Here is a 144,179-nt window from a genome sequence, read left to right on the forward strand (position 1 = left end):
TAAAATTCTAGATGGGCTGAAAATTATTAACTGCTTAGATGTAGCTGATGTTACTGTAAACTGTATTCCATGCTGGGGGATAGTTATCATTAGAAAGGCCCACCAAACCAAGTTTCTGGAATTTCCCCATCAGGTAGAAACTATTTTAATTATCACACTAACAAGTGGCTTAATGGAAATGAAATGTGATATACATGTTTCTCATTTAAAATTTTCAGTAAACATATAAAGTGACAACTGGGAAACTGGAGTCAATCAGTGTTGCATGGCAAACTAAGTCATGATTAAAACTGCTCCATTTGCGTATGAGTTGCCAAAATGCATCCTGCTATCATGTATAACTAATTAGAACAAATAATATATTTTTAAAAACTGCTTAAGCAAGCAAAACAAAACTGAAATTTCACTTTACTCCAGTTAGAATATCAGCCATTAAGAATAAAAACAATAAATGGTGGACAAGATGTGGAGAAAAAGGAACACTTTTATACTGTTGATGGGTTTGTAAATTAGTACAACCAGTATGGAAAATTAGTATGGAGGTTCCTCAAAAGACTTGGCATGGAACCACCATATGACCCAGCTAAACCACTGCATAGTATTTATCCTTAAGAATTAGTCATACTAAAGCTACAGATGCATACCCATTTTATAACTGCTAAATTCACAATTGCCAAACTATGGAACCAGCCGAGGCGTCCATCAGTGAATGAATGGATAAAGAAAATGTGGTTTGTATACACAAAGGAGTTTTATTCAGCCAGGAAGAAAAATGAAATTATGGCATGTATAAGAAAATGAATAGAACTTGGGAACTTAGGTTAAGTGAAATAAGCCAAACTCAGAAGGTCAAAGGTGGTATGTTTTCTCAGGTGAAAGCTAGAGAGGAAAAAGGAAAATAAAGGTGTGTGTGTGGGAGGGAATCTCATGTAAATCTATAAATCAAGATAAGATATCAGTTGAGGGGGAGGGATGGGGGGGAGGGAGCAAGCGATAAAAAGGACAAATACTGGTTAATGCTACTGGCCAAATTGTTACATTGTGTTCATGTACGAATATGTTACAACAAATCCCCCATTATTTACAACTATAATGTGCCAGCAAAAATATTAAAACAAATAAGCTGTTTAAATCATAATTTATAGTTTCATAAAATCAACTTTCATCTAATTATGGAAAAATTAAACTTTACTGTCATTTTGGTTGTGTTCTGGAAAAAGAACCACCAAATTAAGGGTAAGTAAGTTAAAGCTAAAAATGAAGCCTCATGCCATGAATAAGCAATATGGGAGAGTAAGCACAAGCAGGTCTATTTGGTTGTGTTTCTACTTATGTACGCTTATTACACTTTGAAATTCCTAAAACCAGGGAGATTGGCTTGGTATTTTGGGAAACATACCGGAAAATAGGAGAACTTTTCATTTTAGCAAAAACAATGAAAATAATAAATGCACCACGTTTCCCGCTCCGTTGGTTGACACACACCTATTTTCCCAGCAGAAACCCGGGATCTAGACCTAGGGCGGGCGCAGGGCGAGCGAACAGCGGGCGCCTCCTGCATGCAGCGAGGTGGCGGGCGGCGCTGCAGCGGAGCGTCCCCAATGGGCTGGCGGTGGCGGCCCGGCAGCGTCCCCTCCTCTGCCCAACCCTCGTGGAGTTCTGGGCTGGAAAAGCATCCCCCGCAATTCAGTGGACGGAAAGGCGACCAGGCCCGTGGGAGCCCAGTGGCCTCGGAGGCGCGCAGCGAGGGAGGGACGCGGCCCGCAGGACAAAAGCAGGCTCGCAGCCAACGGAGGCGGCGACTACCAAGAGCTCAGGTCGCCAGAACGCACCACCGCCCCGTCCTCCGCCCCCCCCCCCCCCGTGGAAAGGCGGAGCCCCGACTCCCGCCCCGAAAGGCGCCCCCGCCTTTGCTGAGATTTAAATAAATGAGAAAACATTATTTTATACTTACGCACATAGTTACCATTTCCAGTGCTTTTTAATCTTTTATGAACATCTTTATTTCCATCTGGTATTTTCATTCTGTTTGAAGGACTTCCTTTAGCATTTCTTATAGTGTGTGTCTGTTGGTGATGTATTCTTTCAGCTTTTATATGTTGAAAAAGTCTATTTCAAAGTTGTATTCAAATGTTGGTTTCACTGAGCATAGAATTTCCAGTTGATAGATTCCTTTCTTTCTTTCTTTTTTAATTTTTTTTTAGTGCTTTAGAGTTGTCCCACTATCTTCTTACTTGCATTGTTTTTGTTGAAAAATATGCTGTAGATCTTGTCATTGTTCCTCTCTCTTAACATGTCTTTTCTCTAGCTCTTTTTGAGATTTTCTTCTTGCTACAGTTTGGAGAATGTAATTATGAAGTATGCTGGTACAGTTTTCTTCATGTCTTTCACGCTTGGACTTCATCTTGGATCTAGTAATCCCTCTCCTGAGGGAGAAATTAAAATAAAAAAAGGTATTTTCATACAAAGTTCTCTATGCAAATGTTCACAGCATCTTTATTCATAGTCACCAGACTGGAACTAAACCATATGTCCTTCAACAGGAACTTAATGAACAATATGTGATACATCCACATAATAGGATACTACTCAACAACGACAACAACAACAAAATGAACTGTTGATAAATGAAACAGGATGGATGAATCTCAAATGCATTATGCTAAGTGAAAATAACCAGATGCAAAAAAAATAAAAATAAAGAACAAATGAGTCCATGTATATGATATTCTGGAAAACAAGAATCGTTGGGATGGTGAAGAGATCTGTAGTTGAAAACGGTTAGAGCTTGGAAGATAATTTGAAAACAAAGGGCAAGGATAAGGGCCTTGGAGTGGGGGTGGAGACAATAGCACTGTTGTTGTTATCGTCATTGTGGTGGGGATTTGTGACTCTTTGCATTTGTCAAAACTCACAAACCTCTAAGCCAAAAAGAGTGGGCCTTATTGTATATAATCAAACAATAAAATTTGAAAACCTATATACAAAATATTGAAACACCACTTTTCCATGACTCAGCTAGGTGTATTCACCAAGGTTGGAGACTACAGAATTATTTTCTTGAGATATAAAAAGACTATGAGTGCAGGATGAGAGGAATATTTGCATATATTGACATTTACAGAAGCGCTCCTGAAACAGCTGGGCCTCTTGCTGGGAAACTATCACAAAGCCCTTTTTTGGTGTGTCCTGCTTGTACACACACATTCCAAATAGCTTCTTAGCCTAAACTGACATCAAACAAACTTCATTTGAGGAAAATCCCTAATACAAAAGACAATACTATACAAACACCGAAACGAATACAAACACAGAAAGGGCTAAAACTCAGTAAAAATGAGGCGATATAGAAATTTGAAGGAAATTTTAAAACATTTATTTAATATCCTCAAAGGGCTAAGAGAAGAAATTGAGTCTTTTTTAAAAAGTGTAAAAAGGATATAGAAAGCAATTAAATTTTTTATGGAATTTAAATGTAGGGTAGAAAAAAAATAAAACATATCAGAAGGGCTAGATAAATTCAGAAATATCTTCCAGGAAATAGAACTAAGGATAAAGAGATAGTAAACAAGAAATTAAAATTCTGGAAAGTTGCATGATTAATTCAAAACACCAAATCCAAATTATCTGAGTGGTAAAGAAAAAGATACCAGAGGACAGGAAATTTGACCAGCAAAAGATACAAAGTAATTCCTAGACTTGAAATTATAAGCCCAGAAAAAAAACATGAATGAGAAAGGTCCCAACCAAAGTGTCAGTGTGAAGTTTCCAGAGAGAAAAGTTTGGTTGCATGTTAAAGAATCAGAATGACCTACTTCTTATGAAAGACATTGGCAGTCAGAAGACAATGGAACAAAGGCTTCAGAATTGTGAGGAAAAAATAGAATTCATATCCAGCTAACCTATCAAAAGTATAAAATTGATAAAAACATTTTCTTAGACATTCAAGATTGTAAAAGTGTTACTTGCCCATGAACTATTTCTCAGAAAGTTACTGTAGAATATTATGGAGAAAAATAAGAATATATAAGAAAAACAAAGACAGTAAATCTAAGAATCAGGGGAACTAATACAGAAATAAAGCAGAGAGGAATCTCAGGATGTCATCTCTGCAATAGGCCAGATCAAGCCATTCAGATTGCAAAATGATATATTGTTATATTGTGTGTATGTACAAATTTGTAACAAGGAATCTCACTGTTATGTACAATTATAATGCACCAATAAAAAAGAAAAAAAATAAAGTAAAATGAAATAAAATGAACAACAACATAAAGTGCAAGAAATCTGTCTCTACAGGAAAACAAACTGGAATCAGTAGATTATCTGCTATATTTGGCAAGTAGAAAGTGGTATTAAAATAGTATGAAAGGTTTTAGAGTTCTTAGGAAAAGTTTGAGAACAATTCATTAAGGAAACATTAAAAGTAACTAGCAAATAAAAATGAAGCCAATGTCAACTCCAAGGAAAACATAAAGTCTCATATGAAAAAAAATGTAGGGCTGGGGGTATAGCTCAGTTGGTAGAGTGCTTGTCTTGCATGCACAAGGCCCTGGGTTCAATCCCCAGCACCACCAAATACACACACACACACACACACACACAATTGTATAACAGTATTTTGCTCAACATTGAGTAAAACTTTCATAGTTACAAAACTGCAACACTGATTAATGATTCATTAAAAATTACAAGTGTATTGGGATGATGGAGGAAAGAGGATGTATGTTAAGGCATGGGTGATCTCATCAGAATTCCAAATACTTTCTTTCACATCTAAGACTCAACAGACAATGACTAAAATTGAAATATAAATCCATATTTAAAATTATAGAGGTAATAATCAGAAGAAACAACAAAAAGAAGTGAAGATGTTACCTGTGAGAAACCCAACTTGGAGATGGGGGCAAGAGAGAGTGCTATTTTTTAGATGTCTTAATTTATATTAAAAAAAAGTCATGCATGTTTTATGTGGATAAAAATATAACTAAAAATTATAATTGCAGTAACCTATTATGAGAATGTTAGAGTGGAGGACTGCCTAATAATATTTTTGGAGAGAAAGGAAACTGTTTTCTGTTTTCCAAATCTGCCTAGGCATAGAGCTCACCATGTTAGTTCCTAGGGAAGAAAAGGGGCACAGCATGATTCTTCTTTCAGACTTTGTTATGGCATTGTTTTCTTTAAAGAAGCAAAGGTAAAAACTCCTATATTTTACAGTTTTATTTTAACTCTATTTTTTGTGGTCATTTAAAATAGATTTTCCTTTTTGCCATTATAAATAGTTACCCAGGACTTTAATACCCGTAATAGTTGGCAGCCTTGGACAGCCAACTTGCCTATGTAAGATTGCTCCTGACGTTATGAAATTGACATAAGTAAATGTCACCATAGACAGGAAAATATGGAATCATATTTTAGCAAATTCAGCTCTTAGACTCTGTAAGAAATAATTCAGGCCTCTGAAAAGGTCCCAGGATGACATCTCAGGGCTGAAGTCCTATGCCAAGCTCCATGAAGCTCTACTACTGAAATGCTTTATGCAAGTTTTGGTCAAGTGGTGAATTTCAGAAGATCTATAGAGATTTCTTAGGGAACTCCAGGACAGTCTTAAAATACCTCATAGCCTCAGGACAGTGACTAATAAAATAAAAACATACCTCTGAAGATCTCCCAGAACCTTGGAGGAGAATTAATTTTGACTTGTGTCATTTTTTTTTTTTTTTGGCTCAGCCAACTGTGAATTTCTATTGTAGTAGGCATGTTAAGTATACAGACAATGGACACAATTATGATAGTTCAACATAAACAAGCCAGATGAAGAAAAATTCCATGAACTTTTCCTTGTAAGATGTCTATAGATGAATTCTTTAAAAAAGAAACAGACTATTGATCTATGTTGTTGACAGTCATTGTGATTCTTCACATACAGGGCCTATTTATTCTCTTTTATTCATTTTTCCCCCTGAATTCCACCCTTCAATTTTGAATTTTTTTTGTATTGTTCTCCCCTGTACTGATTCAGAAGATACATTTTTTTTATTTCTAGTCTTCAAGTAGTTGTCCTTGAAATTTTAACATGGTTACATTTAAACTCTAAAAGATCAATCAACATCTTTACCTGTCTCTTGAATAAAATAAGAGCATAAGATGCTTTAACCCAATCACCTATCTTGAAGCTTGCCTGTTGCCATCTCCTCTTTTAATTAATTAATGGTTTATTGTCAGTGTTTTTATATATTCTATTTTCATACATCAGTAACTTATGTGTGTGAACTTGCCACCCAATCTAAGAATGAGGATATTAACAATACTGCTGCATCTTTCTGTAGACTTCATTATTCCATTATATATGACTCAATTTCATCCCCAAAGGTGAAACCATTCTGATTTTTGTTTTAAACTCTCTCTCTCTCTCTCTCTCTCTCTCTCTCTCTCTCTCTCTCTCTCTTTCTCTTTGCTATTTTAAAAGTAGTTTTATCATATATATGTGTGTGCCCAAAAAGATGTACCATTCAGTGCTAAGAGCCATAGCCAAGTAGTATGATGCATGGCATTTTTGGTTGTAAGGTGACGCTAGCAAGCCATTGAGATGATATGATTATGTTAAGATCTGCATTTATATGGATATTACACCCCTGCTGTCCACCTTGGCCTGCTATGGGACTCCTGGAGAGTTCCCATTGGTTGGGGAAGTGTGGTAGGAGGGAATTCCGGAGGAGGGACTTCCTGTTGGAGTGTCCGGGAGAACACTGCTTGTGTTGGTCGGGATTTTTCCCAGGAGCGTACGGGGCATTGACAGGGAGTTTCAAAAATAAAGTTTGTTCCTGCTTGAATGGCTCGTGATTTTGTGCCCAGCCTGACTGCGGCAATTTAGTTTTGTGTATTTTTGTACTTTTTTTTCTTTAATTTTTATTGTTGGTTGTTCAAAACATTACATAGTTCTTGACAAATCATATTTCACACTTTGATTCAAGTGGGTTATGAACTCCCATTTTTACCCCTTGTACAGATTGCAGCATCACATCGGTTACACATCCACTGTTTTACATATTGTATTTTTGTACTTCATAAAGTTTTCTAGATGGTTCTCTGGAACTCATTTTTTTTCCATTTGATTTTTTTTTTCTTATTTTAATTTAATTTACTTATTCTAATTTGTTATTGATGACAGCAGAATGCACTTCACTTCATTTTACATATATAGAGCACAAGTTTTCACGTTTCTGGTTGTATTCATTTGATTTCTGATAGTTGAAAGTCATCACATGGGACTAGGTGGTAAAGCACTTGCCTACATGTGGTAAGGCCCTGTGTTCAACCCCCAGCACTGAAAAAAAATTGTCCACATTGTTGTGCTCAATTATTCCTGATAGTTTTTTCACTGTTCTATAGTATGTAATATGGTCCTTTCAGAATTTATTTATCTAGGCTCCTATCAATGAGCATTTGATTTGGGGTAGTTCATGGAGGCCTTCTACCATTCAGATCTCCCTTCAAGAGAATGTACTGCAAGAAGTATGGTTGGCTGACATCTACCAGTGACTGAGGATCAGATGCATTGCAGTGTTCACACAGAGGCTTGGTCTTCCTGAGCTGCTTCTGAACAATGCCAGAATAGACAAGGGCACTCAAGCCAGATTATTCCTGTCCAATGCGGGTCTCCTCTGAAGGTCACCGATTGGCCTAGTAGAGATTTTCTGCAAGCAGCACTGCGTCCAAGGCAATTCCTACCTCTTTCCATCTCCTTCCATAGCTGTCAGACCTGCATTATAGTCTGATCTCTTTCCCTGTCTGTTCCTGAAACCTCTTCACTTTATTCTTCATAAGCATTGTTCCCCCAAATCTTGCACTTCTAGTTTTATCTCCACATCTGCTTTCTAGAGGACCCAAATGAATACAGGACTGCCTCAAGTCTTTTGCTATCATAATATTACTGCTATGAACATTGCAGTATGCAAGATTAGTATTTGTGTGCAAGAGTGGAGTTGCTGAGTTGTAGTGTGAGTTTAATTTTTCACAATGCCAAATTACTTCCAAAGTGGTTTGCCAACTTGCATTCCTACCAGCAACAGTTAAAAGAGATTCTTTTACATTACTGGAAGAGTTGGTTTTGTGTGACTTCTGAATTTTTGCAGTTGTTTGGTGTAAAATGATACCAAATTGTGTTCTTGACTTCCATTTTTCTTAATACTAATGACTGAGAATTTTTATTTTTATTGACCATATGCATTTAATGTTCAGTGAAATGCACATATATAAAATCCCCTTGGTCATTTGTATTGCAAATGACTTATAGCCTTGTTAAGTGGCTGAGGCTGACCTTGAACTTGTGATCCTACTGCTTCAGCCTCCTGAGTCACTGAGATTACAGGTGTGGAATACCACACTCAGTTGATAGTATTTTTTTAGAATATTGTCTTTATCTAATTTAAGTATCCAGATTAAAGTCACCTTGCAAAATAAATTTGGGATTATCCCTTCCCCACCAGTACCTAGCAGAGTTACTAAAAGATTAGAATCACCTCCTTCTTCTTCTCTTGCTCCTCTTCTTTTTTTTTCAGGAGGGTGGGGGGGGAAGGGGCAGAGCTGGGAACTACACACAGTGCCTCATGCATGCTGGACACACACTGTACAGCTGAGCTATCGTCCTAACCACTGATTTGTTCTTCAAAATTTCATAGATGTTTTACCTATGTGTGTGTGTGTGTGTGTGTGTGTATCACAGTATCCTGTTAATCTGCACACTTTTATAGTCTTATGCATCAGTAAAACACTAAATTTAATTTAAGTTAAAATTTATTTAATGAAAAAAGAAATTCTAAATTGGAAAAAAAAAGTTTTGGTAAAGCTCATCTGTAAAACTAACTAGTCCTGAGAAGATTTTTAACTGTTACTTTATTTAATGCCCAGTTATCATGTGATATTTTTCTAGAAATTTTTCCACTTCATCTAAGTTTTAAAATTTTTTTGAAAAATGTTATTGTAGCATTCTCTTATTACCTTTTAATCTTTGCTATATTTATAGTTATGTATCTCTTCCATTAAAAATATTAATGTCTTCATTTTTTTAACATTTTCAAGAGGTTATCTATTTTTTTGCAAATTAAAACTACACTGAGATTTCATCTCACTCTCATCAGAATGGCCATTATCAAGAATACAAGTAACAATACATGTTGTTGAGGATGTGGGAAAAGGGTACACTCATACATTGTTGGCTGGACTACAAAGTGGTGCAATCACTCTGGAAAGATCTTGATTCATTTTTACTGTTTATATTTCATTGGGTGTGGCCAGAAAATGTGATTTACTTAATAGTTGCTTCCTGAAATTTGTTCAAATTTGCTTCATATCTTAGTCCATAACCAGCTTGCAAATTTTATATTGTCCATTAAATAAAACTTGCCAATATGTTTTGTTTAAATTTCCGTATTTTGCTATTGTTCTTGACCTAAGAGAGGTGTGTTGATATTTCTTTTATGTCAATTTATTCTTGTAGATTTTTTTAACTTTTTTAAAAAAAAAAAATTATTGTTGGTTGTTCAAAACATTACATAGTTCTTGATATATCATATTTCACACTTTGATTCAAGTGGGTTATGAACTCCCATTTTTACCCGGTATACAAATTGCAGAATCACATCAGTTACATATCCATTGATTTACATATTGCCATATTAGTGTCTGCTGTATTCTGCTGTCTTTCCTATCCTCTACTATCCCCCCTCCCCTCCCCTCCCCTCCCCTCTTCTCTCTCTACCCCCTCTACTGTCATTCATTTCTCCCCCTTGTATTATTTTCCCCTTTCCCCTCACTTCCTCTTGTATGAAATTTTGTATAACCCTGAGGGTCTCCTTCCATTTCCATGCAATTTCCCTTCTCTCTCTCCCTTTCCCTCCCACCTCTCATCACAGTTTAATGTTAATCTTCTCATGCTCTTCGTCCCTACTCTGTTCTTAGTTACTCTCCTTATATCAAAGAAGACATTTGGCATTTGTTTTTTAGGGATTCACTAGCTTCACTTAGCATAATCTGCCCTAATGCCATCCATTTCCCTGCAAATTCTATGATTTTGTCATTTTTAATGCAGAGTAATACTCCATTGTGTATAAATGCCACAGTTTTTTATCCATTCGTTTATTGAAGGGCGTCTAGGTTGGTTCCACAGTCTTGCTATTGTGAATTGTGCTGCTATGAACATCGATGTAGCAGTGTCCCTGTAGCATGCTCTTTTTAGGTCTTTAGGGAATAGACCGAGAAGGGGAATAGCTGGGTCAAATGGTGGTTACATTCCCAGCTTTCCAAGAAATCTCAATACTGCTTTCCAAATTGGTTCTCTTTGTTAGATTTGTTTTAAAAATTACCAAATATATTTCTTTAATACAAACAAGATTTTTTGAACAATAATTTTTTAATAAACTTCATTATTTTGTTTAAATATTTATTTTTTAGTTTTAGGTGAATACAATATCTTTATTTTATTTTATGTGGTGCTGAGGATTGAACCCAGTGCTTCACTGGAGCTAAGTGAGCACTCAACCAGAATAATCATTTTTTTTTAAGGAATAGTGAGATATATATATTTTTTTATTTAGGAAGATAAATACATAATATAAAATAATGAAGATAAAAGCATAATTTTAAGGTGTTTAGTTTTCGTTGCTTTTTCCCATTCCAAAAAAGTTGGTTTGCTTTCCTCTTAGAGATTAATTTATAAGATAAAACATTATTTTCCAATAACTACATTACTGACTAAACTGAAAATTGGCATTTGGCTTTTAGTGGGTATAAATTCTGGAAGGAAAAATTCTGCATAAAGCATCTATGTGCTTTTCAAAACCACTAATTTTTATTCTATTATTGCTTTGTAATTATAAACATTAAAGGCACAAATTTTGTTTTATTGCATTCCAAATAGATTAATTATCTTTAGAGAACAATGCATATTTAATGCCATACAAAATAAATCTAAGATGACTTTAATTCACCACATCTTTTAAAATATCAAATTATTTAATTTTCAAAAGGTAATGAAAAGGAACACAATATCATGGCGTGCTTCCATAATAGAAAATGCTGTGTTAATAATGACAATAGTAAATAGAGAAGAGTCCAGAAATTTGCAGCAGGAGTTTTTGCAGTTGTATTGGATCTGTTACAATAGAATTTGCAAAGGAGTTGTCAAGAACACAAAGGGTGAAAAAGTTGAGAAACAGTAAGCTTACAAAGAAGTTACTGTAGTTTCTGTCAGTCCTGACTTTATAAAAAAAAATGAATTGAAAATAAAAGAATGAATAGCAACTGCTTCACCTTAAGAATTTTCCACATACCACCTGTTTTCAGAAACTAAATATTTGATCTAGGGTGAAGTCTCAAAAATATTATTCTTGAAGCAAATTTGAATAGCCTTGATAGCTAATACTTAAACTTCAAGTGGGTGAGATAATGTACTTATCTCAAAATGTTAACTTAGAAATTTCCACAAGCAATTAACTCATCATAAGTATATTAAAAATTAAAATCAAAGTTACATTTGCTGAGATCATTTTTTATTATGATTCAAACATCCGAAGTTAATCTTTCCTACTTACTCCTATTTTGAGAAATACAAATTCCAGTTATTTTTGCGTGAAACACTATATCCCATTATTATTTATTCAATCACTTAAACTAAATAATAAAATGAAAATTACAAAAATAAAAGTTTAGAGTCTGGCATCTGATTCAACTGAAGCATGAGAAAACAATAGGTGACTGTGGTTAGATATCCAGCTTTAATACTGTTCTAATTCATAATGGTTAAATGCTGAAGTGTAGTCTTTTTAAGCTGATTAAAGTTGTGTGTTAATACTTTAACTTAAAATACTGTTCATTCCAACAACTTTGAATATATTATGTCTTTCAGAACTTATTGAGTCAGGGAGTATGTTAATCACCAAGAAAAGAAAAAGAAAAAAGGAAAGATCCTTTTCCCACATTTTAAGTAGTGTATCAAAATGAATGCTACACATAATTAACTCTACTGCCCAATGTCCAAAATTGATATAATTGCTTCAGAATGGCGTTTCTTTTAAAGAAAATTTATTTTTTTATTTCATCTTATAGATGGTGATACTATCTAAATGCTACTTATTGTCTCCTTTACAAAACAATATTCAAATTAATCTGAGTTTGATTTTAAAGAAATGATGTTCTATTCACATAAAACAGTATGCATTTTTGAACAATTAGAATTAAGTTTTAAGAAAAGTTTTGTACAGCATGAAGTATGTAATAACTGAATTATTTTCATTATTGTGATCATTTCTAAACTTATGTCTATAGAAATTTAATATATCTTCTGAAGTGGTACAATGATTAAAAACACTTATCTTGAATCAAGTTTCTAAATACATAGAAAACAGAAAGTGCATATTATTTCCTGTCCCTGATTTCTCATAGAGTCCATCACTTCACTATAAAAATTAACATTTTTAACCATAGTTGATGTCACTAATTTCTTTTTGAATTATGAGAACTTAATATGTTAAAATATTACTTATATTTGATGTGAAATATTTCATTGGTTATTTTAGTCAGCTTTTTCATGGCTAGGATTAAAAGACCTGATTGAAACAATTTTAAAAGAGGAAACATTTATTTGAGGGTTCATAGTTTCAGAGATCTTAGTCCATAGAAGTTTAGCTCCATTTCTCCAGGCTTGAGGTGAAGCAGGAACAATAGGGCAGAAGAGTGTGGCAGACGGAAACAGATCACATGGTGATCAGAAATCAGAGAGAGACTCCACTCTCCATATACCAAATATAAACCTCACAGCCTCACTTCTAGTGAACTACTTCCTCCAGCCTACCTCCAGCTACAACTCCGTTAATATCATCAGGGACTAATTCAGTGATTAGGCTCAGACTATAATCCAATCAATTTGCCTTCAAACCTTCTTGCAATTTTTTCACACGCGAGCTTTTGGGGGACACCACATCTAAGACATAACATTAGTTTTTGATTTATAAATCTTTATTTTTATTTTTCAAAATAGTGAAACGTAATAAAATAAAGGTTGGAAAAATAAGGTGCTTATCTTACAAACATTCCACACATATAGAGTTTTATTTTCTTCTAAATTTTTCCATACTTTCATAGTACTTTTCCATTTAATCAGCATTGCTGTCAAGAGTAGACTACTTGTTGCAGCAGTAGGAGGCTTAGGAGTCCAGTGGTATCAGTGCTTTTGGTGCTGCCATTAATGTTAGGTACGTGTAGGCTTCCAATGGCTTTTTGGTGATTCTGGAAGAAGCATTCATTGCTAATTCCTCTTATTCTGAATAAGAGGCAAATTGGAGGACAATTACTGATGATGCACACATTCTTGGTGACTCAAATATTTGTGTTTCTTTGCATCAATAAGCTAAGCAGGAAGTAATCTAGTAGATCTGAGCAAGGAATAGGTACGAGCTACCTCATTCAGGTCAGAGGGTTTTCTTTCTCTCCTATATGGTCCACTACTAACTGGAAGCTGCTATGTCTCATGTTTTTCTTCAAGAAAGCTTCCTCTTCTCTGCCAAGTGAAGGTGGAGTTGCTTTGCATTTGGCCTGCAGATGGTATGGTTCATAAACAAAGTGATTAAATACTCTCCAGAAACAACACAGGGAGATTAATGATCAGGGAAGGATGGCAGACTGGGTTTTCTGCCCAAGCTAATGCTCAGGGATTGGGAGTACATCAGTCAAGTGTCAGCACATGTTATTGTGAGTGCCTCAACTGACCTCTCAAACACAAAGAACATGTTTATATTACTTAGTTCTGTTTGTTGAGTAAAAACAAATTTTTTCTTTTTAAAAACAGTCCTTAAAAAGAATGTTCAAAAGTTACATGTAAAGGTATTTGCAGCATTTCTTAAGAAAAGAATGTTTGTAATTGAACAATTCTAGTGAAAATCATTCTTGAAAACAAGTTCACTGCTGAGGGAGGTGAAGCAACTACTTTGCATCCTATGCACTTCACAGGATGGCCCCCACGACAGTAGCAGAGCCCCAGCAGTGTGACAAGTGAGTGGTCCCTTTTAATATCATCTCTCTGTTGTTTTCCTCCCATCAGGAAGACTGATAGCTGCTTTCTGCAGTTACTAGTCTCTTGTTCAAATAATCCATTTAAACATTTAACTCCTCCATTGTTTATGTATCAAATTCTCTCTGTATGAAATCCCTAAAGGGAATTTGCTCTTGCTCTTTGTCTTTCAGAGATCTTTCTCTCATGTTCTCTCTCTCTCCATCTTTCTTTTTAACTGAAATATGATACAAACATAGAGTATGAACTATCTCACAGAGGTAACATTTTCTGCAGGATGACATTTAGGAAGTTAAGAAAAAAAAAGAATTAATACAACAAAATGATTAAATACTGATAAACTATGAATTTAATGTATTAATAGTTAATTACTGAGATATTCCCATATTTAGGCAAACTTTACCACAACTCTATTTGGTGGCAATAATTTGATCCCTAATTTATGTATAAAGATACTGTAAAATAAATAGTCTAAGTTTCCCCAAAGAAACACAGTTGGAAATTTGCAAAACTAGGGCTTAAATTCTTTATATTTATTCATGGTATGTGCCTTCATTAATTAATATTTATAAATATTAATAGATAATATGGAATAATATGTATTGAGCAGTACACTTTTGTGAGTTAATAAATTTATTAAATGCATATTATCCAGCTGTATGAATGATAGCCAAGGGAACTGAAGAAAATTTTGAATGGAGAAATGACACCCTTAGAGATAGTCCTATAGTGGTTTAATGCTACCATTTAGAGAAGGGCAAAGCAAAGCCAAAGATGTTCTTACTTCAGTGCTATTCTGCCCATAGTATATTCTTGACAGTTTTGTTAGAAATGAAAAATATTTATCAGATTGCCATTCTTTAAGGGCAACTGAGATCATCACACATTTGGTTGTTCATCAGAGACTCTTATATTTTTAGAATTTTTATGTTACTAAGATATTGGATTTTAAGAGGGACATTTTTAAAAATTATATGTTGTTATTATCCTTTCAGAGTGTCTATGAGGTCAAAATTCTATTTATAATAGTTTTATGACATCAAATTTGCCTTTTTCTACTGTGCTGCTAATTTCACCAGTGGTGTCATAACATAAACTTAATGGCACATTAATCCAAACAAGGCAGTGACATTAATTGTACTAGTATCATCATATTCTTTACCAACATAAACTTGTTATTAAAAATTTTGAATTTTACTTAAAATTGTTCTTGAAAATGAATTCTATTACATTGCAATATTTGGGTATATATTTTAAATATTTTATGTGACAAATTGAGAAATGTACATAAAGCTTTTCTACCACATACTGAAGTATGATAGGTTGTATGGGCTCTCTCTCAGCCAGCGAGGGGGTCCACGGAACAGGGTAGAGGAGAATGTGGCTGCGGAGTAGCTATTCAAGACCGCCAGAGACCAAGCAGGAAGCAGGTCTGATTTTATTGCGCAGTTATCATGTAAATATACTCAGGCAGTAGCTAAGCAGATTACAGGCAGACACCAATGCAATGTCTATTAACTGTCCTTGCAGCAACCAATTGAGGAGTGGGACGTGGATCAAGCACAGGGACTGCAACACATGGCTTCATGCCCAGGGCTGTGCCTATGGGGTAAGTGGCCTGCGGCTCACATGTCTAGCACAAGGGGAGTGGGCTGCCACTCAGATGCCCTTAACATATGCCATGTGTGCAGTACTCCATGCACTTGTCCCCAAAATAGGTAGTTAAAAAAAGTGCTTGTGTAATAGTATATGCTACTGATAGGTGGAAAACCATTTTTACTTGTTAAAAAAACTCAACAGGCAACTTATGATTTTTTTATTGGTTGTTCAAAACATTACATATCTCTTGATATATCATATTTCATACTTTAGATTCAAGTGGGTTATGAACTCCCATTTTTACCCCGTATACAGATTGCAGAATCACATTGGTTACACATCCACATTTTTACATAATGCCATATTAGTAACTGTTGTATTCTGCTGCCCTTCCTATCCTCTACTATCCCCCCTCCTCGCCCCTCCCATCTTCTCTCTCTATCCCATCTGCTGTAATTTAATTCTCTCCCTTGTTTTTTTTTCCCTTTCCCCTCACAACCTCTTATATGTAATTTTGTATAACAATGAGGGTCTCCTTCCATTTCCATGCAATTTCCCTTTTCTCTCCCTTTCTCTCCCACCTCATGTCTCTGTTCAATATTAATCTTTTCCTCCTGCTCTTCCTCCCTGCTCTGTTCTTAGTTGCTCTCATTATATCAAAGAAGACATTTGGCATTTGTTCTTTAGGGATTGGCTGGCTTCACTTAGCATAATCTGCTCTAATGCCATCCATTTCCCTGCAAATTCCATGATTTTGTCATTTTTTAGTGCTGCGTAATAATCCATTGTGTATAAATGCCACATTTTTTTTTATCCATTCATCTATTGAAGGGCATCTGGGTTGGTTCCACAGTCTAGCTACTGTGAATTGTGCTGCTATGAACATCGATGTGGCAGTATCCCTGTAGTATGCTCTTTTAAGGTCTTCAGGGAATAGTCCGAGAAGGGCAATAGCTGGGTCAAATGGTGGTTCCATTCCCAGCTTTCCCAGGAATCTTCATACTGCTTTCCAAATTGGCTGAAACAATTTGCAGTCCCACCAGCAATGTACAAGTGTACCCTTTTCCCCACATCCTCGCCAGCACTTGTTGTTTTTGACTCCATAATGGCTGCTAATCTTACTGGAGTGAGATGGTATCTTAGGGTGGTTTTGATTTGCATTTCTCTGACTGCTAGAGATGGTGAGCATTTTTTCATGTACTTGTTGATTGATTGTATGTCCTCCTCTGAGAAGTGTCTGTTCAGGTCTTTGGCCCATTTGTTGATTGGGTTATTTGTTATCATATTGTTTAATTTTTTGAGTTTTTGTATACTCTGGATATTAGGGCTCTATCTGAAGTGTGAGGAGTAAAAATTTGTTCCCAGAATGTAGGCTCCCTATTTACCTCTCTTATTGTTTCTCTTGCTGAGAAAAAAAAAAAAAAACTTTTTAGTTTGAGTAAGTCCCATTTGTTGATTCTAATTATTAACTCTTGTGCTATGGGTGCCCTATTAAGGAATTTGGAGCCCGACCCCACAATATGTAGATTGGAGCCATCTTTTTCTTCTATCAGGCACAGAGTCTCTGTTTTGATATCAAGCTCTTTGATCCATTTTGAGTTAACTTTTGTGCATGGCGAGAGAAAGGGATTCAGTTTCGTTTTGTTGCATATGGATTTCCAGTTTTCCCAGCACCATTTGTTGAAGATGCTATCCTTCCTTCATTGCATGCTTTTAGCCCCTTTATCAAATATAAGAAAGTTGCAGTTTTGTGGATTGGTCTCTGTGTCCTCTATTCTGTACCATTGATCCACCTGCTTGTTTTGGTACCAGTACCATGCTGTTTTTGTTACTATTGCTCTGTAATATAGTTTGAAATCTGGTATCGCTATACTGCCTGATTCACACTTCCTGCTTAGAATTGTTTTTGCTATTCTGGGTCTTTTGTTTTTCCATATGAATTTCATGATTGTTTTCTCTATTTCTACAAGAAATGCTGTTGGGATTTTGATTGGCATTGCATTAAACCTATAGAGAACTTTTGGTAATATCGCCATTTTGATGATGTTAGTTCTTCCTATCCATGAACAGGGTATATTTTTCCATCTTCTAAGGTCTTCTTCTATTTCTCTCTTTAGGGTTCTGTAGTTTTCATTATATAAAACTTTCACCTCTTTTGTTAGGTTGATTCCCAAGTATTTTATTTTTTTTTGAGGATATTGTGAATGGGGTGGTTGTCCTCATTTCCATTTCAGAAGATTTGTCACTTATATACAGGAATGCCTTTGATTTATGCGTGTTGATTTTATATCCTGCCACTTTGCTGAATTCATTTATTAGATCTAGTAGTTTCTTTGTAGACCCATTTGGGTCTGTTAGATATAGTATCATATCATCCGCAAATAGTGATAATTTAAGTTCTTCTTTTCCTATTTTTATGCCTTTAATTTCTTTTGTCTGTCTAATTGCTCTGGCTAGTATTTCGAGGACTAAATTGAATAGAAGTGGTGAGAGAGGGCATCCCTGTCTTGTTCCAATTTTTAGAGGGAATGCCTTCAGTTTTTCTCCATTCAGGATGATGCTAGCCTGAAGCTTAGCATATATAGCTTTTACAATGTTGAGGTAAGTTCTTGTTATCCCTAGTTTTTCTAGAGTTTTGAACATAAAGGGATGCTGTACTTTGTCGAATGCTTTTTCTGCATCTATCGAGATGATCATGTGGTTCTTATCTTTAAGTCTATTGATGTGGTGAATAACATTTATTGATTTCCGTATATTGAACCAGCCTTGCATCACAGGGATGAATCCTACTTGATCATTGTGTACAATTTTTTTGATATGCTTTTGTATTCGATTCACCAGGATTTTATTGAGGATTTTTGCGTCTAAGTTCATTAGAGATATTGGTCTGTAGTTTTCTTTCTTTGAAGTGTCTTTGTCTGGTTTCGGGATCAGGGTGATGTTGGCCTCATAGAATGAATTTGGAAGAGCTCCTTCTTTTTCTATTTCTTGAAATAACTTGAAAAGTATTGGTATTAATTCTTCTTTGAAGGTTTTGTAAAACTCCACTGTATACCCATCCGGTCCTGGGCTTTTCTTGGTTGGTAGTCTTTTGATGGCTTCTTCTATTTCCTCCTTTGTTATTGGTCTGTTTAAATTGTGTGTATCTTCCTGACTCAATCTGGGCAAATCATATGACTTAAAAAAATTATCAATATCTTCACTATCTTCTATTTTATTGGAATATAGGGTTTCAAAATAATTCCTAATTATCTTCTGTATTTCTGTAGTGTCCGTTGTGAAATTGCCTTTTTCATCCCATATGTTAGTAATTTGAGTTCTCTCTCTTCTTCTCTTCATTAGCATGGCTAAGGGTCTGTCGATCTTATTTATTTTTTCAAAGAACCAACTTTTAGTTTTGTCAGTTTTTTCAATGGCTTTTTTTTGTTTCGATTTCATTGAGTTCTGCTCTGATTTTAATTATTTATTGCCTTCTACTACCTTTGCTGTTGTTTTGCTCTTCCTCTTCTAAGGTTTTGAGATGAAGTGTGAGTTCATTTATTTGTTGGTTTTTTCTTTTTTTGAGGAATGAACTCCAGGCAATGAATTTCCCTCTTAAAACTGCTTTCATTGTGTCCCATAGATTCCAATATGTTGTGTCTGTATTTTCATTTATCTCCAAGAATTTTTTCATTTTCTCCTTTATGTCTTCTGTAACCCATTGATCATTTAGTAACATATTGTTCATTTTCCAGGTGATGCAAGATTTTTCCTTCCTTCTTTTATCACTGATTTCCAGTTTCATTCCATTATGATCAGATAAGATGCATGGTATTATCTCCACACCTTTATATTTACTAAGAGTTGCCCTATGGCTTAATATATGGTCTATCTTTGAGTAGGATCCATGTGCTGCTGAAAAGAACGTGTATCCACTTGATGATGGTTGATATATTCTATATATGTTGGTTAAGTCTAGATTACTGATTGTGTTATTGAGTTCTATAGTTTCTTTATTCAGCTTTTGTCTGGAGGATCTGTCCAATGGAGAGAGCGGTGTGTTGAAGTCACCCATATTGTGTTGTGGTCTATTTGACTCTTGAACTTGAGGAGAGTTTGTTTTATGAACGTTGCAGCTCCATTGTTTGGTGCATACATATTGATAATTGTTATGTCTAGTTGGTGGATGGTTCCTTTTAACAGTATATAGTGTCCTTCTTTATCCCTTTTGATTAAGTTAGGTTTGAAGTTGATTTTATTCGATATGAGTATGGCCACTCCTGCTTGCTTCCGAGGACCATGTGAGTGGTATGATTTTTCCAACCTTTCACCTTCAGCCTCTGTATGTCTTTTCCTATCATATGAGTCTCCTGAAGGCAGCATATTGTTTTTTTAATCCAGGTTACTAGCTTGATTGGTGAATTTAAGCCATTAACGTTTAAGGTTACTATTGACATATGGTTTGTACTTCCAGACATGCTTATTTATTTATTTATTTATTTATTTTAATTTGGCTAGTTTTTTCTTTTTGGTTATTTTTTTCTTCCCTTTACTGAGTTACCTCCCACTGTTAGTTTTGGGAGCTGTTTTTCAATTCTTCTTCTTGTAGTGTTTTGCTCAATATATCTATATATTTAGGTATGTTTTGAATACAGTGTTTATCACAGAAATAAATCAATTACTAAATCAATTAGAAAGATTATAGCCAGTTATTTATTTCTGTAGCCTGAGCAATTTTATTTTGATACTAATCCTGTAGCAGCTTTTTGTTTTCTGTCTTCGTGTATCCCTGGATCTCCTGAAATCATCTTATGTATTCACAGGATGGTTCAACAACCTGACCTTATTTCCAAACTCGTACTGCATATGATCTCTCATCCTGATCATTTATTACCTTTTTTGTTTGTTTTTTTCTCATGACATGTTTTGCCTTAGAAAACACTCTTTTGGAAGTTAGCCCTTTGCAGAAAACACAAGAAGTCTTCTGTCTTTTCTGAAGATGAGGATACTTTAATATAGTGAGTAAAATGACATGTTTAAAATAGTTAATCAATGAATGATATTATTGTATTTATTCATTATATTCTGTGATTGTGGATATGTAGTTTGGTTCATATTGTCAACTTCTTTTAGTCTTGGAGAGTTAGGAGGCATATAGTTTTTCTTAAACTTCAGTGAATAAATCCGGAGTATATGAAAAAAATAAAATGTGGTAATATTATAAGAGTAAATGTGGAAACAGGATTTGATTTAGATCTTAAGAATAATGAAACAAGGATACTGGAGAACAAATTAGGCTGTGGGTATGGCCTATGATAGAGTGCTTGCAAAGCATGTGCAAAACCGTCAGTTCAATTCTCAAGGCTAGGGTAAAAATAGAGATCAGCCAGGGAGAACAAATTAACTGAGCAATTATATCTTATGACTGGCTTTATTATGAAAAAAGTTTGAGTTTTTAGATGACCTCAAAGGCTACTTTCTTTTTTTAAGTTTTTTTTTAATTAATCTATTTATTTATTTATTCTCATTAGTTATACATGACAGCAGAATGTATTTCATTTCATTGTACACAAATGAAGCACAACTTTTCATTTCTCTGGTTGTACACAATGTAGAGTTGCACCATTTGTGCAATCATACATGTGCCTAGGATAATGATGTCTGTCTCATTCCACCATCTTACGTACTCCTTTGCCTTCACCCATCTTCTCCTTTGCCCAATCCAAAGTGCCTTCCTTCTTCCAATGCCCCCTCCCCAAATTATGGATAAGCATCCACAGTATCAGAGTGAACATTCCTTCAAAGGCTACTTTCAATCAAAATTTTTCATTATCTAGCTTCATGTAAATCTTTACTTTCATTGGACTTTTTGTGGGGAGGGATTGAATTCAGGGGCACTCAACAACTGAGCCACATCCCCAGCCTTATTTTGTATTTTATTTAGAGAGAGTCTCACTGAGTTGCTTAGCACTTCACTTTTGCTGAGGCTGACTTTGATCTGGCAGATCCTCCTGCCTCAGCCTCCTGAGTGGCTGGTATTATAGGTGTGTGCCATCGTGCCTGGCATTTTCATTTTATTTTATAAACTTGTTTTTAGAAGAAACCTACTACTCTCCTTTAGATCTATGACTTTGAGTTGATTTTTCCTTTTCTGGTTAACTTAATAAACATGGAGAAGAACACAAAACTTCTTACAGTTATGTAAATGTTTGAGATTAACAGTAATAAATATCCTTGAGAAGCCTGAGATGATAAAAATAAACATATGGAATATACCATGAGAATTTAGGCTTTTTCTTAAAATTAGAAACTATTCAGTTCCAAAATGGTTTACAGATCAATACATTAGAATTTAGTTTTCTTATGTTTAAAATATACATTATAACAGGTCAGTATTTTTGCTTACCAGTTGGTTGTTGTCATTGTTGCTGTGTTGTTTTAACACTATATTAATGGAGTTTTGATCAGGATTTGGCTAATCATGTCCACCCAATTTAATTACTGTCAAGCATTACTTTGAGTTTTAGACTCCAGCATGTGTTTGCTAGTGTTAATCATTTCAAAACTATATACATCAAATGAAATTTTATTGTCCTTTCTTTTCTTAAAATGAACATTTTAGATGTATTTACACACCAGTAATTAATCACTCCTTTGAAATCTCATTCAGTTAGATCTGCCAAAGGCCATCATAGTATTACATTGAGATCTCTCATAGCTACAAATTTTCTTATTTTGATACTTAGAAATTCTGTTAAAGATTAGCATAATTTCCTTTATGGTTTGTCTTGCTTAAAAATTTCCTACAGTAATAACACACTGATTAAGCTTTGTTGATTAAAAGAAATCTTATCAAAAACCTTTGGAAGCCTAAATTATGCTCAGCAGCAAATTCAGTTAGCAATTTCTGAAGCTTTCATTGTTTTAATAGAGGTTAAATTCTAAGCAAAACCTATCACATGTGCATTGGCCATATGCCAGATTAGAAAATTATGAAGCATTCTATATTCAAGTGATGACAGTCCATTAAAATGAATAACTTATATGAGAAATTCTCAAAACAATGGAGAAAACAATTTTCCTGGATTCTGTGAGATTTAGAAATCACTATGTGTTATGGAGTTTAATCACTCTCATTCTTCATGGAGACACCTGCAAATTACTTGGGCCATAAAATAATCTTTCTTCTTTAAAATCCCACTTACCTTTCTGAATTTGATACTTTTATCCATTAGTGAAGCTATCTGCTAATGAAATACCATTTCTGTAAATTAATTTAAATAAATTTCCACTATATTCCATGTGTGATTATTTTTTTAAAAAACTTTGCTACAAGGAAATCTATCAGACACACTTATTGATAAAGCATTTATTCTAAAAGTCAAATGTTTTCTCTAATATGTGGAAGCTAACCCACGGTAGGGAGATGGCAATGTAGAGTGAAGAAGAGAAGTTCAGTGGATTAGACAAAGGGGAATGAAGAGAAAGGAGGGCAACTAGGAAAAGGAAAGACAGTGGAATGAACCTCGCATATTTTCCTATCTACATATATGAATATATCACTGTGAATCTCACCATCATGTATATTCACAAGGTTGGGGTCCTAATTAAAATAAGGTATATTCCATGCTTGTATAATAATACCAAATAGATTTGATGTTTGTGTGTGAATAAAAAGAACAAATAAAAAAATTTAAAAAGCTCTATTGAAGCAAAGGCAAAAAAATAATAAAACTGATTTTTTTTTTTTAAAAAAGTAAATGTATTATAAACACAAAATTCAGGGTAGTGTTTACCTTTGCACCCAGTGCAGGGGTGTGAGATAGATAAGAGGTCTGACCTTTGATCATTTGTGATGTATTCCATGTTTATATTATCTGTCAAGTCTGCATTAGCAGTATCTTCATTAAAGCTAAGACAAAGGTAAAAAAATAAAATAATTTAAAAAATGATAAATAGAAAAAGTAAGTCACACAATAAATTGATTATCAAATAGTTGCCAAAGAACCTTTTTGTCAATTCTACATAATCTCAATTACAATATGAAAATTTCTTCTAGTTTTTACCCTTGAAAATAGTCTTTTGTAATAAATAATCTCTTCTTTAGGAAGCTTAAGATGTCCAGCCTTATATCTGATTTTTTTCCATTATACTTTTGAATATATGAGACAATTGAATTAATTTTTCTTCTTACTTGGTATACCTGAATGAAATGAACATAAGCGCAGAAGTATAATATTTCATGAACAATTTATGTAATGAACTTGATTGAATATATAGCATTGACAAAATTTCATGTTTCTTTGATATAGGGAGGTTGAAACATGAAATCTTGTCAATGCTATACATTCAATCAATTTCATAGGGTACATTACACCACATATGTGAAGTTACAGTGCTTATGATATAGATACAATCATGGGATATTTTCTTACAATGCTACCATATCTTTACCAACCACATGCACATAAATTCATTACAAACAGGAAGCTCACAGAACATTCTAAATATTAATTGCAACAGTCATCTTGGATTATTAGTCACCTATAAGATCTCATTTATCCTAAATTACTACTTTAAAGGTCCTATCTCCAAATATAGTTATATTCTGAAGTAAAGTCTTGATTCAGTCTATAGCTTATTTGTAGCATCATTAGAAATCAGAAATATATAAAACAAATGGAGAATGAATGAAGAAAAAGACGATACAATAATAGTGGTTTCTCTTGATAACTGATCACTCTATCATTATATAATGACCTTCTTTGCTTATTTTATAGTTTTTGACTTAAAGTCCATTTTTATTGATGTAAATATAGCCACCTTGCTATCTTTCAAAATAAGCATAGTTTTACATAGTTTTACTTTAGCATATGTATGTACTTAAAGCTAAAATGAATTTCCTATAGGCAATACATACAGATGCTCCTTGACTTATGACAGGATTACATCCTGATAAACCCCATTGAAAATATGACAATACGGAGTGCATTTAATACACCTCACATTTCAAACATCATAGCTTAACAGCAGAGTGCACCACAAATTATCAGTCGTTCACCCTCATGCTTGCCTGGCTGACTGGGAGTTGCAGCTTATTACTGCTGCCCAGCATCATGAGATTATCATACTGCATGTTATCAATCCAGGAATAGATTAAATTTAAAAATGCAGGTTTTACTGAGTGCATATTACCTTTATATCACTATGATGTTGAAAAATTGTAAGGCAAATGATCATAAGTTAGGAATTGTGTGTACTTGTCTTTCTCTCTCTCTCTCTCTCTCTCTCTCTCTCTCTCTCTCTCTCACACACACACACACACACACATCTTTATACATTCTGCCATTCTTTGACATTTAATTGGATAATTTAATCCATTTACATTTGAATAAGTTATTGATAGGTATGGATTTGCTGCTGATATTTTGTTAATTGTTTTCTGTTTTTTATTTCCTTTGTTCCATTCTTCCTCTCTTGCTGACTTCTTTTGTGATTTGATAATTTTTGTAATAGTATGCTTTGATTTATTTCTCTTTGTCTTTTGCAAATCCACTACAGGTTATTGATTTACAGTTACCTTTAGCTTAAATAAAATATTAATGTAGTAGTACATTTTAAGCTGATAACTTAAATTTGCCTAAAGAAACGATACTTTTACTTATTCCCCCCCACACATTGTAGGGAATGGCTGTTATGATTTATTTCTTTTATAGATAATATATCCATTAACAAATTATTATAGTTATAAATATTTTAATACTTCTATATTTAACTTTAATTCAAGAGTAAAAAGTGATTTATATATTTCAGAACTAGATCTTCTGATGTCATTATACTAATCTTTACAGCAAGCTTTTATTTTCTCACAGAATTTCATGTAGTTAGTGAGTGTCCTTTTATTTCAACTTAAAGAATTCCCTTTAGCATTTCTTGTAAGATAATTCTGCTGTTGGTGTGAGGTTTTATTTGCTCAGAAAAGTTCTCCTCTCTCCTTTATTTCTGAAGAACAATCTTTCTTAGTATTCCTGCTTGGCAGCTTTGCTTTCAGAATTTGGATTACATTAGTCCTCTCATTTTCCAGAGATTATATATTCTATGATTCCTATGAAGTACCTGAAACCATAAATAGTTTCTAACCCTATAGATATTGTGGTCTTTCCTATACAACCTTGCCTGTTATAAATTTTCATTAATAAATTAGGTATAATAAAGGACTAACAACAATCAATAATAATAAAAAAGGATAATTATAATAATTTAATTATAATAACTCCAATAACAGACATGCAAATGTGTATCTCTCTCTCAAAATGTGGTTTTGTTTCATGGTTGAGAATATTTGGGTTTTTGGCTCTGCATATTATGCCTGGGACAATCTTGTGCAATGCAGAATTGCTGCAGAATGCCTGAAGTTAATCTCTTCTTCCTTATTTTATGTCCTGGTGCCTCTTTTATGCTTTTATTGAAAGGTTAAAGAAATTGAAATGTAAAGGATAAGATTTGTTTCAAGTTCTGTAAAAACAACTCCCGGAAAAGCCACTGAAATGTATGTTGAAATCTCCCCTGACCTTCTGGTTGCTCTGTAAAAACAACCCCCCCCTACCCAGAATTGGTGCAGTCCGGCATGTACACACCTCAGGGCTTAAGCCAATCAGTTCAAATGTATACCCTTCTTTGTGCTGACCAATCACCCCTACCCGACTTGTTCCTGCCAGTGAATGTACTAATCATGGTTAAGAGTTGTTGTTTGATTTTCCTGCAGCGTGTGATGATTTGTTATGCTGTATGTGAAGTCCCTGCCCTTTCCAAAGAATGTATATAAGCTCTGCTCAAGCTGTTCTTGGGGCTCTTGGCTCTTTACCCCTTCGAGGTGAGCTTGGAGCCCCAGCATGCTGGACCCCCAATAAACCCTTTGCTGTTGCATGAGACAGTCTCTTGGTGGTCTTTTCCTCCTGACCTTTACATTATGAATGTAGTTTTACTGGGAATCTTCTTCCAAAAGTCCCACTTTTATTGTAGCTTAAGACCTGCTTTGGATAGTATCCATTCTCCTTAATCAGTTTTCTAAACTAGCCAGAAATATGGCAGCAGCTTCTTTATTGGCAGATGCAACCCCTTCAGTTTCCTGAAACTGTAAAACCATTGCTTACATGCAGTAAATGGCTTGTGTCACTCATTTTAGGTGATCTCTCACTAAAGTCTACATTCAGGCTCAATGCTTTCTGGTGAAATACATTGCCGTAAATTGGAACACATTTTCAGTTTATATCCTCCACTCACAAGTTTAATACCTGTTCCAGCTTAACTAAGTGTTTATCATACACTGTGGCTGTAACATTTACAGTTTGATGTGTGGCAACAAAACTAGCATAAATTTCTTTTTTCTTCTTCACAACTTCATGGATAAAAGATTTATTCTAACTGAAGATCTTAGCAATCTCGATAAGTTTTTTCGCTTTCCTTTTAAAGTCAGTAAAGTACTTTATGGCTTCTCTTTGACATCTTCAAATTGCTAGCATCAGTACTCTTGACTCTTGGTGTCATTATTAAGTAAAATAAGTGTTACTTGAACACAAACACTGCAATGCCACAACAGTAAATCTGATAACTCATACAGTTACAAAGTAGCCAAGGGGTATTTAGTGCTTATAGAGTACAGAAATTCTGGACAAAGGGATGATTCTTGTCTTGGTCAGTACAGTGTTGGACAAAATAACATTCCTTCATGCTACTAAGAATGATCTATTACTTTAAACATATGAATTGTTTATTTGTGGAATTTTTCACTTAATATTTTTAGATCATGTTTTACCATGGGTAACAAACTGTGGAAAATAAATTTATAGATAAGGGGAGATGACTATATATCGAATCATTCCCCTGGACTGCATAGTTTCTTCTGAGAAATCCAGTGATACATTCATAGATGTTCCCTTTAATGCTTTTTTTTCTGACTGCTTTAAAATTTCTCTTTGCTTTTAACTGTTGAGAGCCACAGCTGAGTCACAATGATGCCTGGCATATTGCCAGAGGGAATGGTTGAAAGGTGACACCAGCGAACCATTGAGATGATGATTTGAGTTAAGCTGTATATAATTGCTGTGATGCTGGATTGATTGAATTGTATATGGACCCTGCTACTGGAATAGGGCGGCTCTTGGAATCTGCCTGGGCGCCTGCTACTTTGGAGTTCCCGGGGTTTGGGGAGATTGGGCCTGCGGAGCCCGGTGGAAGGAGTGTGTTCCCGAGTAGTGTGTGTGCAGTGCCCGTGAGAGTTGAGAAATAAAGTTACTGTTTGAACCTACAAGGCTTTGTGGCGGCTCCATTATTTGTGCTCAGCCAGACTGCGGCATTTGACTTTAGAGATTTTAATGATAATGTGTCCCAGTGAAAACATTTTTTAAAAATTTTTTTATTTGTTCTTTTTATTTGTACATGACAATAGAATGTATGAAGATATCTTTATATTTAATTTAATTAAGTGATGCTCATTTCATTCTTTACATTTATAAAGTGTTCTGTTATTTTTTTGTCCTTTAATAAACTTTCTTTTGCTTTTTCTCTGTTTCTTCTGATATAACCATAAAGTTATTCAAGAATCCTACATACTAGTACATAATAGTTTCCATAATATAAAATCTATTATACTCCCTATAGGTTTCTTCACTCTTTTTTTGTTATTTTTTTCTGTTTATTCCTATATGTGACTCATTTTATATCACCTGAATTTTTCTTCTGCTTCATTAAGTTTGCTGTTGAATTGCTTTATAAAATTTTTTAGTTCATTTATTGGATGATTAGTTTCAGAATTTATTTTTGGTTTCTGTCTCTTTGTGGACTTTCTCATTTTGTTTGTGCATCATTTTTCTGTTTTGTTTATATGCATCTCTGTAGTCTATCAGTTCACTAAGCTTCATTAAGATGATTATTGGGCTGGGGATGTGGCTCAAGCTGTAGCGTGCTTGCCTGGCATGCTTGGGGCCCAGGTTCAATCCTCAGCACCCCATACAAACAAAGATGTTGTGTCCTCCGAGAATTAAAAAATAATATTAAAAAAATTCTCTCTCTCTCTCTCTCTCTCTCTCTTTAAAAAAAAGATGATTATATTGCATTCTTTATCAGGCAATTTATAAGTCTCTGTTTTGGATCAATTACTGGTGTTTTATTTTGTTTCTTTCATGATGACATTTCCCTGGTTGCTCATGATCCTTGTGGCCATAAGCTGATTTATAACAAAAATAAGCACTTATTTTAGTCTTTATATGCCAGCTTCTTTAGGTATTCCTTGCATAATTAGCATGTTCAGAGTTTGTGTGATATGTTCTACGGTTGGGTTTATATTGGCAGTCTAGTGCAGTCTAATGAAGTTCAGTGTGATGCCTGGGGCTGTTGTAAGAGAGGATTAGCATTTAATTGTGTAGGGTTGAGTATGGGGCCAAGGTCCACTGAAGTGGGCTTTAAGGTTGGGTCTGCCCAGGCAAGTCTAGATCCTGAATCCACAAAGGAGGAGACCATGAAGGCCAACCTGGAGCTAGGACTGGTCTCACACTGTCTGCAGCTTTGGTCCATGAGGACAGCTTTAAAAAATTCCCATCATTTCTGTTTCATAGGATTTAAATCTGATACACCATTTTCTTTCTTTACTTAGTATCTTGTGAAATAGAAAATATTCTATAAATACTTTCCATATTTAACATGAAGAACTTCTGGATATAATGTAGTGGATTGAAATCAGTCACTGTGTGTTAAATGGAAAAAAATGTCAAAAAAGGTAAAGGAAATTTAAGAGAGAATAAATTTCATAAAAGTAAATTAGAGTCCAAACTAAATTCAAACAGTTCCTGGAGCTATTTAACAGCACAATGTAGGTTTAGTAATTTTAAAGGAAAACCAGTGCAAAATATATAAATCAAAGTATCGAAGAAGAATAACTCAAAAACATAGTATAAAGGAATTACAATTATCACTTAAAAATCTATCACATTCATAACATTAATTTCATAAGAAAAAGAAATGAAAATCAATGCAAAAAAACTTTTTGATGAAATAATGGGTAAAAATTTTTCAAAAATGGAAATCTCAATTCATAAATTCAATAATCAAAGGGATCTACAGGTGAAATAAATAGCATCCCCCCAAAAAAAGCAAACAAAAATAAAATACAAAAAGTAGTTATGATAGACCCAACCTGATCTTTTCTTAAAATTGGGAGCAATCTTGCCACAAGCCATGAAAAGATAATTTTGGCTTTACTATAAATTACTGCAAATTCTGAACCTGCTTGGAATGCCTGCCCGTGCCTTGAAATCACCCATGCCTGGCTCTCTGACCAGATAGCAGCCCTCTCTGAAACTTTAGTGACACCTCATAAATATTGGCCTTCCCTGGCCAGACAACGACCCTCTCTGAGGCTCTAATCGTCCTCATAAATTCTGATGTTGGGGCCAGCAAAAAATGTAAACTACCATTAGTGTGATGCTCATCAGAGTTCTGTTATCTGTAACCCCCCTTTGTGTAACTTTCTGGGCTATAAAGCTGGGCTGCAAGAAAGTGGCTGCTGCTGTCTTGTTCCCACCGTTTTGGGAGGGAGAGGCAGCCTGGCCGGTCGAAATAATAAGCTTGCTTTAATTTGATTTTAATTGGAGTCAGTGGTCTTTTCTTGCGTCCTGGTCTAACAGTTAGTAGCTGAGGATTAATGATAAAGAAATTATATTTAAAACATTTAGAGAAATAAATTAAATTCAGTTGGCTGAATTCTCAACAGAAAAAAAATGTGATAATAGGGTAACATTATTAAAGTTGGGCACAAAAGAGGAAACTAAACTTAATGCTTTGTATTTACAGAAAATATTATTTAAATATTAATGTTAAGAAAAAAGACATTTCCAACCAACCATAACCGAGTATTTAGTGCCAAGAAGTTTATTCTAAAAGGATGACTAGAAATTTGAAGGCCTGAGAAAAGTAAATAAAGATTAAAGCACTCAGTGAATGAACAATGATATCAGGGTATTTATGTGGAAAATACAAATATATATTGACAGTATAGAGGAGTAATTACTTTGTAGAATGTACCTAGACACACACACACACACACACACACACAGAGAGAGAGAGAGAGAGAGAGAAAGAGAGAGAGAGAGAGAGAGAGAGAGAGAGAGAGAGAGAGAAATAGTGGGAGAGAGAATGCTTTCAAATACATGAAATAATGCAAAACACAGGAGGATGTTTATATATGTTAAAGGGTCAAAGTTTTTTTGGAGTTGAGAAAGTAGGAAAATGATAATTGGTTTTAATGTGTCAAGGGTGCATATTGGAATCTCTAGTAAAATCATTACAATTTGTTTTAAAAAAGTAACTTACAAACTGAAGGAGGAAAAAGGAATGACAATTGAATGATCACAAAATCATTAAAGACAGGTGAAAAAAATAACAAAACATAAAAACAAAATAGTAAAGTATCAGATGTAAATAAAAATATTGATTATAATAAGGCCAAAATAAAATAATGTATAAAGTAAAAGTTTAATATTGCCAGATCAGATAAAGATTTATCCCAACTTCATATACTTTATGAGAACAACCCTCTATAAACTACATAAAATGATTGAAAGCTATATGCTTGTAACTGTTAACTAAAGAAGACTTGTGAGTTACATTTCATACATTGTTGATTTTAAAGCAAGTATCTTTAATGCAGATAAATAGCACATTCTATAATAATAAAAGAGGTTAACCTAACATGGAAAGATAATAAATTCTCTTGCTATACCTAGCAGAGCTAATCTATTCAAGAGTTATTATGCTAGTCCTTCCATAACTCCAGGTATAATCTTGAATGCACACACATAAAATATGTGCTCAACTCTGCTCAGCCAGTAACATCCAAATTATAGAAGTTAAAGGGTATGACATAGAAATGGCATAAAATATAATTTCTATATCTGAGCCCAGGTTTCAAATCAGATAAAATAGCATATTCCATGTACTGGAGAAAATTATATTGCATAGTATCTCTAGAGAATTTTTTGAGAATTTAAATAAAACAAACATACGAATAGAGTGGAATAATCATAATATTAAAAAGAGTAAATTGGGCTGGCCATATAGCTTGGTTCATAGAGTGCTTGCCTCACATGCACAATACCATGGGTTTAATCCCTAGCACCACCACCCCCCCAAAAAAGGAGCAAATCATATTTCCTTGTTCTTATATTACCTTTGAAATTTTAATCACTGTCTGAATTTGAAAATTATACATTCTGATAATCTGCCCTTAAAAGAAATATATATATATATATATATATATATATATATATATATATATATATACTTTCATAGTTTTTTGGTGGCGACTAAATGCAATGTTCCTTGAGAAGATACGTTGCACAATTTCTGATATAAAACAAGAATCTAATATGTGGTATACTGGAATTATATTTACTAAAAGAAAAAGAAACAGATATAACCTAAGTCAATGAAAATAAAGACAATTACATAAAAAGAATGCTAATAAATATTATAAATTAAAATCTACTGGGATACCATTAGATAATTAAAAACCAAAGCTAAAGCCTAGGGACCAAAATTTATGAGATTTGGATCTGTGACATGATATGCAGATTCTTGATTGAATCCTACACTTATACTAGTAGCTTGATTCTGATCAAGTGGAAAATTATAATATAGTATATTAGTGCCTCAGTTGTTATTATGTTGCATGACATATAGTGGGTACCCAATATTTTTCTACGTAAACAAATTACTTCATTAATAACAGATTAGTTGGAAAAAATGGTGTTAGCAACTGCTAGAACATACTGTAACACAATTCCATGTAATGGAATTACAGTTTAATTCTGGTAAATACAGAAAACAAATATGTTCTTCTGTGTGGTAAGGGGTTTAAAAATCAAATGGGGCCAAATGAAATGAATCATATAAATATTTGTAAAATCTTGTACAATCTTTGTCATCCAGCCACCTGGCAACATATTGCATTTTTACCGAAGAATGAAGAAGACTTTCTAAAATGCTTTACAGGGAAGAGAACTGAGGTTTCTTGTGGTACAGTCCTGTTGAGCAGGTGTTCCCTAGAGTAAAATCAAACATTACACTTGATCTGAGCACTCAGATTTGGAGAGCAGTTTTATAGATGAGTTGATATTTGAGTTGGATTTAAACTCCAGATACCAGGAAAGAGGAAATTCTGTAAACAAATACAGAGGATTTATGATATTTGGGGAGAAAACCATAGGTAGTACTCTATGGGAGCAACTTAACTTATGTAGTAAGAAAACAAGGCTAAAAATTATTTCAAACTAAGAATTGAGGAACCATAAAAATCATTAAATAACTTCAAAGTTATAGAAAACAAACAGATTTATATTAAATGAACATATTTTTGCTATGTTTGAGATTAGGAAAGAGAGATACAAAATTTAGGGAGATCAGTTACAAGGAAATTAAATTAAAGAAGATAGAAAATGTCATTTGGGAGAGAGAGTCAACTAAAGAAACTGTGTTTCTTTCTAATTGATTGACTCCAAGAATTGATAATTAATTAAAAGGAGAGAATAAGGGAAATAAAAGAGACAGAGAAATCTCTAATGTGTACCCTTTTTAATCACAGTTAGTGATATCTTTAATGAAATTAATGATGGTAATGGTCTCATTCCTACCTCTAACCAGCTCTCCTAATCTTACTGCACACCCGGGGTCCTCTCTCACGGCAATGGAAAAAGAAATTGCCGTTCTCATCATTGACAATGGCTCAAGCACTTACAAAGCTGGCTTTGGTGGGAAATGTTGTACCTCAGGCCATGTTCCTCCATGTTTGGTCAACCCAGCATAAGAACATGATGATTGGAAGGAGCAGAAGAACTCCTATATGGGTGATGAGACCCAAAGCAATTGCTGCATCCTGACCCTTAAGTATTCTATAAAACAGAACATCATCCCTCACCAATGGTATGTCATGGAGAAAATCTAGCACCATAACTTTAACAAAGAACTGTACATATTCCCAAAGACTGCCCTGAACTCCAAATCCAATAGAGAGACCTAGACTCATCATGTTTGAAACCTTCAACAATGCAGCTATGTACATGGCCATAGGCTATGCTGTCTCTATATGCCTCTGTATTCACCACTGATATTGCCATGGCCTGATAATAGAGTAATCCACAAGGTGTCCGTCCACAAGTATCTCCATACTGTCCTGTGCCTGGACCTAGCTGGATGGGACCTGACAGACTACTTTTCCAACCCTGTTAGATCAGTAAGACAGAAATGACACCTGGTTCAGAAAGTCATGGCAGCCTTTAAGAAAACTTGGAATAGTCAGCTCTGACCCAAGTCACTTATCTGGTAAATATAAAGCCAAGGTATAAAACCTATTTGTACTATTCCATTTTTTAGTGCAAGGTAAGATTGGTTAGTGGAGAAGAGTCAGGATGGAGCAATGATGATGTTGGAAAGAATACTTTGTATTTTCTTTAAACTAGGTATTATTCTATGTATTTTATAAGTATCGATTCCTTTCCTAACAACCACTAGTAAGTAGAATCTTCTCTGATCAAGTTAAATATTTTGAGACAAGGCTATACTAAATTATGCATATCGACCTCCAATATGTTCTTATAAGAGTTAAAAGGAGAAAAGACACCACAATACAGAGGCAGAGATTGAAGAAAACAGTCATAGGAATACTGGCAACTACCAAAGGCTGTTCCCTAGGGACACCAGTGGGAGTTCAGCCCTATCAACAACTTGATTTTGGATTTCTGGCTGCAGAACTGTGAAAAATTGATTTCTATTGTTTCTTAAGCCACCTATTTTGTGGTGACTTGTTATAAGATATATTGAAAACGAATGCACTGTTTATTTATTTATTGCTCCTTGTCTTCAAATCCAACCATGTCTACTCTGTGAAGATCATGTTGGCCTCATTAAATATTTCTCTTTCGTAGTTAGGGCTCTATTAAGTTTTGCTAGCAGATGGCACCAGAGGGACACAATTGGAAGAAAGATGTCTCTGGTGTCCCCCTCTACCTTCAGGTTTTCCTGCTCTTCTTCGTGTTTGCTTCTACTTCTCTGAGTCTTTCTCCTTATCTTTCTTCCCTTTTACTCCTCTCTCCTTCCACCTCTACATCTCTCCTCTTTTTCCTTCTCTCCTTTTATTGTACAAATGCTAGTAGTTTGTCTGAGCCACAGTGGAGTTATCCTAAACTGAGTTTTAACAGGAACCCCAGTGAGACTTCAAGATGTGTCTAATAGCTTTCCAATCATAGCCTACCAGTATCTCAAGGAATTCTTATTTGCTGAATCTCACTACAGCTCTCTACCTACCATACTTTGCCAAAAAGAAATGTGAATCAACTCTGGCCTTGGACTACATAATGAACATCACAATATATTTGGCTACAGTCCCACCTTCTGTAATTAATGTAATGTAATCCCCACAAATGTAAGGAAAATTGTCACTTTCCAAGTTTATTCATTCCACAGGTAAACTCTTCAGCCTTAAGATATTTAGAGTTGTCTTTATCCCATACAGTCTTATTATAGATCATAATTTTTCATATTAAACATCTCCTTTTCAATTTACTATGTGGTTCCTTTCTAACAAATGGATACTGACAAATGTACACTTTTTCCATTTGAGCAACTGAGGCCCAGAAAGGTACATTCACTTGCCCAAATTGACACAGTTAGAATTGGTAGAACTACTGTTCAAATTCCATCTAGATCCAGAATGTATTCTCTTAATTACTGGATTGTATAAAAGTGGCATGAATGAACTAGTTATTTGACATATTGAGTTGCCAATATTCACAAAGTATATAGGTCATATTTGCATTAGTCATTTGAAAACAATAGTATATCAATTAAGAGAGATAGAGAACATATTTATAGATTTAAGTAAAGACAAGCAATAAATGTTTCATTCTTAAACAGGGATTGGAATAGTGTTTGCAAACCTGGAAAAGATGCCCATAGGTTATAAAGATGCTCATAAACATGCTCCCTTTGCCTTTGCCTATAAAGTATTGTATGCATGGTGTTTTTGAAACTTTCTAATTAGTATCCAAACTTTAAATTTAATGATATTTTTACATAAAAATACAGTTTTTAAAATTCTCTGAAGAAAATTAGACTAACCCAATGTTATGCTTGCTCAAATGACAAAATATTAACATTAATTACCTCATATCATAGTATACTGTCTTGTTAATTTTGGAGATTTTCTTTCTTTCTTTATTATTGCTTTTGGTTTATTAGTGTAATAATTCTGTGAGAATGTATTTTGTCTGTTTGTTGCCACAGTGCCTTAGAACCTAGAGCTATTTCTGATATATGCCCTGTCAATTTTTTATTATGAATGTGGAAGTGAAAAACAAATTGTTGTGAGCTACTGGTGTGTTAGTGAAGTAGTAAATATAAACTACTAAAGGCACTAAAAAGACTTTGTACTTTTATTTTCTTTGAAAGGAGAATAATAAAATTTGTGTGACACATTCACATATGAATTCTGATATATGGAATATTTTAATTTAAAAAAAGTTAATAAAATATTTAAAAGTATAAAACTACGTAATTATTATATAAACCCTTAATTTTTAACAAATGTTTATAAAAGCCCATTAAGACTTCAGCCAATCATCACAATTTGGTTACAATTATTGATATAGTACTAAAATAAACCAGGAAAAAAAATAATCTAAGCAGACACTTCTTTGAGTACGATACTATTGAAATAAAATTAAACACACACACATGCATGCAAACACATATACGCACATAGAATAATAAAGCACACTCCCAGAATATATAATATACTCACTCCCAGAATATAAATTGAAACAATACTAAAACATAAAAATCATAAAACAAAAATATTCCCTAGTGCTAAAGACCATTTAATTTTTTTAACTTTATTTTTTTATTGGCGTATACTACATGATTAATTTCTATTAACTTTTTAAGACTGTATAATATATCTGGATATTTCCACCTCTTCCTTTTGACAGTCTTTTCACTTTTTAGATCATTTCGCACATTTTTATCTTAATATTTCTGGACTAGCAATGCAATCTAGTGATAGCACTGCAATCATTAGAGTGATTACAATGCTTTCCTATTGTAGGTTCAATGCCTAGCACCACAAAAGAAAAAAAAAAATTTTGCTCTGTTCCAAAAAATTGCAGCTCAGTAATTGTAGGCCATATTTTTTTAAGGGTTACATTATATGCTTATTCTAAAGTACTTTTGCATATCAGATGATGTAGACTTTTCTTTATTTACATAACACTACATCAATAAATACACATATGTTTATATGAACTATATATTTGTTAAATAATATTCTGATTTATTGGTTTATTTGTTTATATAAATACATCCTTAGATAGAGCTATTTAAATCCATAGACTTTATGTATTCTGAAGAAATTATTTATTGTTATGCTATGGTTAAGACTATTTTATATGTATACTGGACAAGTGCTCTACCACTGAGCTACATCTCCAGCCCCAGCAGGGGGAAATTTTATACACACACACACACACACACACACATACAGCAGAGAGAGAGAGGGAGAGAGAGAGAGAGAATCTATTTTCTATCTTAGTGTTTGAAATCATTTATTTGTTTTGACAATTTAAAAAAAAATTCCCTATGGGGCTGGGGATGTGGCTCAAGCAATAGCGTGCTCGCCTGGCTTGCATGCGGCCCGGGTTCGATCCTCAGCACCACATACAAACAAAGATGTTGTGTCCTCTGAAAACTAAAAATTAAATATCAAAAAAATTCTCTCTCTCTCTCTCTCTCTCTCTCTCTTTAAAAAGAAATTCCCTATGTCTTTCTCCGATCTCTATACCATCAGCCATTATTTATTCCTTATTGTTTACTTATGTCATAGTCTCACTTTATCATCTCATCCTTCCTTAGATTGTCAGCCTATATTGACCTATTATAAATTTGAAGACTCATCCAATATCTATTTGTTCAAGAAGAAAGATACTTTGTGATAACTGCCTCAATTCTTCCATTTATTTCACTTTCCCTCTTTTGCAAGAAGGTTATGTTTCCATGTAATTTGGAAGAAACATATTCAGTTATAACTAACAAGTTAAAAATGGTGTGTTAGTTTTCCATCACTATACCAAAAATAAACCAGTACAAATAACTGATAAAAAGAGAAGATTTATTTTGACCCCCAGTTTTGGAGATTGTAGGCCATGATTTGGTGGACACAATGCTTTTATTCCTTTTGAGGTGGTAGGGGAGCGGCACAACATGGCAGGGAGCATGGGACAAAGAAAACTATCCACCTCCTGGCTCTAATGTGAAAGACAGAGAGAAGGAGACCAAGGTCTTCCAATCCCCTTCAAAAGCACATCCCCGGTAGCCTAAAGCCTACTACTAATTACCAGCTCTTAAAGTTTCTACCACCTCCATCCACTGTGGGGAATAAGCCTTGAACACATGGGCCTCTGGAGGACATTCAAGAGCCAATCTAGAGCAATAAGAAAGATCATAAATGAATATGCTAAAATTATGAATTCAATTTGGGTGTTTTATGTGTGTTTTAATAATGAAATTTAATAATTTAGTAATAGAATTGACATTTCAGTCTAAATTGATCATAGGCATAAAAATGCTGGGTATGTTCTTCGTTTATATTCATCTTCTGTCCACTAGTAAAGTCAGATTAGAAATAGTCTACTTAATCTTTCTCCTATCACATAGTAAATATGGAAAATAATGGGCATTTCCAGTGTACAGTTAGATATACAGAAATAGATACAGTATATAATTGAATGTCTATAAATGTTTAGAGTATAAAGTTAAATGTGCGACCACAGCCAGTTCCTGTGGTGTATGCCAGTATTCCCAGCAATTTGGATGGCTGAGGCAGGAGAATTGCAAGTTTGAGGTTGCCTTAGCAACTTAGCAAGACCAAGTCTCAAAATAAAAGTAAAAGGTTTGGGCATATATCTCAATATTAGAACATTCCTGATTTAAATCCCCAGGACTGGAAAAAAAATGTGTGGTCAGAATTAATTTAAATATACAGAATTATAGTGCAGTTTCAAACTTTTAGAATACTTGCTTCATTTAAAAATCTTTATATATATTTCAATATTTAATTCTAGAAAAATATGATGTAGGTATGCATTCACATATTTGAATGAAAAAATAGGGAGACTACGTAAATTGAGAAAATTCTTTCAATAGATTAATCAGAATGCTGAGATCTAAACCAGGCAATTTGACTACAGTATTTGTTCTTTTAAATCTCATGCTATACCATGACATAATTCAGAAAACATTATTTAATTTTACAAATCAATGGAGGAAGCATCTTAGGTATCAATATCAATTAACTTTGAAAACATTTAATGCTTTTGCTGAAAAATATACAAAATATGATCAAATTTCTATTTTCATCATTCCCAGTGAAGTTCAAACAAGATGAGTAAAGATAGCTGTTGAATAATGTTGAAATTAGATTAATTACAATGACATCAATGATATATTACAACTTATTTGCCCCTTTAGCTAAGTTATTCAGAAAATAATGAGTGTGTTGTCATGCAGAATACTTAATATAATTTCAAATTTCCCAGAATTATTTCCACTATTAGCCACGAGTCAGGTGACTGCTGACTTTTAATAGCAGATTCCTTTTTGAGTTCTTGCAAAAAGACAAAAGAGATAAAAGTCAACCTAATTTTCATTCATAGTTCAAATGCTAAGGTTGGTTGACCTGTTTGCTATGTTATCATAGAGCAGATATAAAAATTATGATAGAATTGCCTATCTCAACCAGACTTATAAATATTATTTTTTAAAATGTTGCTATCTTAGACACAATAAAATATAAAACAAAGTAATACTTTTTCTCCTTCTATTCACTGCAGATACATCTTACAAACTATTCTGTGCTCTGTTGTAAAGTATGGAAAAGTCCTATAATCCAATCTGGTGTGAGGTTTTAGAAAGCAAATGGAGAGGTGAATTCTTAGTAACCTTTCAATTTTTTAGTTTTACCTTTTCATTCTTTGCCTCTCTGGGAAACATTTGATTGATGATTTTATTTCCTAACCTTGACTTGGAATCCATTTTATACCCTCATCATTCTCTTAGTTTATGCTATCAAAATAGATACCATCAAAATTAACAGTCCTTTTTAAGTCATTTTATGAATTCAGACAGGGTAGAGTAGGCTCCTTTTAAGTACCTATGTAAGTACCCGCACAAGTGATTTCTCTTAAGTATCTTCACATTCTAGGCAAGAGTTTGAAGTTCTTTCCTTAGGACTTTCATAAATATGTGGTAAGAATTAGTAATTTTTTTCTGAAATATTTATTTATTTTTTAGGTGTAGATGGACACAACACAATGCCTTTATTTATTTATTTTTTTTGTGTGGTGCTGAGGATCAAACCCAGGTTCCGCTTGTGCTACGAGAGTGCTCTACCACTGAGCCACAATCCCAGCCCCAAGAATTAGTACTTTTTAAGAAAAATATGTAATATGCCAGAAGTTAAAAGCCATACATTCACTGAAAAAAAAACATCTTTTTCTAATATCAAATAAAGTTAAATGTATTGCAAAGTAAACATTTATCCAAAGTTACTGAAAATCCGTTTTTTCTCTTTCACCAATTCACTGTTTACAAACAATATGGACCTTCTTTTTGAGTTTGATGGTATAAAGCGTTTTCCAGCTTCTGAGATTTTCTCTGTGTTTATACTTTGTGTTTTTCTTTGTATTTCTTTAACTTATGTGTGAAATACAAATAAAACCTGTAGCACATCTAAGACCGAATTCCTTATTTATTTATTTATTAGTCATGGTGGTACTGAGTAAATTATTTGATTTTTCCGGAGAGCTAATTTCCTCTTTTCTTATAAAAGACAAGTACCACCTACCACATAAGATTATTATGCAAAATATATTTGTTAAAATACTAAAAATATCGTGTACAGCATATATTGTATTCATTATATAATAGTAGGCACGATCAATTTTCTTTTTACATTGTAAAATTGGAGAAATTGGAGATGGCTTTAGTTAGCAGCTAGATTCATCTTAGTCAGAACAAAGCAAAACAGAACAAAACCAACCCAAAAAAGAAACCCTCCACTCTTAGTTCATTACAACCAAGAGTTGTAATACTTCTTTAAAAATAATATAAATATATATATATATATATATATATATATATATATATATATACACACATATATTAGTTGTTGATGGACTTTTATTTTATTTATTTGTACGTGGTGTTGAGAATCAAACCCAGCACATTACACATGTTAGGGAGGTGCACTACCAATGAACCACAACCCCAGCCCCTGTAATACTTCTTTTGATTTGATTTGGTTAAGTAAGATTCTGCTCAGAAACTATCTTAGGAATAAGAAAAGGAAGCTATCTCATTTTGAAAGTACAATGATTAAGGGTCATTTGGAAATATATATGTATATATAAATATATGCACAGGAAAACACATATAGACATTTATAAGTAGTATAAATAGGCTACAAACACATACATAAACCAGTGACAATTACAAAATTTAAGTATGACGTTAATATGATAAAGTTTTTCTCATCATTTATGACAATTAGGAAATTATTCTCTTTAAAATGATGTGTATGCTGTGATAAGAGTCAGATACTTATACAACATTATTGCTTTTTTGAGAGATAATTAGAATTTGGTATCCTTTTACTTTGATTAGTAGAAGCCACACAAACATGGTGAGAATCCATTTAACACAGATATCAGTTACTAGAAGGGGGGAAAAAAGGAAACATTATTTCCAGAGTGTCTGAAGAACTTGATTTCAGCAGAATCCATTTAGAAGCCTCAAAGTGACACTGACTCCATTAGAGGCCAAATGTAAGTAAAGGATCAAGCTTAACAGAAGTGCTTAAAGAGCTGTAAGTCAGGAAGAGTTTGAAAACAAGGGGATTATTAAGGTTAACTGCTGTAAGATAAGAAGGTGAGAAACCTTGACAGAGCAACAAGATAGTTATCACTGCTTTAAGGTAGAAATCATTACTTCAGAAGGGGAATTTAATTTGTTCCTAAATAAAAGAAGATTGATTTTCTTTTTCATTTTGTAGGTTTTATTTTGCTATTGAAATTCGAAGCTGGGGATTGAGGGTGGTGGGGAAGATAAAAATACTGAGATCTTGAGCAAAGCTTGTTAAGAGAAATTCATAAGCATGTGTTTGATTTTGTGACCATTAAGAATTGAAAAATCCAAGTCCCCAAACAATCTGCAACTCACTTTCATTTAATTTATATCACCATTATGTTTGCAACAGTAGAAAATTCCATGAAATGATGAAAATTAATAGAAGAGAGATAAGCCCAGGGAATTGTTAATGTGTGCATACAGGTTCACCTGTACTTAGTCATTGTACTATGTAAATAATTACTGATAATATGAAAATGATGCTAATAAGATCTTCAGATGTGTTTCATATCTAGCTAAAAGAAATTGGGTGATTTTGAAAGCCAGAATCAGAATTCAATATCTTTTTTCCTCATTAAGTGGGAATAGTTTTCTGTTGCCTTTGGTAGAATCTAATCTTCAAAGCATAATGAAACTAAATTGATAGAAAACACATACACAGAAAAACATAAATATGACAGAGTAATACTGACTCAGCAAAGTCCACAATGTGAATAGTTACATTTTTACCTTTAGCTTTTAAGGTGACTATTGTAACAGCAGATGGTTTAACTAGATTTTTTTATTTCCTGAACTTTACCAAAAAAACAAGCAAACAAACAAAAAAATAGTATAACCATTGCACAACAGCTTAAAGCTATAATGAGCTAGGTGTTATATTTTCTGCTGTCAAAAAACATTTGTTTCCAAACATGTCAACATAACAAATGCTTTGCTATAGAATGGGTATTGTAATAAAGATGGAGTACCGGAATTATTCTTTTTTAAAAAAGACATAAAATTAGTGAATTTTTTGTCTTCATTTACTCACTACTACCATCACTGTCAAAAAGTTTAATAATGTAGAAAATAATAAAAAGTTAAAACTTGGTGGAATTCAGAGAGTAAAGAAAACTTCTTCAGTTGTTAAAATCTGCATATGCCAATAAATATAATTTTATAATTGAATAACCAGGCTTTAGTACTGCTAGTTATATGAGTTCCCTTCCCAACCCCATGATTTGCCATGTAAATTGTTCAACTAAGCTTTTCATCTATTTCAGAGAGTATCAGGACATGTCAGGCTCAAACATGGTTATAGAAATTCTGGTCACTTTACCACCAAAATTGTGTAACATCTTTGTATAAAATCTCCCAAGAGGAGGGCATTTGCTTTCACTACCAAGTTAAACTTATTTAGAGGAACACTTGATCCAGGGCTGTAGCTGAACCCTGAATCTTACAGAGAGTATCATATCCTGCATATACTTAGACACTAGAGGACTGGCGGGATACTGGAATTCGTTATCTTGTTAAATTTATAGTCAGTTAATTTCACTTTACCTTATATCAGTGTAATCTTTGGACATTCTCAATGTGAGAACTAAAAGTTAAAATCATCACCATATTCTATCTTTCTCCTCTTCTCTACCCTTTCTCCCATTTTATTCTAATCCTATGAGACACACTCTGAAAACCTTATTTTACGTTTAAAATTTTCTCCCAAATCCTCAGGCTCTTCATTTTTGTTCTTAGTATAAAAATAACTTTTTGATGAGGAAATTACTTCCTCTGAAGTCTGTCCAAGACCTACATCTAATATACAATGAAATTGGGACTTACAGTTCCTCCCCTCAATTGATATTTTACTTACTCATGAGTAAAGAACAGTTAAGAGATATTATTTTGAGATTTTTCCACTAACTACAACTTTTTTTTCACCATCTTTGTGTTGAACTCTGAGTCGTTTCCTATACAATAAAGACATTAGAACTTAACTGACGTTATGTTTTTCCCACACCATGGTAACTGCTTTTCTGAATTAACAATTATTTTTCTAATTATCTTCAAATATCTCGTCCCCACATCATTTCAGCTCCCAGTTCACCTTCCTCCTCATTTTGGAATTTGAAATAATAAATGCAGACTCCTATTTTCTAGTTATCCAACTCCATCATTTTAATTCCATTATTCAAATTATTGAACTTTGTTTTTGCCTAACAAAACATGCCTAACATGTCTTTATTTCATTTATACCTCAAATTTTATACTACAAATTTCATTCATACCTCAAATTAGCCAAGGGTTAATTCAATTTCTTGTTAATACCTTCAATTCACTTTTAGAATATTCTTGCATTTCATCCACTTGGCAAAACCACTCACCAGTGTGGACTTGACTCATTCTATTTCTCTACTTCAAAGTTATTACAGTAGCCATCTGAAGCTGGCTCCAATAATGCATGGCTGTTGGTAGACAATCTCCTTCCCCACTCTACTAGGATTGTTATTTAAAAAAGAAAAAAAAATAGATGCAAAAGTGATGGTATGCAGCTTCTAAAGATTTGGTTCATAGAAGGCACTGGAAATTCCCATAACTTCTGTTGCTTCCTGTTTCTCTTTCTCTCAGATCACCTGCTTTTCTCTTTCTCTCAGATCACCGCTATGGGGGAAGTCATGTTGTGAATAAAATGTGGAAATGTTCTCCTGCAACATTGTGGAACAAGAGGTGGAGGTGATCCTCTCTCTCTCTCTCTCTCTCTCTCTCTCTCTCTCTTGAAAGAGAGAGAGAATTTTTTAAATTTTTTTTTTTTTTTTTTAATTTTCGGTGGACACAACATCTTTACATTATTTTTATGTGGTACTGAGGAAATGCTGCAGTCTGGCTGGGCTCAAAATAACCGAACCACCACACCGCCTTGTAGATTCAAACAGCAACTCTTTATTCCCGAACTCTCACCGACACTCTACACGCATGTTCTGGGCAAAATACACTCCCTCCACCGGGCTCTGCATACCAATTCTCTCAGAACTCAGTGAGAACTCAAGGGGAACTCAAGGAGCGGGCGCCTGAGGCAGCAGGATACGCCCTATTCCCAGCAGGATCCACCCTAAACCCAGAGCCACCCTAATCCCTGAGCAGGGTCACCTTTCAACCAAAAATGTCATGCATTATTCCTACTTGGTTATGGCTCTCAGCAAGGAAAGAACCCAGCGCCCTGCATGCCAGGCGAGCCTGATACCACTTGAGCCACATCCCCAGCCCAATCCTCTACCTCTCTACAAAGCTTCACAAACTATAACTTGACTGGAACTACATGAAAAATTATGAGCAAGATCATGAGCTAAACCATTTTCAGATTCTGGACCTATAATAATAGTTTGTTCCTTTAAGCCTCTAAAATTTGGGTAATTTGTTACATTGCCATAGTTAACTGAAATAGTTGTTGAGCTTTGCTAGAGAAAAGATAAAGATTGCTGTTGAAATTGTCTGTCTGTAATCTCAATTCTGTGGTCCAATGTTGCATTTTCTTAAACCAATCCTTTTCCAGTGTATCCAGTATATTTTTTCTAAAATTCTCCATTCTCATCCAACTCCAAATTCCACCTTTACCCAAAAGTAGGATATCAATGAAATGTATAAAAATCTATTAAATGCAGTCTTTTTCAATATTTGCTATTAAAAATAAATACCTGCATTATATAATTTGTGCTACATGCATCTACATATCTAACTATATTTCAAATTTTTTTCTTTCTACTTATTTTTTTAGTCAGCATCTAATTATTCTCACATCATACCCCACAACTTGCTATGCAGTTAAAGTTCTGGCTAATTAATTCCCTTCAAAGTCAAACTTCTAGAAGGAGTTATTTATAATTTTTGCTCATTACGTCTTATTTTCATATTATTCATCTTCAGTGGCAATTTAACTTGTCATTAACATCTTATTATAATTTTCTTATTTAAGTAATAGAAATGTATCCCTTGCAATTCTCACTCATCTTAACTTATTCCATAATACCAAAATTGTCTTGTCTTCTCATTTAATTTTCTGAATTTGGAATTTCATGCCTTTTTGCTGATTCTTTATGCTGAAAAGAAAAAAACTGTAGATAATTTCCAATTTTTGGAATTTCTCTTATTAAAATACATACTTTGTAATCATCTCAACTCTACTAGTTCAGTGTTGTGAAAATACATTTAATAGATTATTGATGTGAACAATAAATGAGAAAGTTATTTATATTATTACAGATGTCCCCACAATTTACAATGTATTTATGTCTTAATTGTATCCTAAGTTGATAATATTAGCCTGAATTGCATTTAATACACCTAATTACTAATCATTACAGCTTGATCTAGCCTACTTTACATGTGCTCAGAACACTTACATTAAACTACACGTTAGAAAAATAAAACACAAAGCCTGTTGTAAAATAAAGTTCTGAAAACTGATGTAATTTGTTGAATATCTATATCCAAATGCTGACAACACAGGACTGTAGAGCATCAAGCATTTATCCTTTTGATTTCATGGCAGTCTGGGGCTGCAACACAGTGCCACTGCCCCATATCTCAAGAAGCTATCAGATTGCTTATTGTTAGCCCAGGAAAAGGTCAAAATATGAAATTCAAAGTATGATTTCTCCTCGGTGCATACTCTTTCTCAGCATCATAAGGTCTACAAATTATAAGCTGAGCTCATAAGTCAAGGACCATTTGTATGTACAAATGAATATGTTTAATGTATAAACAGCATGTGCAAAATCATTAGAAAGCATAAATACTTTGATGGCAAATTACTCAAATTAAAATAGTCTAGATTCTTAAATTTAAAAATCTACCAAGAGGGAAAAACTACCAGGAAAGTGAATGTGATGGTCCAAAGAACATGTGAAGAATTAGGATCCTTCCCTGATTCACCTATGTAGAATAACAGTCCAAATTTCTTACTTTCACTACCTTATGTCCTAGCTATAGGATCCTGAGTCAATGGAAACCAAAGAGGAGCAGCTTCTCACACAACTCATCACAGTTAACTTACTTGTATACTGTTTTTAAAATTCCTGCTTGATTAAAGAGCCTTATGTTATTCAGATATCTTGCTACCATGGTAGTGTTGATATTTTGTGCACAAAAATCAACTCAAAGTGGATCGAAGACCTAGGAATTAGACAAAAAGCTTTGCAACTGCTAGAAGAAAACATAGGGTCAACTCTCCAATACATGGGCACAGACAGACTTCCTCAGCAGGTCTTTTGAAGCTCATGAAACAATAAACAAAAATTAAAAATAGGATGGAATCAAATTAAAAATCAGAACAAAATAGGAAATAAGAGCTTGAAGCAAGAATCTAAAGACTTGGAGAAAAGCTTTGCCAACTACCCTTCTGACCAAGGATTAATATTCACAATATATAAAGAAGTCAAAAAACTTAACACCAAAAAAGAAAAAAAAATAGCTCAATAAATGAACGGGCAAATGAAGATACATAAAAATATTTCAAAAACCACAAATGACCAATAAATATTTGAAAAAAGTTCAACATCTTCACAAAAACCAAAGAGATGTAAATAAAAACACACCGAGATGTTGTCTTACCCCAGTTACAATGGTAGCCATCAAAGACACAAATAATAATTAATGCTGGAGGCAATGTAGGAAAAAAAGGAGCACTTATGCACTGCTGATGAGATTGTAAATTCATACATCCACTATGGAAATCAGCATAGACAGCCCTCAAAACACTAGGAATGGAACTTACTTATGATCTAGCTGTACCACTCCTCAGTATTTATCCTAAAATTTTAAAATTATCATACTATAGTGATATGTGCATACTCATGTTTATAGTAGAACAGTTCATATTAGCCAAATTATGGAACCAGCCTAGGTGCCTGTACACAGATGAATGGATAAAGAAAATAGGATATATATATATATATATATATATATATATATATATATATATATATATAATAGAGTTTTATTCAGCTATAAAGAAGAATAAAATAATGTCATTTGCAGAAAATGTATTGAGCTTGAGAGTATGATGTTAAGCAAAATAAGCCATACTCAGAAAGCCAAGGGTCATATGTTTTCTCTCATATGTGAAGCTAGAGAGGAGAAAAGGGGGGGAATCTCATAAATAAATGAAGGGGAAAAGTAGATAGAGGAAGGGGACCAGGGGAAGGAAGGAGGGAAGAGAAATGAAAGGGACTGGTGAATGAAGTTCATCAAATTATATTTTCATATTGTATATATCTACAATAATATGAAAACAAATTTTGTTATTACATATAAGAATAATGTGCCAATGAAATATGTTAATGATGTCAAAATTTTAGAATGTTCACTATCTTCTAGGTTCTTTTTTTATTTATATATGACAGCGGGATGCATTACAATTCTTATTACACAAATAGAGCACAATTTTTCATATCTCTGATTGTACACAGTATATTAACACCATTTCATGTCTTCATACATACACTTTGGATAATAATGTTCATCACATTCCACCATCATTAACAACCCCATGCCCCCTCCCTTTCCCTCCAACCCCTCGTCCTATCTAGAGTTCTTTTATTTCTCCCATATTCCTGCTCCCTATCCCATTAAGAATCAGCCTCCTTATATCAAAGAAAACATTCAGCATTTGTTATTTTGGGATTGGCAAACTTCACTTAGCATAATCTTCTCTAACTCCATCTATTTACCTGCAAATGCTATGATTTCATTCTCTTTTATTGCTGAGTAATATTCCATTGTGTAAATATGCCACATTTTTTTTTATTCATTCACCTGTTGAAGGATATCTAGGTTGGTTCCACAGTTTAGTAAGCTAGAGAGGAGAAATATGCTTAGCATATTTAGAGTTTAGAAATACGAATTGTGCTGCTATAAACATTGATATGGCTGAGTCCCTGCAGAATGCTGTTTTCAAGTCCTTTAGGCATAGACCGAAGAGAGGGATAGCTGGGTCAAATGATGGTTTCATTCCCAATTTTCCAAGAAATTTACATACTGCTTTCCATATTGGCTGAACCAACATGCTGTCCCACCATCAGTGTATGAGTGTATCTTTTCCCCGACACCTTTGCCAACGCTTATTGTTGTTTGTATGCATAATAGCTGCCTTTATGACTGGAGCAAGATGAAATCTTAAAGTGGTTTTTATTTGCATTTCTCTAATTGCTAGAGATGATGAACTTTTTTCATGTGTTTGGTGATTGATTATATATCTTCTTCTGAGAAGTGTCTGTTTAGGTCCTTAGCCCATTTATTGATTGGGTTATTGGTTTTTTTTGTTGTTGTTGTTTGTTTGTTTTTTTTTTTTTTGGTGCTTAGCTTTTTGAGTTCTTTATATACCCTAGCGATTAGTGCTGTATCTGATGTGTGAGGGGTAAATATTCGCTCCCAAGATGTAGGCTTTCTATTCAAATCACAAAGTGTTTCTTTTGCTGAGAAGAAACTTTTTAGTTTGAGTTCATCTCATTTATTAATTCTTGACTTTAATTCTTGGACCACGGGAGTCTTTTTAAAGAAGTTGGGACCTAATCCCACATGATGGAGATTATGGCCTATTTTTCTTCTATTAGACACAGGGTCTCTGATTTAATTCTCAAGTCCTTGATCCATTTTGGGTTGAGTTTTGTGCATGGTAAGAGATAGCAGTTTAATTTCATTTTGTTGCATATGGATTTTCAGTTTTTCCAGCACCATTTGTTGAAGAGGCTATCTTTTCTCCAATGCATGTTCTTGGAATCTTGTCTAATATAAGATAATTGCAGTTTTGTGGGTTAGTCTCTGTGTCCTCTATTCTGTACCATTGTTCTACCAGTCTGTTTTGGTGCCAGAACCATGCTGTTTTTGTTACTATTTCTCAGTAGTATAGTTTCAGGTCTCGTATAGTGATGCCACCTGCTTCACTCTTCCTGCGAAGGATTGCTTTAGCTATTCTGGGTCTCTTATTTTTTCCAGATAAATTTCATGATTGCTTTTTCTATTTCTATGAGGAATGTCATTGGAATTTTGATTGGAATTGCATTAAATCTGTATAGTGCTTTTGGAAGTATGGTCATTTTGGTAATATTAATTCTGCCTATCCATGAGCAAAGTAGATCTTTCTATCTTCTAAGGTTTTCTTTGATTTCTTTCTTTAGGGTTCTCTGACTTTCATTATATAGATCTTTCACATCTTCATTAAATTGATTCCCAAGTTTTTTTTAAGCTATTGAAAATGAGGTAGTTTTCCTTCTTTCCCTTTCTAAGAATTTGTCACTTATATACAGAAATGCCTTTGATTTATGGGTGTTGATTTTATGTCCTGCTACTTTGTTGAATTCATTTACTATTTCTAGAAGTTTTCTGGTGGACCATTTAGGATCTTCCAGGTATAGAATCATATCATCAGCAAAGAGTGCTAACTTAAGTTCTTCTTTTCCTATACATATATCTTTAATTTCTTTCATCTAATTGCTCTGGCCAGTGTTTCAAGAACTTTGTTAAATAGAAGTGGCAAAAGAGGGCATCCCTGTATTGTTTCAGTTTTTAGAGGGAATGCCTTAAATTTTTCTCCATTTAGAATGATGTTAGACTGGGGCTAAACATAGATAGCCTTTATGATGTTGAGATATGTTCCTGGTATCCCTAATGTTTTCAGTGTTTTGATCATAGAAGGGTGCTGTATTTTGTCCAATGCTTGTTCTGCACCTATTGAGATGATCATATCATTTTTATCTTTAAGTCTGTTAATGTGATGAATTACATTTATTGATTTCTGTATGTTGAACCAAACTTGCAACCCCGGGATGCATCCTACTTGATCATAGTACATGATCTTTTTGATATGGTTTTGTATTTGATTTGTCAGAATTTTATTGAGAATATTTGCGTCTATGTTCATTAGAGATATTTGTCTGAAGATTTTTTTTATTTGTCTTTGTCTGGTTTTGGAATCAGAGTGATATTGGCCTCATAGAATAAGTTTGGAAGTGCTGCCTCTTTTTCTATTTCCTGAAATAAATTGGAGAGTATTGGTATTAGTTCTTCTTTAAAGGTCTTGTAGAACTTGGCTCTGTATCTGTCCAGTCCTGGGCTTTTCTTGGTTGGTATACTTTTGATGGCTATTTCGTCACTTGAAATTTGTCTGTTTAAATTTTGTATATCATCCTGATTCAATTTGGGCAAATTATATGACTGTAGAAATGTGTTGATGCCTTCAATATTTTCTATTTTAGTGAAGTACAGGTTATCAAAATAACTTCTAATTATCTTCTGAATTTATGTGGTGTCTAAATTATGATATTTCCTTTTTTATCACATATGTTAATGATTTCAGTTCTCTCTCTCCTTCTCTTCATCAGCATGGCTAAGGGTCTGTCAATTTTATTTGTTTTTTTCAAAGAGCCAACTTTTTGTTCTGTCAAACTTTCAATTTTTTTGTTGTTTTAAATTCATTGATTTCAGCTCTGATTTTAATTATTTCCTGTCTTCTGCCACCTTTGGTGTTGGTTTATTCTTTTTTTTTTCCCCTAGGATTTTGAGATGTAGTTTAAGTAATTTTTTTGTTGACTTTTTCTTCTTTTAAGGAATGAACTCCATGTAATGAACTTTCCTCTTAGAAATGCTTTCATAGTGTCCCAGAGATTTTGATATGTTACATCTGTGTTCTCACCTCTAAAATTTTTGATGTCTTTGTAACCCATTGTTCATTCAGTAGCAAATTATTATTTTTTTTTCAGAGTAGAAATTATAAGTTTATTAAAGGACAGCATAAAAGACTTCTCCTGGAGGAAGAAGGGGACCCAAGAGGTGGAATCCCAGTAGCAAATTATTTAGTCTCCAGGTATTGGAATGGTTTTATTTCTTATTTTATCATTGATTTCTAATTTCATTCCATTATGATCTGATACAATGCAAGGTAGTATCTCTACTTTTTTATATTTGCTAAGAGTTGCTTTGTGGCATAGTATATCGTCTATTTTAGAGAAGAATCCATGTGCTGCTGAGAAGGAAATATATTCTCTCATTGAAGGATGGAATATTCTATATATGTCAGTTAAGTCTAAGTTATTGATTTTATTATTGAGTTCTATCATTTCTTTGTTCAGCTTTTGTTTGGAAGATCTATCCAGTGGTGAGAGAGGTGTGTTAAAGTCACCCAAAATTATTGTGTTGTGGTCTAGTTGACTCTTGACCTGGAGAAGAGTTTGTTTGATGAACATAGCTGCTCCATTGTTTGGGGCATATATATTTATAATTGTTATGTCTTGTTGGTGTATGGTTCCCTTGAGCAGTATGTAGTGTCCTTTATCCTTCTTAATTGACTTTAGTTTGAACTCTACTTTATTTGATATGAGGATGGAAACCCCTGCCTGCTTCCGCAGTCCATGTGAGTGGTATGATTTTTTCTAACCCTTCACCTTTAGTCTGTGAATGTCTTTTTCTATGAGATGAGCCTCTTGGAGGCAGGATATTGTTGGGTATTTTTTTAATCCAATTTGCTAGACTGTGTCTTTTGATTGGTGAGTTTAGGCCATTAACATTCAGGGTTATTATTGAGAAATTATTTGTATTACCAGCCATTTTCGTTTATTTTTGGTATTTAATGTAATTTGGTTTCTCCTCTGATTAGATTTTCTTTTAGCAGCTGGATTACAATCCCTCCCTCTGCTGATTTTCATCATCGTTTTTTATTTCTCTTCTTGTAATATTTTGCTGAGGATGTTCTGTAGTGCAGGCTTTCTAGCTGTAATTTTTTTTAACTTTTGTTTATCATGGAAGGATTTTATTTTGTCATCAAATCTAAAGCTTTGTTTTGCTATATATAAGATTCTTGGTTGGCATCCATTCTTTTAGACATTGCTATATCTTGTTCCATGATCTCTTGGCTTGAAGGTCTGGGTTGAAAAATCTGCTGATGTATGAAATGGTCTCTCCTTATATGTGATCTGATTCCTCTCTCTTGTGGCTTTTAAGATTCTATCCTTATAATGTGCCTTGGTGTAGATCTGTTGTAATTTTGTCTATTTGGTGTCCTGGAAGGCTCTTGTATTTGGTTTTCAAATTCCTTATTCATGCTTGGGAAATTTTCTGATATTATCTCATTGAAGAGATTTTGCATTCCTTTGGTTTGAAATCTGTGCCTTCCTCTATTCCAGTAACTCTTATATTTGGTCTTTTGATGCTGTCCCATAATTCTTGGATATTCTGTTCATGGTTTCTAACTTTCTTCACTGTGTGATAAACTTTATTTTCCAGAATGTATACTTTGTCTTCATTATCTGATGTTCTTTCTTCCAAGTGATCTAGTCTTTTGGTTATGCTTTCTATTGAGTTTTCTTTTTATTTGATTTATTGTAACCTTCATTTCAAGGATTTCTGTCTTTTTTCAGAATCTCTATCTCTCTCTTAAAGTAATCTTTTACTACCTGTATTTGCTCTCTTATCTCATTGTTGGGGTGATCAATTATTCTTGTATTTGCTCATTTAGGTCATTCTTTAATTCACATATCATTTTAATTATGAACCTTCTGAACTCCTTCTCTGACATTTCATCAACTTTACTGTCCATAGGTTCTGTTATTATAGTGTCTTGGTTTGTTTGGGGGCACTTTCCTCCCTTGTTTTTTCATGTTGTCTATGTGTCTTCCTTTCTTACAGTGTGGATCTAAGATATTACAGTTTTTTCCCTATATTCTTGTAGTACCCATGCAGATTGTCTGTACCTCACCTTGATGTTGGGCTTCCAGACCTTGTTGGTGTTCCTCAATAAATGCTACTTCTTTCTGGATCTGGGTCTTGTGTAAATTGGAGTGGGTGGATCTGGGCCACTGGGCTTGACCTTCCCCAGTAGTCTGCTGGTTGGAAGCAGTGGTTCTGAGCCACAGGCAAGGCTCTTTTGGTGTCTGCCACACCAGGGGAGGGGTGAACGGGGCCTACTGAGAGCATGGATCCTGCATAGGCTGGTGTGGGTGGTCTGGGCTTGAATTTGGCTCCTGCAGTAGTCTCTAGGTTCTTTTCTTATCCAACAAAATGTTGCTGAAGAATATCACCTATATCCATACTTCTAATATTATCAATCAGCTATTTTATTTCAATACTTATTTATTTTAATTTTGCTTTTAATTAATTAATTAGTTAGTTAGAAGGATCTAACTAATTAATTAATTAATTTTGGTACTATGGTTTGAACCCAGATTGCTTTACTACTGAGCTACATCTTGATCCTTTTTTTTATATATATTGTGATAAACAGCTTCACTAAGTTGTTAAGGCTGGACTTGAATTTTTCCATACTCCCGCCTTAGCCTCTGGAATCACTGGATTATAGGCATGTACCACCTCATCCAGTTCAATCAATTTTTTAGATGGAAATAGAAGGATGTAAGTTTCAATGTGAATGAAAAGACTTACAACAACTCCATCAGGTATTTCCAGATAAAATAATTATATTTCCAATCTTTACCTAATATAATCTTTAGAAGCACTATAGGTAACTGTTGAAAGCTGGTGACCCCAAAGCTCTTTTTTCTTAAAGGACAGACACATATTTTACTAGTGACGGACATTTTAAATTCAACATATCAGAAGTAAAATCATTCTTCCCCAGATTAGTTGTCCATCTTATTTCTGCCAGAGCAACGAATGGCATGGGCAAATTTATTCTGTCGCCTAAAACATGTAGTGAAAAATTCTTTCTTCATATACAGTGCTTCTACTGAAGGATCTATCACCAGGTTTCTCAGCTGTATTTTTTAAAGATAATTTATTCATGTTAATTAGGTATATATGACAGCAGTATGCATTTTGATTCATTGTACACAATTGCAGCAAAATTTTTTGTTTCATTTGTTGTACATAATCAGCTGAATTATTGTAAGTCTTATCATTGTTGTATCTGACTGGCATTGCTCCCTTTAAAAAATGTAATAAAAGGCACATAAACATAAATTTTGCAAATGTGATAATTTTTAAATATTCAGTACAATAGTATTGAGTATAGCCACATGTGGTACAATAAATTTCCAGAATTTTTTCATCTTACAAAACTGAAACCATGTACCCATTCAATAATTCTTCATTTTCCCCTTACTTAGTTAGTCCCAGGACTAAGTAAGTACTAAGTAGTACTTTCTGTAATAATGAATTTGAGTACTTTTGATATCTCATATAAGTGGAAACATATAGTATTTTTCTTTCCTTTTTGTTTTCTGCTGTCTTATTTACATACAATAATTTCATCAGGGTTCTTTGATGTAATAATTATAACATTATTTCCTGCCTTTTTAAATGCTGAATATATGTATACATTCTATTTATCCCTTTTATTTCCAACAATGAAATCTGAATAAATTATATAAGATATAAAAGTAATGGAATCACCCACTTACTTCAACATCTTTAGCAGCATCCTCTGACATTTGGATAATATTCAATGTGTCCGGTGTGGGATTATAGAATGCTTTGATCTTTCTTGCACTCTCTCAGCTCTCCCTTTCTCCCTGACTTGCCTTCTTCTTTGTCACTAACACTTTATTTTTAATGCACTTCACTTAGATTCTTAAAATCATCAAGATTGCTCTCGTTTCCAGGACTGGATTTCTGTTTTCCTGCCATACACATTCTCTCTGGGCCGCTGGGCTTGACCTTCCCCAGTAGTCTGCTAGTTTATTTAACAAAGTTCTCACTCATCTTTGATCTTGTAGCTTAAATGTTATTAAGTTTTTATTTTGTTTTGTTTTTTTTAAACTTGCTCTTGAGTGAGCAGTGTGTTCTTGTTGCATGTTCTCATAGCAAGGTGTTTATTTCTATCATGGGGATTTTCACATTTTACTACAACATCTTATTTCATTCACATGCATTATGAACATAGCAATAGTGCTTACATTTTTTATTATTTTATTCTAAAAAGCTAACAAAATTACTGCTTACTGAATGAGTAATGAGAAATTTAAATATTGAATGAGTTAAATAATGAATGAAAATTCAGACCAAGCAGTCATTTTTTTAAAAAAATAAATTGTACTTAAATTATGATGAGGTAATTTGCATTTTACTAATCTAATAAGACATACAATGGTAGAAAGAGACTTTTAAAATATAATCTAGGACATTGCTCAATAATGTTTGAGGGAAGTGCTTGCAAACTAAAATCATCAGAACTTTCCATTCTACAAGTATTGAATTTGATTAACAATTCATCAGTAATGCCAGACTGAAATGATGCATTAACAAATTATTGATGTCTAGATCCAATTCCCTAGCCTCTTAGGTTTTCAGAACAAATGTTTTCTTGGCAGGTGGATACAAGTAGCAGTACTAGAACTCAAGAACAAGTAAAGATTCTTATTTATCTGGCAGTGGCTTGAACTCATTTCACAAGTGAGTCCTTAATAGTTTCCATTAAGTCCAAGTATATGTTTTCATACACCTTCACCTAGTTTAAGTTGCTGGAAATTCTCAGTTGGCTTTACTGATCTCCTAGGAAATGAAATTTATCCTAAACTCCATATTCATAGCTCAAATGGTATATTTTGTTATGTTACTACACTGCCTGCTGATGTTCTGAGATTTTCATATATCTTTTGTATTTGGCAACCCATTTCTCATATATGCCCATGCCTGCCTCCCTTAAATACAACTTAGCATAGTAGTTACCTGCATAGAGGTTGTACTTTCTCCACTTGCCTGTATAGGAGTTGATTCACCTATTTAATATATCTTTCCTGAGTGCTCACTGAGAATGAGGCACAACTGTCAAATCGAAACTAGGACAAGTTATATGAAAAGGCCTAGGAATGAAATTTAGTAAACTTTATAAGACACAAATTTCAGAACAAGGTAACCTAGGCTTGAATTCCAGGTCTGGCACTGATAAGCAGCTGTTTTTTCTTCAGCTGTTTAAGTCATTGTTCCTGCTATTGATTCCTTACCTGGTGTAGTCAGGTCATCAAGAAAAGAGTATCTGCACACATGTACAAACTTCTGAGTGAACCAGGATATTTACCTTGAACTTATAAAGACTCTACCCCAAAATTTTAGGAAACGGTAACTATCCTTAAATATAAACTAGCCTTCTGGTAAAACTATTTATTTCTTATGAGCACCATCTGACCATGCTTTAGTTCCCACAAACTGTGGACATGTAAATGAGAACAGGATTCCTAAGCCTTCACAGGGAGGAAGAAAAGTAGATCAGCATTTTGTATCAATAAAATAATCTATGATCTAGATGTACAAGGGATATTTCAACTACACGCCATATAAGGATAATTAAATTTCCCTCAGTTACAATACAGAGAATTAAAAAGCTAGGTCCTAAATTCAAAGTCTCCATTAAATAAATTTCAAGTGCTCAATAGCACATATGGCTCATGGTGTCCAATAGTGGCTACTCATCACAGAATTCAAAGTTATAGAACATTCATATCACCACAGAAAGTTCTGTTGGACAGCATCAATCTAGGATTAGTATTCCATTCCTAAAGAAACCCTCATATATGAATTTCAAGAAGTAACAGCAACAGTTTTATAGAAGATGCATTTATAATGGCAAAATACTAGAAATATCTGCAATGTCCATCAAGAGGAGAATTTATAAATGTAATTATTTGCCTAGAGTGGGATACTATACAGCATTGAAAATGAAGGACATATTTATACATTAGTGGATGAATACCATGTAATGCTAAGATTTTTTTTTAAGTTTACAGAAAAAATTAAGTGACAAGTAAATAAAAAGTAAAGAGGAAAACAAAAAGTATAACAAGGACTTAGACTCTTCACCTCTGCTGGCAAATGTCCAATGGGTGACTGAAAGCAGAATAAAGACTTAGCATCTCTCTGTTTTTCATCCATCTGCTTTGAGTCTCTTTGGATTACAGGAATAAGATCTAACTGGTAAACATCTTGTAATGTGTCAAAGCAGACTCCTAGGCAACAACAACTTTGTTAACTTGGACAGGAATCCATGTGACCAATCCTGAGATTCAGAACAGAGCACATCTGATCAAGATCCCTTGATCTTGCAGCTGTGAACAACCTCCATCTGGGAAAATCACCAGCCCTTGCCATTGTGCCCCTTTCAGCCCCTATAAAACAGGGCTATGGACATGGGTCCCTTAACTTCCTGTGATAGCTATGTTGGTTAAATTTCCTTTCATGTTTTCATCTTTACCTTTTCTTTTTTATTTTGGTGGAAACGTGAATGGATCTGATTTGTTGGATCCCCAGAATCAGGACTTTGGCCTAGGAATCCAGTAACAAAATCACTGGGTTTTAAAACAGCATTCCCTCTTGCAAGGTAGAATATTGCTACTGGGCAAACAGAAAATTTATTATTTTTATTCATGGGCGTAATCGTTTTTTATTTTGAACCTATTTTATTTGTCTAAATTGAACCTGGTCTTTAAATGAGTAAAGGAGATGGGCATTGGTATAATGGAATTAAAGTGGTGTTTTACCAATCACCTATGAATTAAAGAAAATTAATCTAGAATGAAGGAGAAAGAAATATAGAATTCTTAAAAAAACATCGTCTAGTGCAGTAAAAGTGCCCTACAATTACCAAATCGGTGCAAGATAATTTACCAAAGAAAGTCATATTTTTCACATTCTTACAAGAAAAGACCAATAACTTTCATAACTTTAGAGTTACAGGTCTCCGGTGTTCATTACAGATGCAGCTGATATATCTCATGATTATATTTATTTTTAAAGAATACATGTCCCGAGTCTTTGTTATAACCAAATAGAGAAATCTTATCTTTTCCTTGGAGGTTGACTTCTTGCATAGTACCGAGTACGTTTATAAAATCTTAATGAGATTCCTTGGAGTAAATAGAGCTTTACAACGCTAATATAATCATGTTTATGGATAACATATAGAATGTTCCTTAGAGCTGGTGTTGTGAACGTTGTGTCATAACAAAAATAGATAGTTTGGGGACAGAGATTTGTAAATCTCATTTCCTTAGAAAAACATGGTGCAGCTCTCAAAGTCCTTTGCCCTAAGCAGCAGGGAAATTCATTATATTAATTTTATATAGCTGCAGACAATTCAACTTCACCACTCTGGAGATCAACGTTAAGAAGAAGCACAAAACTTGAATTTGTTATTTTTCATTTTAAAATAAAAAAGGGTTCAAGGACATTTGATATTCTGAAATAAAAAACCTCTCAGAAAAGCAAAAAAAAATAATCACAAATAAAGAATTCCTAAATAAGATGAATTGGAGTTTCTCATAAGATTTAAGGATTCATTTGGGGCATTACATGTACTATTCTGTTAGGGCAGTTGTATAAAAAAGAGAGACCACAGTATGAAGGTGGTAGAACTGGCCCAGAGTAATAAGAGTTATGTGTGACTTAATGGATTTTGAGATCCTAAGTCAGCAGGATATTTGCTCTCCCAGCAGATACCAGGGGAAGAAAATTCTGAAACCAAAGACAATAATATTATATTTTTCAGAGAAAAGAAGACAGATCAAAGTTGAACTATTCAACAATTCCTTCCCTGGTATCATACAACTGTATAAAATAGGCACTCAGAATTAATTCCTGGAGGAAAAGTGGGTTGGGAATTTTAAATCTAATGCAATGCAAAAAAGAACCCTTGCATTTCCTTTAGTTTTCTTGACAGTGACTAAGGTTTTGGCAGTGGGTTAAAGTGGAAATGTGAGATAAGCATGAAGTTCAGGTACAAATCAAGAGACAGTCTGATGTTTGCACATATGAAAGTGTGGCTTATGAAAACCTTGACCACTGCATCTTACAGTGAGATGGTTGGCATACTATGCAAAGAATACCTTTGGAACTGTAAATTGTCCTTAGTCTGCATATAGAACTTCTGGTGATATTATTGCCCTTGGCTGACAGTGAGAATACAGTAATCTAAGCTCCTAAACAATCTTCAAATAATTTGTATTTTAAACTTCTCTATGTATTTTTACTTGTGAAAAAAAAAATCACAATTGTGAGGCTCTGGATTCCCTCTCCCCTTCCATTAAAGTGAACAAATAACCAAACAAAAATATCTACAATGATATGAAATGGAAAACACATTAGAATTCAGCAAACCTGGGTTTTTATCCCATTGAGGTACTTAAATGAGAATCTAATCAATGGTCTTGCACAAAACATATAGTACTTTTTTAAAAACCTTTTCCTTCTTTTATTAATAAAGCTTCCCACTAGCATATGGTCACTCACTGAAGTTAGGAAAATTACAAATGGACTGCCCTGAAACAGGAGAAATTGAGGAAATGTGCAAGTAATCAACACACTTATCAAATATGAACTTAATATATTTATAGATTTCAAAGACCGATAACATCAATAGAACAAACTTAAAAAATATGTCTGAGAATATTGAAACAAATACATAAAACCAAGGACATAATATACTAGTGTTGGCTTTGATAAAACTTTCCCCTTCCTGGTTAAGCAAGATGCCCTGGATGCTGTTGCTGTTGGCTCCTTTGCTCACTACTTCCTGCACTGAGCTCAGATGCAGTGTCTGTAGCTGCAGCAAGTAACTTCTAGTTACCAACCAATATGATGATTCCCTCCTTTAGTAAGAGGGTGACCTCAAAACAGGAGTCTTTTTCCATTTGGGTTTGTGAAGCCAATAACAAAACTGAATGTGGGCATCAATGGTCCAAGCTTTATTGAATGGTCAAAGAATGGAGAAGCAGAAGGTAGCTCACAGATCAACTTATCAAAGGATTCAAAGGGCATAGATGTAGAGTAATAGAAGAGAAAAGAGAGGATAGGGTTACAAGGGAAAAGAATATTTTTGTATTTCCCTGGAATACTTGTAAACTTCTAGGAAACACTCCTCCTTACATAGCCTAGTGTTCCTGGTCATGGCGGTTGGTGAGCATATCATTTAGCATGAAAATTCGATAATAATGAAGTCAGAGGTCCTCTTTTGGTTCCCTGGCAGTCAACATAGATTCAATTGATTTTGGCCAGTCTTCTTGAAGAGGGACTTCTGATGTCCAGAAATTCTATCTTCCAAGAGACACACAATTATCAAGGGTAAAAATCCATATAAGTCACTTTACTACATTGGGTAACATCTTGATCATGAAGTAAGAAACAAGCTAACACTTGGTGTAGAAAGATAGGCAAAGCCTGAGTTCTTCAGGAGTGACCTAGATACACAATTAAATCAACTCTAGCAAATGCATAAATCCAAAATTTTTTACCATATTAAGAAAAAAACCTCCTATTATATAAATCACTACAAATTGCATTTTATGACTGCAATTGAGGACCATCTATACCAAATAATAATATACCACCTATGCTTTAACCCATGTAATTAAATTTAGTATTAAATAATCTGTGCATAATAGCTATAGCATACCTATAAGACATTTTTGAAATTGATGTTAATTTATTATTCAACACATCACTGTGAAATAATCTTTAAATATGTGAAACTCAAATTTACAAATCTTAGGTAATATCATAATTTAGTAGCATAGGAATTTATTACTTTTAAAAATTATTTAAAATTTTTAATGACCTAGTTATAAAATATGTAAAAATGAGCATGTTAAGAGTAAAATTATTGAAATAAAAATATAGTTTATATATAATATCAGTTTTAATATTTTCTCATATAAAACTCACAAGTCAAAGCATGTTTTTATTTATATATATGTATGCATTTGTGTATGTGCACAACATGCAAATTCAATCAACGTTCAGTATTCATTCTACCTATTTATGTGTTCTTCATACTCCAGTAAAAATCCATGACAACTTCTCCTCTATTCAGTAACATTTTATTTTCTTGGAGTTAATGATACTAACTAACATAATTTGTATATGTCTTGTTTTCTTTTTCACTATGTCTGATTCCTTCAATAAAATTAAAACCCTTTGTAAATAATGATGTCTGTAAGCTATTACATGTCAGGTGTTTGGTTATCCCTTCCTCTCAGTCCTTCCTCATAAAGCCCTCCTTTGGTCTCCTCTTCCTTCTGCAAGCTGTGCTTGCTCTTTTCTGTCTAGGACTGATAAACAGCTGTCTTCTTCAGAAAGTTTGTCTCAATCCTTTGTTGAACTGTTCCCCAGATTCCTTGCTAATTCCTTGTGTGTTTGACACTATAATTTTAATGTGTCAACATTCTCTAGTTTTCAAGTACAAATTTAATGTGTCAACATTCTCTAGTTTTCAAATCTCCTTTGAAGAATTTCTCCTAGCAGCTTGGGAGGCTGAGACAGGAGGATCCTGTGTTCAAAGCCAGCCTCAGCAAAGGCAAGGTGCTAAGCAATTCAGTGAGAACCTGTCTCTAAATAAAATACAAAATAGGGCTGGGGATGTGGCTCAGTGGTCAAGCGCCCCTAAGTTCCATACCTGTTACCCACCCCCCAATTATTTTTTCTATGTTTACAAGTAACATCTTTATTTTATACTTTATTGTTTAGGATTTTGTGGGGAAGAGGTTAAGAAATCTGGACATAAAATTTTAGATAACATGTTTTTCTCAGAATTTGAAAACATTGCCTTCCCATCTGCAGTACAATGAGAAATAAATAGAGATCCTTTCTAATTCAAACTCTTTTTAAAGTAACTTATACCTTGGGTCTCTAACCTCTAACAGGTTTTGAATTTTCCAATGGAATGTGTTGTTTCTTTTAACTTCCTCCATTCTTCCAGTCATTTATAGAGCTTGACACTCAATAAACTCTTCCCAAATAATAATGCAACTTTTTATCCTGGATAAATTTCCTTTATTGATTATTTAATTATTTTTAACCTCCATTTTCCCTTGAACCTCTTAAACTCTTGTTATTTAGATTTGGAACACCTGGAGTGAATCTTTTCATTCAATTTGAGAATTTGATTTTCCAACACTTGTGTTGGATGTTCTTATTCTTGTGATCATAATTTTAATTTCCAAAAAGTCCTTACTTACAATATTTTAATAGCATTGAATTATTTTTCACCAAAACAATTCCTTTTCTTCTCTCTCCCAGGATATATGATAAACCCTTATTTTTACTTTTCCTGCAGTGTGTCAAGTGCTGTTCAGTTTCTCTTCCCCTTCTTTGATTTTGGTTTTGATTTCTGTAACATTGTGTTGGATATGTTCCTCAAATGCCTGGAAATCTGTGCCATCCACTCATATAACATTTGTGTCAATATATGAGGCAAGCCAGTCATCTGGTACACTTCACTGTATTTTGACCAATTGAGGAATGGTCATTAAATGGGATGAAAATATCAGAACCCAAAGTTTTGTTGTTGTTGTTGGTTGTTTGTTTGCTTATTTTCTGTGTTTTCTTTGGACTCACCACTTCCTCTAAGGAAAAATCCTCCCATCTCCTTCTAGGAGGATGTACACTTGAATGGAGTTCCATATTCTTGAAGCTTATCACTGGTGGAGGGTCAGAAGATGAAGACTCGTGTGTTCACATATTCCAGTGTTAAACCTTTCCCAGATATACACCATCCATCTTACATCCCTAGAACTTTGGTCTCTTTCTTCCAATTTACTTTTAGAAAATATACCTATCTTGTGGAGGAAGTGCTTACAAACTTGTTTGGGATGAGAGGGGCTATGTCAGGACCTAAGGACTTATTTTTTTAATTTAAATTTTTATTGCCCTGTGGTCAGGAAAAATACTCAATATAATTTTAATTAAAAAAAATTGTTGAGGCTTATTCCATGTCCTGTATGTTATCCGTACAAGAGAGCGTTCCCTGTGCTGATGAGGAAAATGGTTGTTCTGAAACTGTTAGATGGAATTTTCTGCAGACATTTGGTCCATGTGGTCTGTGGGGAAATTTTTTTTTTTAAATTTTTTATTGTTGGTTGTTCAAAACATTACATAGTTCTTGATATATCATATTTCACTCTTTGATTCAAGTGGGTTATGAGCTCCCATTTTTACCCCATATACAGATTGCAGAATCACATCAGTTACACATCCATTGATTTACATATTGCCATACTAGTGTCTGTTGTGTTCTGCTGCCTTTCCTATCCTCTACTATCCCCCCTCCCCTCCCCTCCCCTCCTGTCTTCTCTCTCTGCCCCCTATACTGACATTCATTTGTCCCCCTTGTATTATTTTACCCTTTCTCCTCACTTCCTTTTGTATGTACTTTTGTATAACTCTGAGGGTCTCCTTCCATTTCCATGCAATTTCCCTTCTCTCTCCCTTTCCCTCCCACCTCTCACCCCTGTTTAATGTTAATCTTCTTCTCATGCTCTTCGACCCTACTCTGTTCTTAGTTACTCTCCTTATATCAAAGAAGACATTTGGCATTTGTTTTTTAGGGATTGGCTAGCTTCACTTAGCATAATCTGCTCTAATGCCATCCATTTCCCTGTAAATTCTATGATTTTGTCATTTTTTAATGCAGAGTAATACTCCATTGTGTATAAATGCCACATTTTTTTTATCCATTCATCTATTGAAGGGCATCTAGGTTGGTTCCACAGTCTTGCTATTGTGAATTGTGCTGCTATGAACATCGATGTAGCAGTGTCCCTGTAGCATGCTCTTTTTAGGCCTTTAGGGAATAGACCGAGAAGGGGAATAGCTGGGTCAAATGGTGGCTCCATTCCCAGCTTTCCAAGAAATCTCCATACTGCTTTCCAAATTGGCTGCACCAATTTGCAGTCCCACCAGCAATGTACAAGTGTCCCCTTTTCCCCACATCCTCGCCAGCACTTGTTGTTGTTTGACTTCATAATGGCTGCCAATCTAACTGGAGTGAGATGGTATCTTAGGGTGGTTTTGATTTGCATTTCTCTGACTGCTAGAGATGGTGAGCATTTTTTCATGTACTTGTTGATTGATTGTATGTCCTCCTCTGAGAAGTGTCTGTTCAGGTCCTTGGCCCATTTGTTGATTGGGTTGTTTGTTCTCTTATTGTCTAATTTTTTGAGTTCTTTGTATACTCTGGATATTAGGGCTCTATCTGAAGTGTGAGGAGTAAAGATTTGTTCCCAGGATGTAGGCTCTCTATTTACCTCTCTTATTGTTTCTCTTGCTGAGAAAAAAATTTTTAGTTTGAGTAAGTCCCAATTGTTGATGCTAGTTATTAACTTTTGTGCTATGGGTGTCCTATTGAGGAATTTGGAGCCCGACCCCACAGTATGTAGATCGTAGCCAACTTTTTATTCTATCAGACGGTGTGTCTCTGATTTGATATCAAGCTCCTTGATCCATTTTGAGTTAACTTTTGTGCATGGCGAGAGAAAGGGATTCAGTTTCATTTTGTTGCATATGGATTTCCAGTTTTCCCAGCACCATTTGTTGAAGATGCTATCTTTCCTCCATTGCATGCTTTTAGCCACTTTATCAAATATAAGATAGTTGTAGTTTTGTGAATTGGTTTCTGTGTCCTCTATTCTGTACCATTGGTCCACCCGCCTGTTTTGGTACCAGTAACATGCTGTTTTTGTTACTAGTGCTCTGTAGTATAGTTTGAAGTCTGGTATCGCTATACCGCCTGATTCACACTTCCTGCTTAGCATTGTTTTTGCTATTCTGGGTCGTTTATTTTTCCATATGAATTTCATGATTGCTTTCTCTATTTCTACAAGAAATGCTGTTGGGATTTTGATTGGCATTGCATTAAACCTATAGAGAACTTTTGGTAATATCGCCATTTTGATGATGTTAGTTCTGCCTATCCATGAACAGGGTATATTGTTCCCTCTTCTAAGATCTTCTTGTATTTCTCTTTTTAGGGTTCTGTACTTTTCATTGTATTATTCTTTCACCTCTTTTGTTAGGTTGATTCACAAGTATTTTATTTTATTTTTTTGAAGATATTGTGAATGGAGTGGTTGTCCTCATTTCCATTTCAGAGGATTTGTCGCTGATATACAGGAATGCCTTTGATTTATGCGTGTTGATTTTATATCCTGCCACTTTGCTGAATTCATTTATTAGCTCTAATAGTTTCTTTGTAGACCCTTTTGGGTCTGCTAGGTATAGAATCATGTCATCTGCAAATAGTGATAATTTAAGTTCTTCTTTTCCTATTTTGATGCCTTTAATTTCTTTCCTCTGTCTAATTGCTCTGGCCAGTGTTTCGAGAACTATGTTGAACAGAAGTGGTGAGAGAGGGCACCCCTGTCTTGTTCCAGATTTTAGAGGGAATGCCTTCAGTTTTTCTCCATTCAGAATGATGCTAGCCTGAGGCTTAACATAGATTGCTTTTACAATATTGAGGTATGTTCCTGTTATCCCTAGTTTTTCTAGAGTTTTGAACATAAAGGGATGCTGTACTTTGTCGAATGCTTTTTCCGCATCTATCGAGATGATCATATGGTTCTTATTTTTAAGTCTATTGATGTGGTGAATAACATTTATTGATTTCCGTATATTGAACCAGCCTTGCATCCCAGGGATGAATCCTACTTGATCATGGTGCACAATTTTTTTGATATGTTTTTGTATCCGATTCGCCAGAATTTTATTGAGGATTTTTGCATCTAGGTTCATTAGAGATATTGGTCTGTAGTTTTCTTTCTTTGAAGTGTCTTTGTCTGGTTTAGGTATCAGGGTGATGTTGTCCTCGTAGAATGAATTTGGAAGTTCTCCCTCTTTTTCTATTTCCTGAAGTAGCTTGAAAAGTATTGGTATTAGTTCCTCTTTAAAGGTTTTGTAAAACTCTGCTGTATACCCATCCGGTCCTGGGCTTTTCTTGGTTGGTAGTCTTTTGATGGTTTCTTCTATTTCCTCAATTGATATTGGTCTGTTTAGGTTGTCTATATCCTCCTGACTCAATCTGGGCAGATCATATGACTTAAGAAATTTATCGATGCCTTCACTATCTTCTAATTTATTGGAGTATAAGGATTCAAAATAATTTTTGATTATCTTCTGTATTTCTGAAGTGTCTGTTGTGATATTGCCTTTTTCATCCCGTATGCTAGTAATTTGAGCTCTCTCTCTTCTTCTCTTCGCTAGCATGGCTAAGGGTCTGTCGATTTTGTTTATTTTTTCAAAGAACCAACTTTTAGTTTTGTCAATTTTTTCAATTGTTTCTTTTGTTTCGATTTCATTAATTTCAGCTCTGATTTTAATTATTTCTTGCCTTCTACTTCTTTTGCTGTTGTTTTGCTCTTCTTTTTCTAGGATTTTGAGATGAAGTATGAGATCATTTATTTGTTGTTTTTTTCTTTTTTTAAGGAATGAACTCCACACAATGAATTTTCCTCTTAGAACTGCTTTCAATGTGTCCCATAGATTCCGATATGTTGTGTCTGTGTTTTCTTTAATCTCTAAGAATTTTTTAATTTCCTCCTTGATGTCTTCTATAACCCATTGATCATTCAGTAACCTATTGTTCATTCTCCAAGTGATGTACGCTTTTTCCTTCCTTCTTTTATCGTTGATTTTCAGTTCCATTCCATTATGATCAGATAGGATGCATGGTATTATCTCTTCTCCTTTATATTGTGTAAGAGTTGCCCTGTGACATAATATATGATCTATTTTTGAGAAGGATCCATGTGCTGCTGAGAAAAAAGTGTAACTGCTTGATGTTGGGTGTTATATTCTATATATGTCAATTAAGTCTAGGTTATTAATTGTGTTATTGAGTTCTATAGTTTCCTTATTCAACTTTTGTTTGGAAGATCTGTCCAGTGGCGAGAGAGGTGTGTTGAAGTCTCCCATGATTATTATATGGTGGTCTATTAGACTCTTGAACTTGAGAAGAGTTTGTTTGATGAACATAACTGCACCATTGTTTGGGGCATATATATTTATGATTGTTATGTCTTGTTGGTGTATGGTTCCCTTGAGCAGTATGTAGTGTCCCTCTTTATCCCTTTTGATTAACTTTGGCTTGAAATCTATTTTATTTGAAATGAGTATGGACACTCCTGCTTGTTTCCGAAGTCCATATGAGTGGCATGATTTTTCCCAACCATTCACCTTCAGCCTATGTATGTCTTTTCATATCAAATGCGTCTCCTGTAGGCAGCATATTGTTGGGTCTTTTTTTTTTTTTTTTATCCAGTCAACTAGCCTGTGTCTCTTGATTGGTGAGTTTAAGCCATTAACATTTAGGGTTATTATTGAGATATGGGTTGTTCTTCCAGCCATATTTGTTTATTTATGTTACTAAACATGGTTTGTTTTCCTCTTTGATTATTTTCCCCCCCTTTACTGTCCTACCTCCCACTGTTGGTTTTCATTGTTATTTTCCATTTCCTCTTCCTGTAATGTTTTGCCAAGGATGTTTTGAAGAGATGGTTTTCTAGCTGCAAATTCTTTTAACTTTTGTTTATCATGGAAGGTTTTAATTTCATCTTCCATCCTGAAGCTTAATTTCGCTGGAAACACAATTCTTGGTTGGAACCCATTTTCTTTCAGTGTTTGAAATATGTTATTCCAGGATCTTCTAGCTTTCAGAGTCTGTGTTGAAAGATCAGCTGTTATCCTGATTGGCTTACCCCTAAACGTGATCTGCTTCCTTTCTCTTGTTGCTTTTAAAATTCTCTCCTTATTCTGTATGTTGGGCATCTTCATTATAATGTGTCTAGGTGTGGGTCTCTTATGATTTTGCATCCTGTAGGCTTCTAGGATTTGGGATTCTGTTTCATTCTTCAAGTCTGGGAAGTTTTCTCGTAGTATTTCATTGAATAGATTGCTCATTCCTTTGGTTTTAAACTCTGTCCCTTCCTGTATCCCAATGACTCTTAAATTTGGTCTCTTGTTGTTATCCCATATTTCTTGGATGTTCTGCTCATGGTTTCTTAACAGTCTTGCTGAGCTGTCTATGTTCTTTTCAAGTTGAAATACTTTATCTTCATTGTCTGATGTTCTATCTTCTAAGTGTTCTACTCTGCTGGTAGTATTCTCAATTGAGTTTTTAAGTTGGTTTATTGCTTCCTGCATTTCTAGGATTTCTGTTTGTTTGTTTTTTATAACCTCTATCTCCCTGTATAGTTGATCTTTTGCTTCTTGGATTTGTTTATGTAATTCATTGTTGAAGTGATCTTTCATTGTCTGATTTTGCTGTCTGATGTCTTCCTTGAGACTCCAGATCATCTGAAGCATGTATATCCTGAATTCTTTATCTGACATTCCATCTGCTGCAGCTATTACCTCTTCTAACGTTGAGTTGACCTGCATTGCTTGTGGTCCTTTCTTTCCTTGTCTCTTCATACTGTTCGCGTTCCTTTCTACTTGGTGAAACTGTTGTGCTATTGAATTTTCCCCCTATATATTTATATTGGTCTTGTGTAGTTGCAAAGTCTCCCTCGCAGGCGTGGGTGGCAGCTCTGCCCCTCCTCCAATTGGGGCAATGTGCCTAGCACACCAGCAGTCCACTGGGCTTGCTCTGCCAGTCGGTAGCCGGTCTGCCTACCTTGCAGGCGCGGGTGGTGGCTCTGTCCCACTGCGGGCCGCTAGGCTTGTTCTGTCGGTGGTCGCAGTTCTGCCTACTTTGCAGGTGCAGGCAGTGGCACTGCCCCTCTGCAGGCCTCTGGGGCTGTTATGCCGGTGGGTCACAGGTCCGCCTACCTTGCAGGCGCGGGGGGGGGCGGCTCTACCCTTCCTCAGGCCACTGGGCCTGTTCTGTCTGTCGGTTGCAGGTCTGGCCTGTTTTGTTGGTGGTCACAGTTCCGTCTACCTTGCAGGCGCGGGGGGAGGGGGCGGCTCTGCCTCTCAGCAGGCCGCTGCGCCTGTTCTGCAGGTGGGTCGCAGGCCCTCCTACCTTGCAGGAGTGGTTGGCAGGTCTGCCCCTCCACGGGCCACTGGGCCTTTTCTGTCCATGGTCACAGTTCCGCCTACCTGGCAGGCGCGGGGGGGGGGGGGCGGCTCTGCCCCTCAGCAGGCCGCTGGGCCTGCTCTGTGGGTGGTCACAGTTCCCTCTACCTTGCCGGCGCAGGGGGAGGGGGCGGCTCTGACTCTCAGCAGGCCGCTGCTCCTCTTCTGCAGGTGGGTCGCAGGCCCGCCTACCTTGCAGGAGTGATTGGAAGCTCTGCCCCTCCGCGGGCCACTGGGCCTTTTCTGTCGGTGGTCACAGTTCCGCCTACCTGGCAGGTGTGGGGGGTGGGGGGTGGCTCTGCCCCTCAGCAGGCCGCTGGGCCTGCTCTGTGGGTGGTCACAGTTCCCTCTACCTTGCCGGCGCAGGGGGAGGGGGCGGCTCTGACTCTCAGCAGGCCGCTGCTCCTCTTCTGCAGGTGGGTCGCAGGCCCGCCTACCTTGCAGGAATGATTGGAAGCTCTGCCCCTCCACGGGCCACTGGGCCTTTTCTGTCGGTGGTCACAGTTCCGTCTACCTTGCTGGTGCAGGGGGAGGGGGCAGCTCTCCTAAGGACTTAGTTAAGCCACTCATGGAACACTCTCTCCTCTCTCTCCTCTCCTCTGCTTCATCGTCTTTTCTGTCACTAATATTCTGCTGTGTAGGTCCTTGAAGTTTTGTTTTATTATGTATGCTAAGTACTTTTATTTATTTATTCACCCAGTTGATAATTTTTATTCACCCTTGAGTTCTTTTTTTTCTTTATTCTCTTTTTTTTATATGTGTGTAGATTTTTCTTTTTGTTAAAAACAAAGTAACAAGGTTTTAATAACAAAAATCTCCTGCATCTTATACAGGCCTGGTTATAAAGACTTAGTTAAAAGAAAATATAGAAACATGGTGTAAACTTCAAATTTTGCAAAATCTAATGGAATATTTATGGACATCGTATTTTCTCCATTAAAGTTTTAGAGAAATTAATTTTCTCTATTTTTAAGTAATCTAAAATCATTGTTGAAATCCTGACACTGCTTCCATTTTCTATTTCTTTCTCATATCTTACAATGTTTTTATGCTTTTCAGCTTTGGTTTCATGGTGTTTAATCACATATAGTTCTATATATACTATCTTATTACAGTAAATCAACTTTTTTTTAACTTTCTTATCTACCACGGATTTTATTATTTTTTATTACATTAAATCTCATTGTTCCTTTTTATATTTTCTGAAACATTTTATTATTCTGTTTGTTAGTAAGGACAAGTTTTACCTGTTATTTTAGTCAGCTTGATGTCACTGTAACAAATTACTGGAGATAATAAACTTATAAAAATGAAAAGTCTACATTTGTGTACAGTTCAGAAACTTCTGTTCATGACTGCTTGGTTTCTCTGCCTTTGCTCCTGTGGTCAGGCAGGAGTGCATGGTGAAGGAAACAGCTCATCTCCATGTGGCTTAGATGGAAAAGAGAGAGAAAAACTAAAATCTGTGCTATAATCTCCTTTGAGGTCTCACTCCCAGAGATCTAACTTCCTTCTGTTATTTTCCCTCAAAGCTTTTACAATGTTCTACCAGCAGCACAGATTGAGGACAGATCCTTCAACACTTGGGCCTTTGGGGAACATCCAGGATTCAAGTTATACCACTTAGGATCTGAGGTGACTAAAGATTTTGAACATTTGTGATGAAAAAAAAAATTTCCCCATGAAAATAAGATGCAAATGCTCACCCAATAAATTTTGCAATTTTCTTCATGCATTCAATATTAAAACTATGACAAAGCAAGATTAAAAAACAACAGAAAACAACTAACAAAATGCAGGACTTCATAACATAGACACTCAATTAATAAATACAATATGATTAAAAGAATTATTTTAAAACAATGAAAATGAATGTTGGTTCTCAAATTGGGCTTACAATCATAAATAATAGCATGCAACATTTTACTTTCCTAAATCCTTCAACAATGTGTATAAGAAAGTCATTGACTTGAAATGGATGTAGGAATCAGTCACAGCAGAATAAGTCCAAACTGAGAACAGAAACTAATCTTTTATGCTAAGCCAATTCAGTACGTAGGTGTTTGAGGTAATTGCCTTTCATATTGTAATTTTATGAAAAATTTGAATGAAATGATGTGAAGTTCTGTTTTTATGTCTACATTTTAACTTATTAATATAATGAAAAGTGAAGAATTAATGTTTGACAATTTAATTTAAAATCTACTATTTCTCTTCTTTGCAATCATTAGGTATATTGGGATATTCTGAATATATGTCTAGCTATAATAATTTAGGAGAGAGCATAACACAGTTTTTTCAATAAATTATTTCATATATACTAAATGTTAATATTTTCAATTATATGCACTAGAAATTTTTGAAAATGTGTTAGATGCACATTTGGAAAATATTACTATGTTAATTTTAATTTGGCAAGAAATAAGCTTTCCAAAGGTCAGAACTTTGGCTTTAAAAATTTTAAATATATCTATATATAGTACTTTTTGGTTTTAAAAAGACACTAGTTTGGCATAGTTTCTTGGTAAATGTCTGGTCACAAAGATAGAGTTTTCAAATATAGATTGATTTTTTTTTTATGTTTGCTCTATGGAATACAATAAGTTGAACTTCTGCTAAAGGAAGACAAAAAGAACCCAGAAGAATTATTTTATTTGGGCGTACTAAAATACATATATATATATATATATATATATATATATATATATATATACACACACACACACACACACACACACACACTTAACAACTAAACAAATAATGGCAGTTTCTCAATTTGCCAAGACTACATATTAGAGTAAATTTACTGCCAAGCATTAGTTTATAACTAGATCAGCAAAGGAGATATTTGTGCTAAATTTTTTCAAGGTAGCAGGAAATATCTGAATAGTGGTCTTTTATATCCGATCCATTTTTAGCAAAGTTCAGTATTTATATATTATATATATATATATATATATATATATATATATATATATATATACACACACACACACACACACACACACACACTTAACAACTAAACAAATAATGGCAGTTTCTCAATTTGCCAAGACTACATATTAGAGTAAATTTACTGCCAAGCATTAGTTTATAACTAGATCAGCAAAGGAGATATTTGTGCTAAATTTTTTCAAGGTAGCAGGAAATATCTGAATAGTGGTCTTTTATATCCGATCCATTTTTAGCAAAGTTCAGTATTTATATTTTTATGAGAAAGGAAAAAGAGGCCTTTATTTATTGTGATGTTTCTTTGGGTTTTGGAAAGACACTATTATTAGATCCATTAGTTTTCTGTACTTAACTAAAATTTAAAAAAAAGTGCTGAACACTTTAGATAAAGTGTGAGCACTGAATCAATATAAAAATAAATAAGAAAAAATTAACCATGTCAGAGAAATCTATATATGCAAATATAGCAATAGCCTCAAAAGTGGTGGGAAAATGGGGAGTGCGATTGGTACCAACTCAAATTTCACAGTTCTAAAATGAACAAAAAACTGATTGGGGCCAGGCACAGTGGTGCATGCCTGTAATCCCAGACATTTGGGAGGCTGAGGCAGAAGGATCTCGAGTTCAAAGCCAGCCTCAGCAAAAGCAAGGTGCTAAGCAATTCAGTGAGACCCTGTCTCTAAATAAAATACAAAATATGGCTGGGGATGTGGCTTAGTGGTTGAGTGCCCCTGAGTTCAATCCCCAGTACAAAAAAAAAAATGATTGGAATAAGAATATACACTTTAATGTTCACATCTTTTTCTAAAGTCTTTAATGAAAAAAACTCTGTGAATGGAGTTTTGGGGAGGAGAGGTGAAGAGATTAAACAAAAGGCCTGGATTTCACTAAAGCATCTTCAGTTCAACACAAGTGAAATACAATATGATTCCTAAATTTAATTAACTTAGAAAATCTGGAGCTCAGAAGCAGCAGTGACCACGTAAATGCTAGCCACAGAAAATGTGCAATTTTTCAGAGGGCACTGCCCTTCTGCAGGAATTTAAAAAGACCTGTTTTAAGGATTAAGAGACAAAGAGAACCTTGCTGACACATGACTTTGAAGTTCATGACTTTGATTTGTCTTTAAAGTATTTTCCAAGGTGATTTGAAGAATTGAGAATTCTTAGTTAATACTAAATATTGAAAAGTAGTTCAACTGTGTTAGTTTCTTGGAGGACACCAACATGCAATTTATTTCTTATATGAAATTATTCACTTTATTCTTCCTAGATACTTTTATTGGTTCAGAATTAGATGTAATTTTAAAAATAATAAGAAGAAACTCTGGAAGTATAGTAGAGCAGCTTTGGGAGAGTAGAAGATTGAGGTGAGTGCTGGGTATAGGCAACAGGAGCTCAAACCATTGATTTTGGACAATAGATTTGAAAGTACATTATTCAGATATTCAGGTATTTGAGGGTGACCATGATTATTAATGATCAGTTTCTCCTGAAAGGAATATTCTTACTATTTTTCTGCCAAAATTGGTTGAAATATTACCCTCTGCTTGGAGGTATGTAAGTAATATGAGTTTATTCACTGTATTTTCTAAACATGAATTTATCACTTTTGAATCCAATAATTATAGTTTATACTACATAAAACATTCAATCTTCTATGTATGTATATTGTGGCAACTTTGTTTACATTGAAACTTTGGAGATAATTTATTTTATTGTTGTCTTATTGAGACATAAACAGTTTGTAGATGAATAAATTGATATGCATGCAGCTGCTGTTTAAAAATCATGCTTATATGTAAAACAACAAACAGAAACTCAAGCATGCAAATAATATATATAAGAGGCCAGTGAACATTTATTTTATCTTCATGAAGTCAGCAGGGTCAACAGACTTCCATTTCCTATGTGCTCTTACATGAATACTCTGCGCATAAACAAACATAAATACAGATGTGTTTATCCCCATATGCCATATGTAATTACACTGCAACACCAATCAAAGCATATTATTTAAATATTCTGTATCTTGACTTTTTTTTACTTTATAGAGTTTAGAAATGTTTTCTTCTTAGTGTGTTGTATGCGTTTAGAGTACAGTCTTTTAGTAGTGTCACAAAATGAATTTAATCAGCTTCCATTTATTGATATGTATACAGTTTGAAACTTTTTTGTGGGAAGCTGAAATGAGCATGTGTTTATGCGTGTACATGGGTTTGACCATATTTGTGTAACATAATCAGGAATGTCTGGGTCAGGTTATATTTCTTATCAATTTTAATACATTTTGCCATATTATCTTCTGAAGAGGACATAATTGTTTTAAATAATTCTAACAATGTTTGCTGGTTCTGGTTTCTCCAAAGATTGTCAAAACTGTATGTTATTAGACTTTCTTTTTAGATTCGCACAGCTGATCATTAAAAATATATCCATAATGGATGACCCTTACCACCAATCAAGATCCCATTTACCTGATGAGAATTGGCTGATAATTCCCAACACTCCTTTCTTCTGATAGCTTCCCTCAGCCCAACAGGAGCTGTTTTGTCTAGAATTTTGCTCTTGTGTACAAAGACTGGAACATTAATGTGGGTGTACACACTAGGGACTTCCCAGGCCTTCTCCAGGAGGACTTATAGCCATTTATTTTGGTAACTATTTGTGAGGGAAAGGAAAATACTTAGACATTTCTGGAATTACTATATACTAGGTTTCAGGTGATATTGATACCAAGGGAACATAAACCTGGGGAGATCAAAGATTTTAAAGGAGATGTATAAGGGATCAAGTAACAAATGTGCCTGTAAGGTCCACAGACCTACCCAGGGGGTATTTCTTTACTTTCCAAATGTATAAATGGAAAGATTATTCTTCACACTGGACGGTACATTCAAATAGGTTCTTCAACCTGTAATGTACCCTCACTTTCTCATCATGAGAGTAAATTTTAAAAAATAAAATGCTGTCATGTCCTAGGGCTAGGGAAGAGATAAGTATCACTGTCAGAGTTAAAGGCTGGAGAGAAATGTTCCCATCATATTCTAATTTCATTCATCAGCTTTCCTTAGGAAAATAATGGCTAGTTTACAGCAAGTGATGATCAATTACTATAAATGTAATCAAACAGTAATCCTAGTTGCAGTTTCTGTGCCAGATGTGCTACTTCCATTAGAACAGATAAAAACAGATTCCATTATGTTGTGTGTAGCAAAAGATATAGAATCTGTTCTTTTCTTTAAATGGCAGGAAGAAAGATCAGAAGTTGTTCATATTCAGATTGGGTAAACAAGTGCATGCAATTATAGTCTTGACTCAGTGTTATGCTAATTCTCCTGCTTTGTAATATATGTAGTCAACAGGAATTTAGAATATGAGAACATTTTACAAAATATTACTTGGTTTGTTATATTGAAGGCATCATGATAATCAGACTTGATAAAAGTCTGTCAACTAATCTAGATTCTGGTCAAACACAAGTTAGTGAGGGTCAGAAAGAACCCCTACAAAGATTCAGTCACTTTCCAATAATTTAAAGTTATTAAGTTTAAAATAACCTAGAGAGAACATGCTAATCCCCCACAAAATAAAGGAAAAGAGTCCTTTACCCTTCTTGCTCATAAGATAAAACAATTTGCTAAACATTGTTTAGTTCTAGAGGCAGTATGTTCAACAAAAGCCTCTGTGGAAGCCTCCCTATGAGCATTGCAACACCAACATACAGGGTTCTAGAGCAAGGCTGTGTCACCAGCAGCAGACAGCAACACAAAGTTCTAAAAAGCAATTCTTGGAATGCTAAGGGACTCTAGTGGAAATAGAATTTTACATCGCGGGATAGGAAGTGATCATATGACTGCAACTGCACATCATTAAATGTGCACTGTCAGACCTACCAGTCCTTAAGATTAGCCTGATCCATAGCAATACATCCTAAAATAGAACTTGCTTATCTAATACAGGCCTTCATCATGTCCAACACATATGTACATAGTATATTGTTAAGTTGCCCAAATTCCACCCTATGTCACCACTTTTGCATGGATACCCATACCCCAGTTAAAAAATATGACCATATAACGAAGGAAAGAAACCAGTTTTTTTATACAAGGAACAGCCTAGGAATATCATAGTTTAAAAAAATGAAAGAAAAGAAAAAGGACAAAAACTTATAATAGTATCATATGTAGAAGCAGAAAATTGAAAAATTGCTTCCCTAATGTGAACAGTAAAGAAAACAGCATATTCTCACAACTCCTATTTACCATATAGTAGAAGGCCTAGCCAGACCAATAAAAATTAAAATAAACTAAGCAAAAAATCCAGATACAGCAGGGCGCAGTGATGCACACCTGTAATCTTAAGGTGCTAAGCAACTCAATGAGACCCTGTCTCTAAATAAAATACAAAATAGGGCTGAGGATGTGGCCCAGTAGTTGAATGCCCCTAAGTTCAATCCCTGTTACCCCGCCTAAAAAAACCCCCAGATACATAAAGAGAAATACAAATACAAATTGAAAAGGAAAAACCAAAATACTCATAAATTATATAACTCAGCCAAGAAATTCTATGAAATCCACAAAGAAACTGATGGAATCAAGTTATTTAATCATGATTTCAATTTACAAGGGAAATACAAAAATAAATTGTATTTATATATAAAGAACAAATTGATAATGTGCTTATATTCCAATTTTTGGAATATTTTAAAGCATATATATATATATATATATATATATATATATATATATATATATGTATATATATATATATATACACACACACACACACATATATATATATATACACATACATTTATATTATCTATCATATATATATATATATATATATATATATATATATATATGGTGATATTGATACCAAGGGAACATAAACCTGGGGAGATCAAAGATTTTAAAGGAGATGTATAAGGGATCAAGTATATATATATATATATATATATATATATTATCTATCTATCTATATTATATACATTACCTATCTATCTGTTTGTATATATTGATAGCTTGTGTGTGGGTGCATGTATATCATATATCACAACAATTCCACTGTAGGTAAAATCGTAGAATATAAAACTAATACTTATCATGGCATCAGATGGAATTATTTTTCCCTAGAAAGTTTTTGAATTACAATTTACTTATTGCAAGCAACTGACTTTTCTTTTTCCCCCAGTACTAGTACTGGATATTAAAGCTAGGGACTCTCTCACCACTAGTGAAGCTTCTTCTTTCTGTCCTTCCTTCCTTTCTTTCCTTCTTTTGTTCTTTCTTTCTTTTCCAAAATTGCCCAATCTGGCTGGCCTTGACTTTGAGATATCTTGCTTTAGCCTTCCAAGTAGTGGGATTATTTCATGGACCACCAATGCCCAGGAGTAACTAACTTTAGTATTCCTAAAATCATCTCAGAAACAAATGAAAAATTTGTACAACTTTTAAAATAAATTTGTCTTTCTCTACAAAATCATTTCTGGGCTTTGGGTAGGAATTGAATTAAAGACATCTAGATCCATTAGGTGAGAATTGAAATATTCAGTATCCACAAATGCAGTGCATCTCTCCATTTCTTTGTATCTTCTTCAGTTTCTTTATCAGAAGTTTATAATATTTGGTATCCCAATCCTAAATGTTTTATCATGACCACTCAGTAAATCGTTGCTTTGAACTATGTGAAACCTGAACAGACCTGCTTTTGGGAACCCTGAGGTGCAAGGGTGCCAGGGCAATGCCCTTTGTAGCATGACTCCTGTTGGTAGGAAAGTTCAATGCTTGTCATGGAATTCACTAGTCCAAGAGCCTTGATCTCAAAATCCCAGCTTTGAGGTAGAAGAGATGGGAATATCTCCTAAGCCCCAACCATGTTGATTTTCTCAACTTCATCCTGTTTACCTCAAAAAGGTTTTCACACAGAAACTCTTTAATGCCCATACCTATAAAATAGATGTGTGGGTTTTCGTTCCTTTTGTTAGATTCAATATCCATTGGAGCTGAATCATTGCACTGCCCTCCCACACACTCATTTTCATGTCTTTGTCTTTATTTCTTAAATTTCTCATACCTTTAATATTTCTAATCTGACTCACCACCCTCATTTAGGGAAACTGAGTAAACATCACATGGGTTTTGATAATGTTTTGTGAAAAATCATGCTTAACTAATGCATTTTCTTTGTGAATGATATTGTTCTTTCAATTCTTGTTTCCAAGTGTTTTTTGGTAGTACAGAAAATGAATTGTCCTTTAAGTGTTGATCTTGTATCCTGAGACATTGATGAATTCCTTAGTTCTAACAGTTTTTCTTTTTCTTTTTTTTTTTCTTTATTGTAGATTCCTGATATTTTTCTTGCAGGTAACTGTCATCTACACACAGTTTTATTTCTTTAAAAAATGTATGCCTTCGTTTCTTCTTTCTTTATCCCAGTTGTTAAAACTTCTTACCTTTATATTGTGGCTTTCATCCACAGAGTGGTAACATTTGGAATTGTTATTATATTTATATTTCTAGTATTAAGAAGAAAACCATCGGTTTTTCATCAAGTATGATGCTAACTGTATGTTTCTTGTAGATGTTCTTAATCAAGTTGTGTGTGTGTGTAATTATGTAATTTGCTTCTATTTCTGACTTGCTAGGAGTTTTTATTATCAATAGGTATTGTATATTTTTTAAATGATTTTTCATCATTTGATATGATCATATGAATTTTCTTCTTTATTTCTAATACAGCAGCTTACTTTTTTTTTTAGTTTTCAACTGCTCAGGCACCTAAAATGAATCCCACTTGATTAAAGTGTGCATTATATACATTTTATGTTAAAATTGATAATATTTCATTATTTTGTTGTATTTTTCCAGCCAAATTTAATAGGAAAGATATTCATCTACAGTTTTCTTTCTCCTCTCCTTCCTCCCCTCTCCTCTCCAGGACTAGGTATAGAAATTCTAGCCTCCTGGTTTCCTTATATTATCAGCTCCTTCTCCTCAACTCAGGAAGTCCACTAGTCTGCATTCTCCCTCCTTGTTGTCTGGCCTGGAAACTCTCCAGGCTTTATGCTGGGCAGTATTGCAGTATTTTTGATGTTCACTTTTATATCTCATTAGTGCAGTACTTTCTAATTCTATGAAAATTAAATTTACAATTATAACTTTCCTATACATTAAAATATGTACATTCAGGATTCTGACTTCTTAAGGGAACTGTGAATTCTTTGATAGAATATGTTGTAAGAAACTTCATTGAAATATTTATTTTAAACATTATTCATAATAGATAACTTTAAACAACTGAATTGCTATCAGATATTCATAAAATGATATAGTAATCATTGTAGCATTTGGGAAAATATAATCATTTAAAACTAAATAGTCAAAACTTCTTACAGAATTTTCTCCCCCTCATTATGCCAATGATGTTTTTTTGTTTTTGTTTTTGTTTTTTTTTTTTTTGGTACTGGGTATTTAACCTAGGGCTGCTTTACCATAGAGCTACACCCCCAAACCTTTTTATTTTATTTTACTTTTTATGGCTTACTGAATTGCTAAGTACATCCTTGAACTTGCAAACCTCTGCCTTAGCCTCTAGAGTTGCTGGGATTACAGTCGTTTGCTACCACAACTAGCTTTTTTTTCTGCATTTTTTTCTTTTTGGTACTAGTGATAGAAATTGAACCCAGGGGCCCTTAAACACTAATCCACATCCCCAGCCCAGTCTTTTTTTTTTTTTTTTCAGAGATAGGGTCTCTCCAAATTACTTAGAACCTTACTAGATTGCTGAGGCTGGCTGACTTCAAACCTATGATCCTCCTGCCAAAGTCACCTGAGCTGTGGGATTATAATCATGCAACACAGAGCCCAGTTCTGCATTTTTAATAGAAAAATATCTACCATCAAAGGACACAAAGCAAACTATATTGTCAAAGAACTATTTTTGTACAGACTAGCTCTTTCAGATGTACATTTTAGCTGCAATTATATTGGGAAGAAAGCATTAATTTAAAAAATGTTTTAATGTTTGATGGGTACAAGGAAAAAAACAGGATGAAATTATAAATTTATTTATGTTAATAAAGGCTTCTATAATATTTAAGATTTTTTGATAGCGGTTTCCATAGTTTATTAGTGTGGAGCCATTCTAATCATATGAAGATGAACTTTAATATTGTATAACATATGTTTTTTGCTTTAATATTATGTAGCTACATCCTCAACCCCATATATTTTCTACAAATTCTAACCAAAGCCTCAGATATTGGGTTAAAATATTTTCTCAAATTATTTGGATCTTCTACATCAGAATCAACTAAGAGCAATAACACAAGCTTATCTCAAATTTTACTAATTTCAAATGAGATTTAAAAGGATCTCTACAATCTCAACTTTTTTATTATGTTTAAAAAGATAGATATAGAAATCCAAATAATCTACTTCAAAGTGTCCTAGGGAAAAGGATTATGATTTGAATGTGTATAATGTGGAGAAATACTATTAATTTATCTTAGAATCTATGTAGGATCTAAGCAAATCATTTAACTGCTACATGAATAACTTTATTGATAAACATATCAATTCCAGTGATGAATTATCATTATAATGTTTACTGAAAAGAAAATGAAAATATATCATGTTATTTTTTTTCTCAGACATAACCATTGGAAATAATTTGAAATCTACCTATGTGTGTTTGTAAGTTATATATATGAATATGTACATATATGCATAAACACATAAGCCCACACATGTATGTAATGCACCCTATATATTACAGGGAGCATTCACTGACCAACCTGCCAGTTCCAAATACATACAAAAAAAATATCTCTGTGCATTTTGAATCCAGATCAGTGAACTCTTTCTCTAAAGGGCCACATGGTCAGTGTCTTAAGATTTGCTGGCCATAGGCTCCCTGTAGCAACTATTCAACTCCACCATTTTAGCATGAAATTGACTATGGGCAACACATAGGAGAATGACTGTGACTATCATTACAATAAAATGTTATTTTTTAAAAAAACAATTGGTGGGTTAAATTTAGCTCTGTGTTAGTTTTCTAGTGTTACCAAGACAAATCCATAAACTCAGTGTCTTAAAATATGGAAATTATTCTTTCATTGTTCTGGAGACTAAAGGCTTAGAATTATTATGGTTTAGATGTGTGGTGAACCCAAAAGTTCATGTGTGAGACAATGCTAGAGAGTTTAGAGGATAAATGATTGGGTTTTGAGACCTTTGCACAATCAGTGAATTATTCCCCTGATGAGATTAATTCATTGGAAACTGAGGGCAGGTAGGGTGTGGCTAGAGGAGGTAAGTCACTGGGGGCATGCCTTAGGGGTATATATTTTATATCTAGTGTATAGAGTGTCTCTTTCTGCTTCTGATCATCATGTGAGCTTCTTTTTTCTGTCATTATCTTCTGTAATGATGTTCTACCTCACCCAGAGCCCTGGTGAATGGAGCCAGCTGCGTTTGGACCTCTAAAATGTGAGCCCTCAACTAAACTTGTCTCTAAAATTGTTCTGGTTTGTCTGTTAGTTATAGCAGTGAAAAAGTTATTTGAAACAAAAATCAAAATGTTTTCAGGGTTGGCTCCTTCTGGGCTCTATAGAGGAGATTCTAGTGGCCACCAGCTTCTTGGTATTTCTTTTCATGTTCATGTATCATTTCAATCTTTACTTTCATCATTCCATGACATTCTACAGTATCTATCTCTATTATAATTCTTCTCATCTTTTAAAAATATCTACTCATATTTTATTAGAGCCCATTCTAATCCAGTATAGAGTAAACTTGATGTTATGTTCCCAAATAAGGCCACATTCACAAACAGAATTGATGGTGGTCACAAGAGGGTAGAGCTTAAACACAGTTTTAGGGGGACACAATTCAACTGATAGCAATGTTATGGGGTATAGATTTCTAATCCCTGATTTAAATTACCTAGAGATCAGAATGGGCTGTAAGAGGTAGAATATAACAGTCAAAGATAGATATATCAATGGCCTTCTAAAGTTGTTCATTCCACTTTTTAAGCTAGAGATATAAATCATGGTTTGCTTAGTTACCTACTGCTATATAATGAATCACCTCAAAACTTAGTAGCTCAAAATAATAAACGCTTATCACTTCTTACAATTCTGCAGGTTGACAAGGCAGCTGTTATGTTTTTCATTTCAAATGGGTAAGTGAGATAGATATCTGGAACTTCAAATGCTAGCAGATACCCTCACAAGGCTGGGATTGGTGCTAGACTTTTAATGTGCATATTTTACGATGTTTTGTGTTGCTATAAGAAAATAATACCGAGACTAGGTAATTTATAAAGACCATAAATTTATTTCTCATGGTTCTAGGAAGGCCAAGATCAAGGTGTGACAGGTTAGCTGTATGGTGGTGGCTATTCTCTCTGCATCCAAGATGGCACTTTGTTACTGGAGAATGTTGTGTGCTCATATGGTGGAAGACAAAAATGCAAGTGTTCTGCATGAAGACTCTTTTATAATGGCTTGGATCCCATTCACAAGGGAGGTGTATTCATGGCCTAATAACCTTATAACAACATCACATTTTCTTGTGTGTGTGCTTGGTACTAGGGATTGAGCCCATGATACTTTATCACTGAGCCACAACCCTTCTTCTTTTTATTTTATTTTATTTTTTTATTTTGAGACAGGGTTTTTGCTAAGTTGCTAAGACTGACCTCAACCTTAATGATTCTTCTACTTGTGACTTCTGGGTCACTGGGACAATAGATATATGTTACCATGCCTGGCCTTTGTCATTATTAATTGACCTAATAATTAATAGTTATTAATTGACCTAATTTCAATCTTGTTGTAGCTCCAGGAATAGAAAGGATCAAGGAGAAGGATAGACAAAGCGGGGATTGCCAATAAGTGGAGAAATTAGAAACATAACAAATTGAATAAGTTCATTTTCTTCACATAGTTTATGGTGCCCCCAAAATTTATAGTAGTTATATCCAAGATCAGTGAACATAGATCACCATAACAGATATAATATAATAAGTAAAAAGTTTGAATGATACAAAGTTATCAGACTGGAACACTGAGACAAAAAGTGAGAACAAAATGTTGCAAAATTGAAAACTACATTATATATAAGATAGACATGCTTGACAGAGGATTGCCACAAACCTTCAATTTAAATTTTAAAAAATGTACAATAAAATGGAGTGCTTATATTCTATTCCAAAAGTTGTGTAAGTAAATAGATAATGTTTGAGTTTTTTGTTAGGCATCTTACTGCAATTGTACAAAAATTTAAGGTGCTATTCCATGTTGGCTTGCTTTATGTACTTAAATATTGAGATGATAGAATTGTGTTTTTTTGGAAACCACATTTAAAAAGGAGATACTCTTCCTGAGGCTAGTATTAATTGTCTTTATTGGATGATGAAGGGTTAGATTTGAATATGTTAAAATATTGATATCTTTTGATAAAATAAATATTATTAATTTTATTAAATTATTAATAATTTTATTCTCAGTAATGTCAGTAGTAAGTACAATGTTAATTTTATACCATCTTTGACAAGATTTCATTGAGTTAATGACATAAAAATTTATCAAATTACCATTGTATTAAGAATCCAAAGGACTTTACTTTGACATTGCATTGAAACTAAATGTTGTATCATTTAATTAAAGACTTTTAAAGGGAAAACTACATTATATAGTTTTGTTTATTGTAAAACCAATATTCTGTAAAATAGTTAATAATATTCTCATTTGTTTACATCTACCAAAACAGGACTACATGCCTTTTTTTTTAATAGAAGAATGGAATCTACACAGTCTTAAATATTTCATGAGAGCCTGACACTTTAACCAATTTTTATATACAAATAATTGATGAGTTCATAGCAGCTTTAAATTATGCTTTTAAATACCATGAAACTTTGTTATCACATATTTTTTTCTACAGAAAAAGAATCTTACATGTAAAGAGCAAAAAGAAGCTAAAAATATATGATTTTCTAAAGGCACATAAAGTATAATATTATGATATATAAAAATATATATGATAGGAAGTATTATAAACTTTCATTGCCAAAGAAATTTTTAAGTGATTATCATCATTTACTCTTGTATTTGCCACTCTTAAGAATTATAGTTCTCCCCCTGCGCCGGCAAGGTAGAGGGAACTGTGACCACCCACAGAGCAGGCCCAGCGGCCTGTTGAGGGGCAGAGCCGCCCCCCACCCCCCGCGCCTGCCAGGTAGGCGGAACTGTGACCACAGACCGAAAAGGCACAGTGGCCCGAGGCGGGACAGAGCTTCCAATCACTCCTGCAAGGTAGGCGGGCCTGCGACCCACCTGCAGAAAAGGAGCAGCGGCCTGCTGAGAGGCAGAGCCGCCCCCTCCCCCTGCGCCGGCAAGGTAGAGGGAACTGTGACCACCCACAGAGCAGGCCAAGCGGCCTGCTGAGAGGCAGAGCCGGCCCCCACACCCTGCGCCTGCCAAGTAGGCGGAACTGTGACCACCTACAAAAAAGGCCCAGTGGCCCGCGGCGGGACAGAGCTTCCAATCACTCCTGCAAGGTAGGCGGGCCTGCGACCCACCTGCAGAAGAGGAGCAGCGGCCTGCTGAGAGGCAGAGCCGCCCCCTCCCCCTGCGCCGGCAAGGTAGAGGGAACTGTGACCACCCACAGAGCAGGCCCAGCGGCCTGCTGAGGGGCAGAGCCGCCTCCCACCCCCCGCGCCTGCCAGGTAGGCTGAACTGTGACCACCGACAGACAAGGCCCAGTGGCCCACGGCGGGACAGAGCTTCCAATCACTCCTGCAAGGTAGGCGGGCCAGTGACCCACCGGCAGAAGAGGAGCAGCGGCCTGCTGAGAGGCAGAGCCGCCCCCTCCCCCTGCGGCGGCAAGGTAGAGCGAACTGTGACCACCCACCGAGCAGGCCCAGCGGCCTGCTGAGGGGCAGAGCCGCCCCCCACCCCCGGCGCCTGCCAGGTAGGCGGAACTGTGACCACCAACAGAAAAGGCCCAGTGGCCCGCATAGGGGGAGAGCTTCCAATCACTCCTGCAAGGTAGGCGGGCCTGCAACCCACCGGCAGAAGAGGAGCAGCGGCCTGCTGAGAGGCAGAGCCGCCCCCTCCCCCCGCGCCTGCAAGGTAGACGGAACTGTGACCACATTCAGAAAAGGCCAGACCTGCAACTGACAGACAGAACAGGCCCAGTGGCCTGAGGAAGGGTAGAGCCGCTCCCCCCCCCCCGCGCCTGCAAGGTAGGCGGACCTGCGACCCACTGGCAGAACAGCCCCAGAGGCCTGCAGAGGGGCAGTGCAGCTGCCTGTGCCTGCAAAGTAGGCAGAACTGCGACCACCGACAGAACAAGCCTAGTGGCCCGCAGAGGGACAGAGCCGCCGCCCGCGCCTGCAAGGTAGGCGGACCTGCTACCGACCGGCAGAGCAGGCCCAGCGGCCTGCCGGCGTGGTAGGCACATTGCCACAATTGGAGGAGGGGCAGAGCCACCGCCCGCGCCTGCGAGGGAGACTTTGCAACTATACAAAACCAATATAAACATATAGGGGGAAAATTCAATAGCACAACAGTTTGACCAAGTAGAAAGGAACGCGAACAGTATGAAGAGACAAAGAAAGAAAGGACCACAAGCAATGCAGGTCAACTCAACTTTAGAAGAGGTAATAGCTGCAGCAGATGGAATGTCAGATAAAGAATTCAGGATATACATGCTTCAGTTGATCTGGAGTCTCAAGGAAGACATCAGACAGCAAAATCAGACAATGAAAGATCACTTCAACAATGAATTACATAAACAAATCCAAGAAGCAAAAGATCAACTATACAGGGAGATAGAGGTTATAAAAAACAAACAAACAGAAATCCTAGAAATGCAGGAAGCAATAAACCAACTTAAAAACTCAATTGAGAATACTACCAGCAGAGTAGAACACTTAGAAGATAGAACATCAGACAATGAAGATAAAGTATTTCAACTTGAAAAGAACATAGACAGCTCAGCAAGACTGTTAAGAAACCATGAGCAGAACATCCAAGAAATATGGGATAACAACAAGAGACCAAATTTAAGAGTCATTGGGATACAGGAAGGGACAGAGTTTAAAACCAAAGGAATGAGCAATCTATTCAATGAAATACTACGAGAAAACTTCCCAGACTTGAAGAATGAAACAGAATCCCAAATCCTAGAAGCCTACAGGATGCCGAATGTGCAAAATCATAAGAGACCCACACCTAGACACATTATAATGAAGATGCCCAACATACAGAATAAGGAGAGAATTCTAAAATCTACAAGAGAAAGGAAGCAGATCACATTTAGGGGTAAGCCAATCAGGATAACAGCTGATCTTTCAACACAGACTCTGAAAGCTAGAAGATCCTGGAATAACATATTTCAAACACTGAAAGAAAATGGGTTCCAACCAAGAATTGTGTATCCAGCGAAATTAAGCTTCAGCATGGAAGATGAAATTAAAACCTTCCACGATAAACAAAAGTTAAAAGAATTTGCAGCTAGAAAACCATCTCTTCAAAACATCCTTGGCAAAACATTACAGGAAGAGGAAATGGAAAATAACAATGAAAACCAACAGTGGGAGGTAGGACAGTAAAGGGGGGAAAATAATCAAAGAGGATAACAAACCATGTTTAGTAACATAAATAAACAAATATGGCTGGAAGAACAACCCATATCTCAATAATAACCCTAAATGTTAATGGCTTAAACTCACCAATTAAGAGACACAGGCTAGTAGAATGGATCACAAAACAAGACCCAACAATATGCTGCCTACAGGAGACGCATTTGATAGGAAAAGACATACAAAGGCTGAAGGTGAAAGGTTGGGAAAAATCATGCCACTCATATGGACTTCGGAAACAAGCAGGAGTGTCCATACTCATTTCAAATAAAATAGATTTCAAGCCAAAGTTAATCAAAAGGGATAAAGAGGGACACTACATACTGCTCAAGGGAACCATACACCAACAAGACATAACAATCATAAATATATATGCCCCAAACAATGGTGCAGCTATGTTCATCAAACAAACTCTTCTCAAGTTCAAGAGTCTAATAGACCACCATATAATAATCATGGGAGACTTCAACACACCTCTCTCGCCACTGGACAGATCTTCCAAACAAAAGTTGAATAAGGAAACTATAGAACTCAATAACACAATTAATAACCTAGACTTAATTGACATATATAGAATATAACACCCAACATCAAGCAGTTACACTTTTTTCTCAGCAGCACATGGATCCTTCTCAAAAATAGATCATATATTATGTCACAGGGCAACTCTTACACAATATAAAGGAGAAGAGATAATACCATGCATCCTATCTGATCATAATGGAATGGAACTGAAAATCAACGATAAAAGAAGGAAGGAAAAAGCGTACATCACTTGGAGAATGAACAATAGGTTACTGAATGATCAATGGGTTATAGAAGACATCAAGGAGGAAATTAAAAAATTCTTAGAGATTAAAGAAAACACAGACACAACATATCGGAATCTATGGGACACATTGAAAGCAGTTCTAAGAGGAAAATTCATTGTGTGGAGTTCATTCCTTAAAAAAAGAAAAAAAACAACAAATAAATGATCTCATACTTCATCTCAAAATCCTAGAAAAAGAAGAGCAAAACAACAGCAAAAGAAGTAGAAGGCAAGAAATAATTAAAATCAGAGCTGAAATTAATGAAATCGAAACAAAAGAAACAATTGAAAAAATTGACAAAACTAAAAGTTGGTTCTTTGAAAAAATAAACAAAATCGACAGACCCTTAGCCATGCTAGCGAAGAGAAGAAGAGAGAGAGCTCAAATTACTAGCATACGGGATGAAAAAGGCAATATCACAACAGACACTTCAGAAATACAGAAGATAATCAAAAATTATTTTGAATCCTTATACTCCAATAAATTAGAAGATAGTGAAGGCATCGATAAATTTCTAAAGTCATATGATCTGCCCAGATTGAGTCAGGAGGATATAGACAACCTAAACAGACCAATATCAATTGAGGAAATGGAAGAAACCATCAAAAGACTACCAACTAAGAAAAGCCCAGGACCGGATGGGTATACAGCAGAGTTTTACAAAACCTTTAAAGAGGAACTAATACCAATACTTTTCAAGCTACTTCAGGAAATAGAAAAAGAGGGAGAACTTCCAAATTCATTCTACGCGGACAACATCACCCTGATACCTAAACCAGACAAAGACACTTCAAAGAAAGAAAACTACAGACCAATATCTCTAATGAACCTAGATGCAAAAATCCTCAATAAAATTCTGGCGAATCGGATACAAAAACATATCAAAAAAATTGTGCACCATGATCAAGTAGGATTCATCCCTGGGATGCAAGGCTGGTTCAATATACAGAAATCAATAAATGTTATTCACCACATCAATAGACTTAAAAATAAGAACCATATGATCATCTCGATAGATGCGGAAAAAGCATTCGACAAAGTACAGCATCCCTTTATGTTCAAAACTCTAGAAAAACTAGGGATAACAGGAACATACCTCAATATTGTAAAAGCAATCTATGCTAAGCCTCAGGCTAGCATCATTCTGAATGGAGAAAAACTGAAGGCATTCCCTCTAAAATCTGGAACAAGACAGGGGTGCCCTCTCTCACCACTTCTGTTCAACATAGTTCTCGAAACACTGGCCAGAGCAATTAGACAGAGGAAAGAAATTAAAGGCATCAAAATAGGAAAAGAAGAACTTAAATTATCACTATTTGCAGATGACATGATTCTATACCTAGCAGACCCAAAAGGGTCTACAATGAAACTATTAGAGCTAATAAATGAATTCAGCAAAGTGGCAGGATATAAAATCAACATGCATAAATCAAAGGCATTCCTGTATATCAGCGACAAATCCTCTGAAATGGAAATGAGGACAACCACTCCATTCACAATATCTTCAAAAAAAATAAAATACTTGGGAATCAACCTAACAAAAGAGGTGAAAGTCTTATACAATGAAAACTACAGAACCCTAAAGAGAGAAATAGAAGAAGATCTTAGAAGATGGAAAAATATACCCTGTTCATGGATAGGCAGAACTAACATCATCAAAATGGCGATATTACCAAAAGTTCTCTATGGGTTTAATGCAATGCCAATCAAAATCCCAACGGCATTTCTTGTAGAAATAGAGAAAGCAATCATGAAATTCATATGGAAAAATAAACGACCCAGAATAGCAAAAACAATGCAAAGCAGGAATTGTGCATCAGGCGGTATAGCGATACCAGACTTCAAACTATACTACAGAGCACTAGTAACAAAAACAGCATGTTACTGGTACCAAAACAGGCGGGTGGACCAATGGTACAGAATAGAGGACACAGAAACCAATCCACAAAACTACAACTATCTTATATTTGATAAAGGGGCTAAAAGCATGCAATGGAGGAAGGATAGCATCTTCAACAAATGGTGCTGTAAAAACTGGAAATCCATATGCAACAAAATGAAACTGAATCCCTTTCTCTTGCCATGCACAAAAGTGAATTCAAAATGGATCAAGGAGCTTGATATCAAATCAGAGACACGCCGTCTGATAGAAGAAAAAGTTGGCTACGATCTACAGTCGGTGGGGTCGGGCTCCAAATTCCTCAATAGGACACCCATAGCACAAAAGTTAATAACTAGCATCAACAAATGGGACTTACTCAAACTAAAAATTTTTTCTCAGCAAAAGAAACAATAAGAGAGGTAAATAGAGAGCCTACATCTTGGGAACAAATCTTTACTCCTCACACTTCAGATAGAGCCCTAATATCCAGAGTATACAAAGAACTCAAAAAATTAGACAATAAGAGAACAAACAACCCAATCAACAAATGGGCCAAGGACCTGAACAGACACTTCTCAGAGGAGGACATACAATCAATCAACAAGTACATGAAAAAATGCTCACCATCTCTAGCAGTCAGAGAAATGCAAATCAAAACCACCCTAAGATACCATCTCACTCCAGTTAGATTGGCAGCCATTATGAAGTCAAACAACAACAAGTGCTGGCGAGGATGTGGGGAAAAGGGGACACTTGTACATTGCTGGTGGGACTGCAAATTGGTGCAGCCAATTTGGAAAGCAGTATGGAGATTTCTTGGAAAGCTGGGAATGGAGCCACCATTTGACCCAGCTATTCCCCTTCTCGGTCTATTCCCTAAAGACCTAAAAAGAGCATGCTACAGGGACACTGCTACATCGATGTTCATAGCAGCACAATTCACAATAGCAAGACTGTGGAACCAACCTAGATGCCCTTCAATAGACGAATGGATAAAAAAAAATGTGGCATTTATACACAATGGAGTATTACTCTGCATTAAAAAATGACAAAATCATAGAATTTACAGGGAAATGGATGGCATTAGAGCAGATTATGCTAAGTGAAGCTAGCCAATCCCTAAAAAACAAATGCCAAATATCTTCTTTGATATAAGGAGAGTAACTAAGAACAGAGTAGGGTCGAAGAGCATGAGAAGAAGATTAACATTAAACAGGGATGAGAGGTGTGAGGGAAAGGGAGAGAGAAGGGAAATTACATGGAAATGGTAGGAGACCCTCACAGTTATACAAAAGTACATACAAGAGGAAATGAGGGGAAAGGGAAAAATAATGCAAGGGGGACAAATGAATGTCAGTAGAGGGGGCAGAGAGAGAAGAGGGGAGGGGAGGGGAGGGGAGGGGGGATAGTAGAGGATAGGAAAGGCAGCAGAACCCAACAGACACTAGTATGGCAATATGTAAATCAATGGATGTGTAACTGATGTGATTCTGCAATCTGTATATGGGGTAAAAATGGGAGCTCATAACCCACTTGAATCAAAGTGTGAAATATGATATATCAAGAACTATGTAATGTTTTGAACAGCCAAAAATAAAAAATTTAAAAAAAAAGAATTATGGTTAATGGAAACTCATAGCAATAAAATTCCATGGTTTCTTATACTAACAGTTCTCAAATACTTTGGTTTCAGGGCCACCTAACACTCTTAAAATTCTTGAAGATCCCAAATAAATTTATATTTGTGTTTGTAGGTATTTTGCCCATGTATTTTACATGAGTGCATATTTACAATGCTACAAATCATAACAAATATGTTAAGTTTTATGCACATATATTATTAATTCATTAAATACTAATTTAATGTTAAGTACAATGAGATTACTCAAAATATCGACATTTATTTTAAAAAATTATATATTTTCAAATTGTAGATTAAAAAGTATTGCTGCTTTTACAGTTATGTAATTATCTTACTGTCTGTCTTAATAAAAGATTGTTGGTTATTATATCTTCCTTTCTACTCAATTTATTGAATATATAGCCCCGACTGAAGTATATGCAGAAAATTCAACTTCATGGAGTTATGTAGTTGGAAAATAGAGGGATATTTTAATATGTTTTCAGATAGTGATGACTATTCTTTTTCACTACATCCAACCTGACAAGTAGTAGTTTCTTAAATATAAATTGCAACCTGGGATTTGAAACCATACCAATAAACTGTTCATACTTTATTAAGTTAAATTTCTTTAGTCTTCCTTGAATATTGAATGACTAAGTGTAATGCTGTAACACCATGCATGCATTGCTTGTTTGGAAATATTGATTCAAAAATTATGTACATATTTCAAATATTGAAAATTGCATTAAACAATGTACAAACTATATTGTACAGTGTGGTAATACTAGTTAATAATAATAAGTATATTTGAAATTGATAAAAGAGTAAATTTCAAACATTATCAACACAAAAAATAAGTATATGAGATGAATGTTAATATTTGATTTAATCATTACACATTTATAAGAGCATCGCACTGTACACATAAATGCATATAATTAAGCACAATATTTGATATTGAATCCAACTTCATAAAAAGAGTCTATAAATGTTTGAACACTGTCATGATACTTGTAGCAAATACATATTCTAAAATTTCAAGTTTTACTTGAAAACTTGAATTTCATCTTGGCAATAAATACTGTGAGTTACTTTCCTTGTGTTTACAGACTTACTTCATTCATGTTTGAGAAAATAAGAAATACACAAGCATGAATAGCCTTAGTTTGTCTGTTACTTTTGTTTTCAGATTAAATTTGTTCTTCATGAAAAAAGTTAACTACTACACCTGGTAATGTCAACAAACATACAAATGTCTTACCTGGAGATTACATCACTCTTGGGCATTCTTTGTGCTTTGTGTGTATGTCTCATTTTGCTACTGAGGAAATTCTTTGATGAAAGTGGCACCTAGATACTCTGTTCTATGTTGTTCTTTACTGTGGTTTCCATTGAAGAATACAGTGATGATCAGTACATTCAACGTCATCTTTAAATTATGGAATTTTCTCATTCAAGAGAAATAAAGATGGTTCTTTATTTAAAAATGCTTTGACTTAGAATTTTTTAACTTTATGATGCTACAGAAATGATAAACATTCAAAGCCAGTGTGGTGGCATATGCCTGTAATCCCAGCAAGACAGGAGAGTTGCAAATTCTAGGACAGGTTCAGCAACTTAGCAATACCTGTCTCAAAATAAAAATTTTGAAAGGACTGGGAATATATCTCAGTGATAAAGTACCCCTGGCCAAAATACCTAGCACAAAGGGGCGGGGAGACAAAAGGAAAAAATGATATATTTCAGTACAAACTGTACTTTGAAATTTAAATTATGATCATGACTAGAAACATGTGACATACACTATCTCACTCACCATGCTTGGCAGTGGCAGTAAGCAGTAGCTTCCAGTTAGTCATGGGATCACAAGGGTAAAAAACCTGTACCATAAGGAGCACTATATTGCTAAGCTATAACATATTCACAGGTTAGGTGGCTTTAATGCATTTTGATATGAAAATTTCAGATTACAATTAGCTTATCAGCACATGATGTCTATATATAATTCTGCTAACTACTCTTAATAATATTTTATATTTGTAATGTATAGATATAAAAACATTTATCATGTTTAGTTGATATTTCTCTGAATATGTAAATACTATATACAAGAATATTTCACCTCTAAAATATGATATTTTCTTTCTTTTCTAAATTTTAGACTCACAACGATTTTTAAATCCTTATTCCATAGTTGGAGGCCTCCTGTTCAATATTGTATGAAATTGTTTATATGAAGATATTTTTACTCCTGATTCCAAGAGAAAAGCTGTTGATAAATCCTTGCAATATATGTTTTTGGGTTTGGCTGTATTTTTCAAATCATATTAGGAATATTTCCTTTTTGTTTGCTTGTTATTTTCTTAACTTCAAATGAGTACCCCAAAAATCTCAAATATCTTTCCTGAATCTATCAAGATGCAAACAAAAATGTTCATCTTTTTTTATTGTTAATGTGGTGAATAAAATGGATATGATTTTGAATATAATTCACTTTGCAAATGATACCTGATCAAACACCTATTGAATTCCCCAATTTGTTTTGATAATGCTACTTTTTAGTAAGATTTTTGCAATGATGATCATGAAAAATTGGTCTATAATAATCTTCTATGTTAATATTGTTAGATTTTAAATTAAGGTTAGACTTGCTTCTGAAAACATGGTCATGCCCCCTAAGATGTTTCATTCACTGATGGACAGTATATATGACAATAATCCCATGATATTATAATGGAACTGAGAAATTCCTACAACCTGATAATGTCATTGCCATTTTAATATCATAGGACAATGCATTAATAATGTGTTTTTAATAATATTGTTATACAAATGCCTACTGTGCTTCCAGTCACATATAAGTATAGCACATACAAATGAAAAATATATAACACTTGATAATGATAAACTGATGCAACTTGTTTATATATTTTCTATACTTTTACTTTTATTTTATTCTTCTACTTATAGAACATCTACTGTAAAAGAGTATGTCATGTTAAAGTGTGACCAGCCTTGTGTACCTCATGTTTATAAAAACTTTTGATTACATCAATAGGCCATGTTCAAGTCATTGACCTGTAAAATATAGGATTGTGTAAATATACTGTACAGTGTTCATACATTACAATGAAATCACCTAATAATGCATTTCTTATAATATGAACCCATTATTACATATGACTGTAGTTGGAATATATTCATTCTATGCTACAAAAGAATTTATGTAAATTGATGTAACATACATCTTAAATTAATAGAGTTTTTTGCAGTGGGTTTGCCACCAGAACACAGGTGTCTTGAAAACCACCACCAACTTATATCCAAAATGGGAAAGGAAAAAAACTCACATCGACATTGTTGTTGTCATCGGACACATAGATGTGGGTAAGTTCTCCTTTACTGGCCATCTGTTCTACAAATGTGGTGGACTGACAAAAGAACCATTGAAAAATTTGAGAAGGAAACTGCTGTGATGGGAAAAGGCTCCTTCATTCATGCCTGGGTTTTGGATAAACTGAAAGCTGAGTGTGAATGTGGTGTCTCCATTGATATCTTCCTGTGGAAATTTGAAGCCAGCAATTATGTGACTATCATTGATACCCCAGGACAAAGAGAGTTTATCAAAAACATGATTATAGGACACATCTCAGGCTGTGCTGTTCTAATTTTTGCTACTGGTGTTGGTAAATTTGAAGCTGGTATCTCCTAGAAAGAGAAGAAGTATGAGTATGCCTTGCTGATTTACATACTGGGTGGGAAACAACTTACTGTTGCTGTTAACAAAAATGGTTTTCACTGAACCACTCCATAGTCAGAAAAGATGTGAGGAAATCATTAAGGAAATCAGCACCTAGGTTAAGAAAATTGGCTACAGCCCTGACAAAGTAACATATGTGCCGATTTCTGGTTAGAATGGTGACATGTTGGAGCCAGATGTTAATAAACCTTGGTTTGAGGGAGGAAAAGTCACATGTAAAGATGGCAGTGCCAGTGGAACCACACTGCTTGAAGCTTTAGATTGCATCCTGCCACCAACTAGTCCAATTGACAAGCCTTTGCATCTACCCCTTCAGGATGTCTACAAGATTGGTGATTTTGGTACTGTCCCTTTGGGCCAAGTGGAGACTGGTATTACCAAGCCTGTCATGGTGGTCACATTTGTTCCAGTCAATGTCACAATTGAAGTAAAGTCTATTAAAATGTAGCATGAAGCTCTAAGTGAAGCTCTTCCCAGAGACAGTGTCAGCTTCAATGTCAAGAACCTGTCTCTCAAAGATGTTCATTGTTGCAATGTTGCTGGTGACAGCAAAAATAACTGGAAGCAGCTTGTTTCACTGCTCAGGTGTTTATACTGAACCATCCAGGCCAAATCAGTGCTGGCTATGCCCCTGCACTGGATTGTCACACAGCTCACATTGCTTGCAGTTTTGCTGAGCTGAAAGAAAAGATAGATTACCATACTGGTAAGAAGATGGAAGATGGTCCTAAAGTCTTGAAATCTGGCGATGCTGCCATTGTTGATATGTTTGCAGGAAAGCCCATGTGTGTTGAGAGCTTCTTGGACAGTCCTCCTCTGGGTAATTTTGTTGTTCACGATATGACACGCACAGAGAGTTCTGTGGGTGTCATCAAAGCAATGGAAAAGAAGGCTGGTAGAGCTGTCAAGGTCACCAAGTCTGCCCAGAAAGCTCATAAGGCTGAATGAATATTATTCCTAACACCTACCACCACAATCTGGTAGAAGAAAAGCCTCAGAACAGTCTCAGAACAGTTTATCTCATTTGTCCACTTAATTTTAATAGTAAAAACTGGTTAATGATAATAATGAATCATAAAACCCTCAGAAGTAAAGGATAATATTTTGGGGACCATTTGTTTTTTTTTGTGTGGCAGTTTTAGGTTATTAGTTTTTAAAATCAGTACTTTTTAATGAAAACAACTTGACAAAAATCTGCCACAGAATTTGAGATCCATTAAAACAAAAGTTTAATGAGAAAAAGAATTGAAAGAATTCCCATTGTAATCATCTGGGTCAATATATGATCATTTTTTTATAAATGATTTGTGCAGTTAAAGATGGATTCTGTAGCATTTATTTTTTTTTTCTTTTTGAGAGGGACATTTACTATGTTGTCCAACCTAACTTCAAAATGCGAGGCTCAGCCTCTCAAGTGGCAAGGAATAGGGATGTATACACCCATCATTAGTAATTATTTAAAATGTATTTACTTATTTATTTTGAGGGTTGAGAGGCTAACCTAGGGTCTTGTGCACACTAAGCATGAACTCTACCACTGAACTACAATTCCCAGGCATGTACATTTGCAAGTGAAATGTTCTTAGTATTTCAATTAGATCAATTTGGTTAAATGGGTTTATAAGTCTTTTGTAGCTAGACTAATATATACTATGATTTTTTTCATTAAATATTGAGTTATAAACTATAATTAGATTACAGAATTGGATTCTTTAGTACACTGGTTTGCTATATTTTTCCAGCTTTATTGAGATATGTTGTATACAATTGTGTATGCATTTTATAAAGTTTAATGTGTACATATATAAACACTTGCAAAACTCCAACCACGATATGCATTTTAAACAAATACTTTACCCTGTCAAATTTCCTCATGCTCTGTTAATGTCTGTAAACATGTCTGGATGGCGCTTGGCATTTTTCCAGAGGGAGTGGTTTGTGAAGTAAAGCCAGCGAGCCATTAAGTGTGGAGATTCCTTATTGGTTGACTGATGTATCTAGTTTATGCTAATTAAGATAAGCTGTGTGGAATGTATAAATACCTCTGTTGTCCTACAATAAACGGCTCCTACTCCTGCTGTATCAATCTACACAAATTGTTCTTCACCCCCCCCCCCCCCGTTATTTTGCTGCAGCTGGACTGTGGCAATGCTCCCTTGTGATCTCTGTTCCCTTTGAATCTCCCTGCTCCAACTCTGCAAGAAATCACCTACTTTCCATCACTGGTTTTAGTTGCATTTACTGACATTTTATGTAAAACTAGAATATGATATCTATTTTTTTAAATAAATATAATTTACAACTCACTGAGTTAAACATCCTTAAAATTAGACCATTCTTGATTCTACTTATTTTCTCTAATTCTCTTTTTTATTATGGTAGTTTAAATATATAGATTTTTTAAAATTTTTCAGTTTTTAATTTAGGCAATTAATTTGGTAGATCATTTCACCAAAATTCAAAGAACTTTCTCAAATATAGTGTACATATACATTACTTAAAATGCTTCAAGAAATATTCTTAGGAAATTATTAAATATTCAGACCTACAGATCATATCACTTATGATTCTGAGAGTAAAAAGTCAAATTAAAATGCAATATGAGAAAACTATGATTAATTATTTACCTTCAATATAGTGCTTTTCTAAACATTTTCTTCTCAATGAAAAATAGTTGTTTAAAACTTTTATTTGTTTAGAAACAAAGTCAAGAAGTTTTGAAGAAAAGTTGAGAAAATTTCCTTGAAAATTATAGTAACAGAAGCACTGAGAGTATAAACTATGTCTTCTACTTCCAATGTGACTTAGATCACAAATCTATTTCAGTTGAGAAGATTATGCCTTTTATAACTGGAGACTTAGAAAACATCTTGCCAATCTTTCAATTAGAGGCAGAACAAAAATATTTATTCAAATTTTCCAAATGAAGATGATTTCATTGTCCTATGTATTCCCCCAAATTTTGACATCAAGATTGAATTGAGTATTTTAAAAAGCATTGACTAATAAGGCATAACTGCATCCACACTACTAAATAATAAATCCAAAAGAAATTTCACAAGATGAATTCTTCCAGATATGATCACAAAAGCAAAAACTGTTCAACATTAAAATCATGAAAATTTAAACTAGCAACACACAAATGGTTCTTGGAAGCAAAACTTAAAGCAAAGTAAGGAAATATTTACTCAAATAATGAGTTTGTAAAATGGGTCAACTGAACACTATTGCAAAATATTCAGAAAGTTTCAAGAGATCCACAGGGATTCTCAGCCTATTGACAATCACTAAATTAATTTGTCTACTTTATGCCTTGACTTGAATGGTTCAATTAAATAATTTGAACGAATGAGCCAGTATCTGGTCAATAATGAGGTATTGAAGTTTAGATGTGATGCTTAGAGGGGTGGCTTTCCTTGACATCATTTCCAATATCCATTGAAAATGTAGCTTTGTTTTATACTAGAAGCAGTTTCTTGCAATCAATGGCCTAAGTGATGAAACTGTCACAGGTTTAAGAGAGCCATAATCATATCAGGAGTAATTATGCTATCCTAATGACTTTTCCAAAACAATTTCTTCCTTTAGTAAGTGAATTTTAGGATGGTAGAAAAAAAGTTTACATATGCCTATTTTACATTGGTTAATTGACTTTATGCAAGGTGAAGGGAAAAGTGAGTAGAATATATCATCACTCTTTGAACATACAAGTGACACATAGCAATGAGAATAAATGTAATACTAGTTCTAATACAAAATAAATGACAAATGAGCAAAAATCTTTTACTAAATGTAAACTCTTTAAAATTACTATTATTCTGGTCTCTCCAAAAAAGTTGTTTTATAAACTATTTCCCTCTTAAGGTAAATTCACTCTTTTAACTCTAGTCACAGTGTATTTGCATTATAAGTGCTCTTTATAATTATATAAGAATGTGTTTGCTTCTTATAGTCACCAAGGGAGATAAGAATGTTGACTCCTTGAAATAAAATTATGTAAAAACGTTGCTTAAAGAATTGGAAAACACTCCTAATAAAATTTGAACAACACAAATTGTTTGAAATAGGTGTTGGCAAGATTTCTGCAACTCACTTATTCATATAAGATCTCATGTGGAAATTATGTATGAGTAGAATATCCATAATACATTAAATATTAATTATTTTAAAACTAAAATGTCTTTGTTAGATTTAATCTATATGACTACAATCCTTCATTCCATTTGGGAAATTCAACATATATTTAGATATTATTAAAATTTTTAATTAGAAAAAAGAAACAAGATTAAAGTGTCCAAGTTCAAAAATGACCAGCATATTCTGTTGTCTCTTCCCTCTGTTCTGATGTTTCTTTGTATCATGATTTAGTAATACATTCATTTCTTCTTGAAATATTCATTTGCTCTAAAATAAAAAAAAATGCTTGTCAAATTCTAGATCCTAGGAAAATGAACTTTTAAATTCCACAAAGCCCATCCTCATTGAGTTTCCATACCAAAGTAAATACATATGTGGCACCATTGCAAATAGTAGTTATGAATTCAATAGGAGCACTCACAGAAGACAAAAGGGCATATAATTTTAGATAAAGGAGAATACTACCTCAGTGATGTTATGGATTGAATTTTATTGTGTTATTCAGTTTTCCATTTGACTTTCCATAGATGAAAAATGCCTGACAAGAAAACTTAGAGCACAAATGTTTGTTTGGGTTCATGGTTTCAAAGATTCTGTTCACAGTTGGCCAATTCCAAGTCTTAGGAATTGAGTTCAGGCAGAAAATCCCAGCAGAAAGGTTTTCATGGAAGAATATTGCTTGGTTCGTTGAAGTTGGGAAACAGAAAGAGCAAGCAAGGAGCCAGGAACCAAATATAATCCCTAAGGCAAAATGACCAGTGATGGCACAGGTCTATGGTTACCACCTAGTAATCCTTTCAAATTATTAATCAACTAAATAGATTAATCCAATGATTAAAATTTTCAGGAGATATCACATATCCAAACCATAATATTTGTGTTCCCCAAAACTTAAATGTTGAAGACCTAACACAGCTGCAGCTGTATTTGCAAACAAGGCATTTAAGGAAGTAATTTGGGTTAAAAAAGATCGTAAGGATAAAGACAGGATCTGATAAGAGGCACCAGGAATTTTACTAGCTGTTTCAGGATGCACATTTTCCAGAAAGATCATGTGAGCCAATAGCAAGAAAGTGGTCACCTACAAGTCTAGAAGTAATATTCCACAATGGAATATTACTCAACAACCAAAGAGAATAAAATCATCACTTGCAGGTAAATGGATAGAGTTGGAGAATATAATGCTAAGTGAAGTTGGCCAATCCCAAAAAAACAAATGCCAAATGTTTTCTCTGACATAAGGAAGCTGATTTATAGTGGGGTTGGGAGGGGGAACATGGGAGGATTAGAAAAACTCTAGATAGGGCAGAGGGGTAGGAAGGGAAGGGAGGGGGGATGGGGATAGAAAAGATGGTGGAATAGATGGACATCATTACCCTAAATCCATGTATGAAGACATGAATGGTAGGAATATACTTTGTATACAACCAGAGATATGAAAAATTGTGCTCTATGGGTGTAATATAAATTGTAAAGCACATTACGATTCTGCTGTCATATATAACAAATTAGAATGAAAAATTAAGAAAAAAAGATACACTTTTGTTGTTTAAGTCTTTTTTTCTGTGGTATGGTGCTCAAATAGACTAAAAAAGATAGTAAAGAAGAACTTCCTCTGAAATAGATATTATTCATTTTTGTCACATGAGTAAAGACACAAAAAGCATGAAAAAATGTTCTATATAAGAGATGGGGTGCTTCCAAAACAGACTGGTAGACCAATGGTACAGCATAGAGGACATAGAACCTAACCCACAAAACTACAATTATCTTATATTAGACAAAGGTGCCAATAACATGCATTGGAGAAAAGATAGCCTTTTCAACAAATGGTGCTGGGAAAACTGGAAATTCATATGCAACAAAATGAGATTAAACCCCTATCTCTCACCATGCACAAAACTCAACTCAAAATGGATCAAGGACTTGGGAATAAAACCAGAGAACCTGTGTCTAATAGAAGAAAAAGTAGGCCCTAATCTCCACCATGTGGGATTAGGCCCCAACTTCCTTAATAAGACTCCTGTGGCACAAGAATTAGAATCACAAAACTATAAATGGGACGGGCTCAAACCAAAAAGTTTCTTCTCAGCAAAAGAAAAAACCTGTGGGGTGAATAGAAATCCTATGTCTTGGGAGCAAATCTTTACCTCTCACACATCAGATACAGCACTAATCACTAGGGTATAAAAAAGAATTCAAAAAGCTAAACACCAAAAAAAAATCAATAAATGGACCAAGGACCTGAACAGACACTTCTCAGAGATGATGTACAATCAATCAACAAATACATAAATAAAGTTCATTATCATTAGCAATTAGAGAAATGCAAATCAAAACCACCCTAAGATTTCATCTCACTTCAGTCAGAATGACAGCTTTTATGCATACAAACAACCATAAGCATTGGTGAGGATGTGGGGGAAATGGTACACTCATACACTGCTGTTGGGACTACAAACTGGTGCAGCCACTATGAAAAGCAGTATGGAGATTCTTGTAAAATTGGGAATGGAATCACCATTTGACCCAGCTATCTCTCTCCTTGGTCTATACTCAGAGGACTTAAAAACAGCATACTACAGAGACACAGCCACATCAATGTTTATAGCAGCACAATTCACAATAGCTAAACTGTGGAACTAACCTAGATGCCCTTCAACAGATGAATAGATATTTTAAAAATGTGGCACATATACACAATGGATTATTATTCAGCAATAAAAGAGGATAAAATCATGTTATTTGCAGGTAAATGGATGGAGTTAGAAAGATAATGCTAAGTGAATTTAGCCAATCCCCAAAAACCAAATGCTGAATGTTTTCTTTGATATGAGGAGGCTGATTCATAATGGGATAGGGAGAGGGAGCATGTCAGGAATAGATGAACTGTAGATAGGGCAGAGGGGTTGGAGGGGAAGGGAAGGGGCATGGGGTAATTAATGATGGTGGAATGTGATGATCATTATTATCCAAAGTACAGGTATGAAGACATGAATTGGTGTGAATATACTATGTGTACAACCAGAGATGTGAAAAATAGTGCTCTATATATGTAATAAGAATTATAATGCATTCTGCTGTCATATATAAATAAAAATTTTTAAAAAAGAAAGACATGGGGTGCTTGAGAAAAACTTTATAAGAAGGAAACTAATGGAAAGAATCTAAAGCAAGTCATCTAGTAAGAATAAGATCACATGGGACCCTCTAAAATAATTACAAGGATATAGCATTTCATTTCAATAATGAAGTGAAACTTCCAGAACGTTTTGAGCAAGGCAGATGCAAATGAATAATTTATACTTTTAGAAATCTACTGTAATAATTGCAAGAAGAATAGGCATGAGTGGATTCAAAGAAGCTGATAAGAGCAATTTTGAAATACTTCACATACCACCTTAAATAAATATTTCATTATACCAAATGGCAAAAGAGACAATAAAATATCACTTGAACAGATGGTAGAGATATATGGTAGAGAGAGCAATGGTACCTTAAATTAATAAGAAACTCTCCCAGTATATATATATATATATATATATATATATATATATATATATATATATATATTTAAATCAAATATATCACCTAATGAAAAAATTTTGCTAGTTTCTTTATTGTGTTTAATCTTAGGGCAGAAAGAAGAGATAAGAATAGAGACATTTAAATATATATATATATATATATATATATATATATATATATTTATATATCTATCTATATGTTTTTCTTTATATTTATTATTTTCATAAACACACACTTTTTAGTAAAATATATCTGGATATGGAGTGAGATACGTAAATCACATAATTATGTATTCAGTTTATGGAGAACTCCATTAAAAGAAATAACATGATATTATTATAACTTAGATAATATGGATCTAGGAGACATAATACACTAGATTTCTACACTATAATTATAAGTTTATACTATAGAAATAGAGAAGGGAAAAATCGCCTCCGTTTTGAAATTTTAGAAATAGCATCAGGACATGAAAAAGTCAGCAGCAGATGGAAGAAGAGAGAAAAAGAACTTTGAATAATGAAAAGTGAAAGTGAATTTTATTCTTTAATAAGATGTGATTTGTAAAAGTATTCGTTTATGAATGAAGGAAAACGAGTAACCACCATCTTTCTGAAATTCATTTGAGAATGATGAGGTTGCTATAGAGCTAAGATAAGAAGATCTATATTCATTCTGAAGTCAATAAGTAATGGGAAATAGGTAATGACACCATTAAACAATGAAAAATATCTTGTATAATTGAATATAGACTTAATTTTTCAATGGAAAAGGAAGACAGATGGCATTATTAAAACAGTTTCAAAAATAAGTAGATCTCAAAAATGAGGATATATTTTAGAGACATAAGAAGAGAAAGATTTTTGCAAGGGAAGCTAGATGCTTTGACTTTCAGTGCCTTTTATTTTCCAAATAAATTTCATGATTTTTTTCTATTTCTATGAAGAACTTCATTGGAATTTTAATAGGAATTACATTAAATCTGTACAGTGTTTTTAGAAGTACGGTCATTTTGTTTATAATAATTCTGCCTATTCAAGAACATGGAAAGTCAGTTCATCTTCTAAGGTCTTCTTAAAATTATTTCTTTAGTGTTCTGTAGTTTTCATTGTCTTTCACTTCTTTTGTTAGACTGATGTCCTAATATATCTTTTAAGGCAGTTGTGAATGGGATAGTGTTTCTAAATTACCTTTGGCTTATTTACCATTGGTGTATAGAAACTCAATTGTTTTATGGATGTTAATTTTATATCCTGTTAATTTTCTGAATCCATTTATGAGTTCTAAAAGATTTCTGGTGGAGTTTTTGGGTCTTCTAATTGTAGGATGATGTCATTAGCAAATAGGTATACTTTAGGTTCTTCTTTTCCTATTTGTATCCATTTATTTATTCATTTGGCCTAATTGCTCTGGCTGGAGTTTCAAGGACTATGTTGAATAAATGTGGTAAAACAGGGCATACCGTCTTTTTCCAGATGTTAAAGGGAATGCTTTTAGTTTTTATCCATTTAGAATGATGTTGGCCTTGGGTTTAGCATATATAGATTTTACAATGTTGAGGTATCTTCTTGCTATTCCTAGTTTTTCTAATGTTTTAAACATGAATTGATATTGTATTTTGTCAAATGCTTTTTCTGCCACTATTGTGATAATCACTTGGTTCATACTCTTCACAGAAGAAATTGGAATAGTAACCAAACATATAACAAAATGTCCTATATCTCTAACAGTTAGAGAAATACAAATTAAACTACACTGAGATTTCATCTCACTCCACTCAGAATGGAAACAATCAAGAGTACAAGTGACAATAAACATTGGTGAGGATAAGAACAAAAGGTTCACTCACACATTGTTGTTGGGACTGCAAATTGGTGCGACCACTCTGGAAAGCAGTATGGTGATTCCTCAGAGATCTTGAAATGGAACCACCATTTGACCCTCTTATCCCACTCCTTGTTGTATATCCAAAGGACTTAGAAACAGTGTACTATGGGCTGGGGATGTGGTTCAAGTGGAAGAGCACTCACCTGGCATGCACGGAGCACTGGTTCTATTCTCAGCAACACAAAAAAATAAAATAAAGATGTTGTGTCCACCAAAAACTAAAAAATAAATATTAAAAAATTCTCTCTCTCTCTCTCTTTTTCTCTTAAAAAAAAACAGTGTACTACAGTGGCACAGCAACATCAATGTTTATAGCGCTCAATTCACAATAGCTAAGGTAATGTGAACCAAAGTAAGTGCTCCTCAACAGACAAATGGATAAAGAAGATTTTATATATATATATATATATATATATATATATATATATATATATATATATACACACACACACACACACACACACACACACACACGCACAGGGGAATATTGATCAGGCATAAAAAAGAATAAGTATTTGATATTTGCTATAAAATGGATAGATCCGGAGATTATTATGCTAAGCAAAATAAGAAAATTCCAGAAAACAAAAAGTTGAATGTTCTCTATGATATGGGAGAGGGGAAGAATAGGAGTTTCATAGATTAGTCAAAGGGGAATTAAGAAAAGAGAGAAGGACAAGAAATAGGAAAGACAGAGGAAAGATTCTGACATAACTTTCCTGTATATATATATGAGTACACCACGTGAATCTCTACATCATGAACAACCACAAGACTGAGATCCTAAACAGAATAAGATATACTCCACATTCATATAAATATGCCAAATTATAATCTATTGTCATATAAACTAAAATTAATAAATAAATATGTAAAATGACATCAGACATAAGAACAACAACAAAAATATGAGATCAAAATTTTAGGTGACATACATGAGGGAGATCATGCAGTACTCATGTTTCTGTACCTGACTTATTTCAGAAATGCAAGGCAATGACCTCCAGATCCACCCATATTGCCACAAATGATAGGGTTTTCATTAATTTTATGGGTAAATAGTATTCCATGGTTTATATATGTCATCTAATTATTGATGGACGCTTAGGTTTTTTCCATTTCATAACTATTATGGATCATGCTACCTTAAATGTGTGTCTTCAAAATATAGACTTTATTGCCTTTGAATGGATGCCCTACTTCATAGGCTAACTTACATTCCCATGAAGAGTGTGTGTTTCCTTTATTTCAAACTCTCACCAAACATTTGTCATATATATACTGTAATAATTCACAGATTAGTTTGGTAGTATGAGTGATATATATATATATATATATATATATATATATATATATATATATATATATATAAAATTTAAAAAATTTATTTATTTATTTAATTATTTTTTAATTTATTTTTTTCCTAATAGTAGATCCTTACAAGAGTAAGGTGGTATCACACTGTGATTTTGATTCTCATTTCCCTAATAATTGATGATGTTGAGCATTTTTTCATATATCTATCTTTTGTCTCTCTTCTTTTGAGAAATGTCTATTAAGTCTGTGCCCATTTTTTTATCTGTTTTTTTTTTTTTTGCTACTGAGCTCACTTTCATATTCTGAATATTAACGCTTTGTCAGATTTATATTTTGCAAATATTCTTTCCAAATCTGTAGTTTATGTCTTCTTATTTTTTTCTTTTGCTGTGCCGAGGCTTTTTAGTTTGATCTAATCCCATTTGTTTACTTTTGTTTTGCTTGTGTGTTTTGGGGTTTTAGGGGCTTACCAAAAAAACCCAATTTTGCCCATCCAAATGTCTTGAAGCAATTTTCTTGTTTTTTCTAGTAGTTTAATAACTTTAAGTCTTATGTTTCAGTCTTTAATTTATTTTGAGTTGAAATTTTAACTCATAATAGGCAAGAATCTAGTTTAATTCTTCTGCATGTGCATATACAATTTCTCCAGTATCATTTATTAAAGAGAGCTCCTTTCTTCACTGTGAGTTCTTGGTACCTTTATTGAAAATTCATTGGCTGTTGATGCATGGGTATTTTTCTAGACTTTCTATTTCATTCCACTGATCTATTTGTCTGTTTTTATACCCATACCACAATGTTCTGATTGTATTAGCTTTGTGATATATTTTGAAGTAAGAGCGTGTAATGCCTCCTGCTTTGTTCTTTTTTGCTCAATTGTTTAGTCTATTCAGGTTTTGGGTTGTGTGTGTGTATGTGTGTGTGTATGTGTGTATGTGTATGTGTGTGTATGTATGTGTATGGTTTTTTTGTGTGTGTGGTTCAAAAGAATATGATATTTGTTTTTCTATTTCTGTTATTTTGGAAGGGATGGCAGTGAATTCACAGATTAGTTTGGCAGTATAAATGGTACAAGAATTTTGAGGGGCTGCAGTTGTATATCAGTGGTAGAGCGTTTGCCTAGCATATGTGAGACACAGGGCTTGATTCTCAGCACCACATATAAATAAGTAAATAAAATAAAGGTCTACCAACAACTAAAAATATTTTTAAAAAGAATTTTGATTCTTCCAATTCCTGAACATGAGATGTTTTCCATTTATTTCTATTCTCAATTTGTGTAAATGACATTAATGTCTCACTCATTGTAGCCATTTATTTCCTCTTTAGTTAAACTTATTTGTACATATTTCCTTTTTGTAGATATCTTAAATGGGATTTATTTTTCAAATAAATCACTATTGGTGATTAGTTTTATAGATTAGACAAAGGGGAATTAAGAGAAGAGAGAAGGACAAGAAATAGGAAAGACAGAAGAAAGATTCTGACATAAATTTCTGACACTATTGGTGTATTGCATATTAAGTGATTTTTGTACGTTGATTTTGTATCCCTAAAACTTGCTGAATTCATCTACTAGTTCACTTTTAGTCTTTAATTTATTTCTTCTTTGATGTATATTGTCTTTTTTCTTCTACTAATTTTCAGTTCGGTTTGTTCTTGTTTTGTTAGTTTCTTGAAGTGCAATGATAGACTCTTTACTTGAGATCTTTCGGCTATTTTGATGTAATGTAGGCATTGGTTGCTATAGATTTTCCACTTAGTAGATCCTTTGCTATATATTATAGATATTATTTTATTTTGTCTGGGGGGGGACTTTATTTTTGAGGAAGTATTGGGAATTGAACCTAGGAATGCTTTACCACTGAGTCACATCTCCAGATCTGTTTATTTATTTTTTTTATTTTGATACAGAGTCTCTCTAAGTAATGTAGGGCCTTACTAATTTGCTAAGCCTGGAAACTTGGTATCCTCCTGCGTCATCCTCAGAAGTTGCTGTGACTACAGGTTCTTACCAGTGTGTCCAACTCTATATTTTTTATTCAATTTAATTTGCTTCAGTAAAATTCTTAAATTTCTTTGTTATTTTATGTCTTGAACAAAGAATACCTGCCAAACAAGAATATTTTACACAAAAATCTATTCTTTAGAAAGGACGGAGAGATACTGAGATTGTAACACTGCATATCCAATAGAGAAGACTAAATTAAGAACAAAAACAAGAAAATAAGAAGAAATAACAATTGTAAATATACATGTACCCAGTAAGAGAGGACCTGAATATATAAAGTAAATATTAACAAAATTAAAAGGAGAAATATACCTCAATGTAATAATAACAGGAAGTGCTTTAACACTTCCATTTCAGCAATGGATGGACGTGTAGGTAGAAAACCAACAAAGAAACAGCAAAGTTAGAATGCATTCTAGGCCAAAGGGCCCTGTCTAGTAAATCTGTTGAGCCTTCTTTTTGAATAGAATATTCCATATAACAGCTTTGAAATAACACTTCTTCTCAACAGTACATTCTACTCAAACAGAAATTTGTCCAGAATAGATTGCATCACAAGTCAAAAAAACAAGTGTAGTTTTTTTTAAATTGATATTATATATACTTTAGTTTTACTTTTTAAAAAATCGATATTATATGTAATATTTAGTTTAACTTTGCACTTCCTTCATGATTTCTGATGGATGTTCAGCTCCATTTCCTGTACTTATTCACTATGTACATAATAGCTCTAAGTATATACGGAAACAATACTATGCATGTGTTTTTGTGTGTATCTTTTTAAAAATATTTTTTAGTTGTAGTTGTACACAATATCTTTATCTTATTTATTTATTTTTATATGGTGCTGAAGATCAAACCCAGCACCAAACATATGCCAGGCAAGTAAGTTCTCTACCACTGAGCCCCAGTCCCAGCCTCTTGTGTGTATCTTTATGGGTTGAATTATGTACCCCCAGAAATATATGTTGAACTCCTCACACTAATGCCTCATATGTAATCTAATTTGGAAATATGTTTCTTGCAGGTGCAGCTAGTTAATATGAGATCATATTGGAGTAGGGACTTATCTTACATATTTCATAAAACAATGCCTGTGAAAAAACACAGAAATTGAAAAACATCATATTAAAATAAAGGAAGAGATCAGGGTAATGCATCTACAATATAAAGTAAAACTAGTGATTCAAGTAAACAAACAAGAAACTAGATGACAGAGAGATTTAAATGGCACTGAAGGAAACAATCCCAGATTATCTCAAAAGGAAAAAATCCTATTGACACCTTGATCTTGAACTTCTAGCAATAAGAACAATAACACCAAACAACTGGTACAATCCTGATACAGCAGCCCTATGAAACTATATACACCAGTTTCAGCAAAGGACACATAATCCACACAGAAAATCAACAAAGAAATAGCCAGGTTAAATTGCACCCTAGACCAAATGGACCTTGCAGACATTCTATCCAACAGCTGCAGAAACACACAGTCTTCTCCACAGCAATGAGACATTCTCCAAGTTAGAACATAAAATAGGCTACCAAAAGAGTCTCAGCTAATTTATAAGATTCTGAGATTTATATTAATCATTGGAAAAATTTATATTTAGAGACCAAATAAAATATTTTCAATAAGGCTCAGGTTTTTTAACATAATGATAAATGAAATAATTATTTAGATAATACGGAAAAATAGTATATAAAAATTTGTGAGAAGCAGTTAAAGCAGTACTCAGAGCCTTTATTAGGAAAGAGAGTAAGACACATTCATCTTCAGTTTTTCCCAAAATAAACAAGAAAAGGGAGAATACATTGAATCTGAAATAAGCAAAAAAATTAACAAAATAGCAAGCAAAAATAATGTCTGCCTTTAGTTATGCAAAAGATTCTTCATTATTAAACTAAAACAAAATGAATTAAAATTATAAATTGAACTTATTCAAAAACTAAGAAGAAAACAGTGATCTTCCAAAAATATTCCTAAAAGTGGAGTGTTAAAGTCTCTTAATAATATATTGGGGTCCTTTATTCACATATTAGAGTTCCTTTCTCCTCTTAGACTATTAATATTTTCTATATATATTCTATATGTATGGATGCATATGTATTTGCAAATGTTATTTACTCTTGCTGAATTGATCCCTTCATTATTATAAAATGGCATGCTCTCTTTGTTGTTATTTTTGTATTTAGTCTATTTTGTATGGTATTGTTGCTTTCTTTCAGATTTTACTTGGATGAAATATGTCTATCTATTCACTTCCAGTCTACAGAGGTGAAGTGTGCTTCTTCTAAGAAGTATATAGTTGGGTCTTTTTAAAAAAAAAAAAAATCTATTCACTTATTGTATCTTTTTAATCGGATAATTCAGTCCATTTCTATGAAAGGTAATTTTCATTAGGTAGAATCTTACTCATGCAATGTTGTTACTTGCTTTCTAGTTTTATTGTATTTTATCATAATCCCTTTATTTTTCCTTCTCATATAGTCATCCTTTGTGGTTAAGTGACTTGCTCTACTAGTGTATTTTGATTAGCATTATTTTTATGAGTGTATTATACATTTTTGATTTGTGGTTTTCTTAAGACTCACAACATATGTTGATTATTTATTGTGTTACATGATGATTTGACATTTATACTAAATAGAGGGAAAGAAATTAAAACAAAACAAAAGAGCAAAAGTATACTGATATGCTAGGTGTGGTGGCACATAACTGTAATTTAAGTGATTTGGGAGGCTAAGCCTGGAAGGTCACATGTTCAAGGCCAATAGAGTGGCAATAGAGTCCACATCCCCAAAATAAGTAAGTAAATAAATATATAAATAAATATATAAAGGGCTGGATATGTTGCTCAATGGTAGAGCAATCCTGGGTTCAATCTCTCATGTGACAAAAGATTAAAAGTACCCCCCCCAAAAAAAAAACACTATGGTAGTACTCTATTTATTTGTTTGTTGGTTTGTTTGTTTATTTATTTATTTACCTATTTATCAGTGGCACTTGAGATTTATAACAGTGATGCTTACAACTGAGCTACATCCCCAACACTATTTGTCTTTTATATTGAGACAGAGTCTCCCTAAGTTGCCCAGGCCACCCTCAAAATTGTGATCCTCCTTTCTTAGCCTAAGTAGCTGCTGGGACCACAGATGTGCACTCCCACTGTACCTGGCCATTTTGAATTTTAGGTATGTCACATCTTTGTATATTGTCTATCTCTTAACATATCAATATAGCTATCACAATTTGTTATTTGATATTTTATTCTTCAATCCAAAGGTATGAATGCTTTGTGCACTATGTTTACAACGTGAGAACATTCTGAATTTTTCTTTTTAATTACTCTTACCAGTAAGTTTTATATCTTCCAGTGCTTTGTTTTCAATCATTAGTATCTTTTCAGTTCATAAAACTTTTACTATTGATTACAGAACAGATCTATACTGCTATATTCTCTCAGCTTTTTTTTTGTCTAGAAATGTACAATATTCTTGATTGGCAGTTACCTCCAATTTTCATGCTACCCAAAATCACCATATTCCTTCTTGACTGGGAAGTTTTCTGCTTAGAAATCTGATGGGAGGCAGATTAAAACACCCTTAAATGTTATTTGCTTCTTCTTCTTTTTTCTTGCTGCTTTGAGAGTTCTTTTATTGTGTTTAAGTTTTGAGAGATTGGTCACAATATGTCTTAGAATAGAGTTCATTGAATTTAATATGACTACTTGACTTTCTTGTCCCAAATATTTGCATCTTTTTCAAGGTTCAGGAAGTTTTCAGTATTATCTTTTTGAAGGAATTTACTCTCCCTTTGACATTTTCAAACTCTTCTTGAAACAAATAACTTGATTACTTGTTCTTTTATTGCTATTCCAAAATTTCTGTAAGATTTTATAATTCCTCTTCATTCTTCATTTTTCTCCTCTGTGTGTTTACATATATGCTGTCTTCAAGCTTGTTAATTCTTTCTTCTGTTTGATCTATTCTGCTATTAGCACCTTTTATCACATTGTTAATTTTTATTAGTAAACTTTCCAGCTCAAGGATTCCTTTGATTTTTTTAAACTACTTCAATTTATTTCTTGTATTTTTTGCTAGAAATCTGAAGCATTTCTCTTGATTTTCTTGAAGTTTTCTTTGGGTTTCCTTAAGATAGTTATTTTTAGTTTCCTGTTCAAGAATTTTCATATGTCTGTTGGTATATGTTTGATGTACAACTTTTTTTGTCCATTAGGTGAAGGCATGTTTCCCTAAAGTTCTTAATGTTTGTTGTTGCACATTGCATTGAAGGAGTAAGTATATATTCCTATCCTCATAATCTTCCTCTTGTTGTGCCTATATTTCCAGAAATTTTAAACAGGCTGTAGCTTTCCCTGAATTTGTGATACTTCCACTATTTCAGCACCAGATGATCCCCTACATACAAGTTTGCCATATGTTCACTGTTGGTAGATTGGCACTATTTCAGCACTAAAGGGCACCCCAAGCCCAACATTATTTCAATTCTGTATTTAAAATAGTGTGTTGTTCAAAATTAAAAAAAAGGAGTTCATAAAAAGGATAGTCCATCCCTAAAAGCCTACACCTGGGGCTGAAATAGGCCTAGTCACCTCTTCCACAATCAGTGGCCTATGATCAGGCACCATGTGATTTTGGCCTTTAAGGGATCTAACTGTGAACTGTGGAGGAAATAGACCCAGGTTTTAATAGGATAATTTGTTGTCTACCTCCTTTTTCTTCCCCTAGGTAAATAATGATTCTTTCTGTGGTTTTACCTTGGACTTTGTGAAGATTAGAGAGATTAGTCTTGTGGCCATCAATGTTGCAAAATTGGGTCACACCTGGAACCCACAGTCTGTCATGGTCAGCACAGCATAAGGACAGGAATAAGGCCCTTGTTGCTATGGGCTCATTGATGCTATGTTGAAATTCTGGTCTGAGATTGTTGCACCTGCCATGGATGATGCTGTCTAGAATAGATATCTGATAGACTCATGCTAGTATGGATTCAGAGACAAAATATATGGGCCCTAGCTTGTGGGCAGAGCCCATTAGGATTTATCCAGAATTAGTTTTACTGGTCTTACTTTGATTTCCAAGTCAAAGACCTGTCCATAACTGCTCTGTTCTACCCCTAGTGAATAAAGTAGTGAATAGAGTCTTGCTTCATGCTACACTGCTTGAGGCTCTAGGACCATGGTTAGGCATTTCCTAGTCACAGGCTGACTCGAAGGTCGATTGTAACTAAGCTTCACAGCTAGAAGAGCCTGTGCAGTCTTGAGGGTGTATCCTAGATTCACACAATAAATATTGGTGATGCAGGTTGAAATATGTGTCTATTCTACATCTATTCTAGGTGGCTTTAAGTCTCTGCCTGGTGCTAGAAAAAGTATAGCATTTGTGAGTACTGGCCTAAGGTTAAGCGTCTTGGGTTCTTCCTGGTGCTGGGTTTTTCATGACAGACCAGGTTCCAAGCCAAAGTTTTACACTCATTTTCCTGTATTACCCTAGGGTAACTCCTGTACTCGGTCTGGTCTCCTGCATTATTATTCTATGCTGTGCTGTCTGAGGTGTGTATAGAGGTGGAGGAAGCAATTCTTTGGATATTGTGAATGCAGAGGCTCAGTCTTTGGGCATTGGTCTGGGGACAGGGGTTGTAGGGCTGTGCCCAATACTGGACTTCACCATAGCTGAACTGATAATGGATTTCAATTCTGAAGTTTGTACTTAATTGACATTCCCTCACTAACTCAGGAAACATCTCTTAACGGAAATGGCTTGAACTGAGAGAAGGGTGATATAGAAGCTCTTTCCTTTCTGCCTTCTCAAATGAGTCTTTTCTTATTATATTAAGCCAGACACTGGGGTTTCACCTGGTTCCTTACTTTTTGTGGAGGTATTTTGCTATACAAATTGGTGTTCAAATTGTTGTCTTTGTGGTGATACATTACTAGAGTATCTTACTCAGTTAACCATTTGTTTTGCTCTCCAGGTTCATATCTATGGAATTTTAATGTCAATTTTCAAATAACTTATAATCAATTAGGCTCATAAATATTAAATTATAATTTGCATTTTTAATTATTTTCAAATGAATATGAATCTGAATGTTAAAAATGACCTCTAATTGTGTCATTGCTCCTGATGACTTTACTCCTCATTTAAAATTAACTTCCAACTTGCATATTTATCAGAATATTTGAAAATTACTCAGTACTCACTGACTTTTAAGCATCAAGTAAGCTGAAGAATATGTGTTCACGAAAATTGTACTATATTTGTCCATACACACACACACACACACACACACACACACACACACATATATATATGTGTGAGATTTGAGATTCTTTTGATTCATGTGTTAGAGGTTTTGATTTTGTCATACAAATCCTGGGAGATCTCTGCCATTTGGTTTTGTTTATGCTTGTTTTGTTTATTCACTATTGTTCTCCTTGTGTCTTAATCTGGGAAATTTCTATAGACCCACCCCCAAGTCCATTGTTTTTTTTCCTTGGTAGCATGGAGCCCAATGATGAGCCTGTTCAAGATGTTTATCCTTTTTGTTACTATTTTTTTTATCTCTAGCATTTTTGCTTGAATGTTTCTCATAATTTACCTTTCTCTACTTAGCTTAATATCTGATATTCATGTTTTCCATCCTTTTTTATTGTACACATATTAATCACATTTATTTTAAGTTCTCTGAGAGTTCCAGTATTTCTATCATGGCTGAGGCAACTTCTGAAATTTGCTGGGTCCCCGGGGAACATGTTTTTTTCTAGCCAATGAGTAGTAGTCTAGCCATTCATTTTTATGAAAGACCATCATATGTTGCACAATAGGGACTGAGGCAAATAGATTTTATGCCATGAAATTGATATGCCTGTGTATGTACTAGGCCCGTAGTGTCACACTTTAGTCAATCTATTTAGGAATGTGCTTGGTTGGGGTTTTGAGCTACAGCAAAGCTTCAGATTTCTTCAAGAACAACTTGTGTTTAGGTTGAGGCTAACTTGACTAAGGGTCTCTTTGAAATTCCTACTGCATTCCAAGTTTCTGGACTTTTGAACTATACCTCAGAAAGGCTTTGTGTATATATATAAAATCTATTCCAAATTGATATTTTGGAATTCTTTCTCCTCTCAAATGGGTTGCTATTTTTTATTATATTGTGTTATCTCTTTATTATTTTTAAGACATGATCTATAGAAAAATACACTGCAGTAAACAATATGTCCAATGACTCATCTCCCAAGCAATTAATATTTTGGGGTTGAGCCAATTTAGTCAATCTACTCAGTATTTGATCTGTATTTAAGTTGAGATATTGCTTCAAATTTCTGTAGTTGTGTCCTAACATTGCTTTATCCTTAGGATGTGATCCCAGGGGTGGGGTAAAGTTGTAATAGTGTTTTGGTTGGATTTTCTTTTTTAAATTTTCTTAAAATTTATTTATTCTATTTTTTATATATGATAGCAGAATGCAATTGAATTCATATTACACAAATAGAGCACAATTTTTCATGTCTCTCTGGTTGAACACAAAGCAGAGTCATACCATTCATGTTTTTATACATGTACTTAGGGTAATGATGTCCATCTCATCCTACAACCACACCCCCAATTTCCCATACTTCCCTTTGCCCTATCTAAAGTTCATCTATTCTTCCCATGCTATCCACCCATCCCCATTATGAATCAACATCCTTATATCAGAGAAGATATCCAGCATTTGATTTTTTGGGATTGGCTAACTTCACTTAGCATTATATTCTCCAACTCCATCCATTTACATGAAAATGCCATGATTTTATTCTCTTTTATTGCTAAGTAATATTCCATTGTGTATATATACCACATTGTCTTTACCTATTCATCTACTGAAGGGTATCTAGGTTGGATTCACAATTTAGCTATTGAGAATTGTGCTTCTATAAACAATGATGTGGTTGTGTCCCTGTAGTATGCTGTTTTAAAGTCCTTTGGCTGTAGATGGAGGAATGGAATAACTGGGTAAAATGTTGACTCCAGTCCAAGTTTTCAAAGGAATCTTCATACTGCTTTCCATATTGATTGCACCAATTTGCAGTCTCACCAGCAATGTAAGAGTGTGTCCTTTTCCGCATATCCTTGCCAACACTTATTCTTGTTTGTATTCTTAATTCTGCCATTCTGACTGGAGTGAGATGTGATCTTAGAGTAGTTTTGATTTGTATTTCTATAATTGCTGGAGACGTTGAAAATTTTTTCATGTATTTGTTTGATTGGTTTTATATCATTTTCTGAGAAGTTTCTGTTCAGTTCCTTGGACCATTTATTGATTGGATTATTTGTTTCTTGATGTTAAGATTTTTGAATTCTTTACATATCCTAGAGATTAGTGCTCCATATGATGCGTATGTGATAAAATTTTGCTTCCATTCCGTAGTCTCTCTATTAATGTCACTTATTGTTTCTTTTGGTGAAAAGAAGCTTTTAGTTTGAATCCATCTCATTTATTGATTCTTGATTTTAATTTTTGCACTATAGCAGTCTTATTAAGGAAGTTGGGCCTAACCTGACATGGTGAAGATTGGGGCCTACTTTTTCTTTTATTAGGTGCAGAGCATCTTATTTAATTCCTAGGTCCTTTATCTACTTTGAGTTGAGTTTTGTGCATGGTGAGAGATAGGGGTTTAATTTCATTTTGTTGCATATAGTTTCCAGATTTCCTGGCACCATTTGTTGAAGAATTTACCTTTTTTCTAATATATATATATATATATATATATATATATATATATAGAGAGAGAGAGAGAGAGAGAGAGAGAGAGAGAGAGAGAGAGAGAGCTTTTGTCTCATATAACTGTAATCATGTAGGTTAGTCTCTGTGCCCTCTATTCTGTACCATTGGTCTACCAGTCTATTTTTGTTCCAATACCATGCTGTTTTTGTTACTATTGCTCTATAGTGTAGTTTAAGTTCTAGTATAGTGTTGCCACCTGCTTCACTCTTCCTGCTAAGAATTGCTTTAGCTATTCTTGTTGTCTTATTTTTTAAGATGAATTTCATAACTGTCTTTTCTGTTTCTATGAGGAGTGTCATTGGGATTTTTATTGAAATTGCATATAGTGCTTTTGATAGTATGGTCATTTTGACAATATTAATTCTGCCTATCTAATAACAAGGGAGATATTTTCATCTTCTAAGGTCTTTCTTTAGTGTTCTCTAGTTTTCACTGTACAAGTATTTCACCTCTTTTGTAAATAGATTGCCAATTATTTTATTTTTTTTTTAGGCTATTGTAAATGGGGTAGTTTTCCTTTTTTCCCTTTCAGAGGATTTGTCACTGATATACAGAAATGCCTTTGATTTATGGGTGTTTATTTTATATCCTGCTACCTTGCCAAATTCATTCACTAGTTCTAGAAGTTTTCTGGTGGAATTTTTTGGTCTTATAGATATAGAATCATATGGTCAGCAAATAGTGCTAATTTGAGTTCTTCTTTTCCTATCCATATCCCTTTAATTTCTTTTGTCTGTCTAATTGCTCTGGCTAGTTTCCAGACCTATGTTAAATAGAAGTAGTGAAAGAGGGCATCCCTGTCTTGTTAGAGTTTTTAGAGAAAATGCTTTCAATTTTTCTCCATTTAGAATTATCTTGGCCTGGGGCTTAGCATACATAGCTTTTACAATGTTGAGATCTGTTATCCCTAGTTTTTTTAGTGTTTTGAACATGAAGGGGTGCTGTATTTTGTCGACTGCTTTTTCTGCATTAATTGAGATGATCATATGATTCTCATCTTTAAGTCTATTGTTGTGATGAATTACATTTATTGATATCCATATGTTGAACCAAACTTGCATCCCTGGAATAAACCCCATTTGATCATGGTGCTCTGTCTTTTTGATATGTTTATGTATTCAATTTACCAGAATTTTATTGAGAATGTTTGCATCTATGTTCATTAGAGATATTGGTCTGAAGTTTTCTTTCTTTGATGTGTCTTTGCCTGGTTTTGAAATCATTGTGATACTGGCCTCATAGAATAAGTTTAGAAGTGTTCCCTCTTTTTCTACTTTATGAGATAATTTGAGCAGAATTTGCATTAGTTCTTCTTTAAAGGTCCTGGAGAACTTGGCTGTGTATCCATCTGGTCCTGAATTTTCTTAGTTGGTAGATTTCTAATGGTGTCTTCTATTTCATTGCTTGCAATTGTTTTGTTTAAATCATGTATATCACCCTGGTTCAGTTTAGGCAAATCATGTGCCTCTAAAAATTTATCAATGCCTTTGATATTTCCTATTTTATTGCAGTACAAATTTTCAAAATAATTTCTAATTATCTTCTGTATTTCTGTTGTATCTGTCGTGATACTTCCTTTTTTATGGGCTTTAGTAATTTGAGGTTTCTCTCTCCTTCTCTTTGTTAGCATGGCTAAAGTTTTCTTGATTTTATTTATTTATTCAAAGAACCTGCTTTTTGTTTTGTAAAATTTTTCAGTTGTTTCTTTTGTTTTAATTTTATTGATTTCAGCTCTGATTTTTATGATTTCCTGTCTTCTACTCCTTTTAGTGTTGATTTGTTCTTCTTTTTCTAGGACTTTGAGATGTAATGTTAAGTCCTTTACTTGTTGATTTTTTTTTTAAGGAATGAATTCCATGCAGTGAACTTTCCTCTTTGCACTGCCTTCATAGTGTCCCAGAGATTTCCATATGTTGTATCAGTGTTCTCATTTACCTCTATGAATTTTTTAATTTCTTCTTTGATGTTTTGGCAACCCATTGTTCATTCAGTTGTCTATCGTTTAGTCTCCAGGTGTTTTATTTCTTATTTTATAATTGATTTCTAATTTTATTCCTTTATGATCTGATAGAATACAGGGTATTATCACTACTTTTTTGTATTTGCTAACATTTGCTTTGTGGCATAATACATGGTCTATTTCAGAGAAAGATCCATGTTCTACTGAGAAGAAAGTGTATTCACTCATTGATGGATGAAATATTTTATATATATCAGTTAAGTCTATGTTATATATATATATATATTTGTTGTTGTTGTTGTTGTTTAGCTTTTGTTCAGCTTTTCTTTGAAAAATCTATCCAATGGTGAAAGAGGAGTGTTAAATTCACACAGAACTTTTGCATTGTATTCTATTTAACTCTTGAACTTGAGAAGAGTTTGTTTGATGAACATATATGCTTCATTGTTTGGGGCATATATATTTATAATTGTTATGTCTTCTTGATGTATGTTTCCCTTTAGCAGTATGAAATGTTCTACTTTATCCCTTTTGATTAACTTTGGCTTGGAGTCATCTACTTTATTTGATATGAGGATGGAAACCCCTGCTTGTTTCTGCAGTTCATGTGAATGGTAGGTTTTTTTCCCCCAACATTTCACCTTCAATCTGTAGATGTCATTTCCTATAAGTGATGATTCTCTTGGAGGCAGGATATTTTCATTTTCCTTTTATTAATTCAATCTGCCACTCTGTATGTCTTTTGACTGGTGAGTTTAGGTCATTAAAATTCAGGATTATTATTGAGATTTGATTTGTATTCCCAACCATTTTTGTTTATTTTTGTTATTTAATTGACTTGATTTCTCCTTTGATTAGTTTTTCCTTTAGTGGACTACCTCCCTTTGCTGATTTTTACTATTGTTTTTCATTTCCTTCTCATGAAATATTTTGCTGAGGATGTTCTGTAGTGCAGGCTTTCTAGCTGCAAATTCTTTTAACTTTTGTTTATCATGAAAAGTTTTTTTAAGCTTAATTTTGCTGCACAGGACCCTTGTCTGAGATCCTGTCTTCCAAGTGGTCTAATATGTTGGTGATGCTTTCTATTGAGCTTTTAATTTGTTTTATTGTTTATTTCATTTCAATTGTTTCTGTTTTTTCCCAGAACCTCCATCTCCTTATTAATGTCATCTTTTGCTTCCTGTATTTGCTCATGTAAATCTTTATTAAAGTGATCTTTTGCTGCATGTATTTATTCTCTCATATCATTCTTTAATTCACAGAACATCTTAATTATATATAGATGTATATAATTCTCTGTAATTTCTTCTGTTGTGCTAGCCATGGATTCTAATAATGTAGGATCTTGATTTGTTTGGGGCACCCTTTACCCTTGTTTTTACCCCTTAACCTTGTGTCTTTTCTTCTAACACTAAGGATCCACAGCTACTGGTTTTTATGCCTTAGGGGTATAGAGCTTCTGCAGTGTTCCAACACATCTCCTGCGCAGCCAGGGTTCAAAGCTGTGAGTTGCCACAATTAAAGATGGTGAGAAAGGTGTCTCAAAATATAGGCGGCTGCTTTCAGCGAGGGAGTGTCAGGTCCCATGGAGGGGAGTGGGTGGTGGTGTTGGGCAATGTGTTCAAAGATGCAGCTCAGACCCAAACAGGCTCTGTGGGCATTGGTGGGGCTTTCTTGGGCCTGCCTGTCTGGATTTTCATTTTTAATATTCTACTAAAAAACATGAGCCTTCATAATCCCTACAGCAAAGTGGAGAATGAGTTCTCTTTCTATGATCTTGTCTTCCCCAGTGATACAAGATCATTGTTTTTTATTGTGTACTTTTTAGATTTATTGGAATGTTCTCCATTTTCTCTGTTTCAGACTTGCTCTGAATCAGTATATGTGTACCAGGCCCTCAGGATTGTGTGTGTGTGTGTGTGTGTGTGTCAGCATTTTTATCATAGTTTTAAGGGCAGTAATACTTCCTTTTTCTTAGTGGGATTAGTCAAGAGAAAGTTTCTTAAGTCTTCTTCCATATTGGCATCCTCTGTATTGGTCTGACCAATATTCCTGACCAGAGACCTTTTCCTATTTCTCACTTAAGCACAGCATTTTTTTTTCCTGTGCTTCTTAAGTTGCAATGAGACTTTACTGGTGAACTGTAAGTTTTCCTCACACAAGCTTAAACCTCATGTTTTCATTGAAAGAAAGGTCAGGTAACATAATGGAACAACTCAGATGATTCCACATCCAACAAATGCTTTCTGAAAAAATTAAACATATAAATTTTCAAAACTCCAAAAAAATAATCTCTGCACACTAAGTGAAAACATTTCATGCTAGACTATATCAACATGAAGTTCCAATTACAAAACACACTGAAATAAAGTTTTAAAACTTCAAAAGAGAAATCTTTGAAAAGTCTAAAAAAAAAGAGTTAAGCATCTGATTTATCTGCATCACAATTACATGCTAGAAAACTACTATACAACATCCAAACTGTGAGTCAAGGATGAGGGTCATATAAATACATTTCCAGACACATACTATCTCAAAAATGTATCTACATTATGAATCCTATTAAGAAAGTAGTTGATGAAGAAACAGATAAAATAAGAGCCAAGATCAGTAATTTTTGAAAAGAGTTAATCCAACTCTGATTTTAGGCACAACCTCTGCATCAGACTATGAAAAAATTAGTTAAATATGAAAAATAAAATAAAAGAGACCAGAAGGCAGTTCTGGGAATGAACTGCTAACTGGAGTATATGGAATTATATACTAATAATTTTAAGAACACAGAAAAGAAGAAATTTTTACCTCAGTGCACCAGTTGACTTAAAAATAAACACATATTCTTAATTACCAAATGTAAATACCACTGATTTAATCGAAGATTATGATTCAAATCCACTAGGGAATGATAGTGGAAGGTGATAGTAGTGGTATGGCTCGCTCATGAACTATCATGACAGGACATAATATATGCCCTCAAATGGCAATGAGAGGTTAAGAATAATGCAAATTATTTAAACATACAAATTTAATGCTAGTAGTGGACAGTTGTTGCTTCTGGAAATAGGATTATGAATGAGGTTGAGAAATCCAAGGAGTCTTTTCTCATTATTATGTTCCTTTCAGCACCATTTAAAACTTTGGCTAAAATAATTAAAAAATAAAAGCAAAGTAATATAAAATGAATGTAAAACTATGGACTATTAAATCAGGCTAAGTAAAACATAATGATTAATTATAATATGGGTAAAGTAGGAGTCTGGGTATTTCTTTGGCTACCAATTATTAGAAAGATATGAATAACAACATTATTATTGTGAAAATGACATCCATTTGTTCATTCTAGCTAAATGTGTTGATTAAAAGTTTGAAATTTGTCTTTAGCAAGAAAATATACAATGTAGGTGAAGGTAGAAGTGTATTTTATTCTCTAAGAAATGGAAATAATAGTGTCACCTCATCTATGAACAGAAATGAAAAATGTTCCCAAATTACATGCACACACATATGTGTGTGTGTGTGTGTGTGTGTGTGTATATATATATATATATATATATATATATATATATATATATATACATATACATATACTAGCTAATGAACTATATATATGTACACACACACATCAGTGGTAATAGATGAAAACCTTTTGAGATGTCTAGGCTCCCATTTTCCTTAGATGTTTAAAAGAATCCATTCCTTTGATATTTACCTATGCTAATAAGCTCAAAGGATATGTTTTTCCATGGAAAGAGTTTAGGACTTGATTTATTTGTATGCTTTATAAAATCATACCTGGAGTTACTGTCAAAAGCTACTTAGTGCTCCTCAAACTGTGTTGAAAGCTCCCTGGTTTCTTGGGTATTAGATTTAATATGATGATTCCAGTTTGATTAGAACACCATTTGCCTTAGGAATCATCCATAACTTTGCTGCTCACAATAATTAAAATTAATCATATTCTTCCTTTTCATTAAATATAAAATATGCTGGAGGATTGGGATTCCATATGAGGAAAGTTCTCATTATTACAATTTTTTCCCTTTGGGAAGATAGAATATATTTTAAGGGACAATTCAAACTTTTCAATTAATAGAAAGGGCAATAGTAAACTCTACATGTTTTCCATGTCAATCATGGGCTTAAGTTCTGGGACCCATAGGCAAATATTGAAGAAAATTTCTTACATGCTGTTAATTTATATATCAACTTAATATATATTTACATTTACTATATAAAAATGTAAATTATTGTTTACCAAAATTCAAATGCACCAATATATTTTTAGAACTAGGAGACCTTGCTTCCTACTATGATATTTAGGGTCCTGAAACATGTTAACTCTAGTGCTAACCTTTAATATAACTGAGAAGACTTTGATTTTTATAAAGACAGCAGAATATTTATTTTAGAAACATTAAGTTTTTTCTAGAGAAAGAATTATATAAAATTATCCACTAACAAATTTTGATATATGATTATATTAAGTAGTATAGAAATCCACATAGAAATGATTTAGTGGCTCTGGCTTGTTATTTCTTATCACAAGCACAGCAAAGAAGTTCTCAGAAAATGATTGACATTTGTCTTATATCCCTCCCCACCAAAGACTCCTTTTATTCTTTGCTTTGTGGCTAACATTTTTTACCCCTAAACCCAACTTTTATTATTTTTGCAATTGAAGTTTTTCCTAGAATTTCCTACAGCATAGGGAAGAATTTTTTTTCAAAAGAAATCCTAAATTATTATTATTAGAAGGACCTTGAATTTCAGAATTTAAAATGTCACCCATTGTCTTCATATCATTGTAGAGATATCTTACTTTCACAAAGTATGTGCTATATAATCTGAACCTAAAAATCACAAGGATGTTAAAATAATTAATATTTACCCGGAGGTTTACAACTACCAAACAATGGCATTATCTATTCCACTTCTCACCCTAAACCTCTGGGTTAGGTATTATCTTAACTCAGTTTTACCACTGAGAAAAGTTACACAGAGAGAGACTTAGGAGATGTACCATGTCACTCAGGTCCATGTCCCAGTCATTATAATCTACTCAATGGTCAAGATGTCATAAAGCTATTATTAAACGAAATCTTCAGATAAGGAAAGAAATCATATATCAGGATTATCTCATTATCTCATTTGTAAATAACATCCTGTCCTCTGTTCTCTCTCAGCCACTTGCTAGGTATACAATACACATATGATACATGTGTGATTTTACCATCTTCACTGCAAGCATCCTATTCTCTAACAATACCTTTCTCACTCTACCATTTACTCCTGTTATAATCCTGCCTCTGGTGTTTATTTCACTGCCTTAAACTAAAAAAAAATGCATTTATTAAAGAAACTCTTTACTATTGTTTACCCAACTGAAATCTCACAGTCTAGGATTAAATCACTACCTTTGATATATTCTCAACTCGGTTGCCATGTTCTAATTTTATCACACATTTGCTGGTAAAACCTTAACCTACTTAATTCATGACTTCTTCCTATTTGATACCTGCATGTAAATCCTTAATGTATAATGTGCCTGAATTGAGATAAGCAAAACAAAAATCAAAAAAATAAACAAAAGCATGCTCACAAACATGCTTATATCCCTCACCTAAAATTTATTAACAATTATTTCAAGTTGTCCTAAATGAAGATCAGCAACAATTCTGTATTTTTTAGTCTACCAATGCACGTTAATATTTTATGCCTTCTCATCTGTTTTCAGACTTCAAATTTCTCTTGATCTTTCACCTGTTGACCTTACAACTCCAAGTTCACAATGCCACTCTATTCTCCAATTGCATATCTCACAATATTTTTCTTCTTTTTTATTATTACTGCTTCATATATTATATTCATTTTTGCAATAGACTATCCTTTTTCACCTATTGAAGAGTTTGTCCAGTCAGCCTACAAATACATCATTTTTCTCACCTTAAATCTTTTTTGTGGATTCAATACTTCATAACTATAACATTACTCCTCCAGTTCCAATTCCTTTCTTCAGTTTTTTTTTATCAACTACTTGGACTGGACTGGTTACCCTTCATCAAAACTGTTCTTGTCAAGGTTACCAATGATCTTAACATTTTTAAATGTAATTGCCCATTTTATGTCTTCATTTTACTTGGTCAGCAGCAATTAACAAAATTGATTACTTGAATATTTTTTTTTCAAATGACTAAGAGACATTCCACTGCTCTTATTTTATTCTTAGTTCATTAAACATTCTTCCTTAGGGCCTTTTGCTAATTCTACATAATTTTTTTAATTTTGAATTTTCTAGAATTTAACATTGTTTTCTAACTATAACTATAACCCATCTACTCTTTTCTAAAACTTTCTTTTTTATTTGTTAGTGTTAGATATACATGAAGTAGAGTATATTTTGACATACATAGAATATAACTTATTTTAATCAGGATTCTATTCTTGGGGTTGTACATGATGTGGAATTTCACTAGAGTGGAGTTTCCTATGAATATAGGGAAGTTATCTCCAATTAATTCTATTGTCTTTCCTAATTTTATCACCTGTCCCTTCCTTTCATTCCCCTTTGTGTAATCCAGTGAACTTCTATTCTCCCCCTACCTTCCACTTTCATGTGTGTTGGCCCCCACATATCAGAAAGAACATTTGGCTGTTGGTTTTTGGAGACTGGCTTACTTCACTTAGCATTTGCTGGCAAATGGATAGAACTGGAGACTATCATGCTAAGTGAAATAAGCCAGTCTCATTTTGTCTTTCATGATATGTACTCTCATGTCTTAAAAAGTACTTACCCTGATGACTTCCAATGTGTCTCTGACTGTGCTTCTCAGTTGTTCCTGTGTATTTATTCAACTGCTTTAAATATCTGCACGCATATATCTTAATAGACTCTTAAATTTAAATTCAAATTCTCCTTTTTTCACACCTATTCTTATAGTCCCTTCAGTGATTACAATTCCTTGCAGCAAGTTAGGGAAAAATGTTGAAATCTTTCATGACCCTTCTTGTTTCTCACATTCCACAACCCATCTTTCAACTTCACATCACTTCCATTGATTCCACCCATGTGTTCAAGTTAACATCTTATCCTTATTATCTATTCTCATGCCATGGCCGTATCATTACTTTCAATTTTAATAAATGTAAACATGTCAGATTGTTCAATATCCTTTAAAGAGTTTCTATGTGAGGAAATATAAAGGTAATACTATAAGACTTGATTTACTGTGTAAACAGGACACTGACTATCTATCTCTCATATTTAATTACTTCTATTCTCAACCTGACCCACTCTTTCTGTTACCATGCAATTTCAGTCTCCCATCATGTGATAGAAGCCAATTAGTCAAGAGGCAGGGGTGAAAGAGAAAAAAATATTACATGAGCTAGCTGACTGGAAGGTGCATCATCCTAAAAGAGCCATCTTGCTAGAAAGCTGGTTTAGAAATAGTATACATAGGAGATGGGTGATCACATAATTGTGAACACTATCTCTCAGATGGAGTTTCTCGCCAAATGACACATGACACTAATGATTTAGTCATTAGATTTTTTGAGTTCTGCAAATCTCAAGAACAAAGATCATTATTTCCTCAGGCTATTCTTTCACTAAATAGTTTGCCCACATGCAGTTCCTGACATATCATAGATCTCACAATGGAAATGTGAGAAAGGTAACTACCGAAAGAATAAATGAATGGAACTGGAGACTATCATGCTAAGTGAAATAAGCCATTTGTGCTGATCATGAAACTCATCCTAATTAATAAAATATTCTTCATTTGATTGCTGTGGAGGACAAGGGTCAAGTGAGGTAAAATAAGGAGTCTGGCAGGAGATTTGGTCTCTACGTGTGACTTCATTTCTTATCCAAACTTCTTTACACTGCCAATAATGCCTTGAATATTTTCTTATCACAGGGTCTTTGCAATCCCTATTCTCTCAGCTTGAAATTCTTTTTCTTCTTATACCCATTTTTTTTTCATTTTTTTCAGGTATTTGCTTAAAGGTGGGCATATAATTGAAATCTTCTAGAGCATATATTTGAAATAATACCTTCATCACTACCAATACTCTTCTGTATTTATTTTTAGTTTACAGGATTCATCACCACCTTACAACACACATGCTTTATTTTTCCATCAGTTTACTATCTGCCCCCCTCAGGATCAAGTGCACTGTGAGGGTAAGGAACTTTGGAAGTTTTTCAGTGCTATGTCTTTTATCCCTAAACAAATGCTACTAACTTTAAAAAGCTCAATACATGTTTGTTGAGTTAATTAATTAATTAACTACAAAAATACATAGGTGGCTTTTCAAGTACACTACAGTATGATAAACTAAAGAATTGCCGATTAAAAAATCAGTGATAAGTAATAAGGAAATCTACATAGTTTCAGTGTGATAGAGTATAAGATATAGATTACCTGGATAATATCCTACCACACATTTTATTTGATAACCACTGAAGGAAAAAAAAATAAAGAAAAGGTGAAAAATGTTGTATATTAGAAGACCTGGTAAGCTATTTTCTTTAACGATTAATCATCTTACTGGTATAAAACACTGTCTGAAGTTTTGGTTCAACTCAATGTGCCATAGTTTTTCTATTAATTTCAATCAGTGTTTAACAGTATTAAAAAAAATGGTCTGGCAAATTTCCTCCATGCAGATTAAAATTGAAAAATTAAAAACAAAGATTCTGGATGAGAAAATATCAAGAAACTTTCCACAATGTGAAAGCCAATAACAGTGTTACCGAATACTTTCAGTTCTAATTTTCTTCTGTTTTAAGACAAAACTGTAAATCCTGTCTCTATTTTGGTTGAGTGAAATCTCTACTGCTACTTCAAATCAATGAGTTATTTTCAGATATGTGCAACTTCTGGGTCAGAATATTTCATTCCTTGTGTAAGACTCATGGAGCTCTGCTTTTTCTCTGGCACACTGACAGCATGTGAGGTGTCTGGGTGCCTTGTTAATGGCCTTGATTGTTTAGTGACTATGAGGAACACAAACCGAGTCCCTAACTTTCAGTCAATCTAGCACAACATGTGTGTGTGTGTGTGTGTGTGTGTGTGTTGGGTGGGGATATAGAGATGAAACTCTATCAAAATCTATATCTCTATATTTTTCTCTTTTTCTAGTTATTTTAGTCAGATTTTTTATTGCTGTGATCCAAAGACCTGACAAAATTTTAGGAGAAAAAAATACATTTATTTGGCCCTTATAGTTTCAGAGATATCAGTCCCTAGATTTTTGCTTTCATTGCTCTGGGCACAAGGTGAGACAGAATGTCATGGCAGAAGGGTATGGAAGTGGAATGCAGCTTGGGGAATGACAATAGGAAGCAGAGAGTCTTACAGCTTTGATCACCAAGGACAAAATGTAAATCCAAAGGCTTGCCTCCAGTGGCCCACCTCCTCCAGCCACTCCCCACCTGCCTACAGTTACCACTCAGTTATCCCATATCAGTGGATTCAGGGACTAATTAGATTAAAGCTCTCATAACCAAATCATTTCACCTCTAAACTTTCCTGCATTGTCTCAACATCGGAGATTTTGGGTGACGCCTTTTATTTAAATAATACCATTAGCTTAAATCATGAAAGATATAAAGAGAAAGCCAAGGACACAGCCAGATCTTTGAGTACAGCTACAGCAGGCTATATTAAAAAAATACAATGGGTAAAATTATTCTTTAATCATTCTTATTTTTGAATAAATATTCAAAGGGCATATCTGAATTCAACAGGGTTTTTTTTCCTATTGTGTCTGTTACATTTTGCTACAAAAATTTTAGCATCTTAAAACAGCGAATGTGTTAACTCTTATTCCTGTTGTTAGGAATGCAGAAGTAGCTTATCTATGTCCTCTGTTACTAGGCTGAAGGCAGGATTTGCAGTCCTCAAGGCTTGACTGAGAGAAGATACACTTCCTGGATCTACCATGTGGCTCTCTGAAGGTCCCTGGTCTTCACTGGATGTTGGCAAGAATCGAGGATTGTTTGCCTATTTCTAGAGTGTTCACAACATAGCAACAGTCTTCTTGTCAAAGCAAGCAAAGAGACAGTGAGACGACAGATCAAAAGTCACAGAGTTTATAATCTAATCTCATTAGTCATGTCCTCTCATTTTTGCTGAATTTTATTTGTCAGATGTGAATCACTAGTTTACTCCACACTCAAGAGAAGGGAATTAAGCAAAACACAAAATACAACCTTTTCAGAGGCTGCTTCACATTGTTTCTAGATACATTTCTGCCCTCTGACTTGCTTCTTTGGTCAATTGATGCTTAATTTGTTTTAAGTAGTTATCTTAATGCATAATACATTATTTATTATTTATATTTCCAGGCCCATTATTTTTAATTCAATTCCAATATTCAAAATACAAAAGAAAATATATTCTGTCTGTCTTAAGAAATTTAAAGGATTAATGTGGCCTGTATATAACATAAAGTTTCCTGGTCTATAAGAATTTGCACAGTAGACAGTATTCTTTAAAGATTAATACCTGTCAATCTGCCTGTGATTGCTTATTCTTTTTCTCTTAAGTTATCTAACTTGCAAAGGTTGAAGCCTTTGTTATGGGCCTATTGTTATACTCTCTATGACATCTGAGTTTGGGTTCATTTTGTTTCACAAGTTCTTTTTTTTCCATCATAATCTGAGTACAAGTTCCCCCAGTGTAAATTATGATTATTTGGAAGAAAGGCTAAGGAAATTAAATAAGCTTTTCATAAACACAGGACCACTTGCATACAGAGGCTGCTCTGGAACAAATGGGACTCTGAGCCTTATAGCAATTTAAAAATTAAAAAGATTAATATAGAGATAGGCATTGTGTTAGCATGTAAAAAATAAAAACAAAGTCAAATTCAGTTGAGGAGTTGATGCATATCATTTCTTTTAATATTGCTCTTTGTGCATTTTTTTAGTTACTCCTCCAGCCTCAAATAATACAACCTCTCTCCAAGTGACCCTTCCCATGCACCATCTCCTCCTCTTCATTTTCTTATCAAATGTCATTGCAAGGAAAACTTAAAAATACCTTGAAATTCAAATGTGAAACATGTAAAACTCTCAATTTAATTTAGAAAATAATAATATTTATTTTAGAAAATAAAACCCGTAACCTGATGATCTCAAGGTTTGGGTTCCCTCCAGTCACATTTGCACCACCCTGTTTCCTCTCTCCTCTTGTGGAGATGCTTTGACCTTTGCTTCTGTTTCCCCAAATCACTTACGTAAAGTCTCAAAATAAATTGCAATTGTTTTTAGAAAAGAATGAGCAGATAATTATTTACACTTTACACATTTACAAGGTTTAGGTTACACTACCCAAATAAATATGGCACTTTGATATATTGAATGTTATACTCAGAAGTAGTTTGAGAAATGACAAGTGCAAATAGAATTTTTTTGATCTTCCTCTGAAGAAGGTGATTAGTACCTCAGGTGAGAGGTGTCCTCTCTATATCAGTGGAAATAAGCATTCTTATCTCTGAGGAGAAAGGTCATGGCAAGACATCTTAATACATCAGAAGTATTCAGCTCTCTCCTGCTTACTCACTTTTCTTTGCCTGTCTCATTTCTCCATGATCTTCCATTATTTATTAAATCCACCATAAAAAATAAAATTGGCCTTAACTATTTCTTTGACTCTTCATTCTCTAATAATGGTGTCTGTGTCACATAAAACTCAAATAATTTTTTGTGCTTTTCTGTTATTAATATGTCTTTTGATACAGGAACTCAACCAATGAACCTGAGATGAATAGAAGGAAAAAGTAAGTTCTCTCCCCACACAAAATACCCAGAAGACAGAGGCCACACTGTGGCTGCTTGGTGGTAACAAAACTCTTAACCGTATAGCATATATTTCTAAATTAAAAGAAGATTATAAGCACATATGTAATATGTGTATATACCTATATGTATATAATTATTATTGCATGATAAACATATAATTTTAACCTTATGTGTATAATTTTGATAATTCAAGCATAATCAGAAAACAAGGCTTCCTTGTATCCTAAAAATATCTAATTGAATTGAATATGAAACTTTTTCACTTTTTGGAGATAAGTATAGCAAATCCTCTTGGAAATTATAAGATTTTTGTCTTTTTTTAAATTTATTTTTATTTATATAGGACAGCAGAATGCATTTTAATTCTCATTACACATATAGAGCCCAATTTTTTCATATCTCTAGTTGTAGAGATTACAAGATTTATTACAATTGTTCCCTTATGAAAGATTTATCTTCTAATTGGCATTGATTACTTCACCAGGCAGATGTTATAGAATCTGAAATGTTTTAGTAGGCTTTACTTTGAATTGAAAAAACAAATCTATATAAAATAAAAGAAAAAAAATAATCCTAAAGCCTTCAGTTTCATTTCCTATTTGTTTTTATATACAAGTGGTTATGAAATAATAAGAAAATCCAATGCAAGTTACAGACGAAAATAGAAAAAAAAAAACTTAAATCCTTTTTGGGAATAATTATCTTGAAGAGTTTTATAAATAAACAATGTTTCTAATGCAACTTTCCAAGGTGGCACTCACTAGATTCATTAACCATGTGTAATGCTGGAAGCTGACATGTGAAGCAAAGTGTTCTAGCTTACATGAATAGAAAATAAACCACCTATATTTGTTCATTTTAAGTCAGTTATCTTGGAAATAACTTAAGCATCTTTCATTAAGTTCTGGAAAAGGTTAGCACTTGTCATTTCCAGAATGTAGATTTAGATTTTCATCCATAATGATACATAGTAATATTGTTAGTAAGTTGGACAAGAATGACAGGCATACTGTGAAAAAAAAAAGTAAGCTGTGTTCAATGTCTGCAAATGCAAGCCATTTTACATTAAAAAAAAACCCACAAAGCTATTATTTATAAAATGTTAAACTTATAATATCTAAAATATTTAATTATAATATTAGATACTTCAATATACATATAACTATTTTAGAGAAAAACAGTTTCTCTGTAGTGTTGGTACAGTAAATAGATTGGAATTGATTTGTTAGAACAGAATAAAATAAATTATAGCCTAATATAGATAAATAACTCTCAAGCATAGCTCAGATATTGGCTCCATTTTTCTGTTTCAATTTGTTAAAACTTTGACATAATGGAGGGATGTTCTTTTATAGCATCATGGAGCGAATAATTTGACCATCTCTGTTTTTATGATTCTTTCATCTACTCATACCTTTACCAGTCTCTCTCACTCTGCATCTTCCCTCCTGGCCCTATTTATCCTTTACTTCCATTTTTCCGACTCATAGTTTTATCTTTCAAACTCATCTGTGATTTTTCTGTTATATTCCAAATTCTCTTCACTTTTAGGAGCAAACATTTCAGCCATCTCTTTTATTCACTACTATCTGGAACAAAGCCAGACTCTTTAGGCCTTATGTATTATAGTCAAAATGATTATTAAGACATGTTCCTAACCAGCTGTCATGCATGCTCAATATAAATTGTAATATTTTCTGGAGGCAGAATGATTATGTTCAAATGTGCATGCATGTTTTATATTTTGGTGTAGTTTTAGACTTATGCACTGACTGAGAAAGCAGTCCATGGGATTCCTTACACTAACCTCCAGCTTGTGCAGGGTTTACTCTTACTAATTGCTTGCACTAATGTGGTATACTGTTGTGAGCCATCCATGGGCTGCATGTGGGCCACCATGCATCATAGCCTAATGAATAGGAAGGAACATTTAGTGTCTGGGAATTTCCAGGGGACAATTCCTCTTTGTAAGACTACCCAGAGATGTTGTGAATTCCTATTCTGCTCTGCCATATTCCACACAGCACCTGAGATGGGTATGACTGGCCAAGATGCCATTCAACCTGCTGATTACAAGGTATCATGAAGCAAGACTTCTCCTTTGAAACCTCATCCTTGACTTTGATGCATCCCCTTAAATAAACCACTAGTTTCAGCTACTCTGTGGACTAAACCTATCAGGGGCTCCATTTTTGAAAAAAAAATTCTGACTCTTTGTTTTTGTTCTTCACTAATTATTCTAAACTAATTTCTCAGGTGGCTTATACCCTCCTTGGCAGAAAGAAGCACTCCCCAAACGAGACACTGGGCCTCACCCCATAGTATACTTGTTGTAACTGAAGAACAAGTATGAATATTTTATTAATAAATATAGTCCATAGTTTACATTAGGGAGAACTCTGTGAATTTTGACCAATGTGTAGTGCCATGTACCTACCATTATAGTTTCATAAGGGTAGCTTCACCACCCTAAAATTTCACTGTGTTCATGTTTCATCCTTTCCCCCCACCTGGAGAATGCATGAAACCATTCCTATTTTTTACTATCATCACTGCCTTTTTATAATGTCATATAATTGAATTTATACAGTCTTTTTTAGTCTAGTTTCTTTCACTTAGCAAGATGTATTTAACATTCCTCCAAGTTTTTAAACTTGATAGATTATTGTTTTTATTGCTGAATTATATTCTATTTGAATGTATCACAGTTTGTTAAACCATTCACCTATTGAAGGACATCTTGGCTGTTTCCAGTTTTGAGTAATTATGAATAAAGCTGTTGAAAGCATTCATGTGCAGGTTGTTGTGTGGACATGAGTTTCAGCCAAATCAAGTAGTTATTACAAAACTGTTAGTACAGTGGTATGATGTGGTATATGGCTGGAGGCATTTATAACCTAAGTTTACATTTCAGTCTGTGGACCTGCGCTATGATCTTTTACACAGACTTGTCAGTATTGTTTTCCCTTAAGTGAGACAGGAATGCCAGTAGAGGCTGGAGTTGGGTGATTCCCTTTCCTTTGAATCTTTTCCCTTGCTAGTGTAAGACATGATACCTTTCCATATTCATCATGAAGATCATGAACCCCACACTGTTATAATGAAAGACAAATTAACAAGAGAGAAGCATAATGAATTTAATAAAAGCTTTAGGTAACATAGGAACCTTTAGAAATGGAGACTCAAAGACCCAGAGAAATTATATATTTTTATGGTTAGTTTTAATGGGGATAGTCAGCTATGTAGAAATGTGATTTGAAAGAAGAGATTGATGCAATGGTAATAGATTGAGGGAGGAAAAGGTGGCAAGGTCTGTCTGTCCAAATTCTTCTTGGTCTATATAGCATTCTTCCCCCAAAGTATATGGTGGGATACTCTGGAATTAGGGAGTTCAAGGAAAAAGGGAAATAGTAACCTTTCTCGTTCTATGGCTTTCTTTAGGAAAAGGAGTTCTAGCTTTTATGAACTACCTGGGGGAAGAGGGATTCTGATTGAGAGAGGCAGAGAGAGAGAGAGAGAGAGAGAGAGAGAGAGAGAGAGAGAGAGAATGTATCCTTTCAGGATAAATCTCTAGTGACCTACTTCTTCAAACAAGGCTCACCTCCTATAGTTTCTAACAGTGCCCGATAATCCTTTTTATTATGAAATCATCAGTGGATTAACCGATTTTGCTGATATCTGAGCCCTCATGATTCAATCACTTCCCCAAAGCCCCAGCTCTCCATATTATTGCATTGGAAACCAAGATTTTAGCACATGAGCATTTGGGGGATACTTCTTATACAAACCATTGCAGGTGCCTTTCTCCAAGTCTAGGTAGGATTCTTACTTAAGAGTTGCTTGCTCCAAACTATAGTCTCATCTTCTGTTCTAAAGACAAAGTTGATTTTTCTTTTCATGAATCCAAATAACAAACCCAGAGGACCTATGCTTTCCCTTTCACCCTCTGTTTAACAATCATCCCACCTCTGTTTGAATGAGGTCAGATTGAGTACCGATTTCCCTGTTGCAAGTGCTCACACACATGGCGAAAAGAGGAAAGAAATGGAAATGAGAAGAAGGGAGACGGATAACAACTGAAAACAATAACACTTGAGAAAAAATGCAATATTCATGGCCCTCAGTTTATATATAAGAGAGTTATTGACAGAGATTCTTTCCTTGGTCAAATGCTACTCAGGCTCTTAACTTTTTCAACTAGGCTTTAACTTTTGGGTTTCTATGTTTCATATCTTCATTGTTGGATTTTTATCAAAAATCCTACTAAGCAATGGAAGTGATCATTTCATGGGTACAGATTTTACAGTTTGGGATAATGAAAAAGTTCTAGAGATGAATAGTGGACACTTTTACAGAAAAATGCAACTGAACCATTCAATTGACCTGTTCACTTACTAATGGTTAAGTGGTAGATTTTATTTATTTATATTTTACTATAATAAAAATAAAGACTCATTCTAATTCAGTTTAGCCAGAAGCATTCATCCGTAATATCGATAAACCTCATCCTCCACCATCTCCAATCTGATATCTGTTCCTCTTGGCAAGCCTTTAGCAAGGATCCTGTCAAGTTAGTTTAGCCAGAGTCTCCTGTTATCACTGATATTTCCTCTTCATAATTTTCCACCTACTGACTACTCCTTTGCTTTTGGTTATAAATTCCCTATTTATTCCTTATAATATTAAGACTGTAGCTTAGATTCTGTTCCCACTAAAAGCTCCTTTTGCAATGATCTCTACACCAAAATTGGTAGCCTCCTTCTTCAATATAGTATTTCCTGTCATTGTTGTGGCTGAAAGAATGATACTCAAAACTATGGAATATTTTTTGTATGCTATGCAATTTAATTTTGAATCAAATGTATGATATGTCAAGATCATTGTATTGTCTTGAGCAACTAATAAAAAATAAAATAAAATAAATAAAAAGAATATTTAAAGGCCTTACTAGTAGTCAATGTCCCACTGACCTTCCCTTGTGTCTTCTCTTTCTAGTATAAGGAGAAGCATTCTGCAAATTTTCCCTATCTTCTTAAAGTCTGGACCCACCAAAGAAACTATCTGGTCCCTTCTTGATGTCAGTTTCTATTAACTAAACTTATATCCCACGAGGAGAGACTGAAATTTGCAAAACACTTTGACAGGCTCCTGTTGAACAACACTGTTTTCATTCTGGTCCCTCTCAATCTTCCAAGAGAATCAGTTACAAATCATTGTTTGTTTTTCAGGCCAAATAGCCTTTGTCCCAGTCCATGGTATATTCTGTAGTCCTCTTGAGTTCCTCTAAAAAATTATTTACAGTCTATCAAAATTGCCTATATTCTCCTTTCTCCTCCTTTCCTATAGAAATAGGGTACACAGGCTTTTGAATCATTTGGGGCCAGTTGGTAATTACTCTATGTGATTTCCTTTGTGCAAATAATAAATCTAACTGCCTTTCTCCTCCTTAATCTATGTCAGTTTATACCAACTAAACTTCAGAGGGTAGAGGGAAAATTTTCCCTTTGCCCCTACACTACCTTTAACAAGTATCATGAATAATTTTTTTGTTTAATAGTGGTTGTAAGATTGTAAGTAGAAAATTATGTAGTGTATATGAATGCATAGTGGAATTCTACAAATTTTTACAGCATTTTTTTCAGTACAATATGTAAAAATATAAATGGTATTAAACTATCTGAAGTGAATTATGTAAATACTTCATTTGTCCCATTATCTAATGTTCAAGGCTTTGGATATTTACAAAACTTGAGGCTATTTCAATTCCCTCATGTTTATTAAATTGAACCATAGGTAATTGCCTTTTAAGTAGGAAAAAAATTAGATCAATATTAGAAACTTCATTTGTGTCAAAATAATGATCTTTCTTGAAGAGTAAATTTGACAACCTCTTCATGATTTAGCATTTTATATAAAACATTACAGTTTTATAGATACTGATTATTTAATGTTTTAGTAATTACAGTCCAATTGTTTTGGACTCACAGACTTGTAAAAGTTAATCACCTTAAGAATAATTCTTAATATTTTTTCCTAATTCCCTCCTCATATATGAAGACAGAAGAATGCTTCCCAATTAGCATCTGATATTCCAGATATAAACAGAACAGATGCATGTTTGGCTGAATATAGCACATAAATATGCAATTCAATCATTTGTCTCTTACCTACTTTTGCAATAGTAAATTGCAATCTTTTTAAATTAGAGTATACAACAGATGGTGAAGGGTTAGTTTAAAGTGATGTTGCTTTTAATATAGACTACTGTGCCAAGTGATTGCTCACTACAACAGTTTATTCATTCACCACACCAATTTATTTACTGCATTAAAATATGTCAGATTAAATGGGCATTTCAGCCATTTTGCCATATTGTGCATCTGACTTTAACAGGATGTCACTGTATTGTACATATCCTATCTAAAGGAAAGAAGAATGATGGATGCTGTGCACCTGGAAAGAAATTACACTCTGTAAAATGACAAGATTCAGCATGATAAGAAATCCAATTTCTATCCCATTTTCCTGTATGGGAGAAAAGATCTTGCATATCCATGAATTTAATCATAATGTGATTTTAAATAAAATGAGTTTTAGAGGGAGTGAAATAATGGCTTGCTGAAGTCCTTTAACCTCTTGTATATGTCATTATGTTTGTAAATAATGAAAAACTATGTATTCTCACACACATAAATCATACATGCAGCAGGGGATGATATTCAGGGTTTTAACTAATGGGTACTAATATACTTAATACATATCATTAAATACATATATATGGAAACATTCATACAAGATTGTTTGTGCATGAATGTTCATACATTTTCCTCAAGTAATCTTCTCATAATGTGACCCTTTATAACACATGAAACTCTACTACTTTAAAAATTGGTTTTAATTCATTAATTATACATCTATACAAAGGGCTCAAATACTATGATTTGGGATAATTGTATTTTTGTGATTATTAGCATAATGGGATAATTTCATAAGCCATAAAGAATTAAAATATCTTGCAACAGACAAAATAACTTTAACATTTGACATTTTTACACATGTATGTTTCTAGTACATTAATATACAGAGGCTAAAATATCCAATGTGTGCAATTGAAAAGATAATTTGAGTTAAATTCAGTTGTTTTTATCATGGCATTAATTTTTGAAGTATTATCATCCCAAGATTATTTCTCCAAATTTGTCCCAAGTCAAAAAAAGTCAAAAAAAGTTGCATGTGTGTATGTGTGTATGTGTTGGAGGGTGGGTACAATTGAATGTACTTTATGAAAGTCTCATTGCAGAAATATTTGTTCATGCTTGAAAATATCTCTGATTTCCTTAGATCCATGTCTAGTATGACCTTTTAGAGTGTTCTGAATTCAGTGTGCATACATATAGAAAACAACTTTATGTACTCATGCTTTCCAAAATATTCTGATCCAATGTTTAAGCATGTGAAGAACTTCAAGAGGAATGAAATCCTATTTGTATCTTTTTATAACATTCTTCTTTTAATTATTATTACTTTGTTCTCTCTTTACCTCCCTGTTGCTACATTTTCCAAGTAGAGAAAGTATGGATTAGAGGAAAATGGGAAATTTCTCTTTATATTTTATCCATGGGCATAGCTGCCTGGCCTTAGATGACCGTTTTCTGGTTGTGTGGGAGTCATTCTTTGGCCTAGCAGGACTTTCTGAAATGTCTAATTTTCTGGTCTGTGGTTTACTTCCTGGTTGACCTCTTTGAACCACCTCCTTCCTTCTGCTCCTGCCCCCTACCAAAGTGAGACTTCCTGTGACCTCTTACCATGTAGTTATTGTTTCTTGGTGCTACTTTGTTTACTTTGGGTCTCCTATAGTGGTCATATTCAGGCTATTTTTCAGGATGTAAACATGGGTAACCAGACTCAGGCTTTCTTAACATGACAATTACATGTGGTTCAGGGTTTTTCTGTAGGGATTCTTTACCATGGAAATCTAGAGGGAAGCATTCTGCTGGTGAGCAAACTCCCAGCAGGTAACTGGCATTTTGTTTCCCATGCTTGGAATGCTTGTCAGTTTCTCCTAGAAGCTAGTAAGGTAACTAATACAGGTGCAGTATCTGTGAAAGGGCTCTGTGCTAGAGTCTTATCAGCCTGGACCTTGATTTCAGACATTCAGCTCCTGGGAAATAAAGAATACTAAACAATAATGTAGTTATGGCACTAATGACCTAAAGTAACCTATTGCTATAAATAAAGCTTGGCAGTTTGGCCTCTCTGCCATTCTGCCATCTTTCCTGACTCTGCATCTTGTTTTGGTGTTTCTTTTAAATTCCGTTACATGTTTCTTCATGCTTACCATCACAGGAAGTTTCAGCTGGTCACTACTCTCAATATTTTGCAATCATTTTGTTTATGTATGACACAGAATTTCAGAGAATAGATGATGACTTCTCTAATAAATTCTGTCACTAACTCCCTCTCCACTGCAGAGAAGTGAGAAATCAATTTTCTGGTGCTTATTCAACAACAATCTAACCAAGAAGTAGGATACCTGTTTTCTTTCTGTGAAGATATCTCCTTTCAACCAGCTTCATTTGAAGTGGGGCTTACACATGTCTGGAAAGGAGAGGAGAAATAGGTAGTCATAATTTACTAGGTGAACACATCAGAGATTCTAGAATCATTTTTTCCTATGTTCTTCTCTTAGGCAAACTGAAGGTGAATGATCAGAGAGCTATTGTTAGGAACTTTTTTTTCATCTTCTGTTTCAGTATAACCAAAATGCATTAAAACACTTGATTGATAAGGTTTTTGTCCTAATTTCAGAGCAAAATATTTTATGTTAAGCATTTCAACTCTGCAAGATTAAGCCTTTATTGTTAAATGCTTATACAGTGGGTATGACTAGGATTCTGCCAAATAGAATCTATCAGGTTGGTCACAGTTTTCTGTCTGACTGGAACTTATGGTAAACATCATTTGCCACTATTAGGATTAACTGTATAAAACACATAACTCTTCATATATGCCTTCTTGAAAAGCATATTTACATTTAATTAAGTAAAAATATACTATAACCAAATGTTATATTAGCCTATTTTCCCCTAAAATTGAGTAATTTTAAAAGAAAATATTGTTTGTAATATTTAAAATTTGTACTGCATTTTAGAGGAGTTTAAAATTATTTATATAGTTGCTTCACCTCTTCAATTTACTCTAATTTTCTTAGAAATCAATATTAAATTAGAATATTTGACATATATTTATCAAGTTTATAATATGTGTGAGCAGATATGCAACATGAAACCTGTATATAAGAAAAAATTACCAGAGAGTATGATATATATATATTTCCAAAAATTATTGAATATTATACATTACTTCACTTCTTGACGCCAATTGTCACCAAGGCATATGACTCCACTACATGACAAAACACACAGTTTTGAAGGTGTTTCTTCATTATAAATATATTAAAGATCAGACTTTACCTGAGTCTGATTTTTAAAAAATTAAAATATTTTATGTACTAAGATCATCAAAATGAAGTAGAAATTTTCAAATAATTTTGTTAAGTAAAATAATACATTTTAAATATGTTTTGTTGTTGGAGGTCAATTTAATAATAAAAATATTAACAACTAAACAAAGATCTTTCTGAATAAGAAAAAAACGTGCAGGGTAATGACATAAAGAAAAATATTTAATTTAAATACAAATTCCATAAAAATAAAATCTGAAAAACAGAATATTATATTTAGTGTGATATAATTGTTATAGTAATATTAATCATACAGTATTAATATACATTTATAAACTAAGTTTAGTTTGAACTTATATAATTTTGATTGTAAATAGATGTTTATTCTCACACAGTTTTCCCTCTAATGAAGAATGCTACATATTTAATATTTACTTTGAGTAATGCCAAATTAGTTCATGGAGCGTATAACCACATAGTAGATATTTGCAGTGCACTTAATTATGTATTATTGGACTTAAACCAATTTTAAAAGCAGCTTACATTCAGCAAAAGTTAAAGCTTTCAGTGGCGCATTACTTTCAAAACCAACAAGAGTAATGATGAGAAAGTACAAATCTATACTAGGAAGTCAACATAATTTCTGAGATTATTTCATTATTTGTAAGAGTGATGATGAATACATCAACAACTGAGCATACAGATACTTCATCCACTACACTATTTTTATTGTATATTTTTATACAAATGAGGATGTCATTTCATTAGTATCCATCACTTTATTTCCTTGCTTCTAATTAAAAAAATAAAAACTAATTTTGTCTGTCTTGGGTTGATAAGAAGAGTAAAAATTGAGGAGATTGTGCTCAGGAAAGAAAAATAAAACTTAAAGAGCACACAGAAAAACAGGCTAAAATCAAAGTTGTAGGTGTGAACAATGAGGATAATTCAGGCCAATGGAACAAAAAAATGACATGGTTCAGACAAGTAATGTGTCAGAAACAGGTTAGACATCCACAAACCAGAAGAATTTAAAACTAGTGAAAGAAGAAAGCTGGGACAGTTAAAATTCAAAGGAGAAGCAGTATTCAGTATGATAAAAGTAAATAATTGATTAAAGGCATTGCAATCAATAAAATTACATACATTAGAGAAAGAAAATGAGAAGTGATTATGACATAGAATATGGAGAGAGAAATGATTAGAGGTGAAACTCAGGTAGTAGGTTAAGTATATGTAGTAGATTTTGAGTATTTATGTTAAGAAAGGTGAAATGTTAGGGTAAACAGTGGAGAACTATTAGAAATTTTCAGAGTTACCATGTCCATAATCTGAATCCCTAATGTCTCACTGTCTGTGTCCAACTCCTGTTTTGTCACATATTATCCTTGTGCTCTTTTGCAAAACAAGTAACTTTTTTGTTCCCACATTTCTCTTCTGTAAAATAAGGAAAATAATTTCCTACCTCATAATGTTAGGAAAATTACATAAACTAGGTATATATAAAACTCTAAGAACACCTAGCAGAGCACTTGCCAATTGTATTTGATTAACAAAAAATAAAAGTAAAAGGAGCAAAGAAAATGTTCTTATCTCTTGGAAGATGGTGGCCAGTTCTTGACCAGGGGCTGCATGAATTTCCTCCTGCTAGTGATGAATGCATTGCTGTGGTTCCTCATGGGATTCCTCTGATTTCTCCTCAGCCTAATTATTATCCAGAAAAGTTTTCTGTGCTCAGAAAACTTTTTTTACTTGAAGCAAAAGTGTTCCTTCTCGTATCCAGCTTTGAACTCATTCTAGGTAACCTGAAGTGTCTCATTAATCACGTCTAGATTTCTGGAAAACTATCTTATATTATATAATACTTCTGGCCACAGATGGGAGAGACTCAGGGATGAACCAGGTGTGCTAACATGATATTGACAAGAGGTGGAAAGGGATGCAGATTAGAATTCAAGAGACAATGTTCAGACATTAGTGATACTCTCCCCCCAACACACACACACACACACACACAGACACTTACTATTGTTTGCTAAAATGTAAGAAAACAAGTTAGTTATTACATTCACACTAAATATTTTAGCATTTTAAAAGTATAACTATAATACCTTATCACAGTGAAGAGATTTTATATTAATATATTACTAACACTTATTATTCAACTTGTTCAAATTTCTTCAGTTTTCCTCAATATGCCATTTGTGGCTATTTATGATTCTTATATTTTTGTCCAGTACCCGGTGACCACTCATGGATTGCATTTTGTTATCATGTTTCTTTAATTCCTTCTGATGTTTTTGTCTTTTATCACTTTGACATTGTTCAAGATTCAAGGTCAGTTTTCTTTCAGGGTGTCACATTGTCTTTATTTTTTGATCATTTGCTCATGATTAGATGATTCAGGTTAAACATTTTATCAGTAACATTATACTGGTGATGTTATTTATTTGCAATTGCAACATATCTTCAAGTACATAATGCTTGTTTGACTCATTATTTTTGAGGCTATGTTTGAGCTTTTGATTAAAGTAGTGCCTACCTGTCTGTAACAAATGTTACTTATCTTTTAAAAACATCTTCACTCCTTCAATTATACATACATAAGCACTTGCAGGGATATTCAAACCTGAGATTTACTCTCTTCTTCACTTGTCTCATAAAGAGTCTTCTTATCAAGAATACCATACATTTGAGTGACACTCGTGGCTCAGAATTATCTCCCACACTGATATAGGTAGAGTCCAGGAAAGGTCATAATACCAATCTGTAAACACTACTCTAAGCGACCACAGTGAAGAAATGTTAACTTTATTCTTTGGAGGACAAACTTCTTCTTTAAAGAGTGATAGGTACTATCAGTTTTACCTGCAGGAGATTTTTTGTTATCGCTGCGTTCCTGTCTAGTTTTGTGAACAGGATCATTCTGGCTTTGTAGGAAAAGTTTAAAAGAATTCCCTCCTCTTCAATTTTTTGAAATCATTTCAGAGGAATTAATATTAGTCATTGTTGATGTGTTTGGTATAGTAGGGAAGTCATCTGGTTCTGGTTTCTTTGACGAGAGACTTGTTATTACTGATGTTTCTTCATAATTATATATTAGTAAGTTGTATGTATACAGGATTCTATATGCTTCTTTTAGGTTATTCAATTTCTTGGAGTATAATTGCTCATAATGATCTACTTTGGTAAGTTTTCCAAATGAACTTGGAAATAATTTTCACTGTGGAGTTGTTACAAATGAAGTTGACATATATCATTACGTTCAATTTTATGTTGTCAACTTATTCATTTAGTTTTCTTTCTTTCCTTAAATTTTTAATATTTTTGTCTGCATGGTCTATCAATTTCTAAGAGAAGTTATTTGAAGTTCCAAATATGTTGTGAATTTGTCTCTCGTTTTCTTTCTGTTTTTGGCTTGTATATTTTAAACCATAATATTACTTGCACACAAATTTAGGATTTTTATATATGCAAGTTTAACTGACCTTTAATTACTATGAAATGTTCTGTGACTTTACCCATGATTATTTTCTGAAACTATATATAGGGTGCTGGAGTTGCAAAATTGGCTATATTATTTTTATATTTTTTATGAAACACTTTTTATATCTGATTAATTTTAAAATTTCTCTGTTTAATATTAAACATGAGTCTTTTTGAAATCATTATACCATTATTTTATTTTTAAAAGGAGAAATTCTATTCTTTAGTGTTTCATGTATTTACCGTTATTGCTCATATATGTTGTTTTAGAGACATAGTTTCATGTTTTTCTTCCTTTATTGCTTTCACTTAAATCAGTCAAATGACCTTTATATTTTTTATCTCCCTCTATTAATATTTTCTTTTTCATCTTCTTTAAATAATATATCTTACAGCATTCATTCCTTTCTTACTAAGTATAATTTAAGTTATTATTTTTAGCTCTACCCTGAAAAAATGCAAGGGCCTTAGCATGCTTTAAGTGCTCTTAGTCTTCTTTTAGGTTTTTATTAACTTTTGTATATACTTTAATTCCACCTTTATATTAAAACTCAAAATACATAGTTATTGCTGTGTTAACATATCTTTATTTACATTTATTTACATTTTTTTCCTTTCTAGTTCTATGAATTCCTTGGAAGTTAGAAAATTTTTTTGTCAACACTTAAAAGTAATAATCTATTGTTAG

General features: G+C 34.0%; 1 non-coding gene and 1 pseudogene across 1 annotated transcript; both read left to right on the plus strand.

Moving 5' to 3' along the window:
- The first annotated feature begins 4,504 nt into the window (after positions 1-4,504).
- On the plus strand, positions 4,505-4,577 carry Trnaa-ugc (transfer RNA alanine (anticodon UGC)). Its single transcript has one exon. It is a non-coding gene; the product is annotated as a tRNA-Ala (tRNA).
- Positions 4,578-14,008: 9,431 nt separating this feature from the next.
- LOC139702420 (elongation factor 1-alpha 1 pseudogene) lies at positions 14,009-96,044 on the plus strand (annotated as a pseudogene).
- The last annotated feature ends 48,135 nt before the right edge of the window (positions 96,045-144,179 follow it).

This window comes from Marmota flaviventris, chromosome 17, assembly GCF_047511675.1.
Source record: "Marmota flaviventris isolate mMarFla1 chromosome 17, mMarFla1.hap1, whole genome shotgun sequence".
NCBI classification, from domain to species: Eukaryota; Metazoa; Chordata; class Mammalia; order Rodentia; family Sciuridae; genus Marmota; species Marmota flaviventris.